The sequence below is a fragment of the Paroedura picta genome, chromosome 4, assembly GCF_049243985.1.
Source record: "Paroedura picta isolate Pp20150507F chromosome 4, Ppicta_v3.0, whole genome shotgun sequence".
Taxonomy (NCBI): domain Eukaryota; kingdom Metazoa; phylum Chordata; class Lepidosauria; order Squamata; family Gekkonidae; genus Paroedura; species Paroedura picta.
In genome coordinates this window covers 101,249,409-101,386,300 of record NC_135372.1, presented here as the reverse complement: position 1 = coordinate 101,386,300, position 136,892 = coordinate 101,249,409, and the positions used below count along the sequence as shown (strand labels likewise).

General features: G+C 43.9%; 1 protein-coding gene and 1 pseudogene across 2 annotated transcripts; both read right to left on the bottom strand.

Moving 5' to 3' along the window:
* Nucleotides 1-17,830: 17,830 nt before the first annotated feature.
* CDK18 (cyclin dependent kinase 18) lies at nt 17,831-88,545 on the bottom strand. 2 transcript variants are annotated; one of them, XM_077334732.1, is made up of 16 exons: nt 88,289-88,545; nt 49,941-50,096; nt 39,483-39,622; nt 38,220-38,345; nt 36,215-36,271; nt 34,074-34,188; nt 33,781-33,875; nt 30,480-30,542; nt 30,176-30,299; nt 29,162-29,282; nt 28,212-28,309; nt 27,253-27,358; nt 26,689-26,731; nt 22,958-23,048; nt 21,110-21,187; nt 17,831-19,623 (listed from the first exon to the last, which is right to left on the bottom strand). In XM_077334732.1, exons 2-16 carry the CDS (start codon nt 50,062-50,064, stop codon nt 19,589-19,591), a joined length of 1,416 nt encoding a protein of 471 aa, XP_077190847.1. In that variant the 5' UTR covers nt 50,065-50,096; nt 88,289-88,545; the 3' UTR covers nt 17,831-19,588. The 2 variants fall into 2 exon arrangements, with proteins under 2 accessions (XP_077190847.1, XP_077190848.1); XM_077334733.1 differs by lacking the exon at nt 88,289-88,545 and adding an exon at nt 88,070-88,219.
* A 15,578-nt stretch (nt 88,546-104,123) lies between these two features.
* Nucleotides 104,124-104,575, bottom strand: LOC143836842 (PAT complex subunit Asterix pseudogene; annotated as a pseudogene).
* Nucleotides 104,576-136,892: the final 32,317 nt, after the last annotated feature.

Sequence of the window (136,892 nt, the reverse complement as noted above, 5' to 3'; positions counted from 1 at the left end):
ATCTCCTATGATTCACACCAGTCCAGGCTACCTGACTGACACCAAGACATTTAAGGTCTTTCCACTTCCATGGCTTGCTAAACCACAGGCTCCAGAGAGCTGATGTTTGGAGCAGCTCTGAGAATCTTCTAATCCTTGGCAGGTCAGAACTCAAATTCTTAGTTCTCCTTCAGATGGGGTATGAAGTATTTAGATGAAAGAAGTGTGAGTGGACAGGAAATCTAGTAGAAAATGAACAGTATGGCAGAAGTCAACTAGGCTAGTAAACAAGGAGGTGTAGTTGAAATCCCTTCTCTGTATAGACAGCTATGAATTCCAGTTGTGTAAAAACAACCCTCAAAGGAAAACACACAATATTTTGAAAGAAAGAACTGTGATCTGATGCTGGCCTGAGGACTGATTTATCGGCGTCATTTTGTGCTGCTCATTATGTCTGTCTTACTGTTTTTATGCATTGGCTTTAATGGCTCAGCTTGTATTTCATGGCTTTGTGTTGTTTTATCGTTTTAATTGTAAGCTGCCTCAAACTGGTTTCTGGAGAGGTGGCATAAACATTTCCTAAATAAATAAATAAGCTATATAAAGAGAACGAAGCTTAAAGCATCAAAGAGATCTCTTTTTTAATTCTTAAGTTCTCACATTCAGTCACATAGTCCATTCCAATTACCATGCAAGGAACCGTGGCCATAGTGCTTGTCTCACTGCTGGGGGAGCCTTCCTACCAGGGGCTGTGGCGACCACAAGTTCAGGCAGAGCTTCAGATGAATGAACAGAAAATGAGGAATGCTTTGCCCATAATAAATAGAAAAGAACATATGAGAAGCCATGTTGGATCAGACCAACAGCTCATCCAATCCAGCCCTTGGTGTCGCACAGTGGCCAAAACCCAGGTCCCATCAGGAGGTTCAGCAGTGAGGACAGAAGCCCTCCCACTTTTGCCTCCCAAGCATCAAGAATACACCACATCACTGCCTCAGACATAGTATCTCATCAGTACCTTGTGGCTAATAGCCAATCTTATTTATTTACTAGTTATTAAGCCCGCTGTAGTTAAAATACAGCAGGCGCTAGCGGGCCTATGGAGTTAGCTGGCAGCTCCTCGAGGTCTCCCCCCTGCGCGGCCCCTACCTGTGTTGTTGCAGGTGTTGGGCGCACTCGTTGGCGGGGCTGCAGCGGCAGCCAGCAGCTGCTGGAGGCTGGCTGGGCCGGCGGCGAGGTGTCGTCCCGTGAGGTGGGCGAAGCTGCTGGCGGCGCTGGCGCGGCTGGTGGCGGGGCCTCTGCTGCGGGGGAGCCTCTTGAAGGGAGGCAATTGGCGGCATGCTGGCGGCCTGATGCGTCGGAGGCGCTTTGCGCTTTCCGACGCGTCAGGCCACCAGCAAGGGAGCAACTGCGAGCCGCGCTGCACGAGGCTCGCAATTGCTGCCTTGGCGGCAGCGGGCCAATCGGAAAGCCCAGTTGCTTTGCGCCTGCCAACTGAGCCCTCCGATTGTCAGTCTGGAGGAGGGGCCAATCGGCACCCTTCGTCATCCTGGACACAGCCCGCCCTAACTCCTCCCCCCCAGCCCTTACGTGGCGCCGCGGACGGTATTCAGATTTGTTGGTTTGTATACCACCCATAGGAACCTGGAACGTCAGATCCATGAATCAAGGCAAGCTGGACGTGGTTAAACAAGAAATGAGAAGACTGAACATCGACATTTTAGGAATCAGTGAACTAAAATGGACAGGAATGGGTGAATTTAATTCAGATGACCATCAGGTATACTACTGTGGACAAGAATCTCGCAGAAGAAATGGAGTAGCATTCATAATCAATAAGAGAGTAGGAAAAGCAGTCTTGGGATACAATCCCCAAAATGACAGAATGATCTCAGTTCGAATCCAAGGCAAACCATTCAACATCACAGTGATCCAGGTCTACGCCCCAACCACTGCTGCTGAAGAGGATGAAGTTGATCAGTTCTATGAAGCCCTACAACACCTTCTAGAAGCAACGCCCAAAAATGATGTGCTTATCATCATGGGGGATTGGAATGCTAAAGTAGGAAGCCAAAAGATAACCGGGATAACAGGCAAGTTTGGCCTTGGAGTGCAAAATGAAGCAGGGCACAGGCTGGTAGAATTTTGTCAAGAGAATACAATGGTCATAGCAAACACTCTTTTCCAGCAACCCAAGAGACGACTTTACACATGGACATCACCAGACGGTCAACACAGAAATCAGATTGACTATGTGCTCTGCAGCCAAAGATGGAAAAGTTCTATCCAGTCAATAAAAACAAGACCAGGAGCTGATTGTGGTTCAGATCATGAGCTTCTTGTTGCAAAATTTAGGCTTAAATTGAAGAAAGTAGGGAAAAGCACTAGGCCACTCAGGTATGAACTAAATCATATCCCTGACGAATACACAGTGGAGGTGACAAATAGATTTAAGGAATTAGATCTGATAGACAGAGTGCCTGAAGAACTATGGACGGAGGTTCGCAACATTGTACAAGAGGTAGCAACTAAAACCATCCCAAAGAAAAAGAAATGCAAGAAATCAAAATGGCTGTCTGAGGAAGCTTTACAAATAGCTAAGGAGAGAAGGGAAGTGAAAGGCAAGGGAGAAAGAGAAAGATACACCCAATTGAATGCAGAATTCCAGAGAAAAGCTAGAAGAGATAAGAATGCCTTCTTAAATGAACAGTGCAAACAAATAGAAGAAAACAATAGAATGGGGAGGACCAGAGATCTTTTCAAGAAAATTGGAGATATGAAGAGAACGTTTCATGCAAAGATGGGTATGATAAGGGACCAAAATGGTAGGGACCTCACAGAAGCAGAAGAGATCAAACAAAGGTGGCAAAATTATACAGAAGAACTATACAAGAGCGAGCTTAACATCCCTGATGACCACAATGGGGTAGTTACTGACCTGGAGCCAGACATCCTGGAATGTGAAGTCAAATGGGCCTTAGGAAGTCTGAGCAACAATAAAGCTAGTGGTAGTGACAGCATTCCAGTTGAACTATTCAAAATCTTAAAGGACGATGCAGTAAAAGTGCTACACTCAATATGCCAGCAAATTTGGAAAACTCAACAATGGCCACAGGATTGGAAAAGGTCAGTTTACATTCCAATCCCAAAGAAGGGCAATGCCAAAGAATGTTCAAACTACCGCACCATCGCACTAATTTCTCATGCTAGCAAAGTTATGCTCAAAATCCTACAAGCTAGGCTCCAGCAATATGTGGACCGAGAACTTCCAGAAGTTCAGGCAGGATTTCGAAGAGGCAGAGGAACTAGAGATCAAATTGCCAACATACGCTGGATCATGGAGAAAGCTAGGGAGTACCAGAAGAACGTCTACTTCTGCTTCATTGACTATGCTAAAGCCTTTGATTGTGTGGAGCACAACAAATTGTGGCAAGTTCTTAAAGAGATGGGAATACCAGAGCATCTTATTTGTCTCTTGAGAAATTTATATGCAGGTCAAGAAGCAACAGTGAGAACTGAACATGGAATCACTGACTGGTTCAAAATTGAGAAAGGAGTTCGGCAAGGCTGTATACTGTCGCCTTGCCTATTTAACTTGTATGCAGAGCACATCATGAGAAATGCGGGATTAGAGGAGTCACAAATTGGGATCAAGATTGCAGGGAGAAATATCAACAACCTCAGATATGCAGATGATACCACTCTAATGGCAGAAAGTGAAGAGGAACTAAAGAGCCTGTTGATGCGGGTGAAGGAGGAGAGTGCCAAAGTTGGCTTGAAACTCAACATCAAGAAAACAAAGATCATGGCATCCGGCCCTTTCAATTCCTGGCAAATAGAAGGGGAAGAAATGGAGATAGTGACAGATTTTATTTTCCTGGGCTCCAAGATCACTGCAGATGGGGACTGCTGCAAAGAAATTAAAAGACGCTTGCTCCTGGGGAGGAAAGCTATGGCAAATCTAGACAGCATCCTAAAAAGCAGAGACATCACCCTGCCAACAAAAGTGCGTTTAGTCAAGGCTATGGTCTTCCCAGTTGCAATGTATGGCTGCGAAAGTTGGACCATAAGGAAGGCCGAGCGTCAAAGAATTGAGGCTTTTGAACTCTGGTGCTGGAGAAGACTCTTGCGAGTCCCTTGGACTGCAAGGCGAACAAACCAGTCAGTCCTAGAGGAGATCAGCCCTGACTGCTCTTTAGAAGGCCAGATCCTGAAGATGAAACTCAAATATTTTGGCCACCTCATGAGAAGGAAGGACTCCCTGGAGAAGAGCCTAATGCTGGGAGAGATCGAGGGCAAAAGAAGAAGGGGACGACAGAGAATGAGGTGGATGGATGGAGTCACTGAAGCAGTAGGTGCAAACTTAAATGGACTCCGGGGAATGGTAGAGGACAGGAAGGCCTGGAGGATCATTGTCCATGGGGTCGCGATGGGTCGGACACGACTTCGCACATAACAACAACAAATACCACCCTCCCCTGAGGCTCAGGGCAGTTCACATGGAACATAAACAATACATAGAACTTTCTTTCTTCATAATGTAACATATAAGTGGACTGTACCAGTGATAACAATAACAATAGCAACTATAACTGAAAGTAGTCTAATAACAGCTGTCTCCAATCCTCCCCCCCTTCCCCGTTCAAGAAAAGAAAGAGACTCTTGCTGTGCTTTGCTCCCCTCCCTGCTCTGAGCTTTCCCAATCGAGTGCAGAACACTTTCTGTTTCAATTGGGTGAGGGGATAGAGGAAGACCCCAGTTCAAATCAATCTGGATTCAGCAGGATCCACAATGGAAAAAACAAAGTAAGTGCAGAATCAGCCCAAGTTTCTGAAATGCCCACAATGTCTCTGTTCTCCTCTGGCACAAAGCATTCCATCTCCCTCATTTTACCTCAGACACTCCTGGTATTTGCATGTAAATTTCTATAATTTCCTGGAGATGTTAGGCCTGCAGCCTTCCTGCTGTTGCTTCTAGACCTTGTCAATATTGTTTGTCGCCCTCTCTTTGGCCAGTACTAATCCATTTCACTGCAAAACGGTAACAGCTGCCCCTTCATCTCTTAGAGATGAGCCATTTGAACCAGAGATATTTAATCTCCTGTCAAGCTTCCCCCCCCCCCCAGAATTTAGTCTAGAAATTGCTCTGCCACCTTATTGATTTTAAGCGCCAGCAGTCTGGTTCCTTCTTGGGACAACCCTTTCTCCCTACACCATTGTCTCATCCATGCACTGAGACTCCTAATTTGTGGCTGTCTAACTACATTTTCTCACATCATTGCTGCCAACCACTGGCCTCTCCCCAGCACTGTCTACTAGTCTATCTAGACCACATATAATGGCTGCTAACTTCACACCAGGCAGGTAAGTCACCATGCGGTCAGTACACGTGTTCACAACCCATCGATCTACATGCCTAAGGATCGAAAGGTCAACTATCAAAAGCCTCCCTCCGTCCCTGCCCAGGGATGGTTCCTTGGTATGAAAGGATCCCTGCTCATTAGCTGTAGAAGAAACATTCTCCTGTTCTTCAGCATGATGCCCTGTTTCCCCTTGGACCTCATGCTCCCTGAGAATGTCTTTCACCTTGCTGCCAAGCCCCGGGATGCTTGAACTGGTAGCATCACAAATGTGAAGACCGAATAAGGAGTTCCAAAGAGGTTACCTCCTTACAACAACAAAACACTTTCCTTAAACAAACAGTTGTGCTAAATTAATTACAATGACGTGAATGAGTAATGTTTGTTTGTTTATAAAGAATTTAAAAGGCATCCACACTTGGTGATCACAATTATTCTTGTGTGACTTTGGAAATAAATTTGCCTTCTAGTTGCTGTGTGTTTTGTGTCTGTGTGGGGGGCGGGGGGTAGCTTTCACATCCAACCTTTGATGGTTCTGTTGTCCAACTATTAGTCTGCCTGCCTGATCCACTGTTTGCGTGGCTGGAGTGACCGTGAGCCCAGCCAGCAACCCCCTCTCCATGTCCCTCTCCACTTCTGCGTCTCTCAGCCTTCCTTCCCAGCAGTGCAGAAAGAGGAAGCCCCAGAGGACCACAGGGTATTCAGCAGCTTTGCATGAGGCACCCACTGAGGGAAAAGTGGCCCTTCTCCTCCTGCAAGCTATTGTACAGAATGTTGCTGCCGGCTGAGGGAAATCTCTGCCAAAAGCGTCTTGAATGTTTAAGCAGGCTGCCTGTTCTGTCAGAAGCAGGGCCTCATGTTGGGCTGGCTGTGTGCAAGAGCAGCAGAAGCTGCACTGGAGTGGGAGGGGGGTTGGTTGAGGCCCCTTTCCTGGGGCAGAAGATGGCCTGAATGCTCCCTTCACTCCTAACTTACCATTTGACCACCAAGGATGACAAACTCTTCCACCACCACCCAGGAGTGATTCATCTGGGGAAGCCTGGATGCTCCATTGTCAGCATGAGTACTTCTTCATCTTTTGTGTTGGGAAGAAGGCAATAGAGGATCCTCAGTGTGTAGAGACAGTCCCTGCTTGCCTTGGCTCACAGACTCACTAATCTTGCAATCAGTTCACACAATCACTTATTGAATAGATGCTGGTCACTGTACAGGTGGAAAAAGTAGGCAATGGATTCTGTTAGATGTTGGACATTTCAAGAATGCAACCAACAGTTTAAGAGGAAAGATGAATAGCAAGTCATTACAGATTTTAGAGAAGCTGGTCAATTTATAGTGCAAACCAGAACAGAGTTACACCCTTCTAAGCCCATTGCATTCAATAGATTGAGAAGGGTTTAATTCCGTTTACAATTTCATGGTTGATGGCTTAAAATTATCCTGTCTTAAAACAAAAAATAATATAGTTCAATTCTTGGACTGTCCTGGGGCTTGTGCTTGATGCAGACTTTGCCAAGAAACACAGAGGTAATCTGATCAGGAGCTCACCTTTCATGTACCTATGGAAGGTACATTTTTCTGGTGTGCAAAGTTCTCAGTTCTCCTGAACAATTGACAGTGACTACTGGTTTGTTTTTGGTCACTATTAAAATTTGAAAAGGCTTTTAGATCAGCCTGCCTTGTCAAAAAGAAGCAGAGCTTTTTAGGCCTTAAATCTCCCTCCCCCATACCCTGTCTATTAAAGCTTCAGGCATCAAGTGAAAAATCTTCTTTTTATCAGGTCCTCCCCCCTCTGGATTTCTCCCTTCCTTAATTGAAATGGTTAACTGCTTTGTATTAGCCACTTTATAAGTTAGAATCAGACACAGAGTTGGAAGGTGCCTCAAGGGTCATCTAGTCCAACCCCCCACAAGACAGGAACTCACAAATGCCTGCCTACCCATGGTGACTGCAACTTCATGCCCAAGTGATTCCCCGCACTCCCCCCCAAATCTCCATAATCCAGCCTGGCCTGGAGGGAATTCACCTACCATTCCCACAGTGGCGATCAGCTATTTCCTGGGTATGCAAGAAAGGGCCACAAGAGACAAACACTGGCACATCCCTTCCTGCTCACCCACTCACAATCAGTGCAAGTTCTTACAAACTTTTAAAGAAATGTCTGATGCTGTTTCAATTGCTTTCTGTTATTGCTGGCTTATTATGTCTGGTACTTTTAGCAGGTGATTGTCATTTGGTGACATTATTTTATTGTTTTAATACTGGAAGCTGTCTCAGGAGCATTCAAACTGAGAGGTTTGTAAATATCTTAGATATCCTTTGGGCCCCACCCCCAGTTACTAGGCAGCTCCTAGTATTTTATCACTTGTCTGTCTTCCATAGTGCTTTATGGGGTCTCAGTAAATCTATCAAGCAGAACTCCCTGTTCCAAAAGGTGACTGTGATGGATTTGTTGCACTGTAAGGGGAGGTACTTAAATGGAGAACCATGTAGCCATGTAGGACATATCCAGCTTCCATTAGCAGATAATGGACCTGTTGACACACAATGACAATGGAGTTAGGCTTAACTAATGAAAAGGAATTTAAGGTTGACGTAAAATTGTTTATACAACAGCACTTGAAAACATCAACAGGGCTGGCTCAAGGACTATGGCACCCTAGGCAGGTAAACAACTGCTTGCCCCTCCTCATGAGGTATGGTGAAGAGCCATTCCTCTCCCCTCATGGGGGTGGGGAAGTGATAGGGCTGATTAGCCACCTCTGGCACCATAGCTGATCACCTAGGTGTACCTACTGGTTGGGTTGGCTCTCTACACCAGGAGAGCTCGTGGGATGGAAATATACCTAACACCTCCCCTCAAAACAGGGTTTTTTTGCACATCCTTGTATTTGATGTTACTAAGTTTTGTTTCGCAGTACAGTTTTGTCTGTATGTGTATTAAATTTTGATTCCAAATATTTAAAAGGTTGCACAAATGAAAATATATGTGAGACTGATATATGTGGGACTGCTGTTTATCACATAAAGAATTTTGCCTTTTCCATTTCTGCTCACCCACTCTAGTTGGAAGGCACTTTGTCAACCAGCCCCGATACAGGAAGACTGGCAATGCACCCTTTGCAAGAAGGTCTTTAACCGAAACCAAGAGGTTCTCAGCAATGTTTATTTTCAGCATCCATAACACTTGATACACGTGCCGTACAAGCCTCGATGAGAAAATGATCAGCATTCACATCAACATATGCCACAAATGCAACATAAATACCCCTCTTCTTTATAAAACATGCACCCATGATGAATTAATATAATCTAACTTGATAATCTTTCAATTTGTTCCAAAACTTTCCATTAAAAATAGAATTGATTTATAAATGGAATAACTGGTAAGATCTCTCCTTTAAACATGTCTTTTGTTTTTACAATAACAGTAAAGCTTAATATATTATTAATATATTATTTGTATTTTCAATATGGTCACACAGCAAATGCTTACAACATGGCATTGCGGCAACTTTTTCACAGTTATTCCCTCCCCCTCTCCTGGATACAGTAGATATGAAGGGTGAGGAAGACCATTAGAGCTACACTTGTGCCTGTTGCTATATGGCACCATAAAGCAGGGGATGAAGTAAGAGACTTCAGGGCACATTCCGTAACACAGTAACAAAGACACAAGCACAAGTGGAATGAGCAGACCTTGGTTTGTGACTCTTGGTCTGCAAACTCCTGTCAGTTTGCCATCCTGGTCTTCACAAGAAGGGATCACTCATGAAACACATTGATTTTTGGCCATGTCTGTCACGTACCTAAAATGAATGTGCAGTGGAAATGCACTAGGGAAATGTACCTATGTTGCCAAACATGCCTGGAAAGAAACCCAAAGTAATCCAAGGGTACGTACATTGCGAAAGCCATTCTACAAGCAGGAACTGGAAATACCCCTTAGTGATGCCAATGGCCTCCTCCAGGAAAATGAGAGCATGTTGGAATGAGACCTTGGAAACGCAGTGCAGCACATGACCTTGCAGGGACCTCTGCTCTGAACCTGGCATCAGCTGATCTTTGTTAACCTGCCAGAAACACATGAGGTAGGCATGCCTGCTTGTACTGACCCCACACTGGTACTAACATTAAATAAGCAAGCAAGTGTAAAATTACATCTCAAGGTCAAGTTCTAACAAAGGTCTATTTTTTTAAAAAAAGTCCGAGGCAGTCATGAGAAACAGACCAAGAAAAGGAGTGTGCACGGAAAGTGTATGAGTTTTAATTTAGGAGGAAGCAATCTAGGTTTTCTGGGAAATACACATATCAGTTTCCCCCAATTTTTCTTGTTACGTCATTTATATCTGACCAGGCTAGCCCAGCCTTGTCAGCTAAGCAGGGTCAACCCTGGAAAGTATTTGGATGGGAATCCTCCAAGAAATGCCACGGTCAGGATGTGGAAGCTGGCAATGGCAAACCCCTTCTGAATGCCTCGTGCCTTGAAAACCCCGCAGGGTGGCCTTAATAACAAAAAGGCACTTATACACCACTGTCCTTATGAGAACTGAAGACAACAGACATGAGATTCCCAGATAGGCTCCTAGCCCAAGAACTAGGAATGGAAGAAATCAGAAAAAGAATTGTGCTTGGAAGCTCTGTTACTCTGCAGCCAAAGCACCGTTACTGACGTTATGCTTGAAAGAGCCAGTGAAAAGATTCAGCTCTTTGATGCTAGTCCATTGAGATACGGACTGTAGCTTTGAACCCGATACCTATGAATTACACAGAATTCCTTAGGCAGTAAAAGAACCTAAATGGCATAGTTGTTGCGGGGGAGGGGGGGGGGTCAGCAAAATATTTTAATTTCACCGGAAGATTAAGGCTGCAATCACTGCAACTGTAAAGTGTCAGTTCCTAGGAACAAACTGGGCTGGAGTCACACCTCCAAAGTGCAACGTTTCAATAACACAGGGCCTCGTGAGGGTTCAGACACAGGTGTATGCAATAATAGGTGTCCAAGCCCGTGGAGAATTTGGCCCATGGGGTAGCGTGGATTCAAAAGTGATGTGCCCCCTCAGTGGCAGGATGCAGGAGCACCCTAAGGTCACAGACTGGACTGTAACACTTTTGACCACAGATGGGTGGGCAAAATAACATTTTAAATGTTTTATGTATGTAGCACAACAGAGGGGGCTAAGCTAGACATTCTCATCCCAATCATTTTTTGCTAAGCGTTTTCTTTACGCAGCGCAGCATTCAAAAACAACCTTGCAACTAACAGGAGTGCACAGAATACCTTTCTTGTCATCATCTCAGGATTCTACCACCTCATTTACCACACGTGCGGCTGTGCTTTACTCAGAACATTGCTAATGAGTCCAAGGAGAGTGCCTACATTACATTCTTGCCAGCTTGGTGTAGTGTAGTGGTTAAGAACAGCAGCCTGTAATCTGGAGAACCAGGTTTGACTCCTGACTCCTCCACCTGCAGCCAGCGCAAGTGACTTTGGGCCAGTCATGGTTCTCTCAGACCCCTTGCAGCCTCACCTGCCTCATAGAGTACCTGCTGTGGGGAGAGGAACGGTAGGCGCTGAGACACCTTCGGCTAGTAAAAAGCGGGGTACAAAAAAACATCTCTTCTTCATTATGTAAGTGGGTTATTTTGTTAGAAATCATAGGATTGGATTAATCTTTCTTGCTTGGTGGGAACAGTGCTATAGCTTTGCACATTTCTCTTTCGGATGATTTTTCTTGCATTAGCAGCAGTTATAAGTAACAACATAAATTTGAGAGTGGCTATAGGATTGCTGCAGACTAGGACTGGAGAGACATGGGTTCAAACCCTCCCTTTGCCAGGAATGCCATTGGATCACTTTGGGTCAATCACTTTCCTTCAACCTTGTCTACTTCTCAGAGGTGTGCATTCAGGTACTTATATCTAGTTTGTTTGTTTAATAGGAACTGAAAGCTGCTTACAACATTGCTTCTTCCTCCTCCATTTTATCATCGCAACAACCACCTTGTGAGGTAGGTCAGGCCAAGGGAAAGAGGTCACTTGGTTAGCTTCCATGGCAGAAGGGGAATTTCAACATGGGTCTCCCAGAATGCTAATATTTTCATGTATAAAAGCACTCTGCATATACTCAGCTTTGTCTGGGCAACTCATTAATCAGACATAAAGACCATAGGCATCTGCTTCTTCTGCCACTGGCACTTCTGTGTTTGTAAGGGCTTTAAAAAGAACATTGATCTTGCACCCATGGAGTGTGATGGCTGAGGAGGGCAACACAGCAGCAGAAAAAAAAATCCTCCACAGCATCCAGAGAGTAGCACGAGGGGGGCCACATCATAGGATTCAAGCCACTGATAGAAAAAAAACACATTTTAAAAAATGGATCGATGCTGATTATTCAGTTACTTCCTTTAAATTCTTTTCTAAGCAGCGCACATCTGAATGAGCACGGCAACACTATTCCACAAGAAGATAATTCTAGATAGGAATTTTGTTTTCATCAGCAACAGCAAAACTGAATAGGATGGTTAATCTGAAGGTGCCACCGGACCCCTGTTTTTTCCACACAAAGTCACCTTCCTGGTCCTGTGGCCAAAGAATGGTCATAGAGCCTGGCCTGACTTATCATGCTCCACTACACTTAGAGCTCATACAGTGGAGGGGCCTGAGTGAATGAACTGGGGGGTGGGAGATCCCGTGTTCAAATCTCTCCCTTGCTCTAAATATGGGAGGAAGCCCTAGCCAGGCCGTTCTCTCCATCTCACATTCTGGAGATAATACTAGCCTGCCTTACAAGGCTGTCGAAAGAGTTTTTAAAAGCATGCACCAGTGCAAAGTCATATTGCAGCTTTCCACACTGAGCCCAGCCATCACACACATTTCCACGCCTTTCCTGCATGCTGGTTGCTGGCCGAGAAGGTTGGAAGAATCAACACTTCATGACTGAGCTCTGCATGGTGGGTGCCAGGTGGTCCCACTCACAGGCACTGGCCCTTCGGTCCTCCTGTGCTGTTACTCAAAGACTGGGCCAACCTGATGTCTTATGGAATACACCACTTGCAAACCTTACAAATGAAGAGAGTGAATGTGCTTCTGGGACCAAGTAATACTGGTGTGTTCAGTTTCTTGAGAAAATTATTGTTGCCTTTGGCATTCTTTCCAGCAACCGCAGGGGAAGAAATTCCTGATCAGTTAGTTCTAAGAGACAGGCCCAAGCATCAGCCTGGCCCTGCTGAGAAGTGCCTCCCTCCAGCCAGGAGGCAGAGCAGACGTCCCCAGGAGGAGCCCCAAGTCTTGTTTCAATAGACTTTTCAAGCACATAAAACATAGATGAGGAAACAATCACATTCAGTATGTGAACATTAAGACTGGGAGCAGGGAAGACTATGATAAGTTTTCAAGCAGATAACATATGAATACAAAAAGAAATCTATAAATTTCTCTTGTCAGTTAATGACTGTACATTTTAAAAGGAAGGAGGAAAAACTGGGGCAGATTAATCAATGCTTTACTGTGCTAAGGACAAAGTAAATACTGGGGAATTGTTGACTGTTAACAGAACTTTTAAAAAACATAGACCTCCCCTCCTTTTCTCAACCCCATGGGGCTAGTGGTTTTAGATAGGATCAGAATTTTAATTCACTGTTTTTAATGTCTTAGCTTTTACTAACTACTTATTGTTATTTTATAATTTTGTTGTAAACTGCCCTGAGGTGACTATTCACAAGGGCGCAGCACAAAAATCCCAAAATAAATAAAATAAAATAAATATGAAAGCCCATTCCAGCTATATTGAGTCACAATTAAGGCTGCAGTCACGTGCACATTTACTTGGGAGTAGGCCCCACTGAACACACTGTAATTTATTTCTAAGTAAATATGCATGGGATGGAGCTGCAAATTTAAAAGACTTTGTTATAACCAAACACAACCAGATTAATCCAAATATCTAGGAAAGCCTTTTCCCTAGGGCTCTAACAACACTGGGCCAGACGGAGGAGGATAGGCAAAGAAAAAGTGCATTGGAAAACCTAGAATTTGGGATAAAGGCTATAATCCTATACTTCACTCAGAATAAGCTCCACTGACTGCAGTAGAATTCACTTCCACATATACATGCACACAGTACTGGGTTGTGACTTTGCAAAACTGAAGTCTTCTGCTGTTATGATAGCCTCTGCAGGAATTTTAGCCCTGTATGTCAGCTGTGTCAATATCCTGTCATTCTAAAGACTGCAAATTGTTACTCAGAAACAAGGGAAAAGGAAAGGCCTGAGAGGCAGTATGTATGCGTTCATGTGCGCGCACACACACACACACTCATAGAGGAACCCTCCTACTGGGTTGCAGCCAGCCAAGCTATAAGAGTGAGCAAGCATGATGGGATTATAAATCAAGCCTTGCACAGCAAGGAGCCAAATATTTGCACACAATATCACCGTGCGGAGTAGGAATAAACAGCCATTGAAATGCACTGGAACAAAAGGGGTTATCTCAAATTCACAATGATAGCTAAACATGATCTAATAAATAACACCCTCCTGACAATGAGAAATCCTTCAGGAAAGAGCTGTGAGGGAAATCTGGCAGGAATATTCAATGGTAAACAAGAGAATATTACAGGAAAGAGCTTTCACCTTCAAAGAAGAAGGTGCCTTTTCTGATACTTCTCTAAAGCTGATCAGAAAACATTGTCTAGTTCTGTATTCTGTTTCTAGTGCTCTCATTTTTCTTGTTGGTCAGACCCTGGATCCATTGCCTTGAAGAGCCAATGGAAACCAGGGGTAGTCAACCCGTGGTCCTCCAGATGTTCAGGGACTACAATTCCCATGAGTCCCTGCCAGCAAATCATGAGAATTGTAATCCATAGATATCTGGAGGACCACAGGTTGACTACCCCTGAAAACCACCAAGAAGTCATTGGTGGAAGGGCAGGATAAACATTTAATGCAATTAATAATAATCAGCACTAAGTGACACACACATAGTATAAACTGAGCTACATGACCAGAAAGATACCATGTACACACTTCTGGCACAATGTGGAATTGCAGACTAACTTCAGTCCACATCACAAATTACAGATGTGCACATAAACATATCTAATTGTCAACATAACCAAGTGTGTGGGCCCTTAAATCCAGAGCCTGGAGCTGTGAACAGACAAAAAGACAGTTTCTACAAAGCTTTAAGGCAGGCCCAAGTTTGAAGAAAAATCTAAAACTGGAGAGCAAAAGGATAGAAGCAGTACCTGTAGTTTTAAGAAATGAATGCAATTAGTGGCTGTTGCCAGGCAACCACAACAGTACTGCAGGATGTTTGGGTCTTTGAGGGAAGATTCATTGGGGCCAAGCCCAGCAGTAACCACCAGGCAACTTGCTACCACATGACTTGTCTGATTCACCCAGGATTGGCTGCTTGCTACTGTTCAACTGCAGCCATCCTGTGAAAGTCAGCACGGTATAATGGTTAAGAGTTTCCAAGTAGGATCTGGGGAGTCAAGTTTCAAATCACCACTGTTGTGGAAACTCACTGGGTGACTTTTGGCCAGTTACATATTCTCAGCCTAACCTATCTCACAGGGTTCTTGTGCGGATGAAATGAACAAGAGAACAATGTAAGCTGTTCTGTTTCCCCCTTGCAGGGAAAAATGTGTTCAAATGAAATAAATATAACTGAAGGGGGGGAATAAAAGAGAGATTGATTGATCAATAGAAGGGTGAGAAAGAAGTGGATAATGTTTGCCTGTCTGGCCACTGGGTCCAGCCTAGTGGCCAGGACCATGCAATTGGGCCATAGGTCTCCCAGGTAGACGCTGCCAAGGGAAGGAAAGAGGGAAAGCAGAATTCAGGGAAGTGGTAGATAAAGGTAGGTTGGAAGGAATGAAGGATGCTGGAAAAAGGTCTGGGGGCTTTCAGGGAATGAAAAGAAGAAATAGTGAGCAAGCAGGAAATGAGAGGTCATCTGTAAGTCCTTGTTGAAGCAGGAATTAGGCAGAAAAATCAGGTTTAATATGCATTCCCCGAATTTTCTGGGTCATAATCTTTGTTCACACTGTAGGAAAAAACAGTATATTCCTATTTTAAGTGAGATTGCTAGTATTTTGGGTAAGTGTATGCCTTTAAGAGCTGAATGATCAGTAGATGTTCCATAGGTGAAGTATTCTATCACTGCATCTGAACACCAGAGGAAAAACCAGGGTAAAACAATATCCTTGTATGTCAGCCTCTAAATCATGAGGCATGCCATACTTCATATATGAACATATTTCACATTTTGTAGACCAGGAGTGGCCAAACTGTGGCTCTCCAGATGTCCATGGACTACAGTTAACATAGACATCTAGAGAACTACAGTTTGGCCACCCCTACTGTAGACCATTGGTCTTGCTACTTTAGTATTTGTGCCAGAGTTCCTGGGAGACTCAAGGTGCATCCCTATTCTAACACGGCAGCATGCTGGATGACCCTCGGCCAGTCACGCTCTTAGCCTAATCTACCCACCCACCAGGGTTGTTGAGAGGACAAAGCAGAGTAGAGGGGAATACTGTAAGCCATTTTGGATCCCCATTGGGGAAAAAAGCAGTTAATAATTGATAGTGTGAAAGTCCCACCAATGTCAGCAGGAACTGTGAGAGAGCAACTTGGGAACACATTTTCCATATGTGTACAGAATTCAAGGGTTGCCATCACATCCTCTGTTAAGCAAACTTAATGACGGGATTACAGTACAGCAAGTCAGTGTTGTAAGCCAAGACAGGATGCTCCAATTACTTGATTCCAGTCCAGAATTCAAAGAAGTCAATAGAAATCCACTGACTACATTAGGGATGAGAGTCAGTCTACCTGCCAAGCCTGGGATTAACAGTCCTAATTTGCAATATATACAGAGTAGCTACCTGAGCCCATATGAGATATCGTGTCTGAACCACTAACGGCTCTACCAGGGCAACTGCCTGGCACTTAGGTTCAGCTTTTGGCAAAGTAGATGGGCACAAGCCCTATACTTTTTAATGGGGATTTTAGGCACAATTAATTATCATGCAGATACCGGGTATCTCTTCTATTTCCATTCCCAGATAATACCTGTAGGCTTTGGTTCTGGATTTCCCAGGGAAAGCAAAGATTCCCAAGGGGCTCAGAATCCAAGCCTATTGAGAGTAGAAACAAAAGGGCTTTTTATTCACAAGGTTCTGACTGCGCCCTGAAAAGAGAATTCTGAGAAGGGCAGAATTCTCTTCCCAGAATGTTTCATGAGTGGGAAAAGTTGCAACATTATTTTCAGGTTTTAGGTGATTGGACAAACAAAACAGGAAATCAATCTTAGCATCAAAGTGAAAGGGGGAAAAATAAGCACAGATAGTGTTTAGCATATGAATTGGCACTGTTTGTAAATTATTCTCAAGGAAGAGGAACATTTCCATCCAGCCAAGAGACAACATAAAAAAAACAGAAATACATGTAGTTTAAAAGCAAAACTATACATTGTCATCATATTTCATCATGTGAAGAAATAGGATTACCCTAACCCACTCAGGAATCTCAGTATGAACTGAATTCCAACTGTACTGATTTCTATAAGGCAAACCAGTGTGCTAAGCATGTGATCAAATGGTTTGCTGAATCAGCGTCTTGAGAGAGCAGGTTTGTCAAAGGCTCATTTTCATGTTTTTCTGCAAACCTAGGGTTGTTTTCAGGTTGCAGAAAGATCTCTTTTGCCCATTCACAATTCTAATCACCAGATTTAATTATCCAAAGATAACTTGGCTATTAGAATATAAGATTCTAAAGAATTCCCTGCAGGACATTGTTTAGTAGTTACTTTACATTGACTGAGGGCAGCTTTTACTATACTTAAAACAAGACTGGTTCCACACTTGCAGTTTAGTCTGAAATTGCCATGTATTGTTTACTCAGTTTTTACAGGCAATCCTAATAACACGGCAATTAATCCCATTGCATTCCACTGTAGTCCGTGATTTTCCCCCGTCTCTTCATTTTTATCAGTTTGTAAAAGAATTTTAGCTCTAGATTGTCTCATGTAGATCGTCAAAAGACTATACACAACATCCTAGGCTGCTGTCCCTTTAAAATAACATCCCCTCCTCCTTCCAATTTAATTAATTACTTCCTGTTCTGCCCCACAGATAGCTAGTAGAGGGGACTGATTACTGTAATTTGTGTTGATGTCAAAAGCCGGTATCCAGTTTTCCATTGATTGTGATCACGCTATTACAATAATAGACACAAATAAAAAGTAGAAGTGACTTTAGCTATCAACATGGTGATGAGCATTACTTAAGCGCCCCCCCCCCCAAAAAAAAAAAAAGTGCAGGAACTGATAAGTTAACCGTTGATGGGGCCTGCCACCTAGGAGAATGGAGCAGGTTCTTGGCTGATGAGGGCCTCTTTCTTAGTAAACATATAGTAGGACCTGTGGCCTTGAGTTTAGATGTGACAAAACGATGGCTTCACAATAAGAACAAATCTTAAATGGTCATAAAGTTCTACTAAGTCATGCTTACTTTATTTCCTTGACAGCTATCAAAACTGAGGCCATGGAAGGTCATATTATCTGAGGCTGTAACGATTATCATTTAATCAGGGAAAGAGAACAGACTAACAGAAATATCATCTGATCACTAGAACCAGCTGCTTATTCTCTAAAAATATTTCACTGATTTTCCCTCCCTCATGTCTCAGATACTTGACGGTTAGAATAAAAATAAGTCAGCAAAAGGGTGGGGGAGTAATTCAGAAGCCTTTTTCAAGTTTACAAGAAAGGCAGTTTCAGAACAGGCCTGGCTTTTGGGAAAGTATTCCAAATAGATACCACCTGTTCCTCAGTTTATAAAGAAGTATGGTATACAAGCTATTGTTTACATTGAGAATACTGCTTGCCCTAAAAACCTAAGAATGTGCACACACAATCCACCTACATAATACACAAACAGTATGCCTGGGCATGTATTCTGCAGGATCTGTTCAAATATATACTCTTTGTATGTGTGCATGCATGTTGTGTGCATATGTAATTTCTGAGCAAGTTTCCTTCATATATACATATTAGAGAAACAGCATCTTCTTGTAAGTTTTCTGTTTAGCCCCTTTCCCTTGTGATGTAGACAGGAAATGAAGGGTCAGGTGTTATTTAATGTACACACAGCAAATGTAAAATTCACTAAAAGAATACAGAACCCCGAGTGGAAGAACAACCTGAATTCTTTCACATTTTGCAATGAGGTTTAATAGAGGCTCAGACATTCTTACAGTCCTTGAGTTACTTGGTTGGGAAATAATCCCCCTCCCCTTCTTGGAAAGTGCTTCTATTTATTTAATGGTGGGTTTTAGGTGAATGATTCTTGGGATGTTAAAGGGAGATTCTCAGAATCACTGAGAATAAATCTAATAAAACATGATTTAGACCTTGCTTGGCAATCATGAATGTTGTTGTGAGAAAAATCTCATTCTGGAGCTCATGGAAGAGCAGCCTGAGTTCAACAAAACAAAGTCTAAAGAAAGGGGCAAGGCAAGCCGTGAGAAGACCAAGCAAATGCAGCAAGGGGCCTCCTTCCTCCTACCCTATGTTCACACCATTCTGAAATGGCATTTGTTCTTCATACACAGAGCAGAAGAAACTCAATGGAAAATTGGCATTTCCCCCTAGTTAAATTCTCAAGGTCTCCTTTTCAGTTCAGAGCCAGCTAGCTCTGCATGGAGTGGATCAAAAGGCTTCCCCACTGTGAATATATTCATCACATCTGCAGGTCACCTTAGGTAATTCTCAAAGGCGTCATCTCATGATGAGGAAAAATAAACAACAGAATGCAGTACATTTATCAGGACAGGGCATTCAGGCCTCAGAAGCAAAGCAGGTGTTGATTGTGCAGTGAGGTCCTGGCCCCTACCTGCTGTCTCCGTTTTGGCTCCGTCTAAAGCAATGGCCACCACATGGCACTACAGGACCACACACTTAGGGTAGTAATAGCTTGATGAAGTTCCTTGTACCACCTTGTGGAATGGTAAGCTGATGGCTACATGAAGAGTGAGGGGCTGGCCTGGGCCCCAGGACTTTATCTGATGAAAGTTGTGGAATTCTGGACAGCAACAGTGCAGTGGCCTGGGATTGAGGGAGAGCTCCTGTGCTGAGGATCCCAGTCTTCATCATTCTGGGAACACGCTCCGTAGGATCTGTGTGGTCCTTTCCCCTCTCCGTGTTTTGATCTCCCTGGTGGTGCCTGGATCAAATAATCCAGATTTAAAATATGCTTTGCCTTCTGTTCTTCCCTCGAGCTGGGGAAAGAGAAAGAAAAACATTAGGAATGTTCCAAACGTTTGAGAATTGTGGGCTATATTTTATTGCTTCATGACCACACAGTAAAACAGGTTTCTTCCAAATAAAATGGAAGCTGCATATAGAGAAAGGCACAGAAAGCAATTTAACTAAGGATTCCTCTCCTCCTGGATCTTTGAGGCACATGATTAAGGCACCAGTTACTGAATTATCAGTATGCTTCTATTCCTGGACATTCAATCCTTTATACTGGGAAACAATTATAGTGTGCAACTCAAGCCCAGAGCTGTATAGAAGATAGAATGTGCAATTTTCAAATCAAATACTAGAGCTACCAGCTAAAGTTCAAAGAAAGCTGCACATGGGTGCAGTCCAATCACTTTAGTTTGACATCTTGACAGCCCAAGAGTGTCTTGGTTCAGGACAGGAGAAGTTGTAACAGGCAATGAAAGACAGGAGTTCCCACAGACTGCCTTGTCAATTACATTTATCAGGATTTAGGGAGAGGGATGCTAAGTGGTTAAAGTGTCAACCTGGACTCTTTCTTTTTCTGCCTTTATAATTCGTTACATAACAAAATGCCTACAGGAATACATTTTCCATGGATGAAAGTTGCCAAACTGCCTACTGAAGACGTTGGACAGTTTAGGCATTTGCTGTCCTAATTGTACTTTGTTTCCTCTGCAAAGAGACTGGGATGGGCCTTGGGTGAGGTCCAGGCCAAGTCTGGGTCTAGTAAGGACTGTCATTCTGCAATAGCTGGTGGGCAGGAACCATTAAACCATGGGAGGCCCAGCTACACCAGTAGACAGTGCTTGAGCTTTCAGTGCTTCCACAAGGAAGACTATTAAAAGGCAACAAAGTTTCATTGAGTTTCTCAACAAAAGCCAATTGGTATATGATATAATCACTGCATTATTTATCCTCAAATACCTAAACCAGAGATGATAGCCTTCTATGAACAGTGTAGGAAAAATCTGCAGCCAACATTATGACAATTAGGTCATTTTGAACAGTTTGGTCAGGCTCTTGGATGCTCCATTGACACTGGATGCCCAGGAGGCAGGCCCAGCCAGAAGTCCACTCTTCTAGACTCCAAGCCCAATGCAAAGTGCCTGGCGTTAACTAGCCTGGGTGCAAGAAAGGGCAGTGGACCTCCTCCAACTGTACACACCAGCTCATACTCAGAGGTCTGCTGAAGAAGCCCTGTTGTGGGAACCTTTTTATTGAAGAACTCCGACTGGCAAGAGCCCTCCTGGGAGTCTTCCTGACAACTGCCCTGTTCTTTGGAACTTAATTTCCCCTTGTACTGCAAGATTCTTCCTCCTCGAACAGACAGTCCCCCCCAAGAAGAAAAATGACATAATGAGCTGAAGTCCCACCATGCTTCCTGTGCTTATAGCTGAATGAGCTAGCAGATTTCTGCCAACAGATTTCTGCCAAAGGCTTCAAACCCACCAGCCCTTGAGAGGAACAGGTACCTACCTGCGTGCTGAAAGCCTGATCCTCGGTGGCCAGGGTCTTTTTGTAGCTGTATTTCCTTCAGAGAAAAGATGGAGGAAGCTACAGGAAGAGACAGAGAAAGGACTGGGACATCAATTCATGAATTTAGCTCAAATTTTACAATATCTGTGTGGGACAGAACAGTAAATGTATCACTGAGTACCTATCAGTGGAGTGCATCTCCACTGTATCTTTGCCAATTATTTGCTCTCCTGATACAATGCATATTTTATTTGCTGAGTAATAAATTTCACAGATAGTTCAGTCCCAAGAAAACATTTATAGGTCAGCACTCCTCAGTTCTGTACTGCATGCACAGTGCCCACTGTTTCTTTTCCAGAGCACAAAGAGTGCAATACTGGTACCAAGTGCTCAAGGTAGATGTCTTGGACAAGTGGGTTTGAGCTCACGATCCAGAATGTCAGCAGAGTACGAAGTAATGCTCCATACCCTGAACAGCTTAGTTTTCTGAGACAGCATGAATAAAGAGACCATGCAGTTTTTAAACTAATGTTCCCAAGGGATCTAAATGATGTTCACTTAGGGAACCCCTCCATTTTTTGGAAATAACTCTTTCCTTGTGCTCAGACCAGGCTGTTTTTAATGCACTGTGCTCTTTGCTTCACCACAGCTGCAATTATTGTGCCAATCATGACCTGGAAACACTAATATCACTGGCTTATGCTATTGGATGCAACTCTCCCCTCCCTCAAAACACTTTTTGTGCCACTTTGGTAAGTTAGAAAAGTGTTGGGCCATTTCCATTACATGGCTTCTATTAGTTTAGCCCCTTCTTTGTCATCACTGTTGAGGCTCTGACCTTTCAGCATTAAAATGCACATAACTGCAAAGTAAGAATGCTTAAGAACACTTCTGCCACTATTGTCCCCACCCGGCAACACAACAAGGACCAAGCCAGACAAGCTGGGTTTGGATCCCCTGCAGCTGCACAATAGCTATGGTGAATGGCTTTTCCATTTAAAAAAATGTGGCTGCACAAATGGCATAACTGGAGAAGAAAGCACGCCTCCCCTAGCCATTTTCCCAAGCAGAAATAGCGTGGGGCATTCAAAGCACATTTGGCCTCTGCTTTATTTTTGAAAAGCCATTCTTTGTAGTTAGTGGGTGGATGCAGGAAACCTGGACCTAGCTTGTTATAAAACAAAAGGAGTTTGGTCCTTACCTTAAAGGTAAAGGTATCCCCTGTGCAAGCACCGAGTCATGTCTGACCCTTGGGGTGACGCCCTCTAGCGTTTTCATGGCAGACTCAATACGGGGTGGTTTGCCAGTGCCTTCCCCAGTCATGACCGTTTACCCCCCCCCCCCCAGCAAGCTGGGTACTCATTTTACCGACCTCGGAAGGATGGAAGGCTGAGTCAACCTTGAGCCAGCTGCTGGGATTGAACTCCCAGCCTCATGGGCAAAGCTTTCAGACTGCATGTCTGCTGCCTTACCACTCTGCGCCACAAGAGGCTCTTGGCCCTTACCTTATTGTCCCTTTTAATATGATGCTGGGACTACAACTGGGATCAACTGTGGCTAGTTGTTGCAATAAGAAGTACCTTGAGGGACTAGCTGGAGAGGCCTAAGCATTCTCACCATCCTGGTTCTTGGTCTCTTTTCTGGTGACACACTTGATTGTAGTTTGCATGGCAAGCAGCAGGCTGGAAAGTCAAACCTAAAAATGCCCACTGAATGACAGAATTCCCAGAGAGAACAGGCTTCCCTTTCTTTCTATAGCTGCACTCCTGACATGGTATTGTATAGACAGGGCAGAAGAATTAAGCTGCCTCATCTAGTGGTATTTCAATTGGTCACACACATACTTACTCTCAGGAAGGAGATGCACTCGTTCACCCAGAGCCATAAAGTAAGGGTGTCGCAGGGCCAGTTCAGCTGAAATGCGCCTTCTGGCATCATACTACCCATGGGGAAGGAGAAAGAAAAGAATGGACCTCACACACTGTCATGGGTCTGCATACATTTACATACTGTGCTGAGATGCAGGTTCAAATATATCAGTGTATCTGCATAGCTGATTATGAAACTAAGAGCACACACTAAGCCTATTGACTTGAAAGACAAATAATAGTATCAGAGAAGTCTCACAGTAATTCCTGGTGACCCGAGTTGGGGCTTTTTTGGTGGCACCACTTCATTTTCGGAATACCTTCTCTTGAGGCTTGCCTAGTAGCCAACGGTTTTTCCTCTAGGTGCCAGGTCAAAACATTTATTTTTGCCAATCCATCATTTTAAGCTGCCTATTTGCTCTGTGCCTGAGAACCATTTTATCAATACCATTTTGGACAACTCTGTTTGTGTTGTATTGCTTTTATGTTCTGGCATGCCTTTATTGGCTTGACTTAATATTGTTTTCTAGGTTTGATCTGTGTTTACTTTTGGGTTTAATTTTAGTTGTGAGCCACCTTGAGAGCTGGTTCATATTCAAATCGCCATTTTGCAACTAACTTCTTGCTGTCTTTCAGCTGCCATGATTCTGTGTCTTACAATAACGTTGCATTCTCCTGGTCTCCTCTTCATTTCAATATGGGGGCCACTGATTATCATATGCATTAGCTCAGTATCTCAAGGCAACTGCTCCATTTCCCCAAGATACCGTATATAGTAATACTATATTTAAAGCCTGTTGTACTTTTAAATACAACGGGCGCTAGAAAGGGGGGGAGGGGGGAAGGCCTGCTTCCCCCCTTCTTGCCCCCTATTGCGGCGTGGCTTTCCCCCAGGGCCCAGAAGCTCCTGGGCCCAGGGGGGGAAGGCCTCCTTTCTCCCCTCTCCTGCACGGTGGGGGCCCAGCCTTCCCCCTGGGCCTAGAAGCACACCCGGGGCCTCTTTGAGGCCCCGGGTGTGCTTCTGGGCCTGGGGGGGAAGGCCTCCTTCTGTACTCACGCCATGGCGCCCTCTGTCTGGGCCCTCACCCGACTGGCTAGAACTTTTGTCTGTACTTTTAAATACAACAGGCGCTAGAAAGGGGGGAAGAGCGGGAAGGAGGCCTTTTGGGCCTGGGGGGGGAGGCCTGCTTCCCCCTCTACCCTCCGGTGGCCTGGCCTTTCTCCTGGTCCCGGGGGGAGGGCCTCCTTTCCCCCCTCCCCCACGGTGGCGGCCTGGCCTTCCTCCCTGCTCACTCTCAAGCCCACTTAGGCCTTAGCTTTTTATTTAGCAGCAACCCATTGTTAAAGATGTGCTGTCTGTTACATGCATGCAGATACGTTCTATGATTCTATATGAGCTAGCTTAAGAAAAATCTCTGTGTACCTCTCTTCATGATGTGGCAGTTCAGTATACAATGACAGCATAGCACATGAGGTGGAAAGCATAGGGTGGGTGATCTTGGGTCAGTGAGTCACTCTCACCATAATCTACTTTGCAGGGTTGTTATGGAGTTAAACACCTCTTTATGTGTCTTTTATTTTTATATGGTGAATAAGACTTTATTGTTGTTACTATGGAATGGAGCATCTTTTCTTTAAAAAAATATGCATAAAAAGGAAACAAGGCCAGTATCATGAGGAAAGAGGTTCCATAGATTTCAAACACAATTATGTGCTTGAGTGAATTGTTTTATGTCTTGCTGACCATAAGAAAATCAACTATACTTGAGAAAAGCTACAACTTATTCTTTAGGTAAAGCAGCAGGTTCAGGGCAGAACAGTCTTTCCTTGGAAAACAATAACAGAAAACAAAAGGATCTTGACAGCAAAGATCAATCAAACTTCTCTCCTCCCCAAAAGTTAACAATTCTCTTGAGTTCATGGATTAGGATTTTTAAGACTTGATAAGATCCAGGGAAGAATGTGAGGAGATATGCTGTGTATTCTCCATTATGATCAGCCAGTCTATGTTTTGTGGGGCAAATCAGTCTTCTGATGGCTGGTTTATATATTACTTTCCACTCCAGCAATTTCTACACTTGCTGAAGCTACAAAAGAGTAGCCAAAAATAACAATAATAATTGCCACAGTCCTTTAATATGAAGACACCCAGTGTGTGGAAATCTTTACAAATGGAAAGCATTTTGAATCACTGGCTTTTCATGGGGAGATTTAAGCACATGGTAGTTCTCTCTTTTCTAAAGCAGTGGTACAAACACCAGGATCTTGTCCTTACTCCAAGACTTCAAAGATCTATATCCCATATTTTTGATACCAATTATTGTTTTGCTACTTTTTTGCTCCCCCCCCCTTTAACTCTACATGTAAACATTCCATATTGTAGGTTTTTGGATGCAAGGACAAGGCATCAGCCACTAAGAATGTTCAGTCATACACTACTACACAGTGGGGGGTGAGGGATAATATAGATCATCAAATGAAGAAATAAATATAAAATAAATGAACAATGCTAGTTAAATTACTTAACAGTTGTGCCCTGCAAGGCCTTTATTCAGGTGAAACGGCTATAAAATGGTTGTCAGAATGATCTGGACATTATTATTCTTGTCTACTCTGAAAGTTGCCTGAGCCTTCCCAGCCCTTTCTGACGGCTTGTGGGCAGTTCCCAAAAGGATGCATAAAGCCACTTAACAAACAAAGCAATGGGCATCTTCCAAAGGGAGCTTGTCTTCTGTACTCTTTCCAAAGTATTTCAAGGGCACTGAATAGAGGGCTGTGGGTCATGTGCTCTAAATCATCAGCAGAAATCATTGTCTTCTTCTTAAGTTTATGGGGCCTAGATTTCCTGTGCCTTGCTAACAGGTGCAGCTGAATCTTGTGGCTTCACTTGTGCTGCAAACAGTGGCCACTAGTAATGGACCCACAGAACCAGTATCTCCCTCACCATGACAGCTGCTTTGAGATACCCTGTTAGAGGGTACTGTTCTTAAGCCTTTCTTCTCACTCAAGATAGGAGTTTGTTCCAGCTTCTCCAGCTGAGGACCAGGTGCCGCTGCTCTAATTACATTCTACCTCTCCCGTTTCTTGGAACTACCCGGCTTTCTTGAATTGGGAATGTTTGCAGTACACACTGAATCATAGCCAGAGTTCAGGAATCTTAGATCTTCAGTTTTGAGCAGAAGTGGCTAAACCAAAGGCTACTGAAGACTTCCAAACCAAAGGACAGCAGTCGGGCTATGTTTAGCTCAATAATAATAATAATAAAAAAAGACAAAACCTTGCCCATGTATCTGATAGACTGGCAAATCAATGGGATCTGTGCTTCAATTTGATGCCACATGAAAGTCCACTTGCAAATGAATATTCATCTTTCTATGGCCAAGGCAGCTACTCCAAAAGACTGTATGGGGATGGGAAAAGGAGACTTGTAGCCTTTTAAAGTTATTTTCAAGTAATTCCAGTATGAGAACTGCCAGTCTAGCCTTCCATTTCTGAACAGAAGCCATTACCAAGGGGCCTTTCTAAAATGTCAAGAATTAGAGGGGCCATCAGAATGTTGGTGGTGCTAGGATGTCCTATGCACCAAGGGCCTCCTAGAAGGACAAAATTACAGCACTTGGGGCTGACCCCCGAAATACGCAGCAGCACTGAAGTACCAGAAGGCGAACTATGCTCTTTTTGATATCTAGTTTAGCATCCAAAGTCACCTACCAAGAGTAGACTTGTTAGTAGATCAATTCCTTCTGTGTCCAGTCTGCAAAAGAAGAAAGGAGCTTGCTGTACCCAGGGCATGACATATTATTTTAGATATATAAACTGATTGAAAGAGGCCTCCAAAGAAGAGCTACAACCATTTAGAAATTTCTTCTCTTCAACTGGAAATACAGGTTTTTCCTTGGGGCAGAGGCTGCACAAGAAATGAACAAATGGCTACTTTGTGCTTGCAGCAGGCTGGGCTGCAGAAGACTGGTGCCACCTAGTGGCAGTTTCAAAAAGGCTACTAAAAAGAATGGACCAACTGCGGACATGCCCCTTCCCCTCAAAAAGGGGACGATGGAGATAGATGATTTACGTATGTTGGGACAGAAAAGAATTCCACTCATCTACTGATCATAGCACAGTATGTGGCCCAGACTATCTGAAATCCTTAACTCTCCCTTGTTTTGTTTCTACTGGGCAAATTTTCCAGTAAAAATGGCAAAAGTGACATTTTCCTCCTCTAGTCCTCCTTCATTCACAGTCGCCAATGAAAAGCCAATGCAGATACTGACTTGCCTGGGTGCGTGATTTATCAAGGGCTGGACTTGATAGTGTGTGAAGTTGTAAGCCTTGAACTCCTCATTGGATGTAATACCAGGCCAGGATTCTTCTGTAGGGGTTCCTGGGGAAAGAAGGCAGGCTCTACCACTTTGGCTGAAGACACATTCATTCCACCGGGGGCACTAAAGAAGATGTCATCCAGTATCCAGCATGGAATTTACAGACCTTAACATTCGACCTTAATTAAAACACACACACAGTGATCCACCCACCTGCAAAGTAGCCACACACAATCACCAAATTTGATCCACACAGAAGTGTTTGAAAATGATGCATTTTTTTTAAATTATGCTGTAGTCTGCCTCAAAGATTCAGGAGAAGAAACTGAGTTGTTCACACTCAGGAACTAAATTATCTGTATACTTCTTCCCAGGGTTCTCTGAATTATACCCATACCTTTACATAACCCAAACAGCCTCCCCTCCCCTTACCTTTTATGCTCTGACTCTTGGAAGCTGATTCAATTACATAAATGCAGATATGCAAAGCAATCTAGGTTGCCTTCAAGTTTTTTCTTATGCAGGATGTAGAGAGTTAGAGTTGGTCCTTATATGCCACTTTTCTCAACACAAAAGAGTCCCAAAGTCACCTTCCCTTCCTCTCCCCACAACAGACAACAGGTTGGTGAGGCTGAGAGAGCCCTGATATCACTGCTCGGTCAGAACAGCTTTATCAGTGCTGTGGCGAGCCCAAGGTCACCCAGCTGGCTGCACGTGGAGGAGAAGCAGGGAATCAAACCCGGCTCGCCAGATTAGAAGTCTGTACTCCTAACCACTATAGCAAGAACCCCTGCCTGTTTAACATATATGGCTATTTAATGCCACAATTTATGGCACCTTCCATTCATTTCTGTGTATGGTGGAATCCCACTGCTTCTGCTGAACCAGAAGAAACAGACAATATGAAAGACTCACCCAGTAGCCTGAATATTAAATGCAGCTCCTCTTTCACAGTTGACCCTGGGAACATGGGACGCCCTGTGACCATTTCATAGTGTATGCAACCCACACCCCTAAAAGGAGAAGAGCTTGTTAAGCAGAACAGACCAACAAAACAATATGAATGTGTGCACTGATCAGGCCCTTTATGGGCCCCAGCCTGTTAAATCCTTCTCTCGCTGCTTTAGCCTCTGCAGCAAAAGGGGGATGACCACAGTGATATCTGGCTGCTGAAGTATAATTACTTTGGATGCAGAGCAGGAAGCAAATATTATTGCCCCCCCCCCACCCCATCTCTCTTCTCTTGTGTCCTCATCAGCAGGGAAATGCAGAAGCCCCCCCCCCCCCAAACACTCATTTAGTTTTAGATTGATAGTCCACACTTCCTCAAGGAGCTCAGGGCAGCTGAAGCAAGCCCCAATACGCTCTCTCATCTCCTCAGCAATAGGAACCAATGTGAAAGCTATGAGCCCCATAGAAGAAGAAGAGTTGGTTCTTGTATGCCACCTTTCTCTACCCAAAGGAGTCTCAAAGTGGCTTCCCTTTCCTCTCCCCACAACAGACACCCTGTGAAGTAGGTGGGGCTGAGAGAGCTCCACCTACCTGTGGTCAGTACAGAAAAGGAAGAACTGTTGTTTTTTTCTGGAGAGAGAAAAAAAACCAGAGCAGCTAAAACCATTTTCCCCACCCTTCTTCTGCAGAGTTCAGGGAGGCATAGATCTTCCCCCCTTCCCCGTTTTTTCCTCACAGCAGCCCTGAGGGTGGGCTGAGAGTGGGTGATTGGCCCGTGGTCATCCAGAGAGCTTCATGTAAGAGTGATTTTAACTCAGTTTATCCAGATCCTAGTCTGACATTTCAACCACTACACCAAAGTGGATCTGGAACACTGGTCCCCCCCGTCTCCCAAGCGCAGACCCTCTGCTTACCACATGTCAATGGGAGTAGAGTATTCTGTGGATCCTAGAAGGACGTCAGGAGGCCGGTACCACAAAGTGACTACTTCATTGGAGTAAGTTTTTGTTGGGACAGACTTGGCTCTGGCTAGACCTGAGAGAGAAAAGTCGTTAAACTAAAGTCTAAATTTAAGTTAACACCACCTGTATCACAAAGAGCTCAGATCTAACGTGCTCTCAATTTAAACTCACCATGACTCAAAAGGGCAGATAGTAGTGATACACACAAGCTAGAAAAACAGAGAATGGCAGAGGAGGGAGAGTTAGGAAACAGCACAGAGAGTTTTTGCCTGGTTGTGACTCTCTGTGTGATGTTGGCATGAGATGATAAAGGTGCAAGAGAGACATTGGAAAGCATGCTTCTAGTCTCATATAAAAGGCAGCAGTACAAAGAGTTAAGTTGTTAAACGGTGCACCCGGCTGGACTGTTATGGGTCCATGCATTGACCACATCTTGTATTTTGCTACAAAAGGAGCCACAATGGACATAAGGCTCTTAGGATTTGGAAGACAGCTCTCACTTCTCTCCTTATGCAGCATCCCAAACTGTGACACTAGATTGGCAGAGGTCATTACTGATTACACTGGCTAGTACACTTGTGTAAATAAAAAAAAAAAACTGAGGCATTTGGGAAACGAGGTCTTTAAAGGTGTCTGTAAAAATGTGTCACGTTGTTTCAGCTGTATCAGAACTGAATAGAATGATGAAAACTATGCACATAGGAAATAATTTAAGATAAAATGCTGGACATCTAGTTTTGGTTGTTCTGAACACTACCAGTGATGCCTGGGTGCCAATCAAAAGATCTGGAATCACCAGAGATATGTATGTATGGATGAACTCATGCACAGAGAGTCGCCCCCTAATATACTTTGTGTACTGTTTCATCATGGAGACCTAAGGCACGGTGCCTAAGTAATGTCATATGACTCTCCTGTACTGAACCTAACAAAATCCTTTTGGAACTGTGCATGGTGACAACTTACCAAAATCAGCAAGTTTCAGTTCCCCTTTCCCATTAATGAGCAGATTCTGTGGCTTGAGATCTCTATGTAGGATCTTATGATGGTGGCAATAAGACAGACCACGCAGCAGCTGAAACATGAAGATCTTGAGGTGGAAATAAAACAAGGACCAGTTAGGGATACATTAAAAATACATTCTGTTTTACTGGAAAACAGTACAGAAGCAAAAAATCCTAAAGCTTCTTTAGGAAGATTCTGTGGCATGAAGCCTAAAAATCATCATCTTACAGGAGATCAGGTGCATCCATTTTCTTGGCTGACTCACCTTTACATTGTACATGCTCATTAGGTTCCCACAGTTATCCAGATACTGCTTCAAGTCACTGTCCTGAAAAGAAAAATATGTCCTGAAGGGACTGAATGACCTTGAAGAATAAAGCACCATTACAAAATGTTAGAAACAAAGTGAACTCCTATTTAATTTTTAAAAAATCAATTCCTTAGCAAGAGGAAACAAGTCAATATTTTTTCCAGCATATCTTTGCTACACTCAGATGTTATGCTAGATTACTTGGATGGATGGTGCTGCTTGCTTGTTGCACTGCATGCTCTCTCATTTCTCTTTTTTCCCCTCACACAGAGCACAAAAATAAGCTCCACTAGAAACTAAAATGCAATCTCTGAATGTAGCTGCCTTGTCAGTTGGAGACTGTCTGTCATTGCAGGGAGACAAACAGCTGAATTCAGATATCAAGGGCAATTTGGGTGGCTTTCATTCTCCATACAAGACGGGAGAAGCAACAAATATTGGCTCAGAGCCAACAAAAGATTTCTGCAGGCAGAAGGGATTTCATATACAGAGAATGCCTTGCTTGCCTCACCTCTCCAGCATCAAATGCAGCCTATTTGGGGACTCCCTTCCCCCAAGAACATCACAATGGGGGAGTTCAAGGTCTCCCACAGGAGTTACTTTGGCTGTGGAAATCCTCTACCAGATCCAACCCAGCCTGAATTTATGTCCTCTGAGGCGTAGCATGATGGCTGAATGCAGCTGAGAAATACGGTTTATGTTTTTAGTGAGCTGTTCCCTGTGGCTAAGGGCAGGACTATGAGATTTCCTACACAGGATCAAACCTTTGCATCATTTGCAGATGTTTGCTTTATTATGTGGGAAATAGCTTTACTGTCCAATATTCTCCCCACTAACATATATGGAGCAGAGGCAATCCAAATGCCTCATACCTCATCAGTAGCTGAGCATTTCTAATTTTTCCTTCACCACTAAAACTAAAATTTGCTGGGGAAAACTGTACCTTCCATCCCTCCACCGACGGAGCATTTCCACAGCAAATTGGTATGCCATCAAAAATGTGGGTAAACAATGGTTGTGGGCCACTCCCAGTTTTGGCATCATGGCACTGCTCTTGATAGTGTTTGGAAACTACAGATGATTCACAACGAGAATGCCATATAACTAACAAGGGCAGACCAGGCAATTCTGAAATAACTGAAGTGGCTACCAGATGGTTTCTCAGCCCCATTCAAATGTCAAAGCCATAGACTTAGGGTTGGGCACTTTGGTATCCGAAACGGCTGTTTGCACCCAAAGCAGCCAGCACCGCGGCATGGCGGGGGAGGGGAGGCGCAGGGATCAACGCCCGTGCCTCCCCTCCCTCCCCACAGCGCTGGCTGCTTGAGACGCGAGGGGCCGCTTCGGACGCCGAAGCACCCTACCCTAGCCAGAGTATTGTCTTCTCCTGTATCAACTTAACCTACACCAAAAGATTCAGAAAATACTTTTTTTACATATTCCCCTGCTGTCAGAATTGTGTGTGTGTGTGTGTGTTGTGTGTGTGTGTGTGTGGAATACAGGGGACCCAGCATTCTCAGTTGCACTGTTACATTAGAATCTCAGGGGTGGCCAAACTGTGGCTCTCCAGATATCCACGGACTACAATTCCCATGAGCCCCTGCCAACATACTTCTGGCAGGGGCTCATGGGAATTGTAGCCCACGAACATCTGAAGAGCCACAGTTTAGCCACCCCTGGGGGAGCGGAGGCATTTGGCTGTGTCTGATCTTTTCCCTTTGAATGCTTCTCAAAATTCCATCTTTTTAAATTAATAAATACCAATATAGTTTTATTCCAATACTAGATATTAAGCCCGCTGTGGGCAAAATACAGCGGGCCCTAGCATGATGGATGGGTGGAGGGATGGGGTGAAGGAAGGAGGAAAAGGAGAAAGAGAGACAGAAAGACAGAAAGAAAGGGAGGAAGATAGAGACAGAAGAAGAGGGAGAGAAACAGGTAGCCAGAAAGAGGCAGATGGAAGAGAGGGAAGAAGGGAGAAAGGGAAAAACAAAAGGAATGCTGGGAGGAAGGGAAGGAGAAAGGGAATGCTGGGAGGAAGAAAGGGAATGCTGGGAAGAAGGGAAGGAGAAAGGGAATGCTGGGAGTAAGGGAAGGAGAAAGGGAATGCTGGGAGGAAGGGAGGAACAGAGTAAGGTAGGTGGCCTTGGGACCTTCTGCTGGGCCCAGGGGCAGGCTTGGCTGCCCCAGGGCCCAGCAGAAGGCTCGGGACGGGGGCGGCGGGCTTTGCGGCCTACTGCCGGGCCCAGGGGCAGGCTAGGCTGCCCCAGGGCCCGGCAGAAGGCTCGGGACGGGGGCGGCGGGCTTTGCGGCCTACTGCCGGGCCCAGGGGCAGGCTAGGCTGCCCCAGGGCCCGGCAGAAGGCTCGGGACGGGGGCGGCGGGCTTTGCGGCCTACTGCCGGGCCCAGGGGCAGGCTAGGCTGCCCCAGGGCCCGGCAGAAGGCTCGGGACGGGGGCGGCGGGCTTTGCGGCCTACTGCCGGGCCCAGGGGCAGGCTAGGCTGCCCCAGGGCCCGGCAGAAGGCTCGGGACGGGGGCGGCGGGCTTTGCGGCCTACTGCCCGGCCTAGGGGCAGGCTCGGCTGCCCCAGGGCCCGGCAGAAGGCTCGGGACTTTGGGAGTGGGCTTTGTGGCCTTCTGGCGGGCCCAAGGGCAGGTGAGCCTGCCCCAGGGCCCGGCAGAAGGCTCCCTGGGCGAGGGGAAGCCGGCCGGAGGACTTACCGCTGGGGAAGGCTTCTTCCTCTGAGCGGCAACTCCCCGGCCGGCCCAGGCGAGGCTGGGCCAACCAGCCAATGGGGAGCCGCGCTTTGCGCGGCTCCCCATTGGCTGCTTGGCCCTCGAGTGACACTCGGAGGGCCCAATCAGGAGCCGCTTCGCGGCTCCTGATTGGGCCCTCCGAGTTTTTATCCCGGACAGGGCCCGCCCTAACTCCTCCCCACTTGCCCTTACTCCTTTATTCCTCCCGCTCCTCCGGAGCGGGGGGAGGGTTAAAGATGAGTTTCTATGCTTTTGTACTTATCTTCTGTTATGTATCATAGAACTTGTTTCTTTTATTTGCCTGTTTGTGCACCTTTTGACCCAAAACTGTGTTAGGCACTTTCAAATAAAAATAAAATATATGTTCAAACCAGACAGTGCTGGTCAATTAATGGCAAAAAGTCAACAAAGAAGTGCCCTATGCCACATGAGTACAGACACAAGCCTGGTTCTGCTATACCAGCCAGTCTTTCTGCAGAGAAAGTAGTTTTTAGACTTACCAGATACTCAAAGACAAGCGTGAGGGAACATTTTGTGTGGATGATATCATGAAGAGTTACAATGTTTGCATGCTTGAGGTTCTTCAACAAGGAAACTGCAAAGCAAAAGATGGCAGCATCAGGCACAGTGAACAGAGGCAAGGGGCAGTCCTGGAAAGTGCATGCTTGCAACCATGGGAGTGAACCAGGCGACCTTATGAAGGGAAGAGGGAAGTCAACTGAGTGCAGAAATAACTGCCTGCACTTTTTCTGGGCATTGCATCTGTCCTCTGGAAACAAACATTGCTCCTTACCCTCCCGTATTGCTGTGCAAGGGGCCCCTTCTTCATGTTCTAGGCGGATCTCCTTCAGAGCAACCAGGTTCTTGGTGAGCTTGCTGCGCCCTTTAAAGACGGTGGCATAGGTGCCCTGTTATGAAGAAACCAACATTATTTTAAAAAATTAAATAAATAAACTCCGCTCACAAGCATGGATTAAATATTTAGCAGACTCCACTCACTGCAGACTTATGTAAAACAATGCTATTAAAGTTTTTGAATAGGTTTAGATCTCTGTGCAACCATTCTTATACTGGGTTACAACTGAATTGCATCACTGTAGTCTTCTAAACAGAAAGAAAACAGGGAACTTTTAGTCCTGTTGCAAATGGTTTATTTTAGTTTGAATAAAACCAGCTTTTTAAACCAGTAGTTAAGTAGTAATCACAGTGATTAGTTTATATTAAAGTAATCTACAATCCTGTACAGTTTTAATAGCTTAATGGTTCAATTGTACTGCATTTCAGTACACAGGCAACATATAATTTAGGAAGCACGCTTTGAAGCCTTTCTAGGCAATGCCATTGAGCTGCTTGTTTGTGCTAAATTTCCCTTTTAACTAGGTAGTCAATATGCAGAGAGCAATGCACATAAACCTTAGGGCCTTGTTTTAAATTTACAATGCAAGGTGGAAGTTTAAATATATAAAACTGTGAACACTGTTGGCTTTACATAGTCTAGAGCAGCTTTTCTCAACTTTTTACCATTAAGAACCCCCTGAAACATTCTGTAGGCTTCAAGAAACCAGATAGGTGGCACGATCAAGCAGAATATGGTTGGGAAACATAGCTGTGTACATGCCCACCTGCAGGCCCCTACCAACTTTCAAGCCTGACCATCTTTTATATCCAGTAGAGTAGGATAAACCCCTTGAGCTCAAATTGGAGAGGAACCAGATTATGTACAAAAGGAAACAGAGAACTTCAGGGAGGGGAAAAAAACACCTTTGTTTCAGAGTTTTCCTGTAAATAGCCAGGCTCTACCCATGAGCCCCCAGCTCTCCCTTATCTCCCTCACTGACTTGGCCAGGCTGGTGATTGCAGCAGCGACTGACCAGACTGGTGGTGATGGCTGCAGGTGAGTAGGTAGCCACTTCCTGGTGACTCAGATGTTGTTTTGGCAGTATCTGAAGTGCGTGCATGTGAAGCATCATCAAGTCACTTCCAGGGGTGTGCCTTCGGCTAATCTGAGCCCTGCCCCCAATTATTTTGTTCTGAAAATATTCAAGATTTTTCAAGATCTCTGGATAGCTGGAGTTAAGAGGCTTTTTAAAGGAACTGCAGTCTCTTTAAATGCCTTCCAAGTGAACTCTAGGCATTTAAAGTGAGTTCACTCCAAGCCAACAACCCAGGCTTGGAAAAGGCTTTTAAAGAGGCAGGGATCCCTTTAAACACTGTTCTCTCCTCACCATTGGAAGTAATGGAGGGTGGGGCACTTTCCTTGGGGCTCATAGAATTGGTCCTTTTGGTCCAATCTTTTTGAAACTTGCGGATTTTTTGAGGAGAGGCACCAGCAGCTATGAAACGGCTCCGTCGGTGCCTGAGTTGCCCCTGGATCAATTCTCCACTATACTCTATGGGAACTATTGATTAGTTGTTGATGGAACTAAGGAACAGAAAATCTTGAACAATTTCAATTTCTGCACTGTCAGCTCTAAAGTTGTGTAATTTCACAGTAGTCAGTACTTTTCTTCTTGATGTTCAGTTGTAGTCTTGTTTCAGCACTTTCTGTTTTAACCTTCAGCATTAGTTGTTTCAAGTCTTTGCTATTTTCTCCCAGTAATGTAGTATCATCTGCATATCTCAAATTGTTAATATTCCTTATTATTTATTCACATTTATATACCACCCTCCCCGAAGGCTCAGGGAGGTTTACCATCTAAATCTAATTTAGATCTAAATATAATATGTTCCATATGATATGCTCAGCATAGAGATAGAAGAGACAAGGAGATAAAATATATCCTTGTCTGACACCTTTGCCAACTGGAAACCACTCTGTTTGTCCATATTATGTCCTAACAATAGACTCTTGTCTGAAGTGCATCAAAATTATCAGACTAAACTAAAGAAAGAAAGATGGTGTGATTGTAATAAAGCTTCATTTTATTTTCTTACCTCCCCTAGCTTGTCCATTTTATCATAGGTTTCCATCTTCCCAAACCCAATGTCAGACTGTAATAAAAAGAAAGAGTCAGCACAGAAAATCTCCACTCTCTGCCCTATGAAGCACAGACGGTGATCACATGTGGTGAAGGACTCTTGCCTTAACAGCTTCAGTGGAGAAATAAATGAAAGCAAACTCTTGAACGTACAGCTAAATATACTACAATTACTGCCTTCAAAAGCCCATCAGCAGGAACCACAACCAACTGTGAGCTGGAACAAACTGGAGATACTTTTATCTCCTCCCGTTGTGCCAAAACAGTAATTGATGCTGCTGTCTCTTCAGAAATGCAACAACAAATAAGACATTTTATCATTTTCACTTTCAATGTTTCCTATCAAGTCTGTCAAGACGATTCAATACAGAGTGCTGTAAATGTGACAATGAACACTCTGGCTGGCTGTATGGTTCTTCCATGGCATGTGCAGTAATTTTAGATCCTGGCCCAATTTGGTTAGTGCTCAAGCCTAATCCCCCAAACCTCTTCCAGCGACATCCCATAAAAATGACTCATTTGTTTTAGCCCTTATTTCCCACTTAATATCACGCGGTTATAATTTTTTTTCTTTTGTCTATGTGAGCTGCGTTTTACTCTGAGCACAACATCTGGGATTAGCAAATATATATAATCATTCACAAACTGAAGAGTTAGAATTAATTCTTTGATGGTGATAAGAGGTTTTCATAGTAAGCCTTATAAATTTGCTTAAGGTCATATATTGTTTTGAAGTGTAATTATTTTCCAGCACCAGGTGGTGTTAGAGAGATAGCCATCCTCACACAGAGCAAAAAAAAATTTTTTTCACAGAGAACAGTAATAATGTACATCTCAGCTTAGAGGTCTGTGACTGATCAGTCCAAAAATTTCGACCCAAGGCCTTCTAGGAGTTCAGATGTCAGATCTTGCAGAGCTGAGGGTAGAAAAGGGAGTATAGCAGCTTGATGTGCAGAATGGCTAACATTCCTGAGCTATCTCAAGAGATCTGGCTCTTGGAAGTAAGATAACAGCCTATATTGGAATATGATAGAAAACTATTCTGTTGAAATAGTGGGACTTACCTCCATGTAACAGTGTTTGGGACAAAAATACTTGTAGAACCAGCCAATCACAATTACAGTTACATCATTTGCCTCCTTTAAAAAGCAGCAAGATTTTAAACTTTTGACAGCTGTCTGAAGATTGAATTTAAGCTGCTGTGATTTTATAGCTGCTTATCACTTTGTAATGTTGGCTATTTTATAATTCTGTTGGAATCCTTTTATCACCTTTTATCAGCTTTGTATATTTTAAGAGAAAAACAATACAGAAGTTCAGCAAATCAACAGATTTACTTTTATACCAGAGAATTCCTTTCAGAACTAAGGATCACTCAAAGATATATCCCAGAGAAGTGAGGTGCCCAGGCACAGCCTAGATAGCACTGTGAAGTCCCCTGTTTTCCTTGCCTTAAGGATGCTTCTATTTTTCTGAAGGTGATAATGAAGATGCTAGCTAAGTAAAGGTGGCTTAAAGTGATTGGATGCCCCACAAATCTAACAATGCTACATTTGCAAGTTTAAAAGAAACATTACATTGTTTATTTATAAGCTTATTAATATTTATGAAATAGTTGCTTCAGCTGAGTAATATTTTATTCAAGAGAGGCAGAAGTTGCACAGGTAAACAGGAGATAGATATGACATTTCACTCTTCATTCTGTCCTAGAACTGTGATCTCCCCAGATCTTAAAAAAATATATTTTCTAGTCTCATTGGTTACACAGACACATTTGAATAATTAAATGACAACAATTTCTAGCACTAAATTAAATGTCCACCCTGTGTGCAGCCATTTGTGTAAGTGGACTCATGTGAATTTCTACAGTATCATACATACAAGTATGAGGACAAACCCATGCAGCATTGATTGTGCAAGGAACTGTATTTCCTAAATGCCTGCCAAAAAGTGGGACTCACAAGAGAAGCCCGACGAGACATTCTGCTAAGAGGCTTTGATATTTCTAGACTTTCCATCTCCAGTTTTTGTAGGAATTCAGGAGGCAGACGAATATCCATGGGGAGAGAGAGGCGCTTACTGACATCCTATGGAAAAGCAGGAGAAAGTTACTTGCTGAGAGTTTTAAAATGTTTCCTAGAAATCTATTCAGTAGGTACAGTCCCAAAGCAAGTCATTCATGCGTACTGTAGACTTAGTTGTGGTTCCAACAGTAGAAATGGAGGGATGAAGCCCTCTCAAAGGGGAGGCAGGAGAAATCAATGTATAGAACTGTACCACTTTGTTGAGGTTGTACTTAATGTCAAACTAGCAACTGGGCTATCTGTGTGGGAGGAACCTGTCAGGCCCCACTCTAAAGAGACAAGTGGTTTATTGCCATGTTGGTACAAAAGGAAAATAAAATAAAAAATTTCCAAGAACACAACTCATGTACTGTCTTTTATTCAAACCAACCCAATAACATAATTGAGTGCCCACTCTTGGCTTCCCCAGAACTCTTCATCAGGCCAAATATTACAAAATAAAGAGGAAAAATATTTTTTTTCACATTGGTATGATTTTAAGACCTTTGCATGCCTGTATTACATGCTATTACATGGATTGTGTTCCATTCCAAAGAGGCAAGGTGGCTCAAGTACTTCTCCAGGTCTTTAATTCCTGTTACCACTGTCTGAGTTTGCATTTTATGTATTTATGTATTTATGTATTTATTGACTGCCACTCTCAGCCTGGCTGGCTTGTGGCAGTTTACATAAAACATTAAAAAACCTGCTAAAACCCCAGTACAAAACCAGTATTGGCGGTGGCCAATTGACAAACTATGACATCCCCTGTGCCATCTCCTCAACCTCCCATAGCACTCACCGTTGCCCTGGAGGATGTTCACAGGTGATGTCTGGCCTAAGGAGCTGCAGGGCTGCGTCCCAGTCTCAGCATGACTAAATTTTAAAGCCTTGCTTCAGTGTCCAGTGTTGCATATTCTCTTTCCTAATTATGTGTGATCCTAGGTTTCAATTCAATAACTTTGCTATTTACCATGAGTATCAGGAGGGAGCATCATCTTGCGCTATGCTCCAATTTCCTATAAGTAGACCATTTGTTCCTGAAGACTACCGTGTCTGGAGCCAGCACTGACTTGCACTTTAAAAGAGCCATTCTCTTAATTACATCAATATTATTCCTATCATCTCATACATATTTCCCCCACTCTGAAAGACAATTACCTCCATGGAAAAGCGTCGCTGATTGCCATTTCGGTATCTCACAGTGGTTGGGGACCGACCTTCAGAAGGTGAAGTAGGACTGGGTTGTGACCGGATGTCCCTGCTTAGGTGTCCCAGGTGCAGATGTCCTTGTGCAATATCTGAAGTGCAAGTAAGAAAACAAAGTAATTAGACAGAATGGAAACACACAGAACATTTTAGCACCACTGCTGAGATAAACACACAAGCAGCACACTCAGGACTTGTCTGAGCTACCCCTGGTAACATGAGCTACTTCCTAGAACAAAACTGCATTGTGCTGCATAGGGACTTGGGAGAGACCTTTTCTGAACATGCATGGGTTACGGCTATATATTATTTGGATTTGCAAGCTGTGCCATACTCCGACCAAGTTACAGAACTTTTAAAAAAAGATACTACAGGGGTCCCCAACCATTTGGATCCTGTGGGCATCTTTGGAATTCTGACAAAGGGTGGTGGAAGCATTGACAAAATGGCTGCCACAGAAGGTGAACCAGCATACACAGAGGAAGCCCAAGTCTAGGGGAGAAGAACGACAATTAAAGAATACACTGGGAAAGAGGGTGAGAAAGAAAAAAAACAAAATGTTATGGTGGCAGCAGCCGCAGAAAAAAATGTTATTCTAATCTGTATAGTTTATCATATCTTCAGTGGCTGTGCAGGAGCCAATCACCCCACCTGGCCCTTCTCACTTTCTGAAAATACTTGTTAGACATCAACAAAGGAGTTGGTGGGCACCATGGCATGCCTGGGGACCCCTAGATATACAGTACATGATACAGGAATTTGAGGGAAACTGGAAATAGTTTACTTAGAAAATTACTTTCTCAATAAGTAGTAGCTTACATCTTTTCTTTCTTTTGTGAAGACATGCATAGGTCAAATAGTTCCCTATTCTAGCTTCAGGGAACACAGATAAAGTTGACAGCTCTCAGCTCAGGTGAGATAAGCAATATATGTCTACCCATCTGTTCAACTTAGCAGCTCTAGACCCTAAGGTGAATCTGCCTTAGAAGCAGCATAGCCAGAGCTGGCAGCTGTTTCTGTACCAATTCTCCTGAAGATGTAGGCTTTTAATAGAAGAGTTTCCTAATTACTTATTCCTCTGAAAGATAAGACTTCCTTGGATTTTCCAAAGGACAGGAATCAGAGTATACACTATGTTCATGGACAAAATACTTCTTCCTATTTTGCTATAGCAGCAAAATAAATGAGTTGAAATGAGTGGAGGTGGGAGTATTATGCTTGGAACAGATGGGAGATAGGCAAGCATCCTTGAATATACATCTCCAGTTTGGAGCTCTCTGTATATTTGAACAAGTTCAGCTATCTATTTCTATTCATTACAGGAGCTAAAATAAGGAGCAAAATGTCTATATATCAGCAAGTGGATTTCCAAACAAATTAAGATACAACATTTTGCTGCTCAAGGCATTCCCTCTGCCTGACTCGGTGCTGAAATTCCCCCAGCTTAGAACTATCTATCATGGCAAATATTAATTCCACTATGTTGATTTTAATCTATTAGGACAGTTGTACAATGAGGTTAGTATCTGATTAATTTGAATGTGGTGCTGATAAAATCCATAGAAACTCATCTCAGAGATGCAAAGCAGCAAATGAGCAGCTTACAAACATCAATATTTCTTCTAGCCATCAATTCCTATGGATAGAGGAATTTGGTATTACTGACATTTCCAATTACAGGTGCATGGAGTAACTTTAGAAACACCACCTGTGGGCATTCACACTTATAATGGTGGGTTCCATACCTATGTAAAGTTGCAGTCAAGCAAATCGAAGTCGCACATACCAAAGTACACACGCTTACAATTATGATTGCAGATGCTATTGCAATCCCAACAATCATTGGGAGGGAGACTTTTACACTGCAGTAAGCCGTGGCGGACAGGGGGCTTGCACGAGACCATGAAATGGCTTTCTGGGATTAGTGAAGCGATCATTTAAGCATCTTCACAGAATTTCAGAAGAAAAGAATTAGCAAGGTAAATAACAAATGCACAGACAAAAATATTTTTTAAAATGAAAAACTAACAAATGAGACGTTAGCCAGGAAGATAAATGATGCATCTCTCCTGTCCTAAAGAACTATAGGGATGTTAGAGAGGGACTGTGGATCAATGACCCTTTACGCACTGGAGGTTTCATGCAGAGCTGCAGGCTGGAGGCTTAGTCATGGTAGGTTGCCCCACCTCTTCCTGCACCCACATGGGGGAGCATTTGGCCCAGTGTGCCTCATCTGCCCCCGATTTGTGCTTTTACACGGGAACTGGGGCAGTGAAATTGCCCCAGTGCATAAACGGTCAATGGGAGAACATATGCAGATTTTCTTAGTGCAAAAAGCCCAGGAAAGGTCTCTGCCAACTTCACAACTGAAGGCAAAGGAAGGACTCAGAGCCAAGCAAGCAAAGGGTGAGTTTATACCCAACTGGATGAGTCTATACATGACTAAATGTCTTGCTAGATGGATTCAAGTAGGTCGCTGTGTTGGCCTGAAGCAGCAGAACAAAGTTTGAGTCAAGTAACCAACAAAGTTCTATTCAAGATATAATCTTTCATGTGTATGGGTGTGAGAGTCAAACTGGACTCAAACTTTGTTATGCCTTGCTAGAGTATGTATCAAAGCTGTAGGCGGACTGTGTGTGAACAATGCTGCTTCACTCCGTTCCACTTTATATATGGATTACAGACCTTGACAGTCAGTGTACGTAGCCTAATTATGCTCTATCAAAGCAAATTAAAAGTGAAATCACAGACGTTCCTACTACCTTTGACGAGTCTTGCTTCTTTTTATAAATATATTTAAACATTGCCTCTGCCAAAACAAGCATTGATCTCCTGAGGAAAGAGGCCAGAAATTCTCTTTGGTCTGCTTGAATTACAAGTTCTAATTACTTTACTAAGCACTACCATTTCTGCTTGGTTCTGAAGCCCACGTTCCACAAAAATCACAGTGTATTTCCACTGACTGAAACATTGGAACTTCCCTGAAGGTTTCTTCCCTTCAGTGGAGTGAATTAATTCAAGCTGGTTAGGTCATGCTCTACTCGCTCCTGGTAGGGCTGTGCAAATTTTTGGAAGACTTTTATCGAAGATAAAGTATGCTAACCCTCCAGTCGTTCCAAGCCCTGCTCCATATACCCTCCACAGGTAGTTTCCTTACTTCTCTCTTTAGCACTAATGTGTCCATTATTGTTCTTTTTTGGGGGGTGGGGGAGCAGGTGACTTTGCTCCATTTGTTCTCCTTCAGTGGGGGAATTCATCCAAGCAGGTTATCTTTGTTCAAAGCTATAATTTTGGATGGGCTCCATAAATGTTTAAGGTTCCACCACTTGTTACAGGACATTTCTGACAGACTGCTTCCGTTGAGTCAGTCTAATCAATCTTACAGAATTTGACAAAGATCAAGATGCCCAAGTGGGCATCTATTGAAGTTCTTGTGGAAAATGCTGCTGATGCCACTTTAGTCGAGTGCACAGTGATCTTGCTGGATGGAGCCAAGCAGTGTATTTCATATGCTTTGATTGTGCACATCTTCACCCAGAAGGCTATGAAGATGATTGCTCAAGGTCTGGCTGCTATGTGACATGAATAAGGAACCCAAGAATCTGAAGGCAACTGATCTCTTCAGATATAAATGCATAAGAGCTCTACGCACATCAAGCTTGTGCCATGTCTTCTCGTTTTGATGTTTCAGGTTTGGGTAGAAAGAAAGTATAATCAAAAAGTGGTTAGTATGAAATGCTCAGTTGACTTTGAGTACAATGGATGTATCTGTTCTTATTTATGGAAGATATAGAACTCCGTTTTGCATGATGGTGCTGCCATTTTTTATACTCTCCTGGCTGAAGTCACCACTACGAGAAAGGCCGCCTTTCATGAGAGGAATCTAAGCTTCACCGATTTTATGTGTTAGCCCTGGACACTGGCAGAAGGGGCCAAAGGGCCTTAAGGGCCTGCATCTTCCACTTTGCATGTGGTGGGAACAGCATAGGAAAAAACAGCCCTAGCCCACATTTGGGTCTGCCTGCATGGCCACATATCTCAGGGAAGGGAGGTCCAAATGGTTCCACAGGAAATATGTCCCTGTGTCACCCGTTTGTATCCATACATAGGAGAGTACCTCTCCATGGGGGCCTTCTAGCCCAGTGTCCATCCTGTGTGGTTCTCTTGTGCCCTGCAATACTGCACTTCAGAGGTAAAAGGCTCTTGGGCCAGATGACACTACCTGCTTGGGTGTGGCAGAGAGGTCATAACCTAAAACTTTGGATTGCTCTCCCATCATTGTCAGCCTCACTCCTTCCAAGAGCATCTCCATGCCCCTCTCTATCACCTGAAGCTTAAGGGGAGGCTCTCTCCCTGGCTTCCCTCTCCCTTTTGCTAATTGCAACGGTAGATTTCTTGGTAGCTGCGAAGGCTACGGATGAACCTTGCTCTGTCTCCATATTGAAAGCTGGAGACTGACTGGTTTTCAAAAATTTTGGGTTTTTAAATTTTTTTCTCTAAAGCTTGACATTGAGCTAAACTCAAGCCTCCTACCAGAGCAGTTGGAATATCCAAAACTGGAAGGTCTGCCTATGATCTCTCCACTTCTTCTTGCAATTAGAGAACCCAACACTGAAAAAACCCAAGATCCTCCTTTATTTCAAGGAAATCGCAGCATTTGAAGTTAGTGTGATCTCACAGTTTCAAAGCCCTTCCATGGAAAAAGAGAAAACATCTCATTTTTCATATGGGAAATAGAAGCCTACAGAAACTTCACACACTGCCCGTGTTCATTTGGGATATTGCAGAGGAGAAAAAATTAACCAAGTTTTACAAATATAATGCTGACTCCTTCGGAACTCTAAGTCTCTGGGATGACTGATGAGATTACCAAAAGCTGTGAATCACAGGCAGGCAGATATCTATAGTTCTGTTCAGAACTAGTAAGCAGAAGACAGTAATGGGCTTATGGATGAAAGGGGTTAAAGTACTTCTCTGTGCCATGCACCCTTTCTAGCTTTGTTCCATAAGAATGTATCAAGCCCAAAGGTGACATTGCATGGTACTCAGCGTGCTAAGTCAGAGTGTTTGCTTTTCCATTTGCCATTGTAAGTCTTGCTGTGCTTGCCTTATTGTTCTGTGTCTGAGAAGAATGCATAGTTAGATCTGATGAGATTTTCCAGTCTGATGAAGCTTTTTGGAAAGAATGGCTGATTGAGGAAAAGGGACAGTGACTTGGTCCATGAAAGCAGTGAAATCACATGAGACAAAACAAACAAAATGTATTTTGTTTGTTTTGTCTAGAAATTTTATTTCTTCTTCTCCATGATACTGATTGACTACTCTATCCCTTGTTGTCATCAAGAAGCTTCCTCTAATCCCCAGGACAGTTTTGCACTTTCTATTAAGCTTCATTAAGTTAAGAATGTAATACGTGGACATTCACATAGCACACAAATACAGAACTTCAACAAGAAGATCCTTCATACAGCATGGCACCCTGCAGGAAATAATTGCTGTAGCTGCCACCAATAACTTGTATATATTCCAGGACAAAATTAATTAAAGATGACTGATTCAAGGACAAAGTTGTCTTCTTGCATAGTTGAGATCGGTTGTTTATCTGTCAGAGAGATGGCCTTGTTGTCCTCCAAGTAAAGAACATTGATGCACTTATTTCCCTCAATAGGTAAAGGAGAGAAGCTGGTCTGGATTTGAGTTCATAGTGTATTTCTGCCTTCAGTGCAGGAGAATGTGGAATTTAATTTCTGTAAACGAAAGAAGCCCGCTAGAAGCAGAATTGATGGACAATACTCAATAAAGGCCCATGTTCAAAACAAATTATTTATTTAAGTCTGGGCCTTCTTTTCCAATTGATAGACCAAAAAACGAAAATTAACACCCAAGAAACAAATTGTCATAAATTGTAAATTTCTATCTTACGTGCTCTTTATCTGCTGTAATATCTGGGGCTCTGAAAACATATATTTGTGCTTTATACCTGTCAACATTCTTTCTCTGGCCATCATCTAAGCTGTAGATGTTTCTACCTTTGAGCAATACAGGTAAGTCTGGATCTGGCTGCATAGACAGGTTTTTCATGTATATTACTCACCAACTGTATCTATAACCACACCTTCTGGTGTAAACCACTTAATAAAAATAACAAACTATATAAAAATATACAGAAAACCACAAGCACAAGCTTGACAGTTTTGATTTGTTACGTATGTCATTTCAACTACAATGCTAGGGGAAAGGTAGTGGGCTCTCTTCTTCTACTACATTTGCCTTCACCTATGGCAGTGGTTCTCAACCTAGGGGGTCAAGACCCCATTTAGGGTCGCCTGGCCCCTTCTTTGGGGTCCCCTGGTTGGTTGCTGCCGTGGCAGCAGTGGCAGTGGCGGCAGCAAGTGGCAGCGGGTGGCGGCAGACAGCCAGCGGCAGCAAAGCCATTGCAATGGCCGCCTCCATGCTGCCTGACCATTGTGCATGTTGTGCGCACGCCACTGCTGACCCCGACGCAGTTGGGATTGCAGCATCAGAGCGGTTGAAAACTGCTGACCTATGGAGGAGCTTTAGGCTTCTTGTGGTCCAAGAATGAGACTCTACCAGATTCAATTTGACCTCTGTTTCATGGGAGTACAGAGAACCACTTTGGGATAATCATTATATCACAGCCAACATCAAAACAGTTATGTATCCAGAACAGACAAACTGGTAAAACAGTGTAAACAATTCAGTATCAAAGGCAGCATCTGGAGGCTTCAGCTGCCTTGTACTATGAGGAAGAGGTCCCATAAATCTCATGTACCAAAAGTCACTTTTATTTAGGAAAATATAGATCCCACTTGCTAGAACAAATGAATACATGCTCCTAAGGCCTCAGATACCAGGAGAGTGCCTAAAGTACATGTAAGTGAGTTTCACCAAAACCTAGCATCTACATATGCATGCTGCCTAGCTTTTGCTGCTCAGCCACAGACACAAACTTTATTTCAGTCCAATCACATTTTAGTAGTTCATGCCCATTTTATTGATTGATTGGCTCTTAAGAAGAAAGGTCTTGGGGTGGCACTAAGAGGTCTGAGGTTAGAAATAAACATAGTGGGGCACCACTTTCAATTTATAATGCAGGTATTGCTATGCAATGTAAATGAAGTGCCAGTTGTAAACAAGGCCTACTTTGCCATGAGTCAGCACCTAACCTTGAGCTATTGAGCCACTCAGTAAATGGAAGATGTCCAAACACAGGGCTTATGAACCTCTGCAGTTCAGTACCCAGAATAAACCAAGCACAACTTAATAAAAAGACAGTAATTTGTGTGCTGGGGGGAGCTCTGAGAGCTTACATTGCAATTATTTCAATGAGCCCTTTTGGTGGTATGAAGGAGGAGAAGGGGGAAGGAGGCATGGCTCCAGAATACTCTTATGCAAGGCTCTGCAACAGAGGTTCCCAATGTGAGATCTGATTGGCTGTGCAATTAAAAAAAAACAAAAAACCTTGCTTTGCAGCCGCTGCTACCACAACACAAGAATCTTCACTGCATGACTGAAGGTAAGTGGTATGTATAGAAGAAAATATTTTAAACCACACGTACATTTTAAAAGGTATCCTGTTAAGCAGAGCTTTTGCCTGAAATGTTGAAGAGTTACTAATGAAGTTATGCATAGTCTCACTCCCTGAGAGGCAGCTTGGTGTAGTGGTCAAAGCCGTTGGCTTCTAATCTGGAGAGCCAGGTTAATTCCCCACTCCTTGACATGTAGACAGCTATGTGACCTTGGGCTAGTCACAGTCTGGTTAGAGCTGTTCTCACAGAGCAGTCTTGTTGGAGCTCTGTCAGCCCCCACCTACCTTACAGGGTGTCTGTTGTAGGGACAGGAGGGGAAGTCGACTGTAAGCCGCTTTGAGACTCCTTTAGGTAGTGAAAAGTGGGGTATAAAAACAACTCTTCTTGTGACAATTTGTGGTTGACTCTACTTACTGAAAGGACGTGTGGTTCTGCCCACCATTCAGAATTCCAAAGGTACCTGCTGATTCCAAAAGTCTGAGAACACCTGCTCTACAAAATCAGGCTGCGAGGTAAGGGAATATGGATCAGGAACATTTTGTACAAAAAGGCTCCCTTTTCATGCAAGTAAACAAAACCTATGGAGTCAGAAATAAAGCATAAATTTGCAAAAGACTAGAAGATCTAGGTTTTCAGTTTTGTTTGGAGAATATGTAAATTGTATTGCACAAATAATGCACACATTTTCAAATAGGATGTGCACATTAGGAACCATCATCCAACCATGATTTTCTGTTCTCTAACCTCGGTCTGCAGCCATGTTGCAGTCATTGTACTGGAAATAGGTTCAAGATGTATTACAGTTGTCTACAAGATCTTGATGAGCATGCAATTCAAGATAATAACAGGAATCTGTTCTCTCTAGAGCAGGACTCTTGTGCATTTATGAAAGCAATGAACTGGGAAATATTCCTTAAAAATCTTCCTTCTGAATGGCATAAGCTCCTCCTAAGCAGAGGGGTGGTGAGTGCGTGCTACAGTTACAGGCAGGGTAAAAAGATTTATCTGATACATACCTTTTCTATGATGATTCTAGCTCATTGTGCACTTACCTCTTGAACCACAGAATCACAGAGTTGGAAGGGGCCATACAGGCCATCTAGTCCAACCCCCTGCTCAACGCACGATCAGCCCAAAGCATCCTAAAGCATCCAAGAAAAGTCTGTATCCAACCTTTGCTTGAAGACTGCCAGTGAGGGGGAACTCACCACCTCCTTAAGCAGCATATTCCACTGCTGAACTACTCTAACTGTGAATTTTTTTCCTGATATCTAGCCTATATCGTTGTACTTGTAGTTTAAACCCATTACTGCACGTCCTTTCCTCTGCAGTCAACGGAAACAGCATCCTGCCTTCCTCCAAGTGACAACCTTTCAAATACTTAAAGAGGGCTATCATGTCCCCTCTCAACCTCCTTTTCTCCAAGCTGAACATTCCCAAGTCCCTCAACCTATCTTCATAGGGCTTGGTCCCTTGGCCCCAGATCATCCTCGTCGCTCTCCCCTGTACCCTTTCAATTTTATCTATGTCCTTCTTGAAGTGAGGCCTCCAGAACTGCACACAGTACTCTAGGTGTGGTCTGACCAGTGCTGTATACAATGGGACTATGACATCTTGTGATTTTGATGTGATGCCCCTGTCGATACAGCCCAAAATGGCATTTGTCTTTTTTACCGCTGCATCACACTGCCTGCTCATGTTTAGTTTACAATCCACAAGTATCCCAAGGTTTCGTTCACACACAGTGTTATCTAGAAGCGTATCCCCCATCCAGTAGGCATGCTTTTCATTTTTCTGACCCAGATGCAGAACTTTACACTTATCTTTATTAAATTGCATCATGTTCTCATTTGCCCATTTTTCCGTTGTGTTCAGATCTCGTTGAACTCTGTCTCTATCTTCTGGAGTATTTGCCAATCCTCCCAAATTTGGTGTCATCTGCAAACTTGATGAGTAGTCCCTCCACCCCCTCATCTAGATCATTAATAAATATGTTAAGAACTACCGGGCCGAGCACTGAGCCCTGAGGTACCCCGCTACACACCTCCCTCCAGACTGATGAAATACCATTGACAACAACTCTTTGAGTGCGGTTCTCCAACCAATTCCCTATCCACCTAACTATCTGAAAATCCAGATTGCACTCCTTCAATTTATCCATCAGAACATCATGGGGAACCTTATCAAAAGCTTTACTAAAATCCAAAACTGGAACTGAAAATAAAAACCGGAACTGAAAGTAGGCTATTTGCTAGACTTCTGACTGACTAAAGTTAACTACATAAATTTCTGGCCTAATGGAATCTCCCCATCTGCATGATCACTGTTAAGGTTAGGTTCAACCACATTCTCTCCTTCTAAACACTCTCCTCCCCACTTTCTATTTCTTTAAAAAGGGTGGGTGTATGAAATCAGGAGGGCTAAAGAGAATTTTATACATACTTTGGGTTTTGTTTAAAAAAATAATGTCCCATTTCACATATAAAGGTAGGAAACTTGATGCCTCAGTTTCAGATCCACTGTGGTTTCTGTCTAGACTGGAGAGGTCAGTTCAAAAAGCAGAATGGAATAACTGGGGAGCCAGCATGCGCTCCATTTCTTATTGTGAACAAGAGGTTCCTAAAGCAGGTATCGATCTTTTCCAAAGACCTAGCAAATAAAATCCCTCTCCCTCCTCTGTCCAGATTTGCCTGTCTTAAAAGGAAAGATTCCTACTCTTTCAGCAGCACCAAGTTCCAAGCACTTGATAAGCTATAATGGCCACCATTAGATCCTGCTTTCTGCACTATGGTGGGGCTGACTTTGAAGACTTCATCAGTTGACTCCTTCCAAATGACTGCTGACCCCACTAGCTTTTTACCTTCATTCTTCCTGTTGTTGAGATGGTTGAATTGATCTGTGAATTCTGCCAAAGACTCCTCAATGGTCTCCGTCCGGGGAACCGAAAGGGAAAAACGGCGCTTGAAAGTTTTCATCTTGTTCATGATATTCTGAACAGCAACACAGCAGTGGGGATCTGTTGGAGAAGACAGACGAGAGGGTAAGGAACTTTGGGTTTTCAAAGGCAATTTAGTTGCTGTTTTACCTCAAACACAGCTTAACTGAAATCACAGATTACACTTACTCCACACAGTAGAGTACGTTTTTAATCTTAAAAAGCAGCTGCAGGGCAGAAAGCACAGGAGATTTGATTCAGGGCCATGGTGTCAGGCTGGAGGGAGCAGTTTAAAACTCTTGCCCTCCCTGCTTTTACCCTAATAGACACCCCCTCCCAATATATTCATCCTGATAGTTAAAGAACCCTGGCACACTAAGCAACATGTTTTCCTGCCCCATTGAGGTACTGGCAGTGGTGTGTGTGGGATATCTAGTGGGAAAATGGCAAGAGGGAAATGTTAAACTGAACCAACATTGACCCAAACTGGAGTTTCATCTAGTTGCTTTTAAAGCCAGTCACAGATCTTCCACATCATGTATAGTTTAACCCTCCAGGACAATCCACACACTTTTGGGACAGACTTAATTTCAGATCTACTGTGACGAATCCTTTTTGGTCTATCTTAGAACAGACTTTTAGGGCCGATCTTGACGTAATGGCAGCAGTTTTCTTAAAACATGGAACCATCCTCATCTGGGGGGGGGGGGCACTATCCAATTCTAACAGCAAAAGCAGATGAATACATAAAGCATTTTGCACATTAGAAGCAGCATAAATATAAATAATAACCCACAGCACCACCTGCCATGTACACATTCAGCAGCTGAATGGGGAACAAATGCTTGGAAAGTGATTTTCAATTCATCATCTGGAAACCAGTTTTCCCTCAGCAAATTTAGGAGACCTCGGGCTAAAGTATCTTTACAAAATTCCTGCCCCAAGAGAGGGAGAAGAAGAGAGAGGGAGATAACATTTAAATACACAGACCTAAAATTGATTTTTGCACCCTGCCAAAGTGTTTGGCTGAAGTCATAACTTCACATTTTGAGTATGACTGAGTCTGAAATGAATTGATTAAACTGTGGTTTAGAATCCCAGGTTTGTGAGAAGTAAATACACACAACTATTTGCATCGGCATGTCACAGAATTTATTCAAATTAAGTTTCCTTAGTCATTCACTGTTGATTGTAAGCTGTGACTTCTTCACTGTGTAAGAAGGGAAGGAGGAAAAAGGGCATAAGAAGCAAGCAAAGCTGCTGTGAACTACAATTTGTGCAACAACTGAATGAAGCTACAGTAGCTTTAAGATGCCAATTTAAGAAATACTAATTTAATTTTTCTATTGTGATTTTTCCAGAAACCGTTGAATTTTAGAGCCTACATGCATTTACATGGGTTCCCCCATAGTGCAGTTATAATGGTGGCCATTCATACTACAGAGTCTTAAGAACTAAGCCCAGTAGCACTTAATTTTTCCCCAACATTAAAAGAAATTAAAATGACCACGATACCAAATACATAGAGGAAGTCTTTCTTCAATGCATTTCTTGTGCTTTAGTTTGTATTGGTTGGCTACAGATCAAAATTTGTTGAGCAACTTCAAGCTCATCCCCTGCATAAAAAATACATCTGAACAGTACAGTTCTGTGCTAGAGATGCCCCAGTTTCTAGAAGAAAAAACAATACCAGCTTTTAAAAAAAATTACTTTGAACACCAATACAGAAATTTCTTCACCTAAGAATTGGTTATAAGCTGTTCCTTGACAATATTCATAAAAATAGCCAGCAGTTCTATTCTCAGTACCAATACTGACTCCAAAAATGCATGACTCTGAAGGATGGCATCACAGCACCTAGTCTTGCATTTGAGTAAATGGTGCATATAACCCTTTTTTTGTTTGTTTGTTTTATTGTGCTTATTCACAGATGACAATTGCAGCAACATAGGGAACATGGAAGTATCCGCTTTCCCTTACTGTGGGCCATCCGTGGCCCTGATTCAGGCCAGGGCTGGGAGGCGGCCAGGATAGCCACGACATCATGCATAATGGGGGATTGGCCCCACCACTCTTTCGTTGCCCACCCAGCCTTTCCACCCTGTGCATAATCAGTCTATATTATACATGCTGTTGTATAACATGGATTCAATACATATGCATCCAGGTTGTAACTGAGACACCAGTTCTAAATACACAATATGAATGTGCCATAGAACAGTTGGTCATAGATCAGAATAGGCCAAAGGTGACTCTGGACTTCATCTGGAGTAGGGCCAAGACAATTAAACAAAGGCTAATATGGACACATTATCACATCCCAAATTTTAAAAAAGAACAGCAGAATTTATAAAAGGACAAGAATCTAGCAGAACCTTGAAAGCTTACAAAACTTACAATATTTGTATGAGCTTTCATGAGTTACTGCTAACTTCAGATTCTTCAGAGTTTATAAAGTTATGCGTGTATGGAGATAGAACTTTTTCTAACATATTTCTGGAGCTCAAAGTCACTTAATAAAATCGATGGGCTGTAGATTCAGAACTGACAAAAGACAGCCATTATTGATACAGTGCCTAATTAATTTCTAGATTTTATGGCCACAAGATTTGGGAATGGCCATGAGCTTCAAACAGATCTATCCTCTGGGAAACTGTCAGTGGCTATTAGTTATTATTACTAAATAGACTTCCTAGGTTCAGAGGCTGCATGCCATGAGGCAAGTGAGGGAACATTACTACTTTCATGACCCTCCTATGGGCTTCCCAGAAGCATCTGGATAACCACTACATAAAACACTTCCTGAGCTTGTCAGGCCTTTATGGGATCCAGGAGAACTTCTCATAATTATACAATGCGTAAATCTGACCGCTACCTACTCAACACCAAGGTCAATGCGGTTTCAACACTCGTAGAAGAGGTTAAAATGCCCACCAAAGTTTATGAATTCTACTAGATTCTGGATCTCTCTAGGAGATTTTAGGATTCCAAGATTCCTCTGTTGAAGTTCCAGTACAGGCATAAACTCTGAAGCTCCTTAAAGCTATCGTCATCCTTCAATGACTTCCACCTTTCGGACAAAACCCAGGTTTACCACAGAGCTGGATGACCTGAAAAAGGCCTGGGAAAAAATGCCCTTCTGTTATCTACATAGGGCAAACAGGCCAAACCCTATGGCAAAGGATAAATGGACACAAATTTGGCATCAAGAATAAAAAAACTGAGAAGCCTGTAAGAGAACACTTCAGCCTCCCAGGGATCTCCGTGGGGGACCTCAAAGTGGCTGTTTTATTGCAAAAGAATTTCAGAAACAGACTGGAATGAGAAACTGCTGAATTTAAAGTTACTATAACACTTGGGACAATGGAGCCCCCTGAGCTTCACAGGGATATATATTGGCTTCTTATCTCGCTACATGCCTAAGTCACTGAGAAATTTAACAATGGTTGGTTTTAGGGAGGCTACTGGACTTAAACTCAGTTCTCACATATGTTATCTATTCCCTTGTCATCTGCATACCAGGGATTAAAGTGGCAAGTGGTTGCCCTCACTGACCCTAGAAGTTTGTCCACTTTGGGCAAAGAGAGAAGATGAAGAATGACTCAACAAAACCAGTTCAGAACTCTCACTTTCCTTATGACATAAGTGCCTTTCCCATAGCTCTTCCTGTGTTTCAGCCCACTGTTCTGTCAGTCTTAAGCAGCCTTATAGAGTAACCTTATTGGTGGTAATGTTATCTATGGCAGTGGTCCCCAACCTTTCTGAGGTTGGGGACCGGCAGGGCATCGGGGCGCGGCCTGCGCGGGCAACGCCCACGCATCGGGCTGCGCCCGCGCATCGGGCTGCGCCCGCGTGGGCAACGCCCACGCATTGGGCCGTGCCCGTGTGCCGCGCCTGCATGCCGCGCCCGTGCATCGGACCACGCCTGCTTGCGGCCTGGGAAGTTTTTTACTGCGGAGGGGGGCGGGGAGAGGGAGCCGCGGCCCGGCGCCATGGCCTTCGCGGGCCCGGCACCGGGCCGCGGCCCGCAGGTTGGGGACCACTGATCTATGGAATATTCAAAAAAGCTGGGATCGGAAGTATACTTGGTAAATAAGGCCTTCTTCTCTAATGATTTGGACAGCAACCTACAGAATCAAAACAGCCTCCCTCCCAGCTGTAAATGAAGCAGAACCTGCACCAAGACTTCCTTCTGCTAATAAACAGCCAAGTTTTGTGGCAGGTTGTTAAGCAACGTTTAAAAGGTCAAGCAACACCATTGTTCAACTGGGTGATTAGATGCATGTCTCTCTTTTGCAGTTATCCTCAGTCTTAAAATCTGCACAAGCAGCAGATTTCTACTTAATGGTGAACTTCTTACTAACAGGACTTCCATCCTGTAGCAGAAAAGGAGTTCAGAAAGATGCAGAAGAACTTCCAGCAATGTAAATGTTAAAGGGCAATGCCTTTAACGTTAAGTTCATTACAATACAAAAAGGAGGGAGCCAAAAACTGGACTAAGGTGCATTTTGTCCTCTGGCATGTCCCTCAATAGGATATGGGCACCACAAATGGATGAGCGCATTCCAGAATGATGTGGTCAGGCGAAGCATCCCAGAGTTAGTGCATTACCTCTCCATGGCAACAGAACACTTGGGTTAAAATGCCAACATTCAAAAAGCTTAAGAGATTATCTGTCAGTGACACAAACATTCTGCTGGCTAATTGACTGCCGTTGCCAGGGGCTGTTACCAGGGCAGGCTTCCACTTTCAGTGCCCCCAGTCATGGGTATTTGCAGATAGTAAACTTCAGAACCCCAAGCATCTTTCTCAGCTAGTCAGGATCAAATGACACCACAGTACTCGCTCTCTAGAGATGTCAGGGAGCCTCCACTGTCCCAAAGGATGCAAGTGCCACGTCCATGGCGTGCCCGAAAATCATGTGTTAGGGTTGCCTAGCAACTTCCACCCTTACTTCTGTCAAAGGAGCCAGGCTAATGAATGGGCTAAGATGAGGAAGAAAAGACAATTAGGGCAGGGAGAGGGATGGTGACATAGAAAAATGGTGCTTCTTAAGGCATAGTGAAACCATTCTCATCTTATCCTAGTCCCTTGCCCCCCTCCCAGCTCTCTCATTTATTGTGTGATGTTCCCAGTGCCACATATGGGGGAATTATTGCAAGAATATAAAGTTCCAATAACGGGCTCTATAATGGGGAACTGTCAGAACATGTCAGGTTTGCAGATACTGATTCTAGAAACTGACTCCAGTATGCAAGTGTGAATTAACCACCAATGAATTTAAAAATCAACAGGTTTTATGAGGCAATCTGGAATAAGCATTTTAAATGGAGCAGGCAAGTTGCTACTGGCTTATTTATTTTACATAGCTCTAAATTGCCTCCAGCAACTAAGCAACAACAGAAGCACTGGAGCACCCTTACATTACTGTATGGTGCATCCCGGCTTTAAGAACACAGGTGTATTATAATAAGGTATTTTTTACAGTGTAACTGGAGAACACTGAACCGTAATGGATTCAGGTGTAATGGATTCAAGTGGGTAGCTGTCGCTCCCTCAAGACCAATGAAGTTTTATTCTGGATATAAGCTTGAGTGTGCATGGACATTTCACAAAAGTCTACACCTAGAATAAAACACTGTTGATCCTAAAGGTGCCACTAAACTCTAACTTCATAATGAACTGTGTTATGCTGGATCTGAATAAATGTAAAGGCTGAACTTTTTTTTGTCCTTTTTGAAGTGCAGAGTCACCGTCTAACAACTAACACTTTAAACACTGAATATAAAATGAATAACTCATTAGCTATGAAAAGACAGCTTCTGAATTCAGTTGTGCAAAGTAGGCTACAAGCCCTTTCTTCAAACATATGGCTGGAAACTGCTGGCAACAGGATTCTAGAGTGGATAGATTCATAGTCTGATTAAGAAGCTATTAATTTGTATGTTGTTTCATCCATGTGGGGGAAATGTGATGACAATTTTATGTTGTTAAACAAGCAGAGGCCAGGAATGATCCTTTGATCTTTTTATACAACACCCAAAGCCAGAGCTTTTAAAAACTGAAGCAAGAAGTTACTGTATTTTTGTACATGAATTACTATGTGTATTTACAATAAATGTACTTAGCATTTGCAGCTTATGACCTGTACTGAATCACAGCAGGGTTTTGTCTACAGCCTGATCAACAGAGCTGTCACTTCGAAAGGCAGAAATGTAATCTGGATTTCCAGATCCTATCCTGAAGTCTTAGTCCCTTAAAGCGTAGGGGTTGTATCTGAACTAATTTGCCTCCCTCCTGCCACTGCACCCCACTGATCCCTACTAAATGCTACTCCTGGAGAATAAGAATGCAACAAGGGTGGTCTGCAGCAGGAAGGCAGAATCAGAGAAAATCACCATTTTTGTCTGGACCCAATGCTGTAGTCTAATCTGAATTAGAATAACCTCACAAAAAGCTATACTGCCTAACAGCTCTTTTCTATTGATCCTCAATACACAGGCACACTGAGCTACAGCATGGCACAGTGCATCCAGGTTGGATGTGGACACACAAGATTACGGCATCAGTATTATGCATAACACTATTATAATGATCTCCTAGCAGCAGCAAACACTACAATTGCCTTGCTTTACATTTTCCTGAATGAGGGCAGATTGAGACTTGATGCACACCCCTCCTTCCTTTCTGTGAGAAAAAGGAAGTGGGGCTGTACCAAATTTCTCATCATTCACCACCAAATTAAACTTGCCAGAGCTAGCTGAAGCGATTGTCCCACACAATTTATTGAGTCAGTGAGGAGCAGTGGAAGGCACAGGCCCCAGGATTTAACATGCTCTGCCCACAGGATCTAGTCATTCTGCAACAAGAAGGCAGAACCTTGTTCCACACTAGTCATGGTGAGTTGCCCATCATTACTCACTCTTCTACTCTACTCATATGGGGGAGCCTGGATCTCAGTTCAAGTCTGAATGACTGGGCAGAACACAAATTAGTCTGATCTAGTACATATTGTAAGCTCAAACTGACACCCACAGAAGCAATGCCTCTCAGAAACAAGAACTTTCACTATGGAGAAAGGTACTGGGGGCTTTAGGAACAGAGGACTGGAGAGCACACATGAGAGGAGAGAACTTCTGTCTCTCCCCTGTAATACTGCCAGTAGATTCTTAACCAACTTAACTCAAGCTTAATTCAAACCTAATTAATTTATACAGTTTGGTAGTCTTTAAGGGGAATTTGGATTGGCTCATCCAAATGTTATTAGGTATTATAATGACTAAACAGAACCTCCCTGTTCAGAGGTAGCATATTTCTGAGTGACAGTGTTGAGGGTGGCTTTGGCCCCTGTCTCCCTGACTGTTATGTGTTGCACAGGCATTTAGCTGGCCATGTGAAATACGGTTCTGAAGCACTGGACTGATTCAGCAGAGCTGCTCCTATGCATGTAGTTCCTTATCCTCATCTGTTAAGCTAAATTCACACAAAGAAGATTGTCCATAATAGTGTAGCATAACAAATGGTAAGAGAAGACAGACTAACCATAAAGGAAGATTGGGTGAAGCAGTGACTGGTCAGGTGGTGGTAAAGTGAGATCAGGAAGTGTCCGAGAAATGCTAGAGTGCATAAATCCTGATATATCACTGGAAGGCAAAATCACAGAACTCCGGCTCACTTATTTTGGCCATATCATGTGATCCAACTAAATGAATAGCGCAATTATGCTAGGACTGGTCAGTGGTAAAAGGAAATCAGGCCGACAAAGAACAAGGTTGTTAGATATGATCAAAATGGACACCGGCCAGATAATTGTCATGAATCAGGCAGAAGTCAGCAAGCAAAGTCTGTGATAAAGGAGCTTCCAAGACCCAGGCAGAGTAATGATCCAAAAGAAAGGCTTTATTGAACAGAACTACTACAACAGCCAATGTGGGCCAAGACTCATTGAACAATCATCTTGGCAGAGAGAAAGATACAATGGACATTGGGGTGTACTTATAGGGGGGACCAAACATGAGAGGGGGGATGAGGAATCGAAATGGTGGGAAAGGTACATTTCCAAAAGTTACAAAGATTCCCAGCCCAGCCAGATGGCCCAGCTTTGATCTAAACTAACAGTCTGTTGAGACTCCAGTGAGACAAGCAAGGTCACTAAAAGCGGGAGAGATAAGAATGCCCCACTGAGGGCAAATTTGGTATGCAGAGGCAGACAGGAAACAACACAAGGATTTATAGATTTATGACACCCGGCCTGGAGGAGTCTGGGAGAGTGCAGCAGGAGGAGATGTGAAGGCAGCTGAGCCATAGGATTCCCAAGAGTCATACACAACTGAATGGCTACCATTATCATGCTAAACATTTTATTCTATAGGACCTCCTAATGTAGAAAAGGATGTGGTTGTTTCACTGTTATGTTCAAATTCCTGTATAAGGGACAAGTAGGAGCTCTCAATTAGTCTATATAATTTATGATCGCTTTAATTAAAATGACTTTGCAGGTTTCTAAATCTAGGCAGACTGTCTAATCTGATTAAAACTAGTCATGATAAAGAGGTAGGTGCATATGAATGAATCTGACCATTGTGAGTGGCAGAGGGCAGATACTGACATAGCCATACTGTACCATGTATCCACCTCTACCGAGGATTTTTTAAAAATCACAATTGTTTCAGTTTTTGCTGCTTTTTATTTCCATTGCACCAGCTGTTCATGCAGGGTAGCTCATTCTGGTTTCATATAGTTTAGAGCAGGAGCTAGTCTAGACCTGAAACACTTCTTAAACTCAGTGTTATATACTATGTATTTATGGGTTTATTGGTATAGAGTCAGAAGATGCAGTGTATATTCCAGGGAAGAATTAAGCAATGAAACCCAATATTAGATTTGACAAAACACAAGACCAACCTTTGTTCTGCATCCACAGGTGCTGGCACCCCCATCATTTCTAATAAATGTAGCCTAAGCTGCAGTGAAAGATTTCCCTTCACATGTCTAGTGTGCAACACAATACTATGAACCCTCTCAGAGAGGAAGTGAGATGAGAATAAAAATAGTAGCTGAGAAATCACAGGATATTGTTAGGCAGCATGCTGTTATTTGCGTGGCTATTCCGCATTCATTATCTTTATGACTCTCTGAACTCAGGAACCCAAACTATTTCTCCTAACTAGATAAGGCCTTTCCTACCATTTTCAGGGGGAACTCCAATTAAAGTGTCCACAGGCCAAGATGAATGAACCTATCGCTGCCCATTTGCTTCCTACAAAGACCAAGCATTCATTCCTCTCTGTTTTGTACTTTCCATTGCTGCAATAAATTGTTGTTTTCTTGTGCTAAGTCACTGCCTGCTTATTACAAAGCTATCTTACGTTTTCAGGATCAGATTTCACCATACACAATAATTTCAAAGGATTTGTCTGTTTCGGGACTTTATCCACAAGGTCACAATGTCACAAAGCAGTATGGAAGATGAATTCAGCTTCACACAACCAGTGGCAATGTCATGCTGCTTGGGGTTGGTGGCCAAACAGGCAAAGAAATTAGTCACCAAGGGACTCTGAGATGTCACAGGCTGCCTTGCCCATCATAATGAATACTCCAAGGGTCTCATCTAGTGACTTACAGTGACCTGAATGAGCACTGGGGTCAAACCCGACATCCCTTTCTGAATAAGGTCATATTATGAGTAGACAAAATGAGGTCAGTGCCTCATTGTTTCTGCCGTGTGGCCCAACGCTACTAATTTAATAAGCCTCGCACGCCAGATGTATTCCAAGGAAGTATGTACAGAATTGCAACCCATTTTCTCTTCCTCTACATGTGACCAGTAATATCACTGGTTAAGACAGCACCTCCCTGTAACCTTTCTGTTCCCAATGGTACCATTTTATTCCAGTTTCATTCTTTTCTGAGCAGATGGTTTTGTTATAACGACTCAGAGCAAGTTATTTAGTAATCAACCACAGACAGCCTCAACTCCCTACAGATAAATTTCATACTGCAGACTGTCAATGTTCTCTTTTTCAAACAACAACCACATTTTAAATGCAAACGGACAAAAGGAAAGGAAACATTCTGGAGACTTTGGCTTTGCAGCCAAATAATATAACTTTACTTTCATTTAATATCTTTTTGCTCATTAATCCCAAATTGCAATAAAGTTTATAGTTTGTCAGCCAATGAATTCTTAATGAGCACATCCTTCATGCTGTGACCAAAGATAGTTTTGTTGATGGATCGCTATTCTGAAAGTCCAGGTCAACAGTCTACTAGGCCTGGCTAGTTGCCCGGGTTTACTTCTAGCTGACACAGTGCCTGTGCATTTAATCTTGGTCTGCTCACCACACTCCTGCTCAATTCCTTTAGTCCTATCATTTAGGTTCCTGAAAGGCTGTCACCAAAATGCAGTCATTTGAATGCTGTCATTTCCCAGGCAACACTTTTGTATGGTACACAGCAGAAATAAATCAGCACGCAGGGCACAAAAGGCTAGCACCTCAGAGAGGCAGCCAAAAATGGTTTAAGCCTTCTAGTCCCGCATGATTGCTCAAACATTTATACCAATAATAATTTGATTATTTTGGCTGTAGGACCAAAGAGGTGACTTCTCAGATTATCCTGCTGGGCACATACACCTGTTTATGGATCCCTTCTGTGTACTCACGCAGAGAGCACAGTAACAAAAAAATCCATGTGCAAGAAAAAAGTAAGACATGGCTCTGCTCACCAAAATGAGCACAGACACAGGAAAAAAGGCTGTGATCCTAAAATACTTCCCTGGAATAATCAAATTCCATTGAATAAAACAGGATAATTCAGAGCAGACTTTTAAAGGATTGCATTCAAGGTTACCCAGCTGGCTGCATGTGTGGAATCAAACCTGGCTCACCAGATTAGGAGCTGCCACTCTTAACCCCCTACACCACACTGGTAGGGGTAGGCTAACAGATAATGGGAAGGGGGAAGAAGATTGACAATAGTCTGAGAAGGAGGTACACACTGACAGAGAAGGGGAAGAGGGAAGGTGGGAAAGGGAAAGAAGCAAGGAGGGAGGGATGCACCATCCAGACAAATTACTTGTAGGTCCTTACTTGTATATTATAACAGCAAAGTAAGCTACATCAGAGGGTACTTAAATCTGGTGACTGTAGCTGTGAATGGACATGACAGATCTTTCAATAGAAAAACACCACAAGTTTGCTGAAAAATCTGAAATCCTTAAAAAGGGACAAATTTGGGGAAAGGTTTTTAAAAAAAACTCAAGACAGATAAAAGCAATACCTATAGCTTTAAAAAAAGCATTTGAGGAAGGATTTAGTGGGGCATTTGAGGAAAGATTTAAGAGGGCTAGGCTTGGCAGCAACCACTAAATGATGAGATACCACTCGACTTGCATAACTTACCTAGGCCTAGCTGCTTGCTACTGTTCAACTGAAACCACCCCATGAAAGCCAGTATGGAGCAGCAGCTACAGCTTCAAAGCAGGATGTGGGAGAGCCAAGTTCAAGTTACCAGTCTGTCATGGAAGCTCACTCAGTGATGTTCTGCCTGTCAAGGGGGAATCTGTTTCCTCTGCATTACCCTCCCCACACTATTTCCTTTTCTCCTCCACCTGGCAGCCACCAAATCCTGAGCTTTCCCTCTGTCTTCCTATCTTTCCCACCCATTAACAAGGCTATCTTTTTCCTGGGCCCCATCTTCAGCTGCATTTATTTGCAATGTTTATATTCCATTTTCTCCACACTGTGACCTAGCTTACATCATTCTCTTACATTTTATCTTTACAACAACCTTGTGAGGTAGATTAAAGTCAGTGTATGGACTGGCTTAAGGTTACTCGGCCAGTTTCCATGGCACAGTGAGACTTGATTCTGGGTCCACCAGATTCTAGTTGGAAATGCTAACCATTACACCATACCAGCTTTCATGAGATGGCTGTTATTGAACAGTAGCAAGCTTTGGACTCAAGAAAACTGTGGGTATCAAGTTCCCTGGAGATGGCCATTGGCCCTGATGAGTTCTCTCAAAATAATCCTGGAAAGGACCCTACTCCAATTCCCTCACCCCCCCCCCCTTTTACTGAAAGAATCCAAAGTTTGGACTGCAAATACTGTTGGAGCTGCCTAGCAACAGCCACCAAGGATAATTTGTTAAAGTTACAGGTACTGCTTCCAGTATTTTATTTTGGGGGGGGGGGAATTGCAACTTCTGAATTAGTGCCTATTTTACATCTGTTAAAGGGTTTAGGCACATCTAGATATGGCAGTAGCCAAAGGATAGTGTCTGGGTGGCAGGTTAACATGGATAGAGAGGTTGTCGAGAGGCATTTAGCTGCACTGGAAGAGAGCAAACGTTATTCCGATCTTCAAAAAAGGGAGGAAGGATGATCTGGGAAACTACAGACCAGTGAGTCTGACCTCTGTTGTGGGGAAGATAATGGAGCAGATATTAAAGGGAGCGATCTGCAAACATATGGAGGACAATTTGGTGATCCAAGGAAGTCAGCATGGATTTGTCTCCAACAGGTCTTGCCAGACCAACCTGGTTTCCTTTTTTGACCAAGAAACAGGTTTGCTGGATCGTGGAAATTGAAGGATTGAAATCTGGATTTTCAGATAGGTGGATAGGGAATTGGTTAGAGAACCGCACTCAAAGAGTTGTTGTCAATGGTGTTTCATCAGACTGGAGAGAGTAGCGGGGTACCTCAGGGCTCAGGGCTCGGCCCGGTACTTTTTAACGTATTTATTAATGATCTAGAAGAGGGGGTGGAGGGACTACTCATAAAGTTTGCAGATGACACCAAATTGGGAGGTCTGGCAAATACTCCAGAAGATAGAGACAGAGTTCAACGAGATCTGAACACAAGGGAAAAATGGGCAAATGAGAACAAGATGCAATTTAATAAAGATAAGTGTAAAGTTCTGCATCTGGGTCAGAAAAATGAAAAGCATGCCTACTGGATGAGGGATACGCTTCTAGGTAACACTGTGTGTGAACGAGACCTTGGGGTCCTTGTGGATTGTAAAATAAACAGGAGCAGGCAGTGTGATGCAGCGGTAAAAAAGGCAAATGCCATTTTGGGCTGTATCGACAGGGGCATCACATCAAAATCACAAGATGTCATAGTCCCATTGCATACGGCACTGGTGAGACCACACCTGGAGTACTGTGTGCAGTTCTGGAGGCCTCACTTCAAGAAGGACATAGATAAAATTGAAAGGATACAGAGGAGAGCGACAAGGATGATCTGGGGCCAAGGGACCAAGCCCTATGAAGATAGGTTGAGGGACTTGGGAATGTTCAGCTTGGAGAAAAGGAGGTTGAGAGGGGACATGATAGCCCTCTTTAAGTATTTGAAAGGTTGTCACTTGGAGGAAAGCAGGATGCTGTTTCCGTTGACTGCAGAGGAAAGGACGTGCAGTAATGGGTTTAAACTACAAGTACAACGATATAGGCTAGATATCAGGAAAAAAAATTCACAGTTAGAGTAGTTCAGCAGTGGAATATGCTGCTTAAGGAGGTGGTGAGCTCCCCCTCACTGGCAGTCTTCAAGCAAAGGTTGGATACAGACTTTTCTTGGATGCTTTAGGATGCTTTGGGCTGATCGTGCATTGAGCAGGGGGTTGGACTAGATGGCCTGTATGGCCCCTTCCAACTCTGTGATTCTGTGGTTCAAGAGGTAAGTGCACAATGAGCTAGAATCATCATAGAAAAGGTATGTATCAGATAAATCTTTTTACCCTGCCTGTAACTGTAGCACGCACTCACCACCCCTCTGCTTAGGAGGAGCTTATGCCATTCAGAAGGAAGATTTTTAAGGAATATTTCCCAGTTCATTGCTTTCATAAATGCACAAGAGTCCTGCTCTAGAGAGAACAGATTCCTGTTATTATCTTGAATTGCATGCTCATCAAGATTTTGTAGACAACTGTAATACATCTTGAACCTATTTCCAGTACAATGACTGCAACATGGCTGCAGACCGAGGTTAGAGAACAGAAAATCATGGTTGGATGATGGTTCCTAGAAGAACTCTATGATTCTATGAATTGGACTGGGGACACACAATCTTCTATCAGCTGGTTGTGAAAGACTCAATATCCAAGTAAATGATCTAAACTGGGAGGGGTAACAAACACAGCAGAAGACAGAATCAGTAAACAGGATGATCTTGACAGGCTGGAAAACTGGGCTAAAATGAATAACATGAATTTCAGTAGTGATAAATGTAAAGTTCTGCATTTAGGTAGGAAAAATCAAATGCATCATTATAGGATGGGGGAGACCTGTCTTGGCAGTAGTATGTGTGAAAAAGATCTAGGGTACACCATAAACTGAACATGTTGCACAGGCCCACAAAACTAATGCTGCAGATGTTTTACAGGTGCTCCTTTCTCATATAGCAAATTGCCTAGCAGAAAGATACCAGGCATCTGCTGTTTTAAACAAAGGCATAAACAGGGCGAGTGCCATTGGTACAGAATTGTCTTGAAACCTGTAAACAGAACTGCCCAAGGTCCTTCAAGAAGAGTCCAGTCTTTTATTCAGTTTGAAAAACACTACGACCATTTCCCCAAAACTTCTAAGTGGCACACAATAACTTCAACATTATAACACTTAAAAAAGAGAAAGAGTAAGGAAAATGGTATCCATGGACTAAAAAAACAAACAAATAAAAATTGTGAGAGATCCAGAATCCGATCTTCCAATATTTTTCATCTTTAAAAAGCAGATGGGGCCTAATTGGTGCAGGGGGGACAGCAGCTTAGAGGCTGGAATGATATTTGTTGCAAAAATGGAAAACAGTTTCCTCCTCCTAGCACTACAATTTCCCTCTTACCAGCTGCTTCTTAAAGATTTTAAAAAGAATATTAGGTGACCCGATTGCAAGTTTCCCAAATGATATGTAGTTTGAACCTGTACTAACCTATTCACAAATGACTTTATGTATTTCTAGGGGGTATGCAAAACATACACACAAACACAAAAAAAACCCTGTTTTTTTTTCAGGGCTGGGTATATTGGACCCCTCCCCCATGGTATTTTCTGATATTTCCAAATCCCAATACTGGTACAGGATTCAAAAGTATTTGGAAATCCCATTTTTTCCCCATCTCCATTACACCCTATGGCAGGGGTGGCCAAACTGTGGCTCTCCAGATGTCCATGGACTACAATTTCTAGTCCGTGAATATCTGGAGAACCACAGTTTGGCCACTCCTGCCCCATGGGACCATTATAATGAATGGTCCCATAGCATATCATGGGGAATCAATCTGGTGGTATCTGCCGGTGAGATGTATACTGAGGTAGACTCAACAAATTTGCAGCACAGCTGCTGGCGCCTGCCCTCAAATTCCACCAACAACAACTTTCAAAAAGATTGGACCAGGGAGTCCATTTCTACCAGTCCCCAAAGGAGGTGCCCCCATCCTCTAGTGGCTTCAATGAAGGGGAAAAGGCATTTAAAGAGTTCTTAGTCCTTTAAACACGTTCTACAAGCCATACGTTTACCTGGAAGGAATTTAAAGGGACTATCTAGCTTTGGGGCTTGGCCATTTCAGATAGCTGGAAAAATACTCAGATTTAGATCCAGCTGAATTCACAGCAGGAAAATATCAATACGGTATTTTTCAGCTTGGGTTTGGCCAAATGGACACTCCTACACAGTTCTTATATACAAACACAAGCAACAAAGTGATATTCCCTGAAAAGTTTTATTCTTGCTCCTCATAGCCCTGGCAATACCCAGTAGTAGCACTGTGGAGTTAAGTAAGCCACATTCCCTTTGGCATTTCTGTCTCTTCTGTGCAGTCACTTACGACTGTGCAGCTAGCTTTCTGTAACTACATTCCAATTAGGGTTGCAAACTCCATGCTGGGAAATTCCTGGAGATTTGAGGGTAGGGTTTCAAAAGCTCCAAAGCAGCCATTTTCTCCAGGGGCAACTGATCCCTGTAGTCTGCAGATAATGAGGAATCAATTATTTTATAAAGCAGGTGTTAAAATATGATAAAATGCAACTTGTGCTTCACTTGGCTGGATAATGCACTATTGTGTGCCAGCATGCCAAGTTACACCCTAGTGTCTACTGGTTGCTCAATACTCTTATTGTCTGTGTTCTTGAGGGGTTCTTATCAAGCTGAAAAGAAGTTGGTTGTGTCAGCAATTTGCATGGTACTCTCTGGCTTTTCAAAAGATCACACACCCCTAGCCAGTGTCAGTCAGTGTACTGGTATGGAGGATGATGAAGCTACAGGAGCTTCCAGCAGGACTGTTACCTAGCCTTGTGGGGGGACATTTCTACATTTAATTTCTTCTACTAAAAATCTTGCAGGTATTTCTCCAGTTTTTGGCTTTCCCATATCATGGGGTATGTTGTTTTTCCTCCATTAGCAATGGTAGTACATAACATATTCTTTAAAAAGGAAATGGCCCACGGTAATGAGATTAATCAAAGAAAAGAAAAGATCTAGAACAAAATGGTGTTTTCCAAACACTTCCAGTTCATTGAAGCATGCAATGCTCTAGTCTATTAATTTAACTCTTACCTATTATCTTGATTGGGATGTGAAGCAAGGAACCAATCCCATATGACTTGATCAAAATCCATTAATCATATTTTTATCCTACTTTTCTTCAAAGGAACTCAGGACAGTTCACATTGTTTTCTAATCCTGCACAATGCTCTTGAAATGTCTATGAGATGGGACAGTTATTCCCTGGTAGACTAATTTAAGGCTACCCAAAGAGCTTTGTTGTCAAAAAATGATCTGAACCAGTTCTAGTTCAATGACTACAGCATATTAGCTGTGTTGACAAGCAGTTAGGGGCACTTCCCAACAGCTGCTTCTACTAGAATTTTCTTCACACTGTCCTTAATTATGTCTTTTCAGTTTCATGTGGGAACAAGTGATTAAGGACAAGAACAGGATCTGAGATACCAGCCTTCTATTCCTGGCTTGGGGGGGGGGGGGGGAGAGACACACAAGATTAAGCAATTAAGAGAAGCAAGACTCCTACATTCTATTAATTGCCTAAATGTGTCTAGCTAGAAATTGCCTAAATGTGTCTGGCTAGAAAAACGTAAGGGATGTACAAACCCAAGGCAATTCCTAATTCTATATCCAGCATAAATATTCAGCTTTGTATAAAAATGCCAACTTATTTTGCAATAAACAGAGGTCACAGAAGTGGGCATAGCAAACAAGAAGAAAAAGGACAAAACTCAGTCTTACAGGGGTACCTACATTTAAATTTTTATAGACATTCAAAAGAAGAACAAGCTGTATATCCCATTATTTTTTAAGAAACAGTTTATTATCAAAACATAGTTTATGTTTGTTATTCTACTAACAGGAAAATAATTGAAAAAGGAAAGTTTGAAATGGAGAGTTACCGGACCCATTTTATCTTATCACTGTATGTTGTGTCACATGTTGTGTCTCATTATGTTGACTTCAGTTTACTATGTAGCAATTTATCAGCTATTATGTCATTTGTTAACTTTGTATAAAACTTGGGAGATGTGTGTTTGGTTGTAATACTACTGTTCAATTTTCTATTTGTTTGAATAACAGACTCTTGCAAATGTTATAACACTGCATTAAAGAATGTGTTATTTTCTTATCATGAGTAGTTTTGTATTATATAAGGTAAACGTATTTGGCAGACATGGCTTGAGATGCCAAAAACAAAGAAGCAAAAAAACACCCAAGAACTATTTAAGCACTGAAACACCTTTCGGCAGACCACTGCAGGTTTTGTTCCCATTCTTGTTGAGATTCAATTGCTGGCATGCAGATAACCCAGAGATTATTACAGAACAAGCACGGAGGTAAGGGGCAGTGGGTCTGGATGTTACGTAACATTTCCTGTTATCTATGCTTTTTTTGTAATGTACAAAGTTCAAAGTTAACAATTCTTCCTGTTTTCAGATGCAACAGGTTTGGTACCTTTCCTACTAAACAAGTCTGTGAGCCTGCCAGCATCTAACACTGTTCATGCTGGTATAAAAATCTGACTAACTATTTTTTGTAGCATCTGCCTGATGTAAAGTTCCGATTAACTCAGACGCCTGCACAATATTTTCTGTCATTTTAGTTGCCTTTAATACAAAGGATTTTATTTGTTCTGCATTCTGGGGTGGGCAAATACAACTGTTTGCAACCAGGGGTGGGGGTGGGGTAAGAGTGTGTTTTCATATTAGCCTTTTTATTTAGAGTTCACATCATTAGTTTACTGGATCATTGCTACAGAACTGTGCTCTGATGTTTTCACTACTGTCCTCCCAAACTTTTTACAGACTTGGTTTGTGGTGATTCTCCTATGCAAACAGGATTGTAACACCAGCCTGTTCACCGAGGAGTGGCAAAACTGTATCAAAACATCTAGCAGAGGAATGGCCCAGGAGGCAGTGGCAACTTGATTAGTGACATCTCACAATTTCCTGATGACACAGCTACTCAGAATAACTACTACTACTCAATACCACAATACTCTACTACTCACTTGATCTCCAGTCTGTCAAGCTCCAACAACAGCAAGGGCTTTACTGAATCTTGCCAACAATGGAGGCAGGAACTGATAGATTAAACTCCCCACAGGTAGAGACAGAGGCAGACAGACCAAAGGGGATGGTTTATTTATTTATTTCTATTTATATACCACCGCATTTCCTAGGAATACTAGATGTATATCAGCATATTTCACTCACATCTCCCTAAGGAACAGTTTTTCCAATCGTTCCAGATAACCTGGAACTTGTCCAGTGTTCCCAGGAAAGAGATGGGTTCAATCCTATTAGTTCCAATCTCATTAAACTAAGAGCTCTTTCACTACAAAAACATCATTCTCTTTTAAGCCCAATGTTAATTTAAGGAACAAGGGCTGAAAACGCATCTGGACTTTCTACCTCAAAAGAAGTAGCAACAGAAGGCAGAAGTTACCAATTTACTTAAGGTAAAGGTATCCCCTGTGCAAGCACCGGGTCATGTCTGACCCTTGGGGTGACACCCTCTAGCGTTTTCATGGCAGACTCAATACGGGGTGGTTTGCCAGTGCCTTCCCCAGTCATTACAGTTTACCCCCCAGCAAGCTGGGTACTCATTTTACCAACCTCGGAAGGATGGAAGGCTGAGTCAACCTTGAGCCGGATGCTGGGATTGAACTCCCAGCCTCATCAGCAGAGCTTTCAGACTGCATGTCTGCTGCCTTACCACTCTGTGCCACAAGAGGCTCATACCAATTTAGTTACCCTGGCCCAAAGAGCCAGCTTGGCTGTAGTGGCAATCAATAACAAGTTTTGTCTCAGAGGCTTAGCATGAGCCAAGTAACCCTATTTTGCAGTGGGACTCCAATTCTATATTATTTAATGCTCTAACAGAGTCACATGACATGAACACTGAAACTGATTTCTGAACATCTATAACCAAGAAATCCTGAAGATGAAACTCAAGAGGAGGGTTACAAAGATGGTGTGGGGTTTGGAGATCAAGTTTTATGAGGAAAGGTTGGTCTGTTTTGACTGGAGAGAACATGACTAAGGTGATATGATAATCATCCTCAAGTACTTGAAGGGCTGTCACATAGAGCAGAGGTCTCCAACCCCCAGTCGGAGGACCGGGATCGGCCTGTGGATCAGTTGGTCCCGGGCCACAGCTCCTCCTCATCCTCCTCCCTGGCTGCTGCCTCGGGGGCTGCCCTGCCACTCTGCCGCCGGTTCACCTTTGGTGCTGTTTGGCGGCCGCCATGGCTGGGGCTCCCCCTCGGTGTGGCACTGCACAGCTACTGCTGGCAGTGCCCCCCAGCGGGTGGTGGGAAGTCAGGGGCGCCGGTGGGAAAGCAAGTGAATCAGGGGCTCAGGCAGCGGCAACGTTCCTTGGCAAAAGACTACCCCCTCCCCGGGCCTCAGTAAAATTGTCAAGCGTTGACTGGTCCCCGGTGATAAAAAGGTTGGAGACCACTGACACAGAGGATGAAGCAGAGTTGTTTTCTGTTACCACAGGGGGTAGGGCCAGGACCAATGGGATGAAATTAATTCAAAAGAATTTTAAGCTAAACATCCAGAAGAAATTACTGACAGAGCGGCCCCACAGTGGAACAGACTTATTTATTATTTATTTATTTATCATACTTCTATACCGCCCTCCCCGGAGGCTCAGGGCGGTTTACATTATAACAGAAAACAATACATAAAACAGTCTGTAGAACATGTATAACTGATAACTAATAATTGTAACCAAATAACAACACAGTCAGAGCCTCTTGTGGCGCAGAGTGGTAAGGCAGCCGTCTGAAAGCTTTGCCCATAAGGCTGGGAGTTCAATCCCAGCAGCCGGCTCAAGGTAGACTCAGCCTTCCATCCTTCCGAGGTCGGTAAAATGAGTACCCAGCTTGCTGGGGGGTAAACGGTCATGACTGGGGAAGGCACTGGCAAACCACCCCGTATTGAGTCTGCCATGAAAACGCTAGAGGGCGTCACCCCAAGGGTCAGACATGACTCGGTGCTTGCACAGGGGATACCTTTACCTTTAACAACACAGTATAACAGTAAACAATATGGTAATACAAACAGGTCCAGGGCTTATTGATGGGATTCTGAGGGGGGGAGCAGAGGCCCTTGGTCGCTGATTGATTACGTCTGGTCTCGGCCAAATGCCTGGTGGAGGAGCTCCTTTTTGCAGGCCCTGCGGAACTGTTTAAGCTCCGTCAGGGCCCTGATCTCCTCTGGGAGCTCATTCCAACAGGTGGGGGCCAGAACAGAGAATGCTCTGGCCCTGGTCGAGACCAGGCGGACTTCTTTAGGGCCAGGGATCCTTAGCTGATCCTCGGGAGATGGTGGGTTCTCCTTCTTTGGAAGTTTTAAAGCAGAGGCTAGATAGCCACATCACAGAATTGCTGATGCTGTGATTTAGGCAGATTGTAAATTGGTGGGCAGAAGGGATTATGTTCATGCTCGGCTCTTGTGGCTCTCTCTTGCATGCCCAGGAACATGTGCCACTTTGGGGTCCGGAGGCAAATTTCCTCCAGACCAGACTGGCCTGGGATTCTGGGTTGTTGTTGTTGTTGTTTTTTGGAGGGGCGCTCATCTGGGCATGGAACTGAGGTCATTGTGGTGGGCAAGTAGTTGTGAATTTCCTGCATTCCACAGGGGTTTCCCTTGTATGTCCCTTCCAACTCTATGATTCTATGAATGAGCTGTAATCTGAAAGTTGCTGATTTAATCTCACCTCCACCATAAATGGTCGTTGGCAAGTCACTATTTACCAGCCCTAGCCAAATATACAATAGGGGAATAACACTACTAAGCCTGCTGTAAAGATAATACATGAAGCTCTATAACCAATTAAAACACTATACAAATGCTAAGTTTTACTATTATTTCAGCCACCTTGAGCCAGACAATGAGCTGCTGGGACACCATTAGAATCTGCACCTGAAGAAACTTGCATTCTTTGTTCAAAGGAGCTGGGCTGCAGGGTGATTTGCTCTACTTCATTCCTTCACTTTCAACAAGTGGGCAATAATTGCTGTAGGCAAGCACAGCAGTGAAAGAGGGAAGTAAGAATCTAGGAGGAGTGTCTTGTGCAAGTTACATTCCAGAATCAAACTGGGAGGCAGTGAAGAAAATAAAAGCTACTTCCGGTAAGGTTAAGTATCACATGTCGAACTCTTATTGTGCACATACCTTCCTGTTGATTCAAAGCCATATACTTGCTAACTGCTCAAATGCATCATAACTATTTGCAAAGGTGATGGAAAAGGCTACAGTTTCCTCAGATGAACTCTGAGTTTGCCCTCAAGCTGGTTGACATTCCTTCGGTCTGGTGGAGCTTGGCAGCACACTCATCACCGGTTGCTGGAGACAAGATCCCAAGGAAATTCCTTTATACAAATCTCTGTGGGAGGATGTCACAGCAGGCCACCCTTGTGCACAGATGAACTTAAATGCCTTCCTTATGCTGCATCAACGCGGCTGCTTTTATCAGGCATAAAGCCCAGCTGTGGATCTTGGCTAGCCCAATGGCAAGGACAACTGTCATTAAAAGCATGATGTTTCCTGAAGAAAACATGTTTTTGAAGTGGAATAAGTAGGTTTGTCTTCATAAGCCATCACAATTGCCTCCTAGCACATGTATTTATTTACGGGAGGTGGGTGGGTGGGGAAGAAGCCCCAAACAGATAGAACAACCACTTGGAATTTGCCACAAACTGGAATTTATAAAAGAATGAGAAGTGTAAGAAAGGAATAAACTGATGATAAAAAAGTAGAAGCAAAAATGAACAAATCAAATAGTGGCATTTCTCTGAATTACAGCCCTGCTTATACATCCTGGAAGCTGTAGTTGTTGTTTTTCTCTGGCATAATTGTCTTGGGCAAAGTACAGAATAAATCCATTGAAGTGAAACTGAGCTGCGTAAGGGACCTCGTGGTCCTCTTTCATTTGAGAAGTTTCACAGGAGAAAAAAAGCATGGTGACTTTATACACACACACGTCTCATAGTTGCCAACATTTGAAAATCCAATTAAGACATGCTTCCCCCCACAATATTTGAAGTCTTCATCCACTATTACATTTGCTCTTTGGCTCTTTCTTAAATTAGAGGTGTTTTCCACATCAAGGCAAGTTGTGCATTTTTTCTGTTGTAGCTGAAATAGTGCAATAGTAACAGAGCTTCCATGTGGCAGGTTCCCTGCCCCAGCACCCTGGCAGCAGCCACCCACCTCCATGCAACACATGGCCTTTTTTTCTGGCTTCAATAAAAGTCTCCAGCCCCTTCCACTGTGGAAATGTAAGAGGGGGGAAGGGCATGCCTCTGCAAGAAAAGAGGCAAGGTGAGAGAGTTTTGAATGGGACCTCGTTCTTGACAAGTCAGTGTTTTCTGTCTGGCCAAAGGAGATTTCTGACATGGGAAAGATTAAGTGACTCTATACCACCCTGAGATTGCCTTGCTCACCAGTGCCCTATCCCACTCAACAAGCCAAACTGGCGGCAGAGACATGCATGATGACACAACTTGCACCTTCCATTTTTGGTCTGTGAAGTTTTCAATACAATAGCTTTTCTATCCTGCAAGCAATAAGACCATCCTTACTGCTCAAACATGAAGCACAAGAGGGACCAGAAAGCTGTGTTGCCCTGTTCTGCTTCCTCTCTCATTGCTCTACATTTCTTTCTTTTTTTATACCCCCTCCTAAACTATGCATTTTAAACATTTGTCTTTATTATCATTATTCAGCAAATGAGAGTTGCAAGAACAAAAATTTTGGGATTTTATGTTCTTCACAGAATTGTGCCCAGAGATGCTGAACCACACCAGCCCCCCCCCCCCCCCCCAAGACTGGTTGCTGCCCACCAACACTCCACATTTCCTCCCTTCTGCCCCTATCCTCAGTTCATGTTCTACCTACAGTTTCTCTCTCCAGCTCTGGCTTCCCTCCCTCCATTGGCTTGTTTCTCATGGCTCTTCTCCCTTTACCTACCCCTTCTTTGGCCTGTGGCAGACACTGCTGACCTGTCAAACAACATTTGGGTTGCTACAGCAATCCAATATGCCATGCAAATGGTGCTTTGTTTTGATGTCTCAGTACTTTCAACACTGGGATTTTTCCCTACATACATGCCCAGGGACACAGATGCAGAACTCAAAATTGTAACCAGGGCTTCCGGTTTTAGTTGAGCCCCTCCCCCACCAATCCATGTAGTGGTCAGACCTTGATTATCAGATATTCAGATTGGCTATGGTTAGCAACAATATTGGGGGGAAGCTCTTTCAAGAACCATGTAAAAAGAACATCAGGCTTCTCTGAGATTGCTGTGCCCTCCTTTCTGATGTTTTCTTAGGAATTACTCCAAAATTCCTGTGCTGCCAACAAATTCTACTGTTTCTACAGACTTGCTAGGGATTGCCTTTGGATATACTGCTTGCACATGTCAGTGAGATGTAACGATTAGTGTTGGATCAGGACTGAGACCACCCAAGTTCAAATCCCCACTTGACCATGAAGCTTTCTGGAAAACTTTGGGGAGGTCACTCATTCTCATTGTAACCCAGGTGACAGGTTGTAACATTGAACATGACAGGCAGACAACCCTGACTTTCTTAGAGGCAAGGTGAGATAAAAAATGTAACTGACAGATAGCAGCATATGCTTTGGTCAGAAATCTCTCACCCCCATTCTCTTAGTACAGCATTTCTTAAAACTACCCTCTTCATCAGATTAATAATAATTAAGAGTAAAGCTCAAGTCTACCACATTATAGCATTTAACCAAAGACAGAATGGCACAAACACCAACAAAAACAGACATTTTAACAGAGGAAACTCAATGAGCTGATGATTTGAAGGTCTGACTTTGTTGATGGAAACTGCTGAGCTGAAACAAACTTAGAAGATCAGCAAGCTAGGAATCAGCACAGATGTAAACAAATTGGCAAGGGATGAGGTCATGGCAGAGCACTCATTTTGCATGCAAAAGGCTCCAGGTTGTTGTTGTTGTTGGTGGTGGTGGTGCAGAAGCTGATTTTTATGCCCTGCTTTTCAAAGCGCCTTAAAATTGCCTTTCCTTTCCCTCGCCACAACAGACACTCTGTGAGGTAGGTAGAACTGAGAGAGCTCTGACATAACTGTTCTGTGAGAACAGCTTTAACAGGACTGACTAGCCCAAGGTCACCCAGTTGGCTGAATGTGGAGGAGTGGGTAATCAAACCCAGCTCTCCAGATTAGAAGCCACAACTCTTAACCACTGTACCAATCTGGCTCCCTGTAAGGGTCCATATGATAAACAGATGTGGAGCAGGTAAAGGTTTTTATGTGGGGAGAAAAGAAAGCCTTCCTCGTATAGACTATTATTTGCTATCCAGGCTAGTAGAGTCTTAAAAGCAAGTGACCAATAAGGACTCTCCTTATCCACTAATCTATCAAGTCACCCATTGGTTACTACTCAGCTTGGCCTCATCAGAGGTGAGAACAGCCCTGGAAAGAGTCTTGCCTCTTTCCACCATGCCTTTTATTTTTATTTATTTTATTTATTTATTTAGATTTATATACTGCCCTCCCCGAAGGCTCAGGGCGGTTTACATTAAAACTAGTCAACGATACATGAAACTGACAGAAGCCAAGGGTGAAAGGCTGGCAATACTGTGATGGCTGCCTAGCAATGGCCACTAAAGGCTTCTAATTCTTAAAGCTACAAGGGCTGGTTTTTATTTATCTGAGGTTATTTACCTCAGGTTTGTAGAAAAATCTGACTTCTCTATTCATGGCCTCTTCTCCCTGGGTTCAAGAATCCACACAGATAGGCCTTGTGGAGAATTAGATATAGTGATGGCTGTGAAAAGGAGCAGGTCCAGCTCCCCAAGGTCAGTCCTGCTGCTCCTTACTTCATCCAGTACATCCAGGTGTAGCTTTTAATAAAAGTGATAATGAAGGCAGCAAGAAAGCTGATGAGTGCCCAGATGGGCCTTTTGTGTTCAAGTTATATAATCAGAATGTTGTTACAGTGAGTACCCAACAGAATTGCATTTGGATCGTGTATTACTGGTCAGAGCAGCTTTGCTTCATTGCTGTATATCTAGGACTCTGAAGCTGGCTGCAATAAATACTTCAAACATGAGTTTGCTGAACATGGAACACTTGACTTCACCACTACCAAAACGGGGTGGGGGGGGGGGAGGCAGACCCAGCTTTACTGCACAGAGCACCATCCACTCTGCCATTCTATAATCACACACTCATTTGAAGCATAGCATTCCCACAGTCCCTGAAAAAAATCTGACCAGAAGCTACTAAATGTCACAACCCAGAATCTGGAAATTTCCTCTTAACAAAAACAGCCACTATTTCTCTCAACTCCTTTTTTTTGGGGGGGGGGGGTAATGAAAACTATTCCAACTCCAATGAGTAGGTCTATTTGTAAAACATGACAAAGGCAAAACAAACAAACAAACAAAACCTCATGAAGCAGCCTTCATCTCCATAATGGAACTTGCTTGCTCATGTTACTGTGACTACATTTTAATTACTTGAGAGAAGCATACAAAGAAACAAGATTCACAGGAGTGTGATTGTGAGGTTTAAACAAACACAAAATATCTAACCCAAATGTAAGATGAAGGCATATCCATGCAACTTGCAATATTGCTGCTAAGGCATTCCTATATCTGGCCTCCTTGTGCTTTGGCAACTCTTACTATTAAAACTTTCAACATTAACTGAAAAGCAGGAGGGAGGACGACCCAAAACCCATCAGAGAAAGATGCAAATGAAGCTGAATAAATGGAGATCCATAAACAGATCCAATCACGTCAAGATGCCTTTTGTCCCCAGGGCCTGTCCTGTTATATCTGTACCTTTCTATTTTATAACTATTCACTGCACCACTCTTATTCCTTGTTACTTGTGGTCAGACACATTCCTAAGAGAAATTAAAAATACTAAATTGAGGAGCAGGGGGTTGGACTAGATGACCCTGTAGGTCTCTTCCAACTCTATGATTCTGTGTCTGGCCTATAAGCCGGGAAGAGTGGTACTGAAGGGCAATAATAGATGTTCGCTGTTATTCATAATTTTCTAAGTGAAAGTAGCTATTCTGTCACAAGTATTGTATTTCTTTTAGACCATTCCACTAACAATTACTTGGATTTCCCACTTGTTTTCTATAGACAGTTCTCAGCAGACTGCTATATTGGTGGCAGAAAGGGCCATCAGATCACAGACAATTTATGCAGACTCCATAAGATTTTAAAGGCAAGAGATAAACGCAGGGGTTTTACCATTGCCCACTTTTGAGTAGAAACCCTGGACTTCCTTGGTGATCTCAAGTACTTCCTTGGTGATCTCACCCAAGTACTAACCAAGACCAATCCTACTTAACTTTCAAGATCTGACAAGATCAAACTAGCCTGGGTTAAATTACTTGTACACTAATTATAGGGTGGGAGTCAGGTGTGGGGGGAAACAAAGTGATGCAAATCATAAAACAGAGAGAAAACACAGGAACACAGAGGCACGAAAACACAGTTTTTGATGTTACCTTCCAACTATTGTTTCCTTCGGGAAAACTGGTACAATGCGATATCGTCATATGAAACAGTGTCATTGGTCATAAGGGGAACTAAATGTATAGCAACCTTATATGGGTGTGGAGAATTATGGAAATGATGATGGAACACTGGCCCTTGATCAGAGCTCTGGGTTTTTAAAACATATGCTGGGGATATAGTACTGACAGCAAAATTCACAGAAATTCACATCACATTTCAATGTATGTAATCAAAGATACTATAATAAATAATTATACACATTGACAGATAGAAAATTCTACTCAACATATGCCAATGAGCTCAGAGCCACAAAAAGATGACTGGGTTGTTGTTAGTTGCGAAGTCGTGTCCGACCCATCGCGACCCCATGGACAATAACCCTCCAGGCCTTCCTGTCCTCTACCATTCCCCGGAGTCCATTTAAGTCTGCGCCTACTGCTTCAGTGACTCCATCCAGCCACCTCATTCTCTGTCGTCCCCTTTTGCTTTTGCCCTCAATCGCTCCCAGTGACTGGGTTACCACACAGCTATGAGTACTTTTGGACAAATGTCCTAAATATATGTATGCTCTGCAGATTTCAGTAACTTTACATCTTAAAACCTTTTTTAAAAAACTCTTCCCACCCCCTTGCTGTTTCCTTGCCCTAATAAAATTACTATTTGGACTCCATAGTTGCTTCAGGTTCTCAGATTGCCTTAAGAATAATTCTCTTCAGCTGGTTTTAAGAATACTGCCATAAATATATAAGAATATTTCTGCCTCGGCATAGACAGAATACACAGGTAGAGCACTTTCAGTACTGCCTTTCTGTAGAACTTGTGTCAAGCTGTAACCACATTTTTGGCTGCAAACTGAGAAATGAAACCTGTAAAAATCATCATAAGAGTGACATGAGAAGCTACATCAGCATCTACAATCTACAATCAAATATGTGCAGACAACTGTGCAACTTCTAAGAAGTTCCTGTGTGTATACTTAGAAGTAGTTCATCATTCTGCCACATACTTTGCTAGTACGAAAACAGACCATAAATCAGTGGCAGCATTGTGCTAGACACCACTAGACACCACTCTTCACTTGTAGACAAGCCTCTGGGAACAACCGTGCAATGTGCAATTAGTGATGCTAATGTAAGATGGGAACAAAGACGCTATTAGCTCATGATCACAATGCTACTATAATTATATAAATTAATCATACATAATAGGAGACCAGGATGGATCAAGAGCTTAACAGAACATACACTGCTTGTGCTGTAGTTTCCAAACTGCTCATTCTCATTCATTCATGTTTTCATGAAACTGAAAACATTCAGAGGGAATGGTTTTTGTTCTGGAAAGCCCAAGAGTTTAATGTTTTAAAAGAACCCATTCATTACAAACTGTCTTGGCTCTCTCCATCCCAGCAGAATTCCTTGTTGGGTCCATTTGAGGGGAGCTGCTTGCTTGCAGTCAATGACTTTAAAAGGTCACAGAGGAATCAAAACTTTTCGGAAAGCATGAGTTAATACAAGCTGTGGATAGCACCAAGAATCCTCATCCTAGCACAGAAAAGCACCCCTACTGTTCCTACAATGAAGTGCAAGGAGATTTATTGATACAAAGCAAGGGAAGTCCAAATGTTGACAGAAACTGCTAGGCCAGGACTGTGTTCATGCTGGAAAGAACACTGTTTGATAGTGGGGAAGGCTTCTTTCCCTAAAGTCAAATGGCTTCTCATAAGAGCAACATAATTCTTCTAAATGTCTTTTAAATGCAAATTTAAACAAATATTTTTTTCATTTTACCAAGCAAAAAGGAAAAACTCTGTGCTCTCAGAGTTGGAGGGATCTCTTCAAATTCAGCTTTCCAGTTCTGCAGCTGTGATGTTTTTGTGACACTGTCATTATGTCCTCCAACATGGATTATATAGAATCTTGGTTTTATTTGTACCTAAGCACTCTAGGGTCTCCAGTCAGAATCAGCCTCTCTGTCAGATGGCTCTCGACCCTCTGTTTAAACATTTCCAAAGAGGGAGAATCCACCATCTCCCGAGGAAGCCTGCTCTGACTGTCAGGAACTTCTTCCGGATGTTTAGATGGAATTTCTTTTGAATGTCATCCCACTGGATCTGGTCCATTCCTCCGGGGCAAGAGAGAACAACTCTGCTCCATCCTCCATATGGAAGCCTTTTAAATACTTGAAGATGGTTATCAAATCCCTTCTCAGTCTTCTCCCCTCCAGGCTAAACAGACCATGCTCCCCCAACCTTTCTTCATACGTCTTGGTCTCCAAACCCCTCAACATCGTTGTTGTCCTCCTCTGGACATGCTCCAGTTTGCCTACATCCCTCTTCCACTGGTGTGCCCAAAACTGAACAGCCCAAAACTGGATACTCTTCTCAGTGTACAAGCAAAGAAGGGCATAAGACTTGGTGACTTCCTTCTCTATACATGCAAACTAGCAGGCAGATTCTTCCCACAGGAGGCACAATAAACAAAGAACTTACAAAGGGGCTTGTGATCAACAAGGCATCTGAGGATCACAATTTGCAGGCTGAACATAATTGTTCTAACATTAATGTTTCTACTAACGTGGAAAATGTAAAAGCTATATTGAAAGAACCAACCTGAATCAGTGCTCCCACCATGTCCCTGTTCCCTTTGTACAGAATCTGGTTATTACAATAGTTCTTCTATCGTGGCTTCACTGGTGGGTATTTTTCATTTGCTGCTGCTTTACAGAACCATAGGCCTTTTAAAAATCTTGCCTTATTTTAAAAGACCAAATTAAAACGTTACTTGGCTCCAACTACTCTATTTTGCATCTTTTATGCTTCCCTGTCTAGTTGGGCAGTTCATCACGTCTAAGTGCATAGGTATGAAAAACTCCATTGCAAGCATCTTACAGCTCTCCAATCCTTTCTTGCTTTCCCCTAGCCATGCATTCCATAAACAGATTGTTACCACCTTTCATCTCCCTGTCTGAGCTTGGCTAGTTATATACCTATTCTATAAATAATCCACATAATTATGAACTCTTGTGAAGGGAGGCAGGTGGAAGAAATACCTATCAACAACCGCATTGTCTAAAGCCCTTTATTATCCCTCCATTTCACAGACTTTGTAAAAGAAAGCATCTGCTACCCCTGCCCTTTGCACAAGCTGGGAAGATAAGGTAGCTATGAATGCCAATTTCTCCCACTCATTTGTGGAAATCTAACAGCATGGCTATTTTAAAAAGAACAAGATAGTTGTTTTGGGGGAAGGTATGCAAGTTTTGATTAGATGTTGCCGTTTTGGACTGCACCAGCTGATCCTGCTAGCCTGCGGCCTGCTGCTTGGACTAACAGGGGTTAGCACAGAGATTGGGACTGATAAACCCCATAGGGTAGGGCCAAGCACAATGGGTTATTATTCACAGGAAAAATCTACCACCTGGAAGTACTTTCAGAGGTGAATCTGGCTCAATATCTTTGGGACTCAATGCCAATCAGTTCATGAATTTGCTTGAATGCCTTTAAGAAAAATTCTTCTTGTTTGTTAGTTCCATGTTTGTCAATCTGTAATATTAAGTACCCAAGAACTACATAGCCTCAAACACATTTAGAAGTTAAACCCTTCAGCTACAGTATGGCCTGGGGAAATCTCTCAACATAAGTAAGTTTACTCTTACACCAAGCTAGTTTGGTGTAGTGGTTAGGAGTGCGGACTTCTAATCTGGCATGCCAGGTTTGATTCTGTGCTCCCCCACATGCAGCCAGCTGGGTGACCTTGGGCTAGCCACAGCACTGATAAAGCTGTGACAGAACAGTAGTATCAGGGGTCTCTCAGCCTCACTCACAGGGTGTCTGTTGTGGGGAGAGGAAAGGGAAGGCTAATGTAAGCCACTTTGAGACTCCTCCTGGTAAAGCGACATATAAGAACCAGCTCTTCATCTTCTTCACATGCACAGAGTTACTCTTATTAGCACAGTGCCAAGTCCTTTTATTGAAACAAATTCATAAACAGAACACTAGGCCAAATTGGGTACTGAATAAAACCTTATCCCGGGTGGAAACTGAAAATAATAAGATAACATGGAAAAGTCTTCGAAGTTTTACCATCATGTAAATAAGAAAACCATCATGTGTTATATGTTAAGACTGTTTTATGCATTACCCCTGCAATGTTTTATGTGAACCGCCCTGAGCCGTATGGGAAGGTGGTATCAAAATCTAATGATAAAATATATAGATAAAATCACGGAGAAGTATATCACACACACTTACACTACAAAGTTCTTAAGAATTAAACCACTTCCCAAAAGAAATGATAAACAATGTTAAAGAGACCTCCAGATAATAAGAGAAGACTTCAGCTAAAGTGATGTATCAGAATATAAAAGGACCTCGTACACAACCAGACCTACTGTTCTGTTTAGCCCAGCAGTCTAGTATGCCCTGCTGCAGCCGATTTAGGCAGTCCTATAGCCCAGTCCTATGACCTGGATGGCAAATGATGTTGGGGATTAAAACTGCAACTCTCTACATGCAAAGCATGTGTTTTATTACTGAGCTACAGCTACTCATCTTCCAGTGCAGAGGAGATGAGACACGCTTCAAGGAAAAACACTACCATAAAAGGAATCTTGTCTGTAATTTAAAGAGGTGCTGCATTGGATTATCAATATTGCTGAAGAGCCTAATTGCTTGCAGCACTGAAATTGAGGCACTTTCAACTGCAGCCAACAGGCAGTTTTCTGTTTTCAGTTTTCTTTTGCAAAACAGACAAAGCTTATTAATTGGAGGGGGGCACGAGGGCAGATCCTATGGACAGATTGTACATGTATGGATTCTAAATGCCCGAAACAGTAAGAAACCCCCTTGAAAGTAATTAGCAGCTCTTTTTTTCCCTGGATACATGTGAAACAAGGTACTTTTGGGGGTCAAGCATAACCTACAGGTAAAAGTCTCTGGTTTTTGTTAGAGATCTTCTGTCATAAAAATGCTGCTCAAGGAATCTGTATTTGTATGTCTACGCATGTCTGTGAAAGTACACTTGAACTAATATTTAATCCTGTCTGGATGCTTCAATGAACTAAGCATCAGCAGTAGTTTTAAGAGCCTTTCACTTTCAGCTGTTTCTGAGATACTGAAGAGGAAACATAGGGAGGACCCTGTCCCCCAATGGATCATTCAAGCACTGGTTATTCTAAGCAATTTGGTTGTAAAATGGATTAAGAATAATTTTGGTAACTCTGATCCACTGAACATTTTAGAACTTGAGAAAACCATGCCTTTAAGCAAATCAAAGTTGAGCCTCACAAGAAAACCAGAAAGAAATGCATCATTTCACAATGTGCCCCAAGATTTCTCTTTGTCTGCAGCCCAATTGCTGATGGAGGCAGGAACTAGACAACTCTTCAAGAAAATACAATAGCCTCCATCAAACGAGTCATATTCAATGGCTTTAAGGAAGAAGCAAAGCTTTCTCTGATGGCAAATGCATAATCATGGATTATTCTTTTGCCTAGTTTCAGATGGTAATTTATCCAGACCTTATGCCTTAGGGTGCTGTATTTATGCTCAGGGCAGAAATCTTCTTTTATTATGTACAATCAAAAAGTGTTTCACTAAGAAAGCATAAGGGGACCATGGACTAATTTGTAGGCAATGGGCACTACTACAAGACTCATCTGATCAGATTTCGATGGTCACAAAATTGCACAACCCAGAAACTAAACAATTTATGGCAGCATGAACAGTTGCTGTATTCTAAATCACTTATAATGTTCAATGATAGTGCTATTCATATAAGGCAACTACTTTTAATTGGATGTAGCACAGACCGCATATTAGACCCCAGGGTAAGTGTTCAGTGTTCTCTTGACAGAAGATGTACTAGAACATGGCTGCCTGCTGATAAATTGTGCATTCAAGTTCAACTTGGAATACAGTCAGATGAACAGTGATTCTCACAAGACTTTCAACCAAGATAATTAGCATCTCTAGCCATGGAACCTGTGAAAACCAAGAATAGCTGCAGTGATAACTCCCACATTCCTCTTAATTTGGGGGCCTGATGAAAATGGTAATGCTGGCAAGGCAAAAGAACTTTCACATGTGACTTTACACAATGTGTACCCAAAGAACACCTGCCACATCTTTAGCATGCTAACTAACCATGCCTTTCACCACAGTTTAAACAAGACTTTAGGCATGTGCAAAGATACCCAGCCAAGAAGTTTTGACTTGCCAGCATCACATCTAAATCAGGTCTTACTTAAACACAGCAAGATATTACAGAGGGCAGATAAATGCAGATAAAAGCTCACACCTTAAATAAAACCTTGTTGGTCTTAGTGCCATCGGACTCAAATTTTGTCCTGCTACTTCAGATCAACATGGCTGCCCATTTGGGGCCGCAAATTAGTAAGAGTCGGCTACAGTTGCACTGGAATAACAGTCCTTGAACTCACTACACTTCTATTGCTGTCCAATATGCTCTTGAGAGGAATCAGAGCTAGGAGTGAGTTGAAATAGTCTGCAACTCCACAAAGTCTCACCTCAGCCCCCGAGGAGCAATCATATAAACAAAGATGGGCATGGACAGAGTTCAAAGTGTATGGGGGGAAGACCCAATGGCCTTTTAAGTACACATGCCTGAAATAACCTGGAATTCCATTTTTATGTAGGAAGTGTCTATTACTTCAGGACAACCATTCCAGAACACCAGCTGTGAATTAACAACCTCTGATATCTGACTGGATCAATAAACCTTAATGATATTAAGCAGAGCTTGCTAGATCAGTCCAGCAAATTGTTTTATCCAGCAACCAATCACTTGCCCTGGAGGGCAAAACTGGGCATACAGGTTGTGGCCTTTCCCTGACGCTGCCTCCTAGCATTGGTACTCAGCCATCTGCTGCCTCTTGAATATGGAGGGCCCTTTTAATCATCATGATTGTCAATGACTGATCTCTCATTGATTAATATCTTATCCTCTTTTAAATGCTTGTTAGGCATTGGCAATGAAGCAGATGAAGAACTAAAGTTTGTGATGAACTTTGGCTGGCTCATGAGCCCATCTGAACCACCATGAACTTTGATGCCATTCATGGTAGTTTATGAAGACCAAAAAACAAGTTTAAATGGCTTCAAACCATTAATACCCCCACCCCTTACTTTTCTTTACAAAAAACATCTGAGCTACAGGAGCTTCCCACAGTTCTGCTGTTAGGTTTAAATGGCCTGGAGCGTATTAAGCCCTCTGCTTCTACTCCCTTTACCTCAGGGGTTCTCAACCTTTCTGATGCCATGACCCTCTAATACAGTTCCTCCTGTTCTAGTGATCCCCAACCATAAAATTATGCAAGTGTTCTTTCCACAGAAATTAAACTGAAACTGACCAATGGCATGAAAATCCATTGTTCATGACTGTATATAAATTGATTTTTTCCTGGGGTTTCTCAGTTCAGTTCTGCCTCTTGTCCCACCATCTCGCTCTTTTCCGCTGCTCCAGACAGACAAATGCTCTATCGTAATCTAGCCCACAAGGATGTGTGGATGGTGCCCCCCTGGCCAAGCTGCTTGCCCTGCCGTGACCCCTGTGAAAGGGTTGTTCGACACCCAGGTGGAGATTCACTGCTTTACCTCTTCCTGTCTGCTGGCAGAGGAAAGCCACAACCAGCAAAAAGGCAAGGGTGAAGTGCCATATACAGGCGCTTCACCCCCTCCTGTTTGTTGGCTGTAGCTTTCCTTGTCCAGCAGAAAGGAAGGGGTGAAGTACTCCTGTGAGGTACTTCACCCTTCCTTTCTCTTATATAGGAAAAACTGTGGCCAACAGAGGGGATCAAATGCCCCCTGAAAAGCACTCATCTCCATCTTTAACCCTTTTGCTCCCAGGCTCTTCAAAGTGGCAAAGAACAAAAGTGGAGGGTTAAATCGCTCCCAGCCATTTAAACCTCCCTGCTGCTTCGAGGGGGAAGCAGAAGTGTAGGATTAAATGGAACTATTTAACCTTCTGGTTTTGCTCCCCAGTGCTTTGAAGCTCAGGTCCATTTAAAATCCTGCTTTCTGCTCTGCACAGCTTTTGCAGGAAACAGAAAGTGGGAGAGAGGTAAATTTTAAATGGCTCACGAACCTATACAAACCAATTTGGTTCATAAACAGACATACTGGTTCCTGGCCTTCCCTAATGCTTATGGTCATGACTAAGTCCACTGAGATGTGAGCGTGAGTCTCACATTTTAAAATTACTCATTGAATAACGAAGCACTTGATTTGTCTGAAAACTAGTAGCAAAGCCCATTTTGAAAACTGGCTGTAGAAGGGCAGGAGAACTCCTGCAGAGTAGGGCAGCACGACTCCCCAAGCTGGGCTGCCCTGCTTTGCAGGAGCCCTCTGGTTCCAGCACTCCTGCCTCTGCCTTGATACAGGTGTTCCAGCTCATCAGCTGTGCCACCTACTCTGCAGGAGCCATGCAGACCCTCACCCTCTGCCCTCCAGGTTCCTGTCCTGTAGAGGACGGCAGGCCAGCCAGTGAGCTGGCCTATCACTGGAACGCAAAGGCAGGTGGGTAGGAAGGCAAGGGGCAAGAGGGCCCTGCCAAGCAGCATGTCCCAGCCAGGAACTGGTGGAGGGCTACCAGGGCCGGTGCTGTACCTACAGTGGAGTGTGACCAGCCTCCTCCCCAGCTCACCTTCTGCCGGCTCTTCCTCTTTCTTCCAAGTGATGGGAAGCGGCACAGAGAAGAATGGGAAAGACCCACAATTGGCCCTCAGTGTGCCACGGCCCTCTCTCTCTTGGGGGCATGTCTCCCACTGAGGGCCAATCAAACAGTTTGGAACACTGAACACATCAGAAGAACGGTAAAGTTTTTATGTATCTGTTATCATGATACAATGCTCCTGTAACAAGCAAAAAAAGCAGAACTGCATTGACGAACTGAAGAAAACTAATATGCTTTTGCTGCAAGATTTGGCTAAAAGGACTGTGATGCAGATCCATGGAATCAAGCAACAACTGCAAAAAATGTTCTTTTAAAACAGCAGATCAATGTTTTTGTTCTTTACATTGGCAGACTCCCCAGTGAGTTTGGTGTCTCCAGCTTGCACAGGATCCATTCTATATGCTCCTGACCCTGTACCTTTCAAAATTACCGTCAGCAGTTTTGACAGCTGCAGGTTCAGAAGAAGAGTTAGCTCTTATATGTCGCTTTTCTCTAACCGAAGGAGTCTCAATGTGGCTTACAGTCACCTTCCCTTTCCTCTCCCCACAACAGACACCCTGTGGGGTGGGTGAGGCTGAGAGAGCCCTGATATCACTGCTCGGTCAGAACAGCTTCATCAGTGCCGTGGCGAGTCCAAGGTCACCCAGCTGGTTGCATGTGGGGGAGCGCAGAATCGAACCCGGATCGCCAGATTAGAAATCCGCACTCCTAACCACTACACCAAACTGGCTCTCTTTCAGGAGGGTCAAGAGTGTTTTCATGAACTGCTAGATTCCAAGGAGAAGCTAAAATTGAACCATCCTTCTCTTTGCTGGGCATGGCTCCTTCTTCCATCTTCATTTCCAACGGATGGGAAAGTAGATACTGACAACCACCAAAAAACCCTAATATTTCCTGGAGAAAAACGGTGCTCCCTACATGTTTGGAAACCTTCATGAAAATGCCAATATTAGAATGATGCACAATTTTCACTGACATTTACTTCCCATTTCCCTTTTGAAAATGCCTTCATTAGACTGCTACTGAAAATGTTCATTACTCCCACTGGCTTCTCAACATTAATTTAAAATTTTTATTAGACCTCATTGTCCTTAGAGTAACCATTTTGTCACCCCAAAAACTACGTGCCACACGCCTAGCACAGACCACAAATTAAAAATCAATGCCAGCAGTCTGAGACTTGAGGGTACAATATCTTCTCTTTCACAATTAATGCCACTATTACGCTAGTCCATCTGCAACACTCTCTCTCCCATTTGTTTTCCTAGAAAGACAAGTCAGTTTGTTAAAATATCCCTGGTACAAATTCTAATCTGGCACTGCTAGAGGGACCACTTGTACATATTAACTCATCAAGTTCAGGGAATCTCTGGAACTTATGGATAACAAATATGTCAGTGAAATAATTTAAAAAACAAAGCAGTTTCTTTGTACATTTGCCAAAATACATTATAGCTATGTAAATGCCAGAGATATCTATTTATTTATTTATTTGAATTTTTATACCGTCCATCCATACGGCTCTGGGTGGTTTACATAGAATGTTGTAAAAATAGTTACATAGAACATATCCAGAAGGCTGCAAAACCATGCTTTTTTCCAGCAGATTTATTCCTGCAACAGGTCCAATAACACGATGATCAATGTCAGGTAGCAGAGAAATATTGTTAAAACATATCTTATTAGCAGTTTAAAACAATCTTATCCTGGAGTTCCAAAGCACAACTTCACACACACTTTTCTTTTCCTTAGTGGCTTCCTCACAGAAAAGGCCAAAGTTCTGACCAACTTAAAGTTTATCTCAAGGTGGGAAGACCAAAGTAATATAAACAAAAAGAGATCAACGGTTTCGAGAAAAACAAAGGAAAAGCCTAAACACCTTTAGCCTCATTTAGCCTCTATTGGCCAGTGGCCTCCATAATGCTGAAGCATTTAGGGATTTATTTCTTTTATAAACCAGACTTGTCCCAAGCCTCAAAGGAGTGCATGGCCTAGCTGTCCCCCAACACTCGACATAACAGTAGATCTGTGTCTGGATTGTACCATTTCAGGTAGATTTTCAAAGGATAGCATTATTCCCTGGGGAGGAGGAGGGAGAGGCTAGCAAAATTTAGCACAGAAAAGTTGAGCAGCGGGGTGAAGAAAACTGTGCAGAAAGCCTTCGTTTTCACGAAGGACTAATGAAACGTCGGTCCTCTGCTCCAGCCTGAAGAGGCACGGTCGAGGTAAAGGATCACGCAGGGCGAAGCAAGCGCTTTGGGCGGCTGTGTGTGTGTGTGTGTGTGGAGGTGATGTTTCTACTACCCGAAAACATTTACCTGAATCCTCCCCGAGCGATAACTTTCCTTCCCGGTTGCCCGAACGCCCCACATAAGCGGCACGCAGGAGGGGCTGGCCGAGCAGCAGCTGAAGAGAGTAGCTCGGAAGGGCACCGGGGACCGGGGAGGGGGCCTGCCCCCATCCCCCCGGCACCTTTGCTCCGTTTACACGGCAACGCGTCGAAGGCAAGGAAGAGCCGGTCGCGCTCGCTCACTTACCCGGGCAGGCTCACTCGCCCGCGGCCGTCCGGCAGCGTGAAAAGGCCACTTCTCTCCCCCCGACTCGCCGCCGGTGGCCGTCCACGCCCACCCACCGGCCCAGCCAGCCGGCCGGCCGGCCCTTCCAGCTCTCCCGAGCTCCCCGTTGGGCGACGACCCGCGACCACAACCGCAGGCGGCTGCTTCCCCCCGCCAACCTCGGGCAAGCGGGCGGGCGGGGGCCGGGCGCTTCACGCGGCGCTGGCTCCGCCCCTGCGAGGCTCTCGGGGGCGGAGCCTGTTGTCAGGCAGGGAGAAGGGGCGGGCCCGGCTTCGGCTTCCCGAGCCTTCTGAAAAGGCAGAAGCGCGACAGGGGCAGCTTTCTGCTCGCTGTCGGTGTGAAAGGAGCGCTTCAGAGGCGCCCGCATGGTGCACTAGTCTGTTTCACACAGTGACCATCCTGTTGCTCTGGAGGGGAAACAAGCAGGGCAAAGGGCGGAGGCTGCTCTTCCATCTGGCTTCTTAGCTGCAGTATTCAGAAGATGACTGCCTCTGGCTGTGGAGGTTCCGTTCTGACATACAGCCTTTGAAGCTCCATAAATCTGTCTGATTCCATTTTACAGCCATTCCTCCGTATGGCCCTCACTACACTCACTAGCAGGGTTCTATTATTTCATTAGGCATTTGTCTGCCCTAACTCCATTGCCCATCAACTTCACCGCTTGCCCCCAAGTGCCTTTGTTATGAGTATCCATCTCATCTCATCTCACTAATAATAATTGAGTTTAATGCCCCCTGGAGAAAATGGCTGCTTTAGGAGGTGGACTGAATGGCATTATAATTTGCTGGGATCCCTGCCCTCAAAATCTCCAGGTATTCCCCAAACTAGAGCTGGCAACCCTACTTAGGGTGCCTGAGTCCATGTTCCTTTCCAAGCTCTGAATACAAATCAAGATTATTCGGAGATACAAAATGGCCAGCTGCAGAGCAAGATGGGGCACTGGCTACTTGAGGCTTCCACAACTATGAGAAAAAGATGACTTTGTAAATTAACCCAAAGGAAAGAAGCCCTTTTAAATGGCCTATTAAGGACTCAAAATACCCCAGAAAGAACAGAATGCTGAAAGCCAGTGACTGTTAAAGGGGGAATCAGACTGCTTAAGCTCTTAAATCTGAGAGAAGGGGTACGGGCTGGGTGCATTAAGATGTCCCTCCCCCCCCTTTTACAAAATTCAGAAGCAAATGGTCTCCCAAGCACAGGATGATCACTCCCCTTCCCAGAGGATTCTTCTGCTCATATCAGCTGCCTGGTGTACAGAAATTCTTTTGATAAAGCTTTCCCCATCATTGCATCTACAGCCCAAACTGCATCAGCTGAATCTTTGCCTGTTATCCATCTCTTTGTGGAGCCTTGCTAGAAATAAAACGACACCAGCCATGCATAGAATCCGAATATTTTTCCTGTGTTAACTTGTGCATGAGTGTGGATGAAACCTAATAGCAAATTTACAAAATAAGCAGAGCTGTTCTTCAGGTATTTAATAAAAGGGATAAAGCAACTAAAAGCATAGAATAAATGCATGAGGCGTTTTATACAGCCTTACATGTTGCTGTGCTAATTTGGGGGGCTTTTCGCACGCCTTCAAAATCACACAATGGTTGCCAATTGAAAACGCTACTGATTTGCCATTATGCACAATGTCGTTGACAATCTGCCACACACCTGAAACCAATCCGCAAAAAGCGCTTCCTTGTAGCGCTTTCAGGGAAATCCCCAAAAGTGGATTCACCCTCCGGAAAGCGCTACACTCCTGCAACCAATCTGCAACACTAGCGGGAAAGTTCTGTGTGTTACCATTGTTGTGGTTTCTACAAAGTCCCTCCCCCTGGCTCTCTCCTCTGATCTTCCGGCGAAGCGATCACCATTTTTTTTTCTTCGAGCGAGCGGAGTTCAACCCACCAGCGAGCCTCTGTTTAGAGGCTTCCCCGGCTTCAGTCCCTCCCCAGAGCTGTTTAGTCACTAAGCACAAACAACAGAGAAGCCCGTTTGCTGATGTATTTTCCCTTTATTTTTTACACTGTTTTCGGCCGAAAATCAGGCCCGTGGGGGGGGGGGATTTTTTTTTTCACTCGGGGGGAGCGTGGCAACGATGAAACGACAGCTCAAACACACCTGCCAGCTGGATGGGTCTCTCCCTTGCAACGAATCAACACATATTCGTTGCAATGGGTGTGTGTTTTTTTTTTTAAACCTTTCTTAAAGGGAAAGGGGCTGTTTGGGAGCATGCTAACGGCTGCCCATTGGCTGCTTGACGGCCAGGGGTGGGACGAGCTCGGCAATAGCGCTTCCTTTCTAGTGATTTTTGCTGAGACCGGAAGCTTGTGGGAAACGATGGAAACGCAACTGGATTCCACTACAAAGTTAGGTATGCATAATGACGAATTCCACTATTTTAAATGGCGATTTTACGTTCAGCAAACAATTTGCTACAAGGATCCTGGTGCGGAAAGCCCCTGGTATACTTGTGTGCAATGCAAATGATCAGAACCATGTGGAATCTTACACTGATGGGAATTATTGTTTTTCCCTGCTTGACTATTCATGTCTGTCTCAAGATGCAATCCAAAGCACTCTTACTAAACTGTTAGTGCCAATGAACTCAATTGGATTTACTTACATGCTTACTGGATTGAACTGCATGACTCTTAATGTACTGAACACTTTGACACTTAAATTAATCCTTGATCTCACATAACCTAGAAAACAGCAAATGTGACCTTAAAGCAACTTCATTCATTATATTTCATCAAAGGTGACTCTGACTCTTACTGTATCTTTAAAATTACCATAATATTTTAATATTGACAAGAATGAGCCTTTATTGATACCTGAGAATTTCAAAGCAAGCAAGGCTATTGGGATGTATTATAGTTTCACCTGGAAATAGAAAAAGAAGAGTTGGTTCTTATAGGCCGCATTTCTCTACTTAAAGGAGCCTCAAAGCAGCTTACAATTGCCTTGCCTTCCCTCTCCCCACAACAGACACCCTGTAAGGTAGGTGAGGCTGAGAGAGCCCTGATATCACTGCTCGGTCAGAACAGCTTTATTAGTGCTGTGGCAAGCCCAAGGTCACCCAGCTGGTTGCATGTGGGGGAGCGCAGAATCGAACCCGGCATGCCAGATTAGAAGTCTGCACTCCTAACCACTATACTAAGCTGGCTGTCATGCATATGGCTTACTGGTGGTCAAGCTGATAAAGTATGTTGTTAGTGAGCCAGGATAACATTGACTTGGAATATCCTAAGACTTGGAAATTCATGTAGCCATGTTGGCATGAAATGGCAGTAATGAAGAGCGGCCTTATTATTGTCAGAAATCCAAGATTCGTTAATTGTAACACTATGATGGGAACAGTTTTTGGATCATAATCATATGCAGCAGATCTGAGCAAGGGCTATTTTCACCCACCATTTCTGGAAAACTGGAACTGTATTTGGTTTCCTTATCTATGCCATTCCCCACTTATGACTGTTTAATGGAAAAAATAATTCTGTCAAAACTCTGAAGGAAAAGGATTTTGCAAAAACCCAACAATATGTGTTGTATCCAACAGCCCTGGGATAGTGTCCAATAATCCAATCAACCACTTTTTAGTTGCAATGAAAATGTGAGCTTATTCTTTTGAAAATTGGCTTTGTACCTGGCTAATTCACTGTTTGTCTGCAGTATACATTTTGTCGCTGCTGTTGTTGCTTTATGTTTAACAAAAAACGTTTCCCAAAATAGGTATATAACTAAAGTAGACAAGATGAAGGTGCAAAATCATCTGTTGAAAACTATTTATTTTATAAACCATTGCATTTTTAACTGTGCCCTGGCTGCTTGTCACTGGAATGTGAATAATGAATCCCATGTTAGTATCTAATAGGAGGATTGTATTAGAAAGTTTAAGAACACAAGCATGATTAAAGTACAAAAATGAGACAGAACACCTAGAATACCCAGCATATAGAATGATGAGGGAGGGGGCATGTAATTGAGAATTCTGTACCTTAATGAGGAAAGAGAACATATGTATTTTAACTGAGCACAAAAGTTTGTAAGTGGTGAGTTGATGCAAAACTGGTTGCATGTGTGACCCCCACATGAACAAGAGGCAGATGGAGTGACTACATTCAGCAACAACTAAAATGTTTGAGAGGTCCAAGGGCAGTCTCATGTAGGGCACGCATCCGTGGTCAAGCCAGGAAGTTACATATTTACTATTTACTAGTAGCTTGGCGGAGATGGTAAAATGCCAGCCACCTTCGTGACCTGGGCTTCTATTGTGAGGGAAGCATTCAGGATCATGCCCAGGTTCCCAGCGGAGTGAGCCATAGTGAGCTCTATGGCATCTAGGGTGGGCAAACGTGCTTCCTCACATGGGCCCTCTTACCCAGCCACAGGACATCCGCCTTTGAAGGATTGATCTTCAGACGACTCTGCTTGAGCCATCTCGTCACTGCTTCCAGGCAGCTGGCTAGTGCTTCTGGGGGAGAGTCAGGGTGGCCATCCATCAGGAGGAAGAGCTGGGTGCCATCTGCCTACTGATGACAGCCCAGCCCAAACTTCCGTACCAGTTGTGCAAGAGGGCGCATAAAAATGTTAAACAGGATAAGAGAGAGGACAGCCCCTTGTGGGACTCCACAAGTAAGTAGTCGGCAGCTTGATGTTTTCTCTCCTATTGCAACCCTCTGTTCACAACCCCGGAGGAAGGAGATCGGCCATTGAAGGGCTGTCCCTCGTATTCCGGCATCAATGAGGCGGTGAGCTAGTAGCTCATGGTCGACTGTGTTGAACGCTGCTGAGAGGACTAGTAGTGCTGAGCCGCCTCGGCCTAACTGGAGACGGAGGTCGTCCATCAGGGTGACTATGCCACTGGCCTGATTCAATAGGGCTTCTCTTATGTTCTTGTAGCAAATGCATTCCATGTTCTCCATATAAAAGCCAGTTGCTTCTCTCCTTTATCATTTCTCTGAACCCCACCAATTCCTGCAGCCAAACATTCTTGCTGTTTCTATAATCATCCATGGAAGATCCCCAGTGAGGTGGGTTATGGATGCTTACTGGCATGTTTCCTTCTCTGCTAAACAAACTAGGTGTTGTGTGTACTTTGTTTACAAGCACACTTAGCTGAGCGTGGAACAACCACGGAGGCTGCAGAGAAGCAGAACAGAGATTTCATTTGAGAATCTACTGTGCATTTCAGTTCCCTTTGCTTTAGATTCTATCACTATACAGGGACTAACTCAAGAAATAAAATGTGTTTGTTTTCCTCTCAGCCTGCATTCATTGTGCTGAGATGTACTCTAGAGTGTATAGCTTCCTCAAATGTAGAAGAAGGAAATATGATTGACTTCATTCTCCCCTGATTATTTTGGGAGTCCATAGTTATTGCAGACCTGATTTTAAAAATGTGTGTGTGTGGGGGGGGGGTTGTTTTTGCTTAAAGATTTTAAATTTAAAAATAGTGCTTCGCCATGAGCATTTTATGTCTCAACTAACAGATAACAAAATATGATCATCATCTGCCTGATCTGTTCATTTCCTTGAGAGCCAGTTTGGTGTAGTGGTTAGGAGTGCGGACTTCTAATCTGGCATGCCGGGTTCGATTTTGCGCTCCCCCACATGCAACCAGCTGGGTGACCTTGGGCTCGTCACGGCACTGATAAAACTGTTCTGACCGGGCAGTGATGTCAGTGCTCTCTCAGCCTCACCCACCCCACAGGGTGTCTGTTGTGGGGAGAGGAATGGGAAGGTGACTGTAAGCCGCTTTGAGCCTCCTTCAGGTAGGGAAAAGTGCCATATAAGAACCAACTCTTCTTCTTCTATGTTTATTGTCTACCTTTCTCACTCAAGGCAGATTCCACAGTGCAAGTTTACACAGTCAAGAGGGTGAGACACCTAATAAGCAACAGGTTTATACAAATCTGAAACAAAGCACTAAACAATGCAGAAAATAGTACCGGAGGCTAGCCACGCTGGCCTGTAGTAGAGCAGCTATATTTTGAGTCCAGTAGCACCCCAGAGACCAACGAGGGCTTCAGGGAGTAAGCTGCTGCGGTTGCCCTCAGACCAGTGTCTGACCTCCTCTGCGCCCTGTCATTGTCATGACTTCTTCCTCCGCTTCCATCCCCTGACACCCTGAAACTCTTGTTGGTTTCTTAGGGGCTACTGGACTCAAATCTAAATGCAGAATATGGTATAGTAGGAAACAATGCATTGAAAGCAGGATAATAAACAGAATAATACTATACATGGTAGTACAGTTCATCGTCCGGTTCTGTTCATAAAAGCACATTCCATTGTAATATAGCCCTATTTATCTTTTTAAAAATGTTCTCCTGAACAACTCTGTTTTATACAGTTTGCAGAGTGACAGAAATGTGGGAGTCTTCCTGACTCCCTCAGGCAGGTCATCTTACTAGTTGGGAGCCATCAGAGAATGCAAATGTACAGGCAGTTGTTGACCTTGCCCGTTTGCAGTAGGTCCTGCTCTGATGACCAGAGCTGCCATCACAGATCATCTCTCTCGCCCCATACTTTCTCCACCATGGCAGTTACTTTGCTCCTGGCTCCTCACTTCTAGCTTCCCCACCCTTGGTGCATTATTGTTAAAGCATGAAGGGCCAAGAAAAGTCTAGGCCCTCATTTTAGACAGACCCTGTCCTTTGCCCAGCTGTTTCCGCTTTCAGATGGGATAGCAAGTATGGCTTGTCTCTTACCCCTCTCATTTGAGAAAGTCATCATATGATTAGATCTCCCAGGAGCTCACGTAGATACAAGGTAATTCAGTCACCTGCAAAGATCCATTCCCTTCTAGTTGCAGATCCTTATTATATTTCATTAGCAATCTAATTTGGTCTGTTAACTATTATAATGACAGTCTGCTGCAGTTCATTGGAGATGCTCTATAAATAATTTTTTAAACTATACTAACACAGAAGAAGCAGTTTTGCTTCCCCCTGTATAGTTTCTCACCTTTTAAAACTTTTAGCTTATAAATTCTTCCTATTCTTAATTATCTCATTAATAAAGATTGAGCTGACTAAAAGGTGAATGTCAGAAAGGAAAATAAAAACACCCTTCCAATTAAAAATGGGTAGGAAGAGTTTGATAACAGCCATGCCTTATTTTCCCAGATAAGTTCATAGCAGGGTGGTGTTTTTTTTTTTTGGGGGGGGGTGGTACAGAGAGAAGATTGGAATGGCAAACATATAGGGGGAAATCTCTGCACTGGTTTACCAACAAAATTATTATCCTCTATAGCTGCTTTTAGGTAGAATCCAGAATGCCCAGAGGTCTCATTTGTTTGCATCATACAGAGCAAAGCATACTGGGATTTCAGCTAAGTAAACAGGAAAGGATACCAATTACTGCGAAACCCCAAACAGGATTTATATTTTCCAGATGTATTATTCTATTATTATGCAGATCAAGTGAGTGGTTCAAGAATGATGGTTCTAAATGAGCAGAATGTGATTTCAGCTTCATTAAAAGTATGTTTGATTTTGAAAAGAGATTATAATTATCTTTCAGGTTATGGGAAATGGAATTCCTACAATTCCATTAACTATTGTGCTTAGTTATTAAGAGGGATTGGCACTGGGTGTGTTGATGAATTTTTAAAAAAATTATGAATTGTGAGAATTCAACAAAAGTGGAAATTAAGAAATCACCTTGAAATTATAATTTGAATATATTATAGTGTGATAATCAATTTTATAAAATTAACACATTGCATAATATACAGATTGGGGAAGATGCAATCTACTAGTGTAATTGATGTTATTTTGATGTTTCCATAGTACTGAGACAGATGCATTATGGGAATAATATAGATGATCCAAATTTTGTTTTGTATTAGTTATGGATGAATTGTGATCTAAACTACAGTTGCAAAAGACACACTGTCACTGGGGCCAGGATACATGGGACAGCCCTTCAGTGGTTGATCTCCTTTCCCTGGAACTGGACACAGAGGGTTGCACTGAGAGAACAAATGTCACAACCCTTTTGGCTCCCTTTTTGAGTCCCAGTTTGGGACTGGGTTGTCACCAATATGTGGATGACATCTAGCTCTATCACCTTTTGGACAGCTGCCCAGACTCTCCTCAGAAACATTCGCCAGATGTTCGGAAGCCATAGCTAGATGGTTAGAGCTGAGTCACCTTAAACTCAGTCTCTCCAAGACAGAGGTCCTGTGGTTGGGGAGAAAGGGGCCAGACAGGAAGTTTGTCTTCCCACACTGGCCAGGGTGCAACTTAAGATTGAGCCTGAGGCCAGGAATCTGGGGGTGGTTCTGGACGTCTCCCTATCAAAGGAGGCTCAGGTCACCATAGTAGCCCACATGGTGTTCTGCCATCTATGCCAGGCGAAGCTAATAGCACCCTATCTGTCCTCTGAACGCAGCCACAGTGATCCATGCAACTGTCACCTCTAGATTAGATTTCTGTAACTCTTTCTATGTGGGCCTTCCCTTATCCTTGACCTGGAGATTACAGCTGGTATAGACTGCAGCTGCTAAAGTCCCCTCATAGGGACATCATGGATAAGCCACATTCAGCCAGTAGTGAGGCAGCTGCATTGGTTGCCAGTTGCATCCCAGATCAAGTTTAAGGTTTTGGCATTGACCTTTATGGCCATCCGCAGTCTGGGCCTCACATACCTGAGGGACCACCTATTGCCTTATACCCGCCACAGGGCTCTTCACTCAACAGGTGAAAACCTGATGGGGGTACCTGGCTCAAGGGAAATGCACCTGGCCTTTACTATGGTCAGGGCCTTTTTGGGCCAGGCCACAACCTGGTGGAATGAGCTCCCAGAAGTGCTAAGGGCCCTACAAGAGCTTTTACAATTCTTCAGGACCTGTAAGATGGAGCTCTTCCACCTGATATTTGTTTGAGACTGGGCTTATTAAGATCTAGGGGCTAGTCCTTGCCTCAGCAGAGACAACATGCTGACCCCCATATTTACTTTTTGAGGCACAGGATGGATAGAAGCAGTGCTTGAGTTATAGAAAGTGGGCAGTGGTGGGCTTGGATTGAACGCTGCTGGGAATTTAAAGGAATGGGTCCTTTTATGGATTTTATTGTGGGGTTTTTAAATACTATAACTTGTCTTGAGCCAAGGGAGTGACAGGTAATAAATTGAATTTAAAAAATTGTATGTATATTTAATGACGATATTACTCATTCAGTCAAGTTCAATTCTTGGTGATCCTATGGCATAACTGACACCACGATTTCTGATCTTGCACCACTTCATTTAGTTGTGTAATGTTCTGGCTGGTGTCTAGTTTGATAATATCTAACCACCGTGTTCTTTCTCAGCCTGCTTTCCCATTTTCCACTCACTAATCCTAGCATAATTGCTTTTTCCATTGAGTTGGGTCACATGAAATGGCCAAAGTAAGTGAGCTGGAGTTTCATGAATATACCTATCAGTGGTATATCAGGCTTTATGCACTGTAGTATTTTCTTATTTGTGACTTTTGCTGTCCATGGAACCTGCAGAAGACCTCCAACACCAGAGTTCAAACAAATTGATTCTTCTCTTATCTGATTTTTTCATCATCCAACTTTCACAACCATAAGTGACTATTGGAAATATGATAGATCTTACTAATCTACATTTGGTAGTCAGGCTTATGTCCTTGCTTTATCATGTTCGGTTCAAGCTCGTCATTGCTGAGTGACCCAGAGCAATCCGATGTTTTATTTCCATACTACACTCACCAGTCTCATCAATTTGTGATCCAAGAAAAATGAATTCTTGAACACATTCAACCTCTTCACCATCAATTGTTATTGTGATATATCTGTTTTCTCCAGTGATCTTTTGTTGTTGTTGTCTTTTTAGTGTTTAAGTAAAGGCCAAATTTCTTGCTTACTTCTTACTTTCTTGCTTACCTTTGTAATCAAATGTTCTAGGCCTTCCTTAGTTCCTGATAGGTAGGTAAAATCCCATGGTACAGCTCTCAAATGATGTGTATTTACGTAATATAATAGTTCAAAAGTGTGTCTGCAGAGCTGATCAATTAGGCCCTTGTGTCAGACTTGGCTCTTCTATCTAAAAGAATTCCTTTACAGGCAGTTCCTTGGGGGTTCCCAGAGTCTTTTGAAGTTCTAACAAATAACAGATCAATTCAGAGAAGTCTTAAAAACTGCTGTTGTCCCTGGAGGAAATGACATACTAGAGTTCTGTAAACCTAATTCAGCAGTAGCGTCATGATCACTGGTTTGGGTGCCTCAGGAAAGCAGAGGCTGTCTTCAAAGAAAAAGTGAGAATCTTTCCAACATACCTCTGCAAACGAAGTAGAACATTGCCCTTGTGCCATTTCCCAGACTGCAAAGTATATACAGAAAACAGACATTTTCATATGGATGAGAGGCAGGCAATCCCTCAGGCATAGTTCATTGCATTATTATTATTATTGTTGTTGTTGTTGTTGTTGTTGTTGTTGTTATTATTATTATTAATTTGGTGCACTGATTCCTAATTCTATTGATCATTTGGTGGACTGATCTGGAATAGTTTGCAACAATTTACTTATCTGGCATCAGCTATGTCATTTACATTAATATATCATTAAAAGCTCATACCTTGAATAAAACTTTGTTGGTCTTAGAGGTGCCACTGGACTCTAAATTTGTTCTGCTGCTTCAGATCAACACAGCTACCCACTTGAACTTAGTAACTAGACAGATACATAAAGTTTGTGTCTAGTCCAACAAATCTGTTTATCCAAGGCATAAGTCTGTGTATGCAAACATATTTCTTCAGATACAGTGAAACAGATTTTCCTCAGTCATTGCATATAGGTAGGTTGGGAGGGTTATGTCATGCCCGCATCTGCTGCACTTCCTGATAAGCCACTGGAGGGCACTTTGTCTTCTGACTTCTGTTCCCACCTCAGCTTTGGCTTCTGACTAGTAAGATCTGTGAATGGCAGTAAATTAGCATACAAATGCAAGAATGCGATACACAGTTATAGTTATCAATACACTCAAACAAGAACAAAATTACTTTGTATTTCTTAATCCAAAAATAATGTATTTGCTCAAACCACTAGTATGCCATGCATATATGACATGCTTACTCTAACCATAACTTGAGCTCCTTAACAAATTATACTACTTTTCTCAGGGTTTCAGCCCAGAGTTTTCAGTACGAAAGGCAGTTATCTCCCATGCTGCATTCTTTAGTGTCATGATAGTTGTTAAATATTCTAGCTTTGATGCCTTAGCAACTGTTTAGAATAATTGTGCATAAGTACCCCATCAATCAGAGCATATTTTTATGTTCCTGTTACCTTGAGTTTTCCACCACATATTTAAACTGATTTGAAATCTGTCAAAGGCTCATTAATAGGCACCCATCTGGTTGCCCGTGACAAGTAAAATTGTTTCTAGGCAGCAAGACAGGAGAAATTTACAGAAGCTGGTTGCTTTTATTTCTTTTAAGCCACAAATGATAAATAAAGGCAAGCTAGCCAAATACGTTGCAGGCCCGTGACATCTGTGGCTTATTTGAAAGGATGGTCTACCCATTGTGGCTTTCCAACCAATTATCTCAGAAAATTTAGTTCTAATAACGACCAGCAATCTCTAATGAAGCATTCCTAGCACCTTCTCAAACTTGGCATCTCTCAGGGGCTGTATTCACAAACTTTTTATCCTTGTCTCAAAATACTAGAACTCGAGAGCATCCAATTAGGATAGTGGGCAGTAGATTCAGGATGGACAAAGGAAATACTTTACACAGAGAATGATTATAATGTGGATTTTGCTACCAAAGGATGTAATGATGGCCATAGGAATAAACAACTTTTAAAGGGGATTAGATAGATTCATGGAGGATAGGATAGGCCTACTAGCCATGGTGATGACTGAGGGTAACCTCCACATCCAGAGGCATTAAGCGTCTGAATCCTAGCAGCATCAGGAGAAGGCCTTGGCCTCTATGCCCTGTTGTGGGCCTTCCAGAAGAACTGGTTGGCAACTGTGTGAGACAAGATGCTGGACTATATGGACCAATAACAGCAGGGTTCTTCTTGTGTTCTTATCTCCAGAGATGAGCAATATATAATCTATTTACTTATTAAACAAACAGAAGGGTGAGAAAGTCAGGAAACTTTAACAACCCATGTTCCACTTTGTACATTTAAACTGTCACACAAGGATATTTATCCCAAGACTAAGCCTGAACTCTAGTGAGGAACAATCAAAGTTTTTGTAGATGCCGTTGCAAAACAAAGGGAAATGATGTTCTTACCTGCTGATGCACTGGCTGTTGCAACATTCCAAACTACTGTGCAGTTTCTTGCCCTTCCACCCCTGACAGTGCAGAGTTACATCAAGTGTAAGAAAATATAGGAGGGTAACAGAAAAAAACAAAACAATGCAGTGTAATAAGCTGGCAATACAGTTGTCTGTATTTTCCATAAACTCTGAGTACATGAACTATTCCTGGCTAAATGGCTAGTGTGAAAGTAACATTTGCTTCAGTCCATATCTGTCAAGGCCCAGCAAATGGAAGGAGTGGGGGGAGAACAACCAGAACATATAAAGCTTCTACACATCAGATTTCATCCTATCTGCATGGTTTCCCTTCAGCAAAACCCTTTTCTAATGTTGCCCAGTTTTGTTTTCCTGCTGATCTTTTCTCGAACAGCACTTTCATAAGCAAATACTTGTCTGGGCAGCCGTGAAGTTCATTGGGTGACCTTGGATTGGTCCCTCTCTGCTTAACCTGCTTCATGGGGTTGTTATGTGTATGAAATTGAGACAATTAAAGCTGTATTTGCTACCCTGAGAAGGCCAAGACTTTGAGATAGAAACCTTTCTTTTTTTATGCTACACATAAATTGCTTTTCTAAAATGACACACTTCCTTAACCATTTATTGCAGCCTTTCTCAACATTTTAACATTGAGAACCCCTTGAAACATTATCCAGGCTTTGAGAAACCCCAGAAGTGCAGAATAAGGTTGGGAAGCATAGCTGTGTAGATGCCCACCCTGGGCCCCTCCCTTTCCTACTCCCTCCAGGCCCATCACTGGCCATTTGGAGTGGGGGTTGACATGGCCACATATGGTCAGATATTACTCAATATTATAAGGTGACCAGATTGTCTCACTTTTGGAGGGACATCTGGGGGTATCTGGCAAATTGTACTTATGTTGAAGTTAAAAAATACATATTACAATACTATTTTTGTGTTCTATGCTTTCTATGAAACCTTTTGTTGCTCCATATAGACCAAATTTTTAATCAAGAACCCCCCCCCCCAGTCAATGGTGTCCCGCTTTACCAATGTTAAAATCTGGTCACCTTACTCAATAAATGTTTAACAAATTTAAAAATATTAAAATTAACTCCCATGCATTCAGGAAACCCTTCAAAGGCAGTCAAGAAACCCCAGGGTTTTACAAAGCCCTCGTTGAGAAAGCGAGATTTATTGAATGAATGTTATTGCTTTTATTTAGACTCTGATGCTTCAGACCAACATGGGTACCCACTTGAAATCATTTTTGTTGTTTTTAATAATCTGAATCATTGTTAAGAAAATAAACTTAAACCATTTGTTTGCATATTTGCTCAGAAGTAAATCCTATTGTGTTCCACGGAGTTTACTTCACAGGTTAGGAAAGTTTGCATAAAATTTTACTACAAGAACTGAGAAAATCAAATCCACATCGTATGTGGAAATACCTTGGGAGCAGTACAAGCAGCTGAGTTCAGTACTATTATTTGGAAATGCTACCACCTTGTGGCATTTTATTAACAGGCTAAAGGATAGGCCACTTGACTTGTATCTTAGGAATCATGGAATAAATGCTGTTTTTCATAGTGTATTTCTCACCTGAAAACTGTTACCATGAAGTGATTTATGCTTTTATGCTGTGGCTAGGCTATTAATGATGTACTTTAATAATTTTAAATGCCACAGATAGTTTCCCTGGAGAGGAGGAATAAAACTTTTCTAATAAATCTTTCCCCATCCTAAAGGTTAGATGATAAATTAATTTTGGTGTAGTGGTTAACAGCGGCAGCCTCTAGTCTGTAGAACTGGATTTTATTTTCCACTCCTCCACACACAGCCACCTGCATGACCCTGGGTCAGCTACTGTTCTTACAGAGCTCTTTGCCTCACCTACCTCGCAGGGTGTCTGTTTTGGGGAGAGGAAAGGATTGTAAGCTGTTTTGAGAGTCCTTCAGGTAATAAAAAAAACAAACAGCTCTTCTTCTTTTCCACCTAAAAGACTCACAAGCAGAGACCACGTAAATCCCACTTCATAACATACAAAGCCGTTGATGACCTTGTTCCCTCTTTCTTGTGGGACGGCCTCTCTCCCTATGCTCCACTATGGTAGCTTTGCTCATATCATCAGGGGCTTCTTCAGATGCCAAATTGCAAGTGGGCGAAATCAACAATTCTTTCTCTGTTGTGCCCCCCCTCCCCCCATGGAATGGCCTGCCCAATGATGTCAGGATGGCTCCCATTCTCACTGGCCTTATATAAGCTATACAAAACTGTATTATTCAAGAGGGCTTATTTGCACAGATTATAGGACTGCATGGTCCAACATGGTTTGAAACTTACTTGGATAAATGATTAGGGACTGTGTTCCATACTGCTGTGTTGTCATTTGTTGTAAGCGGGATCCTATTATGTAATTTTTGTACCGCTTAATGTGGCATGTTAATACTCATGCCACAGTTCTCTTTCTTTCTGGTGATTCCAGACTTCTAATCTCCTGATATCTCATTTTGTTGATTGTTATACTCACTATATGTAAACTGACTTGAGTCCCTGTGAGAAATGTCAGCTATCTGTTCCACATAATATTTCTGGTAAGGCCTTGGAAGAGGAGCCTGTCTCATGGCTTAAGTGCCACACCCATTCAGGGTGGCTGTCCTGCCCCTGAGTGCCTCCTCCTCCAACTGGCTGGTCTGTCTGTCCAACAGCCAGCCTTCCATCCCCCACCCCTGACCACCCTCTCTTCCTTCCACTTTCTTCTGAGGCTTGGAGGTTGCAGATCCCAGCCACATGAGAGCTGCCCCTGCCAGTGAGTTCCCTAACAGCTGCCTGCAGCCTTTTTATGTCCTGGGGGGAGAGGCAGAGTTCTTCCACTCCCCTAATCTAGTGCCGTAGTATTCCTGAATGCAATGGGCTTGGCTCCTAGTAAAAACATAACATAATACCCCCCCCCAACTACAAATAGTTTCAAACTATTTATTTATTTATTTATTTATTTATTTATTTATTTATTTATTTATTTATTGTTATATTTATAGACCGCCACTCTTGGCCCAGCTGGCTCATGGAGGTTTACATAAAAGCATAGACATAAAACCAGATAAAACCCCAAAGCATCCAAAGAATGGCAGCAGCCCTCAACCCTTCCAGATGTTTACTGGCAATAGTCAGCCTAGTGGGCTACAGCTACAGGGCTACAGAGGGAGGGTTGCCAACTTTTAAACATTCTCTCTAGCTGCCTCTTAAAATCAGCTTGATCTGCAGAAATAGTCCAGTAATGTTGTTTAGCTCCATACCTTGAAAAGCTTACACTGTCAATAGCTTCATATTAAATCTCTGTTAAAGGGAAAGAGCAAGTTTTTCCTCCTAACTGTATGCTGTCCCTTCCTTGTTTCTGCTCTGCTGGTTTCCATTCTCCACTCAGACTTTAAAAAAAAATTCACCATACCCAAAGCATATTTAATAACCATCATGAAATAGACATCTAAATGTGAACTCCCAAATTATGCAGCACTGCTTGTCCAAACGGATTTTGGATTGCCTGAGAAAATAAGGACTACATTCTGCTGTATAAGAGCAGACATCTGCAGAGAAAAGTTATCCTTTCACCACGGAGAAGACATGGGCTGAGGGTTGTGCAGACAGGACATCACCACAGCAGAGATAGACAGCATGAAGCTGCGTCTTTTGAGCTCCTCGAGTTGGCAAATCTGATAAATGAGTAATAGACTGCAATCCAGGCAGACTACTTGAGTTTTAGCATCAAGCCACACATACTGAAAATCATTCCCAGTAGATTCATGTAGTCTGATGTTGGATCTACCAAGGTAGGGTTGTTCTCTGTAGATGGAAGTTTGCACTTGAGCATGTGGTTTGGGCGCCATGGGTCCACCATGTTGTTGCAGACCTCCACTAAGAGTTTTGATTCATCCTGCCTGCAAATCCTGTGCCCTAGCCATGTAGCAGGCACAGGAGTGTGCCCTCATTTTGTCCTGGCTGCCCTTCCATTCAAGGAGCCAGCTCTGCAGCCTACACAGACTCTACTGGTCAGGCCCTGGGGACTGGATGGAGCCAACACACAATGAAACATTGAGGACTCCTGGAATTTGGGGACTGAAAGTGCTGAAGCAAATCTTCTCCCTCTATTTCCAGCTGGGATCAAATTCTTGCATGTTAAAGCTATGCTAAATGAAGAATTCTTCCTTGCTCAACAGAATTGCAATCCACTTTTCCTATGATAAAAATGAATGGGAAAGGCCCACCTCTTCCAGAGGATGATTAAAAAGACCTGGAACATGTTAGAGAAGGACAGGTTGTGAAAACAGGAGCAGCCCCTGTTTTGTTTTTAAGGGACATTGGAACATGTTTGTTGTTAATGTTTGTACTTAATGTTTATTATTTTCTCAGCTGTCACCTTACGCTGTCTGGTTTGATTAATTGTAAAATCTTTTGCTTTGGCTTGTATATTTTACATCTTGGCTTCCCGATGTGCTTGGCTCACCTCCACACTGGACAACTAGGTAATTAAAGATCTCTAGGCTAGGAATGAAATAGTCAGGGGAAAATGAGCTGTCAATAGACTAGATAGACCTTTACTGTACTTATCCATATTCCTGGATGTTTAAGTTCATATGTGGACAAACGGGGGAGGGGGGAACAGTTTCTCTTTCTCCTCCTCATCCTCTCTATGAAGTTCATATATGTATCCATGTATGTGTTTGGGGTTGGTCAAAAAGCTTCTGTTCTCCCATTCCTTTCTCCAACTGCAAATGTCTCTAGTGTTTATGCATAGTTATGTGCATTGTGTGCATTGTCATGAATGTGGGTGGGTGTACATTGTCTGCACTGGATAGAGGAAGTGGATGCTTGCCCAGTGCTGTAAATGATCATGCTTATTCCTTGGATTTCCAGAGTCACCCCACTATACACAAAATCTTGGGGGGTTTTACTGGAGCTGTATATTCCAAATAGAAAACAAAACTAAATGGGGTCCCAATGCCCCTTAAAAGGCTAACCAAACTATTGTGGCACAGCCTTGCAGGGACTTTCTAAGTAAATATGCTTAGGGTGGCAACTTTACACAGGCAGCAGGTGTGAGTCATCTGCTCTGCAAGAGGGAAGGAAACCTTTCTTTTAACAATGGGGAAGGACTGCCCCAATCAAGTTGGTAAAGGATGGCAAACTGAGTGCAATGGAGAGGACTTTGTCCTTAGCTTCTCCAGCTCAGGTGCCTCCCCCCCTCCCCCGCAGGTTACTCCCAAGTGCTTTGGGGCACTTCAGTGGGGCAGCTGAAGCTCTGCCTGGAACCAATTTCTCACAGGTAGGCAGTCAATTAGGCAGTGTGACTAAGAACAGCAATGAACATAGCATTGGAACAACTCCCAGAGGAGGTGATATTTTGAGACTAGAAAATTGGATGCTAAATAAACAGCTTTTCTTGGCAGGTACTTCATGTCCAGACTGATCAAGAAATAACAGCCAGCCTCACCAGGCAGTGCAGAAGGAGGGGCTAACTCCCCCAAACCTCATTATTCATGGGCACAGACAAATTCAGCACTCTGGAAGTACAAAAGCTATGCTGAGGTGACTTCTGGGATGGGGAAGGGGGCTGAGTGGGGCTGCCAGCTCTAGCTTGAGACATTTCTTAAGATTTGGGGGCAGGCCAGTCGCTTTCTTTCTACCTAATCTATTTCATCATGTTGCTGTGAAGTTAAAATGGAGGCAGGTAGAACAATGTGTACCACTCCTTGGACAAAAGGTAGGATAACATTGGAGACATAAATAAACAGAGTATCTGCCCTGGACAAAGTTTACCTAGCCCAGTAAAACCCCCCCCCCCCGTTACTGTTGATTCTTTCTCCATAAGAACCAAGTTGTTTTAAAAGGGGGGAGAAAAAGAGGTACTTGGGTGTTAGCCTCCCTGGAAACCACAATCTAGGTAAATACAGGTATCTGATTGACCCTGATGGAGAGTTTGCTCTTTTCTTAAATGTTTGCTAAAGAGCTGCAATCTACCATGGATGGCCTGGGGAGGGGGGTGAGTTGCTCTCCCCATTTATTTACTTGCTTACTCTTGCATTGGAGAAGGGAAGTTACAGAGGAGAAGGAACTGGGAACATCTGAGCAAGCTGCGTAAGACCGAACTGAACATTTGTTTGTCCCTTCAGCAATTATTTCATTTGAAAGCCTACCTATGGACAGGTGCATAAGCCAAAATACAAAACCAACAGGCTCCTGGCCCTTGGCCTGCAGCTGTGGCCTCATGAGAGCAGTGGGGTCAGAATCAAAACCATCCAGAGACTACCTTGTGGTTCATCTTAATACAGCCCGTGGCGCCGCGGGCACAGCGGACTAAATAAAAGGATAAGGGATTGGGAGGTGGGATGTGTCCGTGATGAGGAAGGGTGCCAATTGGCCCCTTCCTCTGGACAGACTACTGGAGGGACCAATCGGCAGGCGCAAAGCGCCTGCCGATTGGTCCCTCCGAGTCCCCGCCGGAGCAACTGCGAGCCACGCACAGCGCGCCTCGCAGTTGCTCCTTTGCCGGCGGCCTGATGTGGTGAGAGGCGCAAAGCGCCTCTCGCCGCGTCAGGCCGCCGACCAAGGGAGCCCCCGGCAGCTGCGCTCCGCGCGACTGCCGGGGGCTCCCATGCCTAGCACCCGCTGTATTTTACGTACAGCGGGCTTGATTACTAGTTTTATATATAAATTTGATTCATATGTCACTCCCTCTGGAACTAGCTGTCTTATCTGTTTCAAGAGTGTATTGGGGACCCCTTGGGGTGTATGTCTTTATTATTGTAGCATCTTGCTCTTTGAGTTTCATTTTGGTATCTATTTGGAGTCCTTGGAGTAGGAGGAATTGAGATTTAAAACATCTAAAAACATATAAATTCTACATAGTCTTCCATATATCAGCAGTTTGTGCAACTATTTCCTTTTTGGTTTGGTTTAGAGAAGTAAAAGGTTTGGTCTGTTCTTGCTGTGTTTAAACCTGCACTATGACATGGTTCATATTGATAACAGCCTGGTTTATGTTGTTTTCCTCTCTTCCTTCCTTTCAGGACCCCAGGACATACTGAAGTTGCAGGAGTCTGCAATTTGCATTTCATAGATGGACCAAGATGAGTCCTCAGTCTTTTTACAGTTAGCCTCACAGCTGTTGGGATGGTTTCAGGGTTTCAGTATGTCCACATTCACATTGGGGGCAATTCCGCACAACGGGCAGTTTCGCTAACTCTGAGCGCTATTGAAAAGCGCTGGAAGCAAAAGCAGCAGGTCTTGGTAATGCACACAGCTGGTTCAATCAAAAAAAAAGGCTCTCCCACTAGCGCTGCTCTCATAACGCACAAATTTCTAGTCTCGCCAAAATCAAAACAAAGGAGGCAATATTTTTTCGCGATTCCTCCCTCCCCTGGCCGTCAATCAAAGAGAGCAGTCAATTAATGGTTGTGTTCGTGTTTCCCTTTAAAAACTGTTTTTTAAAAACACGAAAACACCAGTAGCAATGCACATTTGTTCATCTGATGTATCAGAAAGACCTTTTTCGCTGGCTTAGGAGCAGGTGCTTACTCATTTACATGCTCTGAAAGTTAAAAAAAAAACAACTCCCCCCAGTGCTACTTCTCGCTGAAATTACGGGCAGTGTCAAATGGGATTACTACAATAGTCATAACTATTAATGGTGTCAATTACTGTGAATACTTGTTCCAAGGACAGTCTGATGGTAGCTCCTCAATGATGATCACAACAGTTGTTGACTTGTTGGTCTAAATAGTGTTTGTTTTGTGTTTTGCTGCTTCCCCCCCGGTCCATGCCTCTGTTACCTGCTCAGGCAGTCTGCTTATCCAAAATAATAGTTTGAAATCTGATACACATAACATGTCTTGGCACTTAATTCTTTTGTTACTATTATCGTAATTATGGATGTATTGAAATCTCATAACACAGAGGTTTATGCTGGATTTTTAAAATACATCACCATGCATATGTTGATTTCCAAGCTAAATGCTACATTCTTAGGAATACCATCTGAATCCCTTATCTGTGAGGGTGTGTGAGTTCACGTGTGTGTACACATCTGAATTGCACATATTGGAAAAAGAAAGCTGAATCCATGCTGAAGATGATGCCCAGACTTTTTGATGGGTTTAAAAAGAATAGTGATCACAGGCTTATACAGATTTCACTGCATTACCTGGGCCTGGAAGATCTGGCTACAAGAACTCTCACAAAGATGAGAGAGAGAGAGAGAGAGAGAGCAAAGTTGCAAAGTAAACAGAGACATTTGGCAAATACTAATTTAGCAGGGAGTTAATGCCATGCCTAATAAAGAGCAGCACGAAAGCTTCTGTTTGCCATGGGAAGCACCAAGCCCAGGAAATTAAGCTCTGTTGCCATATGCTACAATAAGACCCATGCACACGGAAGGAGCTGGCAGTCTCTACTGAGAATCTGGCCCTGTTGTTGCATCCGATAAGTTTCCCCAATAGGGGGCAGCCTTTAGACGTGCTGGCATTTTCATGCACTATTTCTGCTCAAGCTGTAAGACAGCCTTTTAAATTCTCCTCCTTACATCCAAGGCTGGAGGACAGTGACACAGGAATAAGGGGAACTGAGGCGAGGGATGACACGTGCAACCTAACGCACTAGTGCTGCAGCTGGAGAGATGAGCCAACGGCTGCCTGGCCATCTTTCAGCATTCAGATGCTTAAGTTACAGCTTTTAGCTACCTCGTTGCTCAAAGAGAACGTGATGATGCTCTCTGGGAGAGGAAAGGAAGACCCTTCTGACAGTTAGATGACCTGGCCTCTGACTCTGGCAGGGAGAACAGCTGAGAGGTATGTGGCTCCTTCCACAGGCTGGCATTGGAAAGTAATTGTCTTTGGCAGGGATAGTCAAACTGCGGCCCTCCAGATGTCCATGGACTACAATTCCCAGGAGCCCCTGCCACCGAATGCTGGCAGGGGCTCCTGGGAATTGTAGCCCATGGACACCTGGAGGGCCGCAGTTTGACTACCCCTGGTCTTTGGGATGCAAGATCAGCTCCTGTTTTCATTGCTCTGCAGGGGGAATTGTCAAATTTGGCTTCATCTGAAATTATTCATCCTGTTCCCCAGTCCATAGTGCAGAACACCTAGCTGAAATATGAATTCCTAAATGAATTCTTCTTCTGTTTGGGGAAGCTAAGATGTGGAGGCTGAGCAGATACCAGAAGGCCTTTCAGGACAGAGTGGGCAGGTACCTGTTGGGCTGCTACTTCAGGCAAAAGGTTGCTAGCATAGCAGGCAGCACTTTTCTGAAGGATATGTGCAGTCTCTTTGGATGCTGGTATTTGTTAACAAAGCACATGAGGACTGTCAAAGAAAATGTTCTCACCAAATTTTTAGGCATGTAGCCACTGGGTTTTGATCAGACTTCAGAGGCAGGGGTACATGGAAGTTGCTATGACCAGGAAGCCCTGCAATGGATTCTCCTGTGAATTCACTCCAAAGGCCTCTTTTTCCAGATTCTACAAAGAGACTAGGGTCTGAGCTGTGTGTGACGTGATGAGAGCTTTGGCAAGAAAGATGCATCTTCTTTTCACAGCTAAACTGTGGGGCACAGCAGAGGCCTCCCTCAACATCACTTAAAGACAGAGAGAAGTTCTAGGGTGGGAGGGGGGCATATTCTATTGGTTTGAACTGCAACAAGCAGCTGTGCGGATAACCCATGTTCAGCAATCTAGCAGCATGAGGCAATTGCTGCAGAAAATCGCTGCTCATTTTGTTTTCATATTCTGGTTCAGTGTCGGTAGAAAACAAGCTCTCATGGAAGTGATGCTTTAATAGTGTCTCATGGTGATCACATGACTTGTTAGCAGAGTGGTGACTCCCAAGATGGAGAGAACTGCCCAGCAGCGTCATTTTACTTTATATACAGCTAGATTCTGGGTTCTCGATTCAGTGCCTTTCTTCTTTACTCCTCGCAGGGTGGAATTGATGTGTGGCAGTGATTGTCATGCCAGAGTTCAGAAAAGTTCCATTTCAAATACCATAGTTCAGCTGATGTGAACAGTTACTGGGCACCCTCACACACAGTTCCTTTTCTTTTCTCTTTTGGCGGCTGGGGTGGGGGGTATTAGCAACCACATGCTGTCTCGAGGGAAGGGAGAGGGAATAGTTACCTGGTGTAAAGACCCTCGTCCCTGCTGGTAGAGACCTTTGGGTTGTATATTGAAATGAACATCCAACTGCACATTCTATGGAAAGTAATTGAGTGGACAGAGCATCTGCAATCAAAGCAATAGAGCAGCTAGAGAACATCTGTCTAATGATTCCACTGGTCATTCCATTTCACATTTCCTGTGTGCTGATGGTTCCTAAAAGCAAGGAAATCTGAGAAATTCAGTGGAGTTTTTGCTGATATCCAGAACTCTTAACTGGAAAAGCAGACCACTCCACAGAAATAAAGACATATCTTATCCCTATTTACACCTACTTGGCATGGCTTGTATTTGTGGAAGCTGCAGGGATTCTGTTTGTTGCTACAATGAAGGGACTATCTAAGGCAGGGGTAGTCAAACTGCAGCCCTCCAGATGTCAATGGACTACAATTCCCATGAACCCCTGACAGCGCTGGCAGGGGCTCATGGGAACTGTAGTCCATGGACATCTGGAGGGGCGCAGTTTGACTACCCCTGATCTAAGGCCTGCCAAGGCCCATCACAAGTGTGAGAATGGATGGGAGAACAGTTTAAGGCGTTTCAGAAGCTGGCTTTTCTTGCCTATTGCATTCCCTCAGCCATGCTGCACCATCCACCTGCAAGAATTAGTGGTGGAGGAAGAGTCTTGCTGTAAAAGTCAGTGAGGAAGACCTGAGAGAAGGCAGCAGAGTTGACAGGAGCCGAGCAAAGAGGAGAAAGAGATAAAAAGCACGGGGGGGGGGGGAGAGAGAGAGAGAAAGAGAGAGATGGGTGTACACTTAATAGAGAGGAAGTAGGTGAGAACTGGACATGTGGGAAAAGAACGCAGAAGTGCTGAAGAGCTGAGAAATGAGATAGGGGGATGAAAGACTGATAGGAGTGCAAAGAGATGCATAGTGAGAAAGAGGGATGACTGAGAAGAAGGTCTGTACAGAAATCTCTCTGAGGGCTCATTTGAATAATGCAAGTTGCCTGAGCTGTGCCAGGGGCCCCTGGACTCATCTCACATTCGCATCCGTTGTGCTGAGTCCCATCTCACAGGCCCCTTTCACATGACTGTTCTAAACCAGAGGTTATCTGTTGTTGACTCAGTTCCAAATAAAATGATACAGGGATGGGGATTTCAGAGAGCTAATTTAATTCCGTTAATGAGCCATCTCTGAAGAGATCTGGCCGTTTCATTCCAAACAGCACCATGCTCCCTCTCTTCCCTCCCCCGGCGCCCTTTCTCATGATGTGAACTTCCTTGAACTATAGTGCTCAACTTAGAACATTAAAAAACAAAAGTTCAAGGAAGATCAGGCAGAGAAAAAGGGTGGGAGGAAGAGCGTGGCACTATTGGAAAAGCTGCAGACATTTTAAAGAGCATGCAACACCAATTCAGAAGTGCAAAGAAGAGGTTAAAACTGGAGAAGGTGGTTTACCTCAGCCACACATTGCTAACCAGGCTCGAGTATTAAAGGTGAATGAAATCTGTTAGCAGCTAGTTGCTGAAACAGTTGTGTCTAAAATGACAGGACAAAACTGTCAGCAACCAGCTACCAGAATGGACTGCAAAGGCTACCACAGTCTTGGGGACTCACCTTTAAAAACTGTGGGATTGCTCATCAAGGCTTGGAATACAAGAAGAGGAAATAGGAGCTTCCACCTCCTCTCCTGGTCCACTTCTCCCAGCTGAAATGTTTTTTTCTTCTTCTTCTTATGGCCCCACTTGTCCTTGACTACATGATCCTAGGAGGGGGCAAACAGTTCTCCCCTCCAGGGGCTGTTTCCTCTATGGGAAATGTGCAGGTGGGTTCTAAGCAGGCAACTAGTCTGGCCAGATTTTCCCACCAGGAGGCCACTTGCTCAGGCCTGGAAGAATAGCATGGCCTTCTGGGTCACTAGCATGCTGCTGAGCAGGCTGATAGGCCTTGCCATGCTATCTAGGTGGTACCACCAGGGAGCAATCCACCATTCCTTCAACAGATGGGCTAGCCGAAGCCTGTCCACTGGGTGTCCTGCTTCAAAACCACCAGCCCCATTTGGGGGTGGACCGAACTTTAGGGATCTTACAAATTCTTGAATGCTTGAACACTTCCCAGCTTGGCTTGCTTCCTGCCTGCCCATCACAAACAAAGAGCTGGCCCCTCAACAGGCAGTGCAGCTGCCCACAGAGAGCCTGACCCTATTTGTCAGACCCCTGTTGGCATGCCGCATGGTACAGCCACCACTGCTGTCTGCTCATCACCTCCCCGTGGCTGCAGCTCCCTGTTCAGCTGCTCTTTGGGGATAACGGCAGTGAGCTGGGGAAATGTGGGGCTCAGCATGGGCAGTCTCTGTAGTCCAGTACTGCATGAGTATCTGCTGAACCTGCTGTGGTGAGGTCCACAGCAACCCCACCAAACACCTCTGCCACCTGCCATTGCTGGGGCTGAACTAAGGGCAGCGGCACTCAGCCAAGCACACCCAGAAAGGGAGAAATGCTGCCTGCAGGTTTGGAGGAGCGCCTAGAAAGCATCTTCAGAGGCTGCAGTGGAACATGGAAGGCCTGTTCATGATACGGATTGCTCAGGTCACCTTAAATTAGCAGAGAGGCAGAAAATCCTCCCCTCCTGTGGAGATAAAAATACAACTATAAATTAAATAACTGTCTGTATGCTTTTCTCCAGTGGTGCCAACAAACTGGCCAACCAAGGCAGGTTACCTCATCTGGCCAGCCCTGCATCTTAGGACTTCTAGCTGTGCAGTGGCTTCCTCTAGTCAATGTTTTAAGAATAGGTTGAGCTGCAGTTCTTCAAGGGAAGGAAAACCATTTGTTCCCATCACAGAACATGAGGATTTCAGGCCAGAAGCTCCCCAGAGCCCAAGGCTTGTCCTTTAATTGTCAGGCTGCTGTGCCAGAGAGGACCTATCTCCCCACCCCCACCTGGAGCAAAAGAGAATTTTCTCCTGGTTACAAGAAGGCAATGCAGAGTGTCCTGGCTTTCAGGGGGGCTGGCACGCTCAGCAGCAGCAGCAGCCTGGTTCTGGCGTGAGGGAGACCGTCCCTGGTTAATCAGCATTTAATTAAAGGACATGCTGACATTTGGAAACCAGAAGCAAGTCTCCTGTGTGGGCTGGCTCCCTCTCCCTGCCTTCCCTCTGAATCACTTGCTGACATTTTGCCAGACAACCGTGCTTTTCTCTGCTGCTTCTCTCTCTCTCTCTTTTAAAAAATAAACAGAGAAGCTGAAGAAAAGCCACTGCTGCTCCTTTGGGAGAAGATGATACGAGGCGGGCAAAGGTTCTTCTGACAGTGAATGGAGGGACAGCTCATTACCCTCCATGCAGCATCAAGGCAAGGAGTGAGCCGACAGATTCTAATTACTCCTCACAGTTAACAATGCCAGCTATTCCTCGTAGGCTCTGTCTAGACAAGGGAGTAAAGGGCTGCTGTCAGCCTTTTGCTAACATTTGGGGAGCCAACTGTTGAGCTAGAGCCTACTTCTGGGGATTCTGGGGGGCTGTGTGATGGTGCCCCCTGGTTACTCTTGGTCTGCAATCTTAGAGTGGGATTCCTTGAACATGGCTGCAAATGGGCCGCAGGGCTGGAGAGAACCAAGGGCCAGACTATATATTTGTGGCAGACGCCCTACCCTTTAGAAAGATCCATAGATTGATAAGATAGATAACAGGACTGGAGAAAACTATCCCAGTCCTTTCACAAACGCCCAATGGGTGGGAATGGGCAGTCATAGCTTTTCATGGCACTGTGGGGGGAGGGGGAGGCAATGATATCAGCTGGTAAATAACTTCCCATTAAATCTCTGTTCATTGGCAGCCCTTGGAACTGGGGTTCATGGCTTTAATTAAAGGCCACTATGCTTTCTTCTATGCCCCAACCACTGCTGCTGAAGAGGATGAAGTTGATCAGTTCTATGAAGCCCTACAACACCTTCTAGAAGCAACGCCAAAAATGATGTGCTTATCATCATGGGGGATTGGAATGCTAAAGTAGGAAGCCAAAAGATAACCAGGATAACAGGCAAGTTTGGCCTTGGAGTACAAAATGAAGCAGGGCACAGGCTGGTAGAATTTTGTCAAGAGAATACAATGGTCATAGCAAACACTCTTTTCCAACAACCCAAGAGATGACTCTACACATGGACATCACCAGACGGTCAACACAGAAATCAGATTGACTATGTGCTCTGCAGCCAAAGATGGAAAAGTTCTATCCAGTCAATAAAAACAAGACCAGGAGCTGATTGTGGTTCAGATCATGAGCTTCTTGTTGCAAAATTTAGGCTTAAATTGAAGAAAGTAGGGAAAAGCACTAGGCCACTCAGGTATGAACTAAATCATATCCCCGACGAATACACAGTAGAGGTGACAAATAGATTTAAGGAATTAGATCTGATAGACAGAGTGCCTGAAGAACTATGGACGGAGGTTCGCAACATTGTACAAGAGGTAGCAACTAAAACAATCCCAAAGAAAAATAAATGCAAGAAATCAAAATGGCTGTCTGAGGAAGCTTTACAAATAGCTAAGGAGAGAAGGGAAGTGAAAGGCAAGGGAGAAAGAGAAAGATACACCCAATTGAATGCAGAATTCCAGAGAAAAGCTAGAAGAGATAAGAATGCCTTCTTAAATGAACAGTGCAAACAAATAGAAGAAAACAATAGAATGGGGAGGACCAGAGATCTTTTCAAGAAAATTAGAGATATGAAGAGAACGTTTCATGCAAAGTTGGGTATGATAAGGGACCAAAATGGTAGGGACCTCACAGAAGCAGAAGAGATTAAACAAAGGTGGCAAAATTATACAGAACAACTATACAAGAGCGAGCTTAACATCCCTGATGACCACAGTGGGGTAGTTACTGACCTGGAGCCAGACATCCTGGAATGTGAAGTCAAATGGGCCTTAGGATGTCTGAGCAACAATAACGCTAGTGGTGGTGACAGCATTCCAGTTGAACTATTCAAAATCTTAAAGGACGATGCAGTAAAAGTGCTACACTCAATATGCCAGCAAATTTGGAAAACTCAACAATGGCCACAGGATTGGAAAAGGTCAGTTTACATTCCAATCCCAAAGAAGGGCAATGCCAAAGAATGTTCAAACTACCGCACCATTGTACTAATTTCTCATGAAAGTAAAGTTATGCTCAAAATCCTACAAGCTAGGCTCCAGCAATATGTGGACCGAGAACTTCCAGAAGTACAGGCAGGATTTCGAAGAGGCAGAGGAACTAGACATCAAATTGCCAACATACGCTGGATCATGGAGAAAGCTAGGGAATACCAGAAGAACGTCTACTTCTGCTTCATTGACTATGCTAAAGCCTTTGATTGTGTGGAGCACAACAAATTGTGGCAAGTTCTTAAAGAGATGGGAATACCAGAGCAACTTATTTGTCTCTTGAGAAATTTATATGCAGGTCAGGAAGCAACAGTGAGAACTGAACATGGAATCACTGACTGGTTCAAAATTGAGAAAGGAGTTCGGCAAGGCTGTATACTGTCGCCTTGCCTATTTAACTTGTATGCAGAGCACATCATGAGAAATGCGGGATTAGAGGAGTCACAAATTGGGATCAAGATTGCAGGGAGAAATATCAACAACCTCAGATATGCAGATGATACCACTCTAATGGCAGAAAGTGAAGAGGAACTAAAGAGCCTGTTGATGCGGGTAAAGGAGGAGAGTGCAAAAGTTGGCTTGAAACTCAACATCAAGAAAACAAAGATCATGGCATCCAGCCCTCTCAATTCCTGGCAAATAGATGGGGAAGAAATTGAGATAGTGACAGATTTTATTTTCCTGGGCTCCAAGATCACTGCAGATGGGGACTGCAGCAAAGAAATTAAAAGACGCTTGCTCCTGGGGAGGAAAGCTATGGCAAATCTAGACAGCATCCTAAAAAGCAGAGACATCACCCTGCCAACAAAAGTGCGTTTAGTCAAGGCTATGGTATTCCCAGTTGCAATGTATGGCTGCGAAAGTTGGACCATAAGGAAGGCCGAGCATCAAAGAATTGAGGCTTTTGAACTCTGGTGCTGGAGAAGACTCTTGCGAGTCCCTTGGACTGCAAGGCGAACAAACCGGTCAGTCCTAGAGGAGATCAACCCTGACTGCTCTTTAGAAGGCCAGATCCTGAAGATGAAACTCAAATACTTTGGCCACCTCATGAGAAGGAAGGACTCCCTGGAGAAGAGCCTAATGCTGGGAGCGATCGAGGGCAAAAGAAGAAGGGGATGACAGAGAATGAGGTGGCTGGATGGAGTCACTGAAGCAGTCGGTGCAAACTTAAATGGACTCCGGGGAATGGTAGAGGACAGGAAGGCCTGGAGGATCATTGTCCATGGGGTCGCGATGGGTCGGACACGACTTCGCACATAACAACAACAATGCTTTCTTCTAATTTGACCACTAAACTTATTCCCATCACCCAATTGACCACTCTCTGAAGGGTACCCAGCCCTTGTACAGATGGACTGTCTTTGCACATGAGCTCCCACCAAGAACCAGTGAGTGTTAAAGGCATCAATTCTTTCTTCCTAGAAACTGCACTGGTCACAGAAAAATTCAAAAGCAAAAGCTACCACATCTGTCTGAAATGAAAGATAAAGCCTCAAGATCATGGCCTATCCTACCCTCTGCATTTAACATTTAGCATGTAACATTTGAACACTTTTTTGTAGAGTCAGTCACTCTGGAGAAAGTTAGAAGAAATGACAAGATGCTAATTATGAACTGTTCCTTCGAAACTTCTACTCTAGTCTGCGTCATGATTTTCTGAATTCTGAGTATTTAAACAATGAAATGTCCTGTGTAGATAAAGATCCTCTAATAGATTATACTTTCTACATTAATTCCATGTAACAGAGATCTTTACTCCTGCTGGTGAGGTCAGCAAAGCCAGCCATGTGATTCTATACTGTCAGGTGGCTGTGCAGTTGTTTGAATTGCTGGCAAAAAAAAAAAACAGCTGTCATTCTATGTGGGGTGGGGAAAATGAATGGTTTTTATCCTTCTTCCCCACTTCCCTCTAATGTGTGGCAAGAACTTGATTCAGGCAAAGCACTATGAAGGAGGCCAATCTAAGTATGGGAAAAGGCAACAGTGCTTCGGAAAGTATAGGTTTCTTACTCTAAAAGCTCCAGCCAGCTGAGATGAAACTCAATTGGTACATTGGATCCAAGAAGGGCTGCCAAGTCTGGCTTGGGAAAGTCCTAGAGATCTGGTAGTGGTGTTTGAAGGTGGAGTTTGTGGGGGGCAGGGAGCTGCACAAGGAGTTTGTGGGGGGGGGGAGCTGCACATGATATCATGTCCTGTGATGTCACATTCTGGTCAAAGTTCAGCTCCTCCACCTCCTCCCCTTTCCATGAGGTCACCTGCTTCCTTAAAAATTAAAACGCCCTTCCTCATATCCCTTCCCCTTGCCTTTTTTCTCCCACCATTCTCGTAGGCTTCTGTATATGTTTGTTCTATATGCATTATTTATGACCTTTTGATCATACTCAACCTTTGTTCTGCTGCTTCAGACCAACATAGCCACTCACCTCAATCTAGCTGACATCCAGTGATGTTCCATTCTACCTGAAAAACCTCTCAAAATTCTTTTTCTCTCAGTATTCAAAAGAAAAACCTGCTATGAAGGAAGATGCCAGCCAACATCACTACCTTTCCCCCAATCTCTAACTACCTCTGATATATTTTGGCTTTACGGGTATAAGGATGACGATTTTACTGTCTTTACAGGTGTAGAGATGACTTTACTACACTTTACAGTGTAGGGATGACAGCCTAATAACAGTTTTTCTTTGCATCTATGGTGTACCATAGAGTCTCCATGTTTTAGTACAGGAGCACTCTTAGCCATGAGGCAAACAGAGCACCTGCACCAGGCCTGATGCTGGTGCTGGGCAAAGATGAGAACCCTCCACAGCCAAGCTGCCCTGTTTGGGAGCCCCCCACTCTGCCACTGGCCTACTACAGCAGGCAAGGATGATGAGTGGTTCATGTAGGACAGGAATCAAAGATTCAGACACCACAGGGTGGTGGGTGGTTCTCTCCCAGCTCATGCTGGCATGCTGCCTAATTGCAGACAGTCCCATTCCACTGCCCTACAGTTCTACCCCACCTTCTGCTCATATCTGTTCACTCTTAACTGTGAGATACAGCTAGCTGAGGCAATGAACTGGCCTGAGGGGGGCCCTCCCCTTCCCACCACCATGCAGATGAGGGGATGGGCCCTGCCCAATTCATGACAGTCAGCTGTCAGATTGCCGGTGACCGCAGTGAGTTGGCGGGGGTGAAACAGGGGCTGCATCTTGCTTGCTTCTGCAGTGATTCTGAGGACCCATCCTCAATCGCCAGATTGCCCCCTGTCCTTGCCTATGAGTTTCTGACTGTGCCACTCAATTGTGATGCTATACAGAGAATTCTTGAGCAGAATTGGAAGAATTCTACTTGTAGAATTCCCTTTACAGTATACCTTCTGGAGAAACCAACCATAAATCAATGTGCAAGTCTTTCAGCACAGTAATGGAGGTCCCAGACCTCACCACCTGGAGCTTGGCAACCCTAAGTGAACACCTCATGGATGGGGAGGGAGTGAAGGAAACCCTGTTGTGAGGAATGATTTAAACTCCTTTTTTAAAAAAGCAACTAAAGTAGATATGTGATCTAACAATGAAAAAGAACATACAACTTTCCGGTTATCCTTAATCCTGAGGTGTCCAAAACTCAGATGTGACAGTAAGTGATAGTAGACAGATGAGCAAATACCCAGCAGTCATTGGGTACTAAACCACATTCAAACCAGCAACTGACGTGCAACTTTGCCTTTGCAAAATCTCTGCTCCGCCTCCATGTAAGAAGCTTCTTGTCTTCCATGCCTTCTGCTACTTTTGAAACTAATCCAGAGTTTTTGTTTATCTCTGAACCCATTCCAGGGATAGAGAAATGCAATCAGCAGAGAGTGATGGGGAAGGGAAGGGGGGAACCCTTTCTGAGCGCTTCCCCTCGGCTGCTCATTTCAACCTTCTTTCAAGCAGAAATTACTTACATTAATCATGGGAGAGAATGTGTTTGCTGCCCTGTGAATGTGGCTCTCTGGAATCAAATTCCGGCAGTGGCAGCAGGAGGACAGGAGCCTCTATCTCTGTCATGCATGGCCTAATAGAGCCATTGCCAGAGGAAATTGGATGTGAGAATTCTCCTAAATAAATCTACTCTTAAAAATGCCAGATATACATGACAAATGGGTATTTGTAACAGGAAGCCAGTACAGATGTCCAGTATGTCAAATCAATATGGATCACCCTCTCAATAACCATCTGCTATCAGGGGAAAAGAGTGCTCTGGTTAGGAGAAGTCTTTGGGTGCGATTCCAGTAGGCTGAGAGAGGAGAGGGTGGCCCAGAAACTTGAGCAGTGGGGAACAAAGATTTGTGAGTGTGGTGGCCATATTTGAGCACAGGTACAAAATAGGTGCTGGGGAGTCTGGTTTACCCGTTGTTGACTCATGCAGGCCCCCTAGTAAAAACCCCTGCTCAATGCAAGAACAGCCTAAACCATGATAGTCTGGCTGCAGCTCTCCTGGGTCTCAGGCTGAGGTTTTCATATCACCTATTTCTTTAAAATGGAGATGTCTGGGTCTTAGCCTGGGACCTTCTGCGTGCCAAGCAGACACTTTACCACTGAGCCACAGGCCCTCCCTAAGGGCACAAAACTCTAAGTGAAAATGTTCACTGTTTCATAGATGTATTTGAGTATGTGCATGATAAACCTATGAATGGTTGCTACTTGGTGGCCTTCCTATCAACCTTTCCATAGTTTGTTTGTTCACAAATAAGGTTTTGGGTCTTTAAAAATTGATTTGCCCTCAGTGTTAGATTTTAAATGTGCCATTTTTTGACATTCAAAATGATCTTAAACAGAAGTCTTAGTAAGGTAACATATTTATTAGGATTTAGTATAATTAGTAGCACATGCACCCATGAGCCTTTAATAAAGTTTTATTTTTACAAATTCTCATCAAAAATTCAGTACATTTAGCCGTTCTTTCCTGGATCAGTAACTGATTAAATAAAAATACAGGGAGGGGATGGTGGGAATAAGTGGTCATTTCTCACAATGGAGGGAAATAAGCAGTGGAATAGGTCAAGAATCTCAGTTTGGATCTGCATTGGTATTCATAAATTATCTGGAATCAGAGATGAGCAGTGAAGTGAATAAGGCTGCAATCCTAAGAACATTTTTCTGGGAGTAAGTCCCATTGAATAACATTGGGCTTGCTTCTGAGTTGACCTCCCAGACAATGTTCACTGAAGTCAATGGGATTCAAAAGGCATAACTGTGTTTAGGATGGTACTGGAAGTTTGCAAATGCACCACATTATTTGAGATGGTGGAAATGAAAAAGACTACGGCAAATTCCAAGAGAATCTTTCCAAATGAAGTAAGAGGGCAACAGGACAAAAATTCCATGTAAGAGATCTTGTTGTGATGGTGGATAGCTCAAGGGAAAGCTTGGCTCTGTGTGCAGCAGACCAAAGAAGATACATTTTATGCCAGGGATTATTTGGAAGGATTTGAAAACTGAACAGTCAGACCTTGAATGCCTTTATACAAATCTATGGGGTGGCTCTCTTTGGAAGACCTCGTCTCATCCGCAAAAGGGATTTTGCAGAGCTGGAAAAGTCCAACTCAAACTACTAAAGACTATAAAAACTTTCCTGTGAGAAAAGGTTAAAGACTTTAATACATTGTCACTTAGTAAAAGGACAACTAAGGTTTATGAAATGATGCCCAGTGTGGAGCGTGGGTTGAGAGAACTTTCTCCCACACGATATAATATTAGAAATAAGGGCCACAGAATGAGGATGATGGGCTGTAAATTCAGGATAGACAAAAACATGAACTTGAAACATGAACTTCTTCAAGTAATGCATACTTCATTTAGGGGATTTATGCTGCCCAATGTACTGATGGTAACTGGCTTAGATGGCTTTAAAAGAAACCTATGGAGGTTTGGTCAATGGCTACCAACAGCTGTGAATCATGAAAAGTAATAAATGAATCCTCTCTGTTCAGGAGCATTGCAGCTCTGAGGCAAGAGTGCTCTGAGGCTAGAGGCATGCCTCACAGAGCTACCTAAAACAGGGTACTTTTAATCTGGCCCACAGGGGTTCCTCTTATGCTCAAATGAGCCATGGCTACTCTGTGTCCCACCTGGAAAACCTGCAGAAATGGGGCATCAAACAGGGTTAAGATGTTACGGAAATTGCATCTTCTCTTTCTACTATCTGTAGTAATTCTGGAAGGACAAGAGGTCTTACAATACCTCTGTCAGATTGTGACAGAGGTGTAACATGCTCATGAGCATGAATCCAAACCACTCAAAGCAAATTCATGTAACCATGTGTTTTTCCCACCTCACAACCATGTGATAACACAGGGCAATGGAAATAATATGAAAGTGAGTTTCAAGAAGGACGTCGATAAAATTGAAAGGGTACAGAGGAGAGCGACGAAGATGATCTGGGGCCAAGGGACCAAGCCCTATGCAGATAGGTTGAGGGACTTGGGAATGTTCAGCCTGGAGAAAAGGAGGTTGAGAGGGGACATGATAGCCCTCTTTAAGTATTTGAAAGGTTGTCACTTGGAGGAGGGCAGGATGCTGTTTCTGCTGGCTGCAGAGGAGAGGACACGCAGTAATGGGTTTAAACTTCAAGTACAACGATATAGGCTAGATATCAGGAAAAAGTTTTTCACAGTCAGAGTAGTTCAGCAGTGGAATAGGCTGCCTAAGGAGCTGGTGAGCTCCCCCTCACTGGAAGTCTTCAAGCAAAGGTTGGATACACACTTTTCTTGGATGCTTTAGGATGCTTAGGGCTGATCCTGCGTTGAGCAGGGGGTTGGACTAGATGGCCTGTATGGCCCCTTCCAACTCTATGATTCTATGATTCTATGATTCTAATGTATTTGAATGTCCCAAAGGCACAACCACACTTTCAGTTTAATTTTTTTAATGACTCCTTCCATACCCTTCCCCCTTTGATATCAGGGCATGGTTGTTAGTCGGTTGTCTATTGTTAAAACTTCATCCTTTCCTGAATATAAACTTTCTGTTCTATTTATCTGCTTCCAATCAGTTATTTCAAATGCAACTGCCTCACTCACACTCATATACCATCTGTTTGCCAGTCCTAATTTTATTGCTCTACTTAGTATTCCAAAGCATGTGTGCATAACACCCAGATCATTTCAGAATAAGAGCAAACCCCTCACAATGGCATTCTTAAAGAATAAAACAATGCAAAACCTTCTGCACAAAATTTGGCCTCCCCAGGAGTAGATACAAATTTCATGGCCCTTACCCTGAGGTATCTGAATCTTCCTTTACAGAAATAATCCATCCCACCCTTTCGGATCTCAACTTGCAGTTTTTCAGCGAGGAATTCCCAGATCAAACGTTTTTGATGGAATGACTGAAGAGGATGATGGTCAGCAGGTCTTCTGACCTAAAGATTATCAAGATAATTGATAATTGAGACTCCCTTCATTGGCATTGACCCAGTTGCCTTTGCAGGTTCCTCCTGATTGCTGTACTGCAAAGTGGATGGAATATTTTCCAATACCTCATCTGTCCGTCTGCCGCATGTGGCCCTTACAGCAAGTTCTCTGGGTAAAAACAAGGTTTGCACCATGTTGAAAATAAGCATTTCCTTAAAATGTAAAACTAGCCCCTTTTGCTCATTATAAATTTCTTGGGGTTATATATACACAGTATATCCAGGCAAAGGGGCAATCAGGTAGCTGTAAGACTGTGTAACTGGCAGTTCAGAGTTTTTTTCTCTCTTAAAGCTACTGCTGGCATTTCTAGGTGTTGGGTTACAGGCAGTACTTAGTGCTGAGGAGTGAATGATGGGGGTATCTAGAGGAAAACACAAGTTAGCAGCTAAGTCATTGGTAGCTCAAAGTTACCTAAGAATGTAGGAGCAGCCAGTTGCTATAGTAGTAGTTAAGAACGCCAGCCTCTAATCTGGAGAATTGGTTTCTGCAGCCAGCTGGGTGACCTTAGGCCTGTCACAGTACTCCAAAGTTCTCTCTGCCCCATCTACCTCTCAGAGTAACTGTTGTGGGGAGAGGAAGGGAAGGCGACTGTGAGCTGCTTGGAGACTCCTTTGGATAGTAAAAAGCTGGGTACAAAAAAGCTCTTCTTCTTGACCAGGCCCATGGTCTATCTACTCCCACCCTCAGTTTCACATAGTAAGGTAAGGTGTGCTGCCAAGCTCACAACCAACTTATGGCAACCCCATGAAGTTCCCCTGCAACTTCTGGAATTCCTTTCCAGAGCACAACCTACATAGACTGCTTCTCTTTCTTGACTGCAAGTGAAAGACTATGAATGTTCCATGTCTTGCTGTTTGATTAGACAACAACAAAATGGCTTTGGGCGAGAGCAAGCATCTTCTCTCTTCTCGTCTGGGTGCTTTAAAAGAAGCTGCTGCCACTTATGGGTGATCGCTGGTTTATTTTTAGAAGCAGGACCTAGAGTGAGAGGGATGATTTGTGTTTTGCCTGAGGGCGAGTCTTTTGCCTGCATGAGGGAGACAGTCATGTGGATGGGAAGGGATGATCTCACCCTCTAAATATCCTCAGTGTACCAGGCAGATAGGTCTCCAGCTGGGGCAAATTACTGTCAGTCCTTTCGAATAAACAAAAGGATGGTGATTTACATCAACTCAGGAGATGGAGGTCTGAAGGCCAGAAGGGATGGGTTTGCAGTCAGAGGCTTTAATCTGCTATGCTTATCAAGGTCATAACATTTCTATCCAGTCACATAAATATCAAGCCTGTTTGCTTGAGTTGCCTCGAGGTCAAACTGATCGCCCTGTTAAGCTGTTCAAAATGATTACAAGTCTCACATAGAACCCTGAGGTCTGGCTTTTTAGAGACCAGAGACTGGAAAGCATTACACCTAATAGGACAAAGTGACACCTTTAAGACTGACAAAGTTTAAATCTGAGTCTAAGCTTTCAATCTTAAAGGTGCCACTTGACTCAGACTCCAGACCCAACAGAGCTACCCACCTGAATTTGATTGTAGAAGCACCAGCTATTCAAGGCTTGCCTGGTTATTCCAACTAAGTATGTATACTTTGGCCTCCTCCATCCGGCAGGTCCTGGATTCTAACCACGCAATAGACTCTGTGGTAGGGTCATATAAATGTATGCATGGCACAGTGTAAATAAATTCCAGTATAATTCTCATTGAACTATGAGTAGACTGAAACAGTAAGCCACCCTCTCAGCACAGAGCAGCTGTCAAATTTAGTGCCTCCTACCAGAGGTAGGTTGGCCATTAAAGTCATTGGGAAAATTCCCGGTAGATTGCTTACCACAAGCTGAACAAAGAAAGACCTGCTGCACCTAGGTCAACATTGCCTGTCTGTCTGCCTGAAGCAATGGATACTTCTACAGCTGGCCATGCTGCCTTCTTGCCACTGCTCATCACCCCAATGAGTTCAGTGTGGGGCTGATATACGTAGGGGGTCATAACCCACAGCTGCTTAAGGTGGTGCTGTTTCCCCAGTCCAAAGGTTTTCAAGGTTGTTTACAATTTCCAGCATATGCAAACTCAGTCCAGATTGGGACAGCAGCATGTGGGGAGAAGGGGGTTTAAGCCTTCCCCAGTGATTGAAGGTTGTGCCATTTCCTGAGCTGAAATGACCCTAGGGAACATTAGGGGAAATCTGTTGTGTATCAGTGCCATGGCTCTGATCATTGGCCTAAACCTGGTAGAATAAGTTCCTGGAACTGCTAAGTGCCCTGGAGGAGTTACAGAGTTCCACAGGGCCTGTAAAACTGAGCTCTTCTGCCATTTTTTTGGTTGAGGCCGGGGTGAATAAGATCTATGGACCCCTCCTTGCCACAGATGGGACAACAAGCTGCCTCCCATGTTTTCTTTCTCCCCTGAGGCACAGGATAGATAGAGGGGATGCATTGAGTTTGGGAAGTAGGTGCGGGTAGGCCCATATTAAATGCTGCTGAAGTTTTCTTAAAGGGGTGAGATTTGTATATGTTTTAACTGTGAGGTTTTAAGTATCATAACCCACCATGAGTCAGCCAATCTAGGAGTCGTGGATAATAAGTAAATGTAATAATAATAGTTGTTGGTTATTATATGCCGCTTTTCCTCTACAAGAAGTGGCTTACAATCACATTTTCTCTCCCACAACAGACACCCTGTGAGGTAGGTGAGGCTGAGAGAGCCCTGATATCACTGCTCAGTCAGAACAGCTTTATCAGTGCTGTGGCGAGCCCAAGGTCACCCAGCTGGCTGCATGTGGAGGAGGAGTGAGGAATCAAGCCTGGCTTGCCAGATTAGAAGTCAAAGCTCTTAACCACTACACCAAGTAAATAAGTTCACTCCCCACAGCTAATTTCTATGTTTTAAAAAAGTCCTTCAGGACATCCAGCAAGTGTGTGTGTGTGTGTTTACATTGTCCTGTGGACAGAATATTTTGCTTGGAACACCTGGGGAATGCAAGACTGCTGCAACGGAAACATAATACTGGCGAAAGAACCATGCAGAATGAAGGGGAAAACAATCGCCCTGGGCAATTAGCTGAAGGTGCAAAAGCCCCTCTGTTGCTTGTTTCCTGTAAGATGAAATATTTTCCAGCTCCTTCATTTTACCCAGTAAGTGCTTCTATGTAAAGAGGCTGTTCAAGTTTCAGCCAAGGGGGTTACAGCAGCCTGAAGAACAGTCTTACACCGCCATTGTTCTGAACTGGCCCTTCTCTGTGCCCCTGTTCTTTTCTCACCATGCCTGTGCACGCAGAGCAATTGAATGCCTTCAGTTGGTTGCTTCATTCCCAGCAGCACCAGACGACTGAATCTTGACCTTTCTGGTTGTGGATTATTAACTCTTGTCTCCCTATGTGAGGACTGAGCACTAGCAGGCTGGAAGGGAGACAAAGGCCATTTCCCTACACGTACACCTATTCAGGAGCTGTTTAGGGGAGCTCAGATTTGCACTACACACAAAAGCCCTGAAAGCCCAAGCATTCAGAATGGCATTTGTGGCCATAGCCAAACAAAGAAGAGGCAGTTAGCCATTTACTCATTGATAGGAAAGCCAGGCTTTCTAAAGATCTCAGCCCTCTTCAACAATACCTTATTGGCACTATGATCAGGGTAAATGCCAGCAGCCTTAAAAGACTGGACATGCCTCTCCCTTAGATGCCCTAATGCTGCATCCAAGCAATAGCTTCCTCCAAGAAGTGGGCAAAAGGTAGAGACCAAAGGCAGCACAGGGCACAGTTGCTTTTCTGCAAGGGCCCAAAGTGGTCTGTGCCACGCATTCGGTTCCTACAGTTGCACTCAGTTTAACACAGTGGTTCCCAACCTTTTTATCACTGGGGACAAGTCAATGCTTGACAATTTTACTGAGGCCCGGGGTGGGGGTAGTCTTTTGCCGAGGGACGTCACCGCCACCTGAGCCACTGCTCTGCTTGCTTTCCTGCCAGCGCCCCTGACTTCCCGCCGCCCGCTGGGGGGCGCTGCCAGCAGCAGCTGCACAGTGCCACACGAAGGGGGAGCCCCAGCCATGGCAGCCGCCAGAGAGCAGCAAAGGTGAGCTGGCAACAGTGGCAGGGCAGCCCCCGAAGCAGCAGCCAGGGAGGAGGACGAGGAGGAGCTGCGGCCCGCTATCGACTGATCCACAGACCGGTCCTGGTCAACCGGATCAGGGGTTGGGGACAGCTGGTCTTACATTGTACTTGTCTAGTGCAGACTGCATGTGGCTAGTAGATGTCAGCTGTGTTCATTCAGTGGGACCCCAGAACCTGTATGTGGTAGCCTCTTAAGGGGATCTCTTTGTATATTTAAATATATAAACCCAACATTAAAAAAAAAACAATGATATATTTATTTATTATTTAAACTTTATTCTGCCCTACCTCTGCAGGCTCAAGGTGAATCACAGTATAGGTGAATCACATACATAAAATTCTAAAATACAAGAATAAAATCTAAGATCAGCTCCTAGCATTTTGGGAAAAAACTTCGGTCCTGGATCCAAACAAGCCTGGCTTCCATCCAGGCTATGGGGTGGAGACCATGATGGTTGCTCTGATGGATAATCTTCAGCTGGACTGAGGTGGGTCAGCCATTCTCGTGTTACTATATCTGTTGGACACATTTGATGTGGTGGACTACGAGCTTTTGGTTCGCCATTTTGTTGACACAGGGCTAGGAGGGACGGCCTTGAAATGGCTAACCTCCTTCCTTAAGAACAGATCACAGAGGGTGGCGGTGGGGGAGAGATTGTTGGATCCCTATGCATTCCCTTGTGGGGTGCCACAGGGGGCAATACTCTCCCCTACATTGTTTAACATCTATATGTACCCTCTAGCCCAACTGGTCCATAGTTAAGGGCTTGGATGTCCTCGGTATGCAGATGATACCCAGCTCTATTTTTTGATGGACAGCCGGCCGTCCGGACCTCCCCCAGAAACATTTGCCAGTTGTTTGTAAACAGTAGCTGGATGGATCAGGAAGAGTCACCTGAAACCCATCCCCTCCAAAATGGAGGTCCTGTGGCTCAGAAGAAGAGGGTAGGATCAGGAAGCACGATTACCTTGCCTGGACGGGGTACAACTGACATCTGCACCCTTGGCCAGGAACTTAGGCGTGATGTTTGATGCCTCACTAACCGTGGAGGCTCATATCATGAAGATAGCCCAGACGGCATTTTTCCATCTGCACCAGGCATGGCTACTAGCACCCTACCTGTCCTCGGAACACCTTGCCACAGTGATCCATGCAACAGTCACTTCCTGGTTAGACTTCTGTAATTCGCTCTACGTGGATCTACCTTTGTCCTTGTCCTGGAGATTACAGCTGGTACAGAAAGCAGCTGCACGAGTTCTCAATAATTCATCTTGGGGGACCCATGTTCAGCCTTTACTAAGGCAATTGCATTGGTTGCCAGTTTGTTTCCAAATCAAGTTCAAGATTTTGGTGTTGACATTTAAGTCTATACGCAGCTTGGGTCTTACTTATCTATGGGACTGCTTACTTCCTTATGCCCCCCACAGGGCACTTTATTCTGCAGGTATGAATCTGCTGATGGTCCTAGGCCCCCCATGCATGGCCTTGACCAGGACCACGGCCTTTTCAGTCCTGGCCCCTACCTGATGGAATGAGCTGCCAGGAGCTGCGGACCCTGTCGGAATGCTCTCAGTTCTGCATGGCCTGCAAGGCAAGGCCAAGCCCAACAAGTACCAGAGAAATTAGACCCCCCAGTTGCCATGCTCAGGTATTAGAACAGCAGAAACTACCCCAAAGCGTGTCCATCCTCAGATGTTCCAACATCTAATTCCATAGCAGTAGGGGTCGTTGTATTAATTATTACCGCCATCCGGGGATTATGTAATATTAAGATGTTTTATGAGGTTGTTGTTTTTATGAACTCTGATTTTATTGTTTTATTGTAAACTAGAAATAAAGCATAAAATGGGCGCTAGGCCCCTGCTCCCCGGGGAAGCCCTCACAGGGTGAAGGCTTCCCAGGGGCTGGGGCGCAACAGCTGTAATGAAGGGGAAAGCAGGGGCGTTGTGTGGGCGGCGGGAACAGGCTGACCATGTCACAGAGGCAGCCAGGCTGTTCCCGGGAGAATGGCGGGAGTACGGCAGTGAGCACTCACCGACCGTGGAAGGATGCGGGGCCTTCTCTGTGGCGTTGGATCAGGCTTGACACGGCAGCAAGACGGCGAGGCATTGATTGTTGGCCACAGAAGGGTGGCGGCAAGGTGGGGAGGCAGCCAGGCGTGGCCGAGTGTTGGAGTTGCCGTGCCACGTACGGGGTAGTGGCTGCGGGCGGCAGCGGCGGTGAAGGGCGATCTTCGGCAGTCAGGGGGAATGGCGGGCGAAGGGCGGTGGTGCTGTTTGAGCTGTGGGTGGCAGCAGCGACGGCCGGGTAAGGCCGGCGGCGGCAGGCGAGCTCCGGGCGGCGGCAGCAACAGGCAAGGAAGGGCAGTGGCGTTGGGGGAGCTGCGGGTGGTAGCGGCCGGCGAAAAGGGGCGGCGACGGGTAAGCTCCGGTTGGCACCGGCAAGGGGCGGCGGCAAAGTGTGGCAACGGCTTGGCACGCCTGTTTGTGGCAGGGTAGTTGGGGGGTGGGTGGAAAGGGACAGGGACACCACGGCATCCCTGCTCCTTTCTCAACGGGGAAGAGAGTTCTGCGGGCGGACTCCCTGGCTCAGAGTTCTTGTGAGACTGAGCGGCGACTCCCCTGGTGGCCGAGGCTGGGCCGGGCCAAGCGGCCAATGGGGAGCCGCGCTTCACGCGGCTCCCCATTGGCCACTTGGCCCCCGAGTGACACTCGGAAGGGCAAATCAGGAGCCGCTTTGCGGCTCCTGATTCGCCCTTCCGGGTTTTTATCCCAGACAGGGCACGCCCTAACTCCTCCCCACCAGCCCTTAGAGCTTTATTTAATCCGCTCCGCAGTAGTGGTTAAAGATGTTGTAAACTGCCATGAGCCAGAATTTCTGGGAATGGCAGTATATAAATTAAATTATAAAGATAAATAAATAATTCAGATTAAATTTTCCAACATAAGATTAAACTCCAATATTGCTCATTGGGGAGGTTCATAGTTTGGACCTTCCTAAGGAGTACAGTTTGGCAAGAGCATACAGAGAGATCAGTGAGGCCCAATATCATATATGAAGTGTAAAGTGATATTATGACATATGAATATTTAAAATCACCCACCTTGAGAGGCCTGGCTGCAAGACTGGCTGCAAGTACCTTTTGAGCAGAATTGCCAGCAACCTGTAGGAAAAAATGGCATTGCCTCTTCATCAGAGGCCTAATGTGTGGAAATGCACAGCTGAAGTTTTTTATAGAACAGAGGTAAATAATATCACCTCTCAATATCCCATTAAGTCTCTGTTCTTGGGGCAGGACAGTCTGGAGCAGGTTGTTGGCAGCTCAGCTGTTGAGTAAGAACACATTCTTGGGTTACAAAGCAATGTGTGAAACATCTCTAATGATATGCCTACATTGGTGCTCCTTCGTGCAAACCTGGATGGGTGACTTTGTCCCCCAGGTTACTTTCCAAAGTATTTTCTGGATTTGATTCCCCATTCCTCCTTTACATGCAGCCTGCTGGGAGATCTTGGGCTCATCACAGCCCTGATAAAGCTGTTCTGACCAAGCAGTGATATCAGGGCTCTCTCAGACTCACCCACCTCACAGGGTATCTGTTGTGGGGAGAGGAAAGGGAAGGCGAATGTAAGCTGCTTTGAGACTCCTTTGAGAAGAGAAAAGCAGCATATAAGAACCAACTCTTCTTCTTCTTCAAATGCTTCCTGTGCACGATTTCCTTCTTTTCCCAGGGTAGGGGGCTGTTGCTGAGGTCAGAAGAGCTTCAGTACTCAGGAGGCTGACTCCGAGTTTTTACCTTTGCGGGTAATGATTTCAGAATACAAATCCCATAGAAGCGCAGGGTGACTGCCAAACGTGGCTTTGGTATGTACCATGTTCAGTAAGATGATATGCAAATGCTGTTAATTATGCAAATGATAATTATATAAAATTAAAATTGCATGAAACTAAATTATGCACCTTAGCTGCAGCCCTCCAGCTCACGACAGATTTTGGATATGGTTCTCTGTGCAGAAGAAGTTGCCCATCACTGCATTAAGCTCTCAGCTGCCTTCCATTATTCAAAAATTCCATTCCCATTTGGAATTTTGAAAGCATCAAACAAGGGAGGAAAAGTCCCAATATATTTAGGCTTGTAAGACTCCAAAAATTGAGCATTATTATGTTCATACTATGAATATCAGATGTGCTACTTATGTAAAGCAGTTACAACACATTAACATGCCAATTTTACTTTTTGTAATTTCCAACTAGCTGAATTAATCCAGTTTCTTCTTTAGTGTCTGGAAATGGTGCGGGGGGGGGGGGGGGGGTTAGGCAGATAGTATTCCATTCCAGAACCCCACATTCTTTCAGCCAGAAATGCACACCTTCAGCTTCCTTTTCCAGAAATAAATTTAATAGAAATTTGGGGGAAATCTTGGCAACAGTAGAAATTTCCTTGGTTCAGAGCTTAATAGCTGTGTGGTAAGGCAGTTTCTTTGATCAAATATTTGCAAATTTTAGACAGAGACTAGAAGCTATGTTTTTCTTTTAAATCTAAAATTTTGGATTTGATACACAAGCTGTCACAGACTAGTATGCCCAAAATCTTGGATATCCTAATGTGTACAGAATAACACAGGAAGCTAGTTCAAGTTGCCAACCTCCAGGTGATTGCTGATAACAGGGATCAGTTCACCTGGAGACAATGGTTGCTTTGGAAGGTGGACTCTCTGGCATTCTACCCCACTGAAATCCCTGACTTCTCCAAACCCCCGTCCTCCTCAGGCTCCACCCTCCAAATCAGGACACATGACACTGCGTTCTTGGCCATTCTGCCAGCCAGCGTTGACCAGGGGGGGAAATGAACCTCAGGAAGAGCCAGTCTTCAAGATTCTGCACCAGTACTGAAACAGGTATTTGTAGACTTTATGGTGACTGACCCAGCACAGCTCTTTGTTGAACCATAGCATACTAATACTAATAATTCTTGTGTGTGTGTGTGTGTGTGTGTGTGAGTGAGAGAGAGAGAGAGAGAGAGAGAGAGAGAGATAGAGAGAGATTGGTGTCTGTGGGTGGGTGGGTGAGTAGAGGTCAGTGTGTGAAAATGTGTGCGGGGTCTGAAGTGCCATTTCCGCAGGCGATATCAGAAGTGGGGGCTACTTGCTAAAGCATGACAGGCAGCTTGCAGGCCACAAGGGGATATTGATTACTTTTACAGTGTAAACTGACAGAGCCTATTTGGATGATGTAATGAAGACAGATGATTCTGGTCTCTTTCCTGCTCAGCCTGGAGGAGGGGGCAGGGAGAGCGGGATCATCAATCAGATAATTGAAGTCACACTTCATCGCTTCCCCCACCTTTGGTCTCCCCCTCCATCTCGTTTTCACATCACATTTCCTTAGGCTCCATTGTTCACACCTCTCAGCTATTCTACACCCCCTTCATCTCTAGCCTGCTTCACCACTGCAGCACATTTCACAACAATGAAAGAATATGTGTGTGTCTGGGGGGGAGGGGGGGCTGGCTCTTATTTGTCATGCCCTCACTGATGCGGTACCCAAGTATCTTTTCCTTGTTAGTGTTATTCCCTCCAGTGCTTTTGTGAGCTGTGGGAAACTGGTCAACCTATTTTAATAAATGGAGAATGAAAACAAGGAGGAGGCTATTGAATGACTGGCCCCCATAGGAGACAGGAGAGAGAGAGAGAAGGGTATGAATCCACCTCAGTCACTGCCTTGACCCAGCCTTCAAGCCTTCACCTGCATGGCCACTTTATAATTGATCAGAACTTTATCTACCATCTGTTTTTTTCTGTTGAAAGCATGATTGGATATGTGCATGCCAGTTTGTCAGAGCTTGCCTGTATATAACAAGAGCAGTTCCCCTGACTTCACGAACCTGCAAGGATGCCTGACTTAGAGCTCTGCATAAGGGGTCAGGGAGTATCACCTGAACTGTTTTGGCCTACAAGCTTTATCAAGGTTTTCTTTGGTGTGTGAGATTAATCACCCTGCAGTTCCCTCTTTTAGCCAGTGTTTGTAGACAATCGTAACTACTGTGTCATATCTAAGACAATTGATCAGTTCAAGATTCTACATGTATTTTTGCCCAAACAGAGCAAATAATGGCTTCTCAGGGCTATTGAGCAAATACGGTACAGTGTAAAGTTTAGAGGGCCAGAATAGGATTGGGGAGATCCAGGTTCAGATCTTCATTCTGCTGTGGAAACTTGCTGGGTGATCTTGAGCCATCTCATACACTCACCTTAATCTACCTCATAGGATTGTTGTGAGGTTAAAATGGGGGAGAGGAGAATATTGAAAGATGATTTGGATCCCCTTGAGGGATAAATGAAGTATATTGGGAGGAGTAGCAAGCACCTCTGAAGATAGAGATAGTGTCCAACAAAATCTGAACACACTGGAAAAGTGAGCAAATGAGAACAAGATGCAATTCAGTAAGAAGTAGAGAGTTCTACATCTGGGTCACAAAAATGAGAAGCATGCATACTGGATGGGTGATATAGTTCTGGGTAGCAGTGCTGTGAACAAGATCTTGAGGTCCTTGGGACTATAAGCTACATACTAGCAGACAGTGTGATGCGGCAGTAAAGAAGGTAAATGTAGACTTGGGCTGTCTCAACAGAGGCATCACATCAAAATCGCAAGATGTCGTAGTCCTACTGTCTAATCCCACCTGGCGTACTGTGTGCAGTTCTGGAGGCCTCATGACAAAAAGGATGTGGACAAAATTGGGATGTTACAGAGGAGAACAATGAGAATGATCCAGGGCCTAGAGACCAAGCCCCATCAGGAAAGGCTGAGAGACATGGGAATGTTTAGCCTGAAGAAGAGGAGGTTGAGAGGGACACAATTGCTTTCTTTAAATATTTGAAAGGTTGTCATTTAGCTGAGGGCAGGGAAAGGTTTCTGTTGGCAGCAGATAATAGGACCTGCAGTTTAAATTACAGTTAAAACTATATTGGCTAGATATGGGGGGGGGATCACATTTAGAGTAGTCCAAACTTAAATGGACTCCGGGGAATGGTAGAGGACAGGAAGGCCTGGAGGATCATTGTCCATGGGGTCACAATGGGTCGGACACGACTTCGCACATAACAACAATCCATGGAATTGGCTGCCTAAGAAGGTGGTGAGTTCCCCCTCACTGGCAGGGGGTTGGACTAGATAGCCCTTTCCAAGTCTATGATTCTGTGATTTCAGATCAGGAAGATGGTGCGGGGCAGGGCAGGGTTTAAATCCTGCTCCCTTTTTACTCATTGGATTTGTGCTCAAATTTTAGAAGGAACTAAATACTGGGAGTTCCATTCATTGAACTCTGCACCTGTGAATATCCTTTTTTGTTTCAATCTGGCCTTTCTTCAAGGATCTCAGGGCAGTATAAATACTTGTCCGTTTTAGTCCTCTTATAATAGAACTGTGTGGTAGATCAGGATGAATAAGAATGATGGCTGCCTGGTCACCCAATAAGTTTCTTGGCTAAGGATTTGAACCTAGGTCTGCTTCTCTAACCACTATACCACACGTTCTCATTCTTGTAACTGTGCCCTTGTGCTGAAGGCAAGTCAAGCTTCTGTGTAAGACTAAGAATCAGCACTGCCAGGCCCCAGTTTCCCCTTTGTGCAGTGATATGAAAGGTCTAGGGGACAGTAGAGTTGGGGCACTGAGCAGCCATAGTATGGTGGGCATCAGTTATTGACTGAAATAACCACTACTAGTGACCAAAGCTAATCATTTCTCCAGTTAAGTGTCTCAGCAAGAGTGATTCTGCACCAGTGCCACCACTCCAGGGTGGAGCAGCATGCCACATTTGGGTGGCAGAGCTGGTCCACTGCTGAAATGTATCCTCACAAGGGTTGCAGCCGCAGTGGAAATGTTCCACCACATGGGGGGCGTGGGGAGGGGGGGTTGTCACGCAATCCCACCTTCCTGCAAAAAATCTATAAATGCCCCATTCAGCCCTGCAGCACTGTGTAGCACCGTGGAGTCAAATAGGGCATTTTTTGCCCCCTCAAGGCTTCCATATGATGGGGAGGAGCTGCGCCTGAAAGGCCCAGCTCTTCCCATCCACATGGGCCTCCGCCAGGATGGAGTACTTAAGGGAACATGGAAAATATCCGCATTCCCTTAAAGCTGGGCAATGACAGCTGTGCCAAGCCCTGCAGGTGGCGATATCATGTGGAAGTGGGGATTAGCCCCACTTCCATATGGGCACCTTCCTGGCCTTTTCCACCCATGCGGAATCAGCCCAAGGGATTTTCATAGACCTGACCGCTTTGATGTGGTTGGTTGGGTTAATAGGAAGGTTCTGTAGCTGAGATGGCTCATGTTTTTCTTTAGGACTTTAAAGCTAAAGCAGCATTACAAAGTCAGATTGCTAAATGTCTATCGATGTATCCAGCTCAGCTTCTCCTCCAAACGGAGAACAACTAAATATTCATAGATATCTGATTAACTGACTACATTTTCATGGTGCTTCTATTTTCCTGTCAAGAACTTTGAATTCAGATTTTCCTCACATGTTCTCACGAAGGATGATTTGAAGATACCATTTTAGGTTGGTAAATGCTGCATTTGAACTTTGCAGGGGTGTAATCATTTTGCTGCTCATTAGTTCTTATAGTATTTTAGACACAGTAATTTCCTATTTCTGAATGGTTGATTGCTTTGGGGACAGAGTCTTGATTATGTCCTTTGTGGCACTTTGACTTCATCTCCCATGTGCTATGGATGTAGAAACAAAATGTCTGCTTTGACTACAAACAATGTTAATTAAAGCATGTTCCAGGTCTGAAAGCAAACCATTCAAAACGAATTGGTCACCATTTTAAATCTGAGTATTTATCCAAGAACACAAATGCAATTTGCAAATGTTTACTGTACATTTCTACCTGAAGTTTAGCAGCAAGAGATTATGTCAAAATTAGCTAATGGTTACATATTGTTTGGGTCCATTCTTCAATCACTGAGTGGTCTCTCAGCCAGGGATTGGAAACTTTCTTGGCCTGAGAGTCAACCCCGCCTCCTAGTGCCTACCTGTAGAGATATTGGGGAGCCAGTAAACAAAAAGGGAGGCAGTAAGAGATGCAGTAAGAGAGCCTCTTGTGGCGCAGAGTGGTAAGGCAGCCATCTGAAAACTTTGCCTATGAGGCTGGGAGTTCAATCCCAGCAGCCGGCTCAAGGTTGACTCAGCCTTCCATCCTTCCGAGGTCGGTAAAATGAGTACCCAGCTTGCTGGGGGGTAAACGGTAATGACTGGGGAAGGCACTGGCAAACCACCCCGTATTGAGTCTGCCATGAAAACGCTAGAGGGCGTCACCCCAAGGGTCAGACATGACTCGGTGCTTGCACAGGGGATACCTTTACCTTTACCTTTTTAAGAGATGCTGGCTGGACTTGGCCAGTCACACTGGGAGCATGATAAGACCCAGAAGTATGTCTAGCACAACAGGGGGCCCCTTTCATTTCTTGAACAGAGGT

Coding starts and splice junctions, on each gene's coding strand:
- CDK18 (XM_077334732.1), bottom strand. CDS start 50,064: ATGAACAAGATGAAAACTTTCAAGCGCCGTTTTTCCCTTTCGGTTCCC. Junction 39,623..49,940: donor CAACAACAGGAAGAATGAAG/GTAAAAAGCTAG, acceptor CTTGCACTTCAG/ATATTGCACAAGGACATCTG. Junction 36,272..38,219: donor TGTCTCGTCGGGCTTCTCTT/GTGAGTCCCACT, acceptor TTTTTATTACAG/TCTGACATTGGGTTTGGGAA.